The 121,896-nt window shown below is 41.0% G+C and overlaps 9 protein-coding genes, 1 long non-coding RNA gene and 2 other non-coding genes across 19 annotated transcripts; 10 read left to right on the forward strand and 2 right to left on the reverse strand.

The window, feature by feature from the left end:
• Positions 1-15,347: 15,347 nt before the first annotated feature.
• Positions 15,348-22,774, reverse strand: rpn1 (ribophorin I). The gene is made up of 10 exons (XM_028576679.1): positions 22,409-22,774; positions 21,609-21,673; positions 20,871-21,177; positions 20,568-20,777; positions 20,286-20,478; positions 19,200-19,299; positions 18,960-19,098; positions 17,716-17,835; positions 17,316-17,561; positions 15,348-16,311 (listed from the first exon to the last, which is right to left on the reverse strand). The coding sequence occupies exons 1-10, from the start codon at positions 22,646-22,648 to the stop codon at positions 16,129-16,131; spliced, it is 1,803 nt and encodes a 600-aa protein (XP_028432480.1). The 5' UTR covers positions 22,649-22,774; the 3' UTR covers positions 15,348-16,128.
• A 4,411-nt stretch (positions 22,775-27,185) lies between these two features.
• Positions 27,186-33,303, forward strand: rab7a (RAB7a, member RAS oncogene family). Its single transcript, XM_028575235.1, has 6 exons — positions 27,186-27,581; positions 29,642-29,704; positions 29,958-30,084; positions 31,104-31,322; positions 31,504-31,632; positions 31,759-33,303. Exons 2-6 carry the CDS (start codon positions 29,652-29,654, stop codon positions 31,852-31,854), a joined length of 624 nt encoding a protein of 207 aa, XP_028431036.1. The 5' UTR covers positions 27,186-27,581; positions 29,642-29,651; the 3' UTR covers positions 31,855-33,303.
• hmces (5-hydroxymethylcytosine binding, ES cell specific) lies at positions 33,297-35,897 on the reverse strand. Of its 2 annotated transcripts, XM_028575234.1 has the most exons (8): positions 35,780-35,897; positions 35,410-35,620; positions 34,889-35,032; positions 34,607-34,771; positions 34,064-34,218; positions 33,947-33,977; positions 33,785-33,850; positions 33,297-33,689 (listed from the first exon to the last, which is right to left on the reverse strand). In XM_028575234.1, exons 2-8 carry the CDS (start codon positions 35,596-35,598, stop codon positions 33,501-33,503), a joined length of 939 nt encoding a protein of 312 aa, XP_028431035.1. In that variant the 5' UTR covers positions 35,599-35,620; positions 35,780-35,897; the 3' UTR covers positions 33,297-33,500. The 2 variants fall into 2 exon arrangements, with proteins under 2 accessions (XP_028431035.1, XP_028431034.1); XM_028575233.1 differs by having other exon boundaries at positions 33,785-33,977.
• On the forward strand, positions 34,814-47,501 carry LOC114553830 (tubulin monoglycylase TTLL3). Of its 4 annotated transcripts, none has more exons than XM_028575231.1 (14): positions 34,814-34,852; positions 40,283-40,432; positions 41,375-41,461; positions 41,614-41,717; positions 42,222-42,408; positions 42,502-42,557; positions 42,706-42,834; positions 42,930-43,044; positions 44,041-44,329; positions 44,425-44,573; positions 44,650-44,893; positions 46,224-46,483; positions 46,613-46,788; positions 46,880-47,501. In XM_028575231.1, the coding sequence occupies exons 2-14, from the start codon at positions 40,333-40,335 to the stop codon at positions 47,378-47,380; spliced, it is 2,397 nt and encodes a 798-aa protein (XP_028431032.1). In that variant the 5' UTR covers positions 34,814-34,852; positions 40,283-40,332; the 3' UTR covers positions 47,381-47,501. The 4 variants fall into 4 exon arrangements, with proteins under 4 accessions (XP_028431032.1, XP_028431031.1, XP_028431029.1 ...); XM_028575230.1 differs by lacking the exon at positions 34,814-34,852 and adding an exon at positions 35,334-35,656; XM_028575228.1 differs by lacking the exon at positions 34,814-34,852 and adding an exon at positions 39,366-39,464.
• A 2,148-nt stretch (positions 47,502-49,649) lies between these two features.
• Positions 49,650-56,736, forward strand: uqcrc1 (ubiquinol-cytochrome c reductase core protein 1). Its single transcript, XM_028575550.1, has 13 exons — positions 49,650-49,781; positions 50,919-51,059; positions 51,264-51,350; positions 52,264-52,393; positions 52,654-52,852; positions 53,867-53,946; positions 54,041-54,156; positions 54,468-54,611; positions 55,305-55,465; positions 55,597-55,682; positions 55,769-55,857; positions 56,012-56,087; positions 56,182-56,736. Exons 1-13 carry the CDS (start codon positions 49,719-49,721, stop codon positions 56,244-56,246), a joined length of 1,437 nt encoding a protein of 478 aa, XP_028431351.1. The 5' UTR covers positions 49,650-49,718; the 3' UTR covers positions 56,247-56,736.
• Positions 56,737-60,391: 3,655 nt separating this feature from the next.
• On the forward strand, positions 60,392-61,076 carry LOC114554443 (urocortin-3). The gene has a single exon (XM_028576292.1). It carries the CDS (start codon positions 60,395-60,397, stop codon positions 60,770-60,772), a length of 378 nt encoding a protein of 125 aa, XP_028432093.1. The 5' UTR covers positions 60,392-60,394; the 3' UTR covers positions 60,773-61,076.
• Positions 61,077-62,494: 1,418 nt separating this feature from the next.
• On the forward strand, positions 62,495-68,457 carry cidec (cell death inducing DFFA like effector c). Of its 2 annotated transcripts, XM_028576291.1 has the most exons (7): positions 62,495-62,804; positions 64,323-64,533; positions 64,902-64,970; positions 65,081-65,234; positions 66,094-66,243; positions 66,925-67,109; positions 67,988-68,457. In XM_028576291.1, exons 3-7 carry the CDS (start codon positions 64,918-64,920, stop codon positions 68,166-68,168), a joined length of 723 nt encoding a protein of 240 aa, XP_028432092.1. In that variant the 5' UTR covers positions 62,495-62,804; positions 64,323-64,533; positions 64,902-64,917; the 3' UTR covers positions 68,169-68,457. The 2 variants fall into 2 exon arrangements, with proteins under 2 accessions (XP_028432092.1, XP_028432091.1); XM_028576290.1 differs by lacking the exon at positions 64,323-64,533 and having other exon boundaries at positions 62,496-62,804.
• A 15,005-nt stretch (positions 68,458-83,462) lies between these two features.
• Positions 83,463-84,992, forward strand: LOC114553747 (G-protein coupled receptor 22). Its single transcript, XM_028575086.1, has 3 exons — positions 83,463-84,037; positions 84,107-84,369; positions 84,502-84,992. Exons 1-3 carry the CDS (start codon positions 83,463-83,465, stop codon positions 84,990-84,992), a joined length of 1,329 nt encoding a protein of 442 aa, XP_028430887.1.
• A 4,985-nt stretch (positions 84,993-89,977) lies between these two features.
• Positions 89,978-90,050, forward strand: trnaf-gaa (transfer RNA phenylalanine (anticodon GAA)). Its single transcript has one exon. It is a non-coding gene; the product is annotated as a tRNA-Phe (tRNA).
• A 3,041-nt stretch (positions 90,051-93,091) lies between these two features.
• LOC114554375 (uncharacterized) lies at positions 93,092-99,736 on the forward strand. Its single transcript, XR_003692413.1, has 3 exons — positions 93,092-93,170; positions 97,223-97,264; positions 99,544-99,736. It is a non-coding gene; the product is annotated as an uncharacterized LOC114554375 (long non-coding RNA).
• Positions 93,341-93,413, forward strand: trnaf-gaa (transfer RNA phenylalanine (anticodon GAA)). The gene has a single exon. It is a non-coding gene; the product is annotated as a tRNA-Phe (tRNA).
• A 10,596-nt stretch (positions 99,737-110,332) lies between the features above and the next one.
• LOC114554374 (inositol hexakisphosphate kinase 2) lies at positions 110,333-118,540 on the forward strand. Of its 3 annotated transcripts, XM_028576180.1 has the most exons (7): positions 110,342-110,410; positions 112,069-112,247; positions 112,460-112,757; positions 114,019-114,205; positions 115,607-115,767; positions 116,267-116,442; positions 117,120-118,540. In XM_028576180.1, exons 3-7 carry the CDS (start codon positions 112,481-112,483, stop codon positions 117,732-117,734), a joined length of 1,416 nt encoding a protein of 471 aa, XP_028431981.1. In that variant the 5' UTR covers positions 110,342-110,410; positions 112,069-112,247; positions 112,460-112,480; the 3' UTR covers positions 117,735-118,540. The 3 variants fall into 3 exon arrangements, with proteins under 3 accessions (XP_028431982.1, XP_028431981.1, XP_028431979.1); XM_028576181.1 differs by lacking the exon at positions 112,069-112,247 and having other exon boundaries at positions 110,333-110,410; XM_028576178.1 differs by lacking the exon at positions 110,342-110,410 and adding an exon at positions 110,503-110,660 and having other exon boundaries at positions 112,069-112,757.
• The last annotated feature ends 3,356 nt before the right edge of the window (positions 118,541-121,896 follow it).

The following is a 121,896-nucleotide window of genomic DNA, read 5'->3' on the forward strand; positions in this document are numbered from 1 at the left end:
CTATTGTCTCCAGAGCAAACGGCCTGTGTTATCAGTTAAATAAACTGCCGTGGTAATATAGCCTAAGGTTAACGGTCTAAATAAGCTATCATTTATTTCTTGATTCATAATTGATGTCAGGCGAGTGCAGTTTAATTTAACGAATAATGAGCCGAGCGTGGCCCCTTATTTACTTTTTATATGACCGATCTTTTCCTGGGTGTTCCTATATGTCTGAATTTAAAATTGCAAAATAGCCTAGGCTACAGAAAGCAAGAAAATGCTACTGGCCAAACGTGGCAGAAAAAATGGTCAACGTCCATAATGCAGTATTTATGAGTGACACTTATGACAAAAAAAGAAAACATTTTCCAATTCAGACACACACACATACACACACACACACACACACACACACACACACACACACACATACACACGCACGCACGCACACACACGCACTCCCCTTTTAATACCGTGGCATCTCCACCGGCCCCGGTGCTCTGATGGTCTCCTAGACAACCGAGATAACGGTGCAGCAGTTTTCCATATCGGTCCCGGAGTCTATTATAGCTCGGGATTAGCTCTCTTTCCGAAAAGGTCATACTCAAAGTCACCAAACCTGCTTTTTTTCCAGCCCATATGGACCCCGCGTGAAGGGACATTTATAAACATGCTTGTGCCATTTCATCTAATGTCATTAGACTAATGGCACTGCGAATTTCCCTGCTCTAAAAAAAAACTAGTAATATAAATAAGAGCCTTCTGAGGAGATAGAACAGCTCATATCCTCCCCACTGCACTGAGACTGAGAGTTTCACACTGCAGGAGAGACGCAGTCAAGTCACGCAGGAGAGAAATGTGCTGTTATGTAGCGACCCCTGGCGAGGAGGGGAGGCGGTAGCACTACAGGAGCCTCTGAGTCCTGTCTCTCTGTGTGTGTGTGTGTGTGTGTGTGTGTGTGTGTGTGTGTGTGTGTGTGTGTGTGTGTGTGTGTGTGTGTGTGTGTGTGTGTGTGTTCTCGTTTAACTACATTCGTGGGGTCCAAAAACCGGGAATACACTATACTTGTGGGGTCCGGACAGCTTTGTGGGGCCAAAATGCTGGACCCCACAACTTTAAAGGGCTGTTTGAGGGTTAAGACTTCGTTTTAGGCAGAGATGGGAAGTAACGAAGTACAAATACTTCGTTACTGTACTTAAGTAGATTTTTCAGATATTTTTACTTTACTTTACTATTTATTTTTGTGGCGACTTTTTACTTTTACTCCTTACATTTTAACACGAATATCGGTACTTTCTACTCCTTACATTTTAGAAAATATGCTTGTTACTTTAGTTTTGTACAACAGGTCGTCTATCAGGAGTGATTGTGAGTGCATGTCGGAAAATAGCGCGGACACGCGCCTCACACCGCGAGCGGGCCACACGGAGAAACAAATGAGAGAAAAGAAAAAGACACAATCTGTCCGGAAGATAACCAGTTAGATCGTGTGTGTGCGTCCTTGAAAACTGTAAGTCGTATAACTTATGTTGTCAGTTAATGTAAGCCTGTTGTTGTACTGGTCTATAGTTCTTGCAAACTTAAAGTAAGTTAGCTAGTGATTTTGTTGTTGTGTTCTTCACCTGTTAGCTAGGTTGCACGTTGCTTGATCTTATTAAAGCATCAAAAGAGAGAAGTTGTCTCCGTCCGTGTTTTAACAGACACACCTGGGGCGAAGTTGGAAACCAGAATGGTCATCTTTAAATCTAGTCCTAATCTAGTCCTCATTAACACGTTTCAAATAATTACACTGGAGTTACCGTTATTATTTTTCATCAATACCAGTCATCAGTCATCAATACCGAATTCAATCTAATTGATAATATACTTGACGCACCACTACAAGACGACTCAACAGATTCGGCGGCATTCATTTTCGGCAAATCATTGCAGCATGATGGTGGTAACGTTAGCACTAGTAGTATGGATGGAGACATGAGAGATCTCAGAGATTCAGCAGACAAGCAGCAAGACATTCCCAATCATCCTTGGCCTTATCTGAGAGAGATGTTTAGGCATCAAGAATGACTCCTGGCAAATGTGCTACGTAACTCTTAAAGTATGGGGAACTTCTTAATTAATGTCGGTTTAGTAATTCATAATCCTTTATTTTCTTTCCAGAAGCCATATTTGAACACACACACATACATGTAGGTTCCTTTAAATGTTAAGGGGAAGATTAAAAAAGAGAAAATGGATCTGTGAATTCTCACAGAATCACAACTGAATTCATATCTTGCTACTCAGTCAGAATCTTATTAACTGTCCCAGTCTCTGTCACAATAATCATATATGTGAGGTTTTAGGCCTTGGCAGACATCCATTTAAAATGTAGGCAATGGCATTTATATAAAGAGCATTTTTTTCATGTCCACTGAGGTTTCTCAGCTTGCACTCTAGTAACATTTATGTGGTCCAGGTAGCTTTGCATAAAAAATGGTTGCCATTCGCAAGGCTACTTTTACTTTTAAACTTTAAGTAAATTTCCAAGCCTGTACTTTGTTACTTTTACTTGAGTAAAGAAGTTAAATCAGTACTTCTACTTGTACCAGAGTATTTTTTAACACAAGTATCTGTACTTCTACTTGAGTACGAGAAGTGAGTACTTTTGCCATCTCTGGTTTTAGGGTTAGAATTAGGTTGTGGTTAGGGTGAGGGTAAGGGTTAAGGTTAGGCATTTAGTTGTGATGGTTAAGGTGAGGTTAAGGGGCTAGGGAATGCATTATGTCAATGACGGTTCCCCACAAAGATAGTGAAATGCACTGTGTGTGTGTGTGTGTGTGAAATAAATTGTAATAATCAAGCAGCCCAGAAAGGGAGGGAGGTAATCGCACAGCTGGAATGTTCCAGCTGGGATTCCCGGTGGCTGGACAGGAAGTTAGAGGAGCTCTGACAGGAAGTGTGTTCTCAGGGAGGGCCAGCATTGGGTGCAGAGAGAGAGGGAGATGTTTCCTGTTGGCTTTCTCCGCGTGTTTAGACGCCTTGCTTGTTCTTTTGGCCACTGTGTCTTTCTCGGTTTACGTCACACTCAACACGAGTAGCCTACACGTACCAGTTTGCAAATGCTTTTAGCAGCGTCTGCCTGTGCTCACAGTGTTAATTATAGGAATGCCAATAGAGGACAGTGGTAAGCCAAGACAGTACATCAGGTACACAGGGTAGGATTGTGTCACAGGATGCAGATGTCACCACATGAAGTGAAACTTCCTGCCCATCAAAGCAGTCAGGGCCAGTTTAATGGACTCACATTCAGCAGCCCACAACAGTTGTGATCATGGAAATAAGGCAAGAAAATTCACAAGGGAGAGATGGAGGAGAGAGAGGAGAGACCAAGTGGGGAGATTGCAGGTAGAGATGCAATGGAGCGATATGTGGATTGCAAGAGGAAAAAAATCTCTTTGTCTCTCCTGAGCTCAGTGGACAATCAAAGTTTCCTATCAGCTCTGGAGTAGGGGAAATTGGCTGCCCTGGGAAGGAGAGGGCCACGCTCACAGCCAATGGGAAGTGCCCCTGTCACTCTAATCAGGTCCGATAGAGAAAGTAGGAAACGTGTGTGTGTGTCTGTGCACACGCTCAGACAAGAGTGCCTTTTAACAGAGAGCAGCTTTGTTTCACTCGCCTTCATGTGATCCAAGATGATACAAAGTCTAAAGTAGCGTTAGACCTTCATCTGCCGCTCATGAGGGACATGTATATATGCCAGGCGGGTGTGTTTTTTTTTTTGGCAAAACTTGCCCTGAGAGGCATGACCATCAGTGCTTTGATGGAGCGCCATGTGTATGGAGTTATATTACTGCCATTAGCCAAGAGCGCATTATTTCAATTTGAGAGCATTTCTCACTGATATTACGTTCAGATTTCTTGCTCTCACACTCAAATAGTCACTGCTCGTGCTTAGATTTGCTCTGCTTGTGCTCAAACTTTCTGCTTAGACTCAGATATGTTGTTGTTTAGACAGATTTCCTGCTCTCCGCTTTGAACCTTCTCCTCGCACTCAGGCTGATTCTGCTCGCTTGCAAATTTTCTGCTCTCGGATCTCTCCTGAGCGCTTGGATTTTTTTGTGTTATAACCCTGCCAAAAGTCAACAACCAATAGAATGCCAGCTGTAGTGTTGACCAATGAAATGATCCCTGCCCCGTTGAGGGTGCGTTCACTTTACGTTAGAACGTCTGTTGAGGGCGGCTGCACTGTAACCGATAACTGTAACCAAGTTTATATACCCCCGCACCGTTTATAGCTTTATTATAAGTAAATGTCAACAATGTGCACAGAATGGTCGACGCACTTTCACATGCACCCATCAGGAAACGGGAGAAAGCTTTGAAGAGGGACATATGAAGTTATGTCCACAACTACGAGGGTGAGTAACATAACTTAAGCACCTAGCTAGCTAGCTAACATATGGCGCTAGCATATAGCCTAGCTTGATGTCCATAAACAAATATAGATTTTCTTTATTGTATAGCTAGATTGAACGACATATGACGGACTGTATGTGTATATGTGATGACCTCACTTTGTGTTTTTTCCTCGTTTGGTTAACCATGTTCCTGGGATTTGGCTAATTTCATGTTAGAGCCAGTAGTAAAACCTAAATATAGTAATATAACTGAAAGAACACCAGAAACGGGATTGTTTGTGTCAGCTTTTGCATCACTGTTGTGTTGTTCATCAGAATTTAGTCTTCATTCCTTCATATAGCATTAGTCTGAAAATGATGAATTCATATCAGTCTGTTTAAAAAGTTGTAACATTAAGTACAATTTCACCACTATAATAAAAACAAATCTAGAAATGTTATGCTTTCTTATTTGCTCCTTAAATAGCAGTTATTTGTTTAATTAATGCAAAGCAAACTGAACTGAAAAAACAAGTATTTTGTTTCACGTTCTTTTCATCCAGGTGGGGCTGAGGGGCTCGACCCCTGTTGATCTGTGTGTGTCATATCACCAACCCATGATAGCTAGAATTCACCCTGCTGCTCCAGATCTACCTACTGTATGACTGGCTACAGACTACAACCATCTGGTCCAGATCTACCTAATGTATGGCTGACTACAGACTACAACCATCTGGTCCAGATCTACATACTGTATGGCTGACTACAGACTACAACCATCTGGTCCAGATCTACATACTGTATGGCTGACTACAGACTACAACCATCTGGTCCAGATCTACCTACTGTATGGCTGACTACAGACTACAACCATCTGCTCCAGATCTACCTACTGTATGGCTAACTACAGACTACAACCATCTGCTCCAGATCTATCTACTGTATGGCTAACTACAGACTACAACCATCTGGTCCAGATCTATCTACTGTATGGCTGACTACAGACTAAAACCATCTGGTCCAGATCTACCTACTGTATGGCTGACTACAGACTACAACCATCTGGTCCAGATCTACCTACTGTATGGCTTACTACAGACTACAACCATCTGGTCCAGATACAGACTACAACCATCTGGTCCAGATCTACCTACTGTATGGCTGACTACAGAATACAACCATCTGGTCCAGATCTACCTACTGTATGGCTGACTACAGACTACAACCATCTGCTCCAGATCTACCTACTGTATGACTGACTACAGACTACAACCATCTGCAAGTTTTGTTTGTAGTGAACATCAACAGCTGCACTAAAAGTCTCTCGGGTTCATATGGGACTTGGTTGTTCTCCATACTGCATCACACACTATATTATAATAGTATATTTTTTGTTTTGTTATATTAGTACAAACAACAGTAAGTATCATTACTTAACCACAGTATATATTATTCTGGTGTACACTGTTGACTTGACTCTAATACAGACAACAGTAAGTATCATTACTTAACCACAGTATATATTATTGTGGTGTACACTGTTGACTTGACTCCATGCTATTGATTATACATCACTTTAGCCTACCACTACCTCATAACTTAACCTTAATTGCTTTTGTATAGTTCATTTATCTTCTACTAGTTGTATATACCTCCTATTTAATTGAATTATTCTTAATTTGTGTTGCAATACCTGAATCATCCCTCTTGTGAACACTAGGCTTATCTTATCTTTATTTATAACCCTGCTCACAAACTCACCTTAACCTGGGTCATCTGTTTGCAAATATCAATGTTCCTGCTACAGTGAATCCTATAGGCAAATTGTTCTGCTTTCACCGTAGTATGAACAATACACTTTTAAGGTTTTGTGTCAAATATTGTGCAATTTGTTATGAATTACTCATGGTTTTGACAAGTTAAATTAAAGCTTTTTACCAAGTGTCAGCTCTGGTCAATTTAATTGTACTGTTTTTTTTATAAATGTTATGGAAAATGAAAAAAACAATTTGCCTTGATAAGGGTTTTAATTTGTTGCACCTATTCATTTTAACAGAGAAAACAATAGTTTGTTCTCTCTTTTATCACTTTGATTATGCAGGTGATGGTGCAGAAAGAGGGGTGAAGTCCTTGTAGATCTCTGGCACTTTGAGGACAGAAAGATCCAGCAACTCTCCACTGTTGTCTTTGTATAGTATGCTCCTATTAAAGACAAATTCATAGACATCAACACATAAGATATTAGGTGTACATAGCTTTCTTTAACATCATTACTATATATATATATATATATATATATATATATATATATATATACACCTTACCTTATCTGATTTGGTTTTGTGGATATCAGTAATTTTCTCTCCCAGGCCTGGTTGTGCATAAATGATAAGTGTATGTAACATGATTTTACTATTATATTACAACAGGGGTACTTCAGTCACACCTAGAAGAAGAAAAACAAACAAAACATTTGTTCTTTTCTGCTCAGTTTGCTTTGTATTAATTAAAAAAATAACATTTAAGTTGCAAATAAAGCATATCATTTCTAGATCTGTTTTATTATAGTGGTGAAATTGTACTTACAGACTGGGTCCGTGTACTTTTTCGTTCATTCGATTTTCATGTCATAAACAGGTATTATAAAACAAAAAACAAATGGTTATTTGATTTTCGTTTTAAAATACGAAATTTGAAATTGAAATACAAGGCGTTTTTTCCTTTTCATGGTCAAAAGGGGATGGGAGAAATTTAAAATATGCTGTGATTTTCATTTTCTGTTTCATATAACAACAAAAAAAAAACACTTGAAAATAGAAATTAAAAAAGGCCTGTTTTTTCATATTCAGAGACCGGATGTTGTCATTTCCAAGGCAACAGCGCCAGCCTAGCCTACCAGTGTTGCTTTCAGCCCAGGCTAAAATTACTTTGGAAACCTGTACTCTTGATAATGCTTGGGAGGAATTTTATTTCATAATGTCACATGTATTTATTACCCTGTCTCCCTGCCTCCCTCTGACTCTGTCTCTACCTGCCGAAGACAACTTCGCCCAAAAGAGTCGAACCAGCTGACTGAGGAAACAGAATTTCAGTTCACGGCTATAACGGTACCGTTACGCCACCGTTAACAATCCCAGCAAACTTTCTGTTGCTGCCGTTAAACTTGCTGATCTGGCAGAGAGTCACCGGGGGTTTGGGATCAGATCATGGGGATCAGACCTCCGGAGCTGGGTCTAATTTTCTAATATTAGCTGCTGCTGCAGCTAGCTAGCAGCTAGCCACCAGCCCTCTGACCTCAGTCCCTGCGGTTCGCTGGCGTTACCTGCTCTAGCTGAGCTGGGAATCTGCCTTGCTTGTGATTTATTCATATTTTCTTTTCTTTGCAGTGATATGCTATGATGCACTGATGCCAGGCAGGCTTGCTGCTGCTTTTAGTCAGAGTCTGTGAGATAACAAAACTTAATAAAATATAAAATATAACGTGCATATAAATAGACGGAATAAATAAAAGTCCCCGGAAATAAATATAAGTAAAACATATGTATTTAGGCTATTGAACTATAATGACTAGCGAATGCCTATATATGTATTGCCTCATTTATGTATTTCATGTTCTATTTCATAGCCATATTTATTATGTAAAGGGTGGCAAAAAACGGATGATCAGTCGCTTAGGAAGTTATAGGCTACAGTTTCCCTCAACTGCAGCTGGGACATTCTAACGCTTAACGTCGTTTAATGTAACTAAACAGTCAGTTATCAGTCACATAACGTCCATAATAATTGGACTTTGGTTTAGATTTGTTGACAGTTTTCAGTGGCTATGAGGAGCAATATGAGAGAGAAATTTGGTAAACATTGATCATTGCTTAGGTACATTAAACCACATTAAGCTTTTTCACGTTAAGAGTTAGAATGTCCTGGCTGCAGTTGTTTTTTAATACCTGTTTATGAAATGAAAATCGAATGAACGAAAAAGTACACAGACCAGACTGATATGAATTCATCATTTTCAGACTAATGCTATATGAAGGAATGACGACTAAATTCTGATGAACAACACAACAATGATGCAAAAACTGACACAAACAATCCAGTTTCTGGTGTTCTTTCAGTTATATTACAGTTTAGGTTCTACTACTGGCTCTAACATGAAATCAGCCAAATCCCAGGAACATGGTTAACCAAACGAGGAAAAAATACAAAGTGAGGTCATCACATATACACATACAGTCCGTCATATGTCGTTCAATCTAGCTATACAATAAAGAAAATCTATTTGTTTATGGACATCAAGCTAGGCTATATTCTAGCGCCATATGTTAGCTAGCTAGCTAGGTGCTTAAGTTATGTTACTCACCCTCGTAGTTGTGGACATAACTTCATATGTCCCACTTCAAAGCTTTCTCCCGTTTCCTGATGGGTGCAGGTGAAAGTGCGTCGACCATTCTGTGCACATTGTTGACATTTACTTATAATAAAGCTATAAACGGTGCGGGGGTATATAAACTTGGTTACAGTTATCGGTTACAGTGCAGCCGCCCTCAACAGACGTTCTAACGTAAAGTGAACGCACCCTCAACGGGGCAGGGATCATTTCATTGGTCAACACTACAGCTGGCATTCTATTGGTTGTTGACTTTTGGCAGGGTTATGACAAAAAAAATCCAAGCGCCAAGAGGAGAGATCCGAGAGCAGAAAATTTGCAAGCGAGCAGAATCAGCCTGAGTGCGAGGAGAAGGTTCAAAGCTGAGAGCAGGAAATCTGTCCAAACAACAACATATCTGAGTCTAAGCAGAAAGTTTGAGCACAAGCAGAGCAAATCTAAGCACGAGCAGTGACTATTTGAGTGTGAGAGCAAGAAATCTGAACGTAATATCAGTGAGAAATGCTCTCAAATTGAAATAATGCGCTCTTGACTAATGGCAGTAATATAACTCCATACATGTGGCAGAGATCAGCGGGTCTTAGTGGGAGCTGTGGACAGTTGCACACGAGGGCGGCAAGGGAAGAGGATTACTGTCTCATCGATACAAATCCATACAGAGAGGGAGGTTGACATCAATATGCACACAGATATAGGCAGAGCACAGGGGCTTTGAGCACAAGTGTGCACGATGTAAACATCTGCACAAGAGGAGAACGACTGTGGACTTTGATGCTCGCCGTTTTTGTGCCATCCATCTTTCTGGCTCTCCCTCTGTCCCCACCTCCTCTGTGCCAGACAAGAATGCGTCTCTCTGCACCCAGGGCCCAATCCTCTGTTTGAAGTCCCATCTCCATCTTTGCGCACCCTACGTTGTCCTTCCCTTCCTCCGTCTTTCCGTCTGTCCGACTGTCTCGTCTGTCAGCCCCGCTCCTCCCCGCCTGCTGCAGCTGCGACGAGGGCCACAGACGCCTTCATTGTCCTCCTCTTCCTTGCACTCACGCTTCTGCACCCGGCCAGATCACACCTGCCACCTGCACAGGGCACAGGGCCCCGGGACCTTAGCCGCAGGGCTTTCATCCATCCCTCACCTCGCCCTTCAGAGCCTCTCATCCACTCATCCCGGCACCCTGTCACTGAGGAATGGCCAGTGCAGAGGACCAGGGCAGAGCAGGACACAGAGCGGCTGTTGTGAGGATGTGTGTTTTAAGCAGAGCCAGAGGGAATCAACGCAGGTGAGGCGCGTTTGAGGGCAAGTTTTGAATTTAGATTCAAGTCATATATTTCTTCTTTTCAATGACATCCTTTTATGGCTGGGTAGCAAGATTGACTGAATTGAATGAATGTATGTTGTGAGGAACGTGGACGTGTGTGTGTGTGTGTGTGTCTGTGTTCGTGCATAATAACACGCTGACAGTGAGGGTGGTGGCTCTGTCTCAGTGATTTATGAGAGTGTGCTGTGAAGGGTCTTCTGAGCAGGATATTGTTCCCTGACTGGTGACTTCTGCCTCTCTCTTTGTGAGTGTGTGTATTTCAGAGAGAGAAAGATTAAGAGGAGAGAGTACTGCAGGTGAGCCCTCAATGTAATCAATCACCACCACGTCACAAAGCCCAGGGCTTGTGGGTTACGCCTTCAACTGATACCTAGTTTGACTCCACATTTTTTTGCATATTCATTATTTGTCTGGCAGATAAAGAAAGAACATCTGCATCTTTACTATACTTCAGGGAAGGAAGATAATAATCAACTTCATGCCTGAGGGGGGACCATGACAGCTCAACCACATGGCCCAACCAGTCCAACACCCTGCACAAACCCCCTCATCCACCTCAAACACACACTCTCACACACACACACGGTTTGCCACATCAGGATACAGTGCTTCACATGAATTCCGGTTTAAACAGTATTCTGCTCGGCTTACGCCAACAGATAAACCGCATTTCTTCTGCGACCGGTAATCACATCCTGGGCCATAGAACAGGGCCTGAAGTGAAAAGACTGAAAGGCCAATCAAGCAAACACCAATACCTCACAAGACAATGCCCTGTCAATGATATAATGCAAATGCATTAACAAAACAATGTGTGATGACAAGGGCCATATTCATTTATCTATGTATGTGAGGGCTTGTACAGACAGTGGCAACAAATGTCCTTGGTAAAGGGCAATAAAGTATCTATCTATTCAGTGGTAATGCAGGTACAGTAATAGTCAATAGTTGCAAAGAGCATCATTCTAACATCTAATTCCAAGACTTTTCAGTGTCTTCATGAAATTGGAGGGCTTAAATGTGGCCTATTTTAGGTTAAGTGAAAAGACATCGTATCTTCAAAGGCCTCGCTTCTTACGTAGGACATGTGCCCGTATTTATCTAACCTTTAAGAATTACACTGAAGAATACTCTAAAGAGACAACAAAGTAAACAAATGAGACCCATTTATCAAGGAACTTACTGCTACTTACAGTTGATCTCATTATTAATCACGCTCTGAGAATGAATGGCCAGACAGAGAAGCAATAGCCTTCTATTCTGCCCCACAAAGCCAAAACAATAACATTTTTGGTTAAAATTGAATTATCAGTCAATGTATTTATTTGTCATGTGGAATCATATTAAAATACAATTTAAACTAATTGTAATCGGTATAATGAAAATTTCTCAGCAGGGCCTTGCAGTCGTGTTGGGCGTTGTTTCCGTACCAGGCAGTGATGTTCCCCGTCAGGACGCTCTCAATGATGCAGGAGTAGAAATTCCTCAGTATTTCAGTTTTGACCAAAATCTGACTTTCAATCAGATCTGTTTTACCACACACACACACACACACAGAGGTAAAAACCAAACTGCAGTAACTGAGATACACTTAAAAAGCTAATTTACCATCCAATTTCCCTGTCTCCTGTAATGGAATAATCCAATTTGATGCTCCAGAAAAGAAATTGTTTAGTTTTTTTGTGTACCACATACATAAGACAACAAAATCTAATCATTATGGAGAAAAAATAAACACCAGATAAACTAGTCCTGCTAAAAGCTAGCTGGCACAGTAGCAGTACAACTGCCATCTCTGCAGTCTTTCACTCTGGTGAAATTCATGAGATTTCATGTTGTTTAGCTCCCTTTAAATCACAGAATTAAAATGTATTTGCTTAAATATGAATTCATTAAACTAGCTCATTAGCTCAATTGGACCAAAAGCTAAAGAAACAACAAGAATATATTTGGTGCAATGTTTTCTCTATGCCTTTCAGATTGTCCAAACATACAGTGCAGTGTCTAAATGCTTTTTTTTTTTTAGGTGCATCAAATTAAGTTTTTACAACTCATACATCTGTTAAAGTTTTGCAAAGAGTCTTACAACTTTAAACCCTTTTTTCTCAGCTTCACTTTTTTTTTTGTTTTTTGGACAATTGACACAAGAGATATGTAATAGGGATTAAATAATAGGAAATTGGCTGAACTTAAATCACGTTGGTTTTCTGCTGGTATAGCCTACATCAGAGAAAACATACAATACAGTTTATTTAATACCACAATGGCAATGCATGGAGTTTTATGACAAACAAAACCATACCAGCTTTATTCTATTCCCCTAATCTTTTCTGAAATTTACATATTGGTCACCTTGGCCGATGCTATATTGTACAGTCATTTCAAAACATGTCTCAGAAGCCCCATGCTCAGCTCTGGACAGCAGCCATCTATAATCTACTATTAACCAGCCCAAAATGCTTATGAAGCTCTGTTAAATTTAAGTCAAAAGTAATTTGATCACAAGCTTTATAAATTGGAGTATAAATTAAGGATTTTACTCTTATTTTTAACTTAAGTTAAAAATATATATATACATTTAATATATTTATATTTATATATATAATATATTTAAATTTAATAAATATAGGCTCTGGTCCCAAAATCCTTGTGAAAGCCATTTTCAAACTGCTGCGTTATCATTATGAATCTCCATCACAGAGAGCTTTAGCATGCTGATGAATTCAGCTTCTTTTATTTTAAATAAAGTTTTTTTCCAAGGCCAATAATTCATTCTATAGAGCCACACATTTAAAATGGTTTTTCCAGTCCCCAAAGGAATCCTTCAATCACGTCAGTCCATCACTCAAACTCACAGAGTGACCACAGAGTGACCTGATGGCATCGTTACAGAGCGGCGAGCAGACGTGAGCTCAGCGCTTTGTCCCACACGGTCGCTGGCGTTGAGGTGGACGTGTGTGAGCAGCAGCGGTCCGCCTGCTGTGAGAGTGAGACTCTGCGGCTCTCCGAACTCTCATCGCTCCAAATCTCCACTTAAGTACAAACACACAAACAAAAATGCTATTGTGTGGTCTTTCACCAGCCCCGAGCATCAGTGCTAACAGACATTGTCTTTGCTTTCCCCCCGCTGTGTATTTTCAGAATGATTATTGTACGGCACATACAATATGTTAACGTTATCATTGTGCGGGGAATGGGGCCTGTTATTATGGAGCAGGAAATGACCTGCCAGGACCCCTGGTGACCTCAGACTGACCCTAATGTTTTATCCTGGGCTTCTGAGTGCGATCGCGGCAGGTCGGCTGCTCTGCTGACCGGGGGAGGAGAGAGTGATAGGTGGGGTTTCTCTGAAACAAGGAATGCAACAATGTGCTGGAAATTCCCTCTGAGGTGCCAGTTTTAAACAGGGCACCAGACACCAGTCATAGTGCATACAGTGGGGGAAATAAGTATTTGACCCCTTGCTGATTTTGCAGGTTTGCCCACTTACAAAGAATGCAAAAATCTACAATTTTAATCATATGTACATTCTAACAGTGAAAGACAGAATCCCAAAGAAAATTCCAGAAAATCACATCATATGAATTTATTAAAATTGATAACCATCTGATGAGGAAAAACAAGTATTTGACCCCCTGGACAAACACCATGTTAATATTTTGTAGAAAAGCCATTATTGGCCAGCACAGATGTCAAACGTTTTTTATAGTTGGTGACAAGGTTTGTGCACATTTCGGCAGGGATGTTGGCCCACTCCTCCCTGCAGACAGCCTCCAAATCATTCAGGTTCGAGGTTGTCGCCTGGCAACTCAATTTTAAGCTCCCTCCAAAGATTTTCAATCGGATTCAGGTCTGGAGACTGGCTAGGCCACTCCAGAACCTTGATGTGCTTCTTCTTCAGCCACTCTTTTGTTGCTTTGGCGGTGTGCTTAGGGTCGTTGTCGTGCTGAAACACCCATCCTCGACCCATCTTCAGCTCTCTCACTGAGGGAAGGAGATGTCGGTCCAGAATTCCACGATACATGGCCCCGTCCATCCTCCCCTCAATACGATGGAGTTGTCCTGTCCCCTTGGCTGAAAAGCACCCCCAAAGCATGATGTTGCCACCACCATGCTTGACGGTGGGGATGGTGTTCTTTGGGTTGTACTCGGTGTTCTTTGCCCTCCAAACACGACGAGTTGAGTTGAGGCCAAAAAGTTCTATTTTGGTCTCATCTGACCACATCACCTTCTTCCAGGCCTCTTCTGAGTCGTCCAGGTGGTGAATGGCGAACTTCATGCGGGCCTGTACATGTTTCTTCTTGAGCAGGGGGACCTTGCGTGCGCTGCAGGATTTCAATCCATGGCGTAGTGTGTTACCAACCGTTTCTTTTATAACTGTGGTCCCAGCTGCCTTCAGTTGATTCATCAGTTCCCCCCTTGTGGTTTTGGGATGATTCCTCACTGTTCGCATGATCAGGGACACCCCACGAGGCAAGATCTTGTGTGGAGGCCCAGACCGAGGAGGTTGGCGATGGTGTGGTGCTTCTTCCATTTCCTGATAACTGCACCGACAGTTGATCTTTTCTCTCCAAGTTGCTTTCCGATTCTCTTGTAGCCCATCCCAGCCTTGTGCAGATCAACAATCTTGTCCCTGATGTCCGTGAGAAAGCTCTTTGGTCTTGCCCATGGTAGTGATGTTGGATGCTGGTTGTTTGGGTGTTCACAGGTGTCTTTTATACAGGTAACGAGGTGAGGCAGGTATATTTGATGTAGATAATTGGTTCGGATTGGGGCTGTGTCTTAAAGAAAGACTAACTGGCTTGTAGGAGCCAGAATACTTGCTGTTTGTCCAGGGGGTCAAATACTTGTTTTTCCTCATCAGATGGTTATCAATTTTAATAAATTCATATGATGTGATTTTCTGGAATTTTCTTTGGGATTCTGTCTTTCACTGTTAGAATGTACATATGATTAAAATTGTAGATTTTTGCATTCTTTGTAAGTGGGCAAACCTGCAAAATCAGCAAGGGGTCAAATACTTATTTCCCCCACTGTATGTAGCTGGTTTGTGATTTTAGGATGACATACTTTAATCTATGTGTCAGCAGAGTATTCAATGGCAGTGTAGTTTTGTTGAAGGTAAAGAAAAGCTTTTCAGCGTTGGTTCTTGACCCAAGTGCGCCCTCTTTTGAATAACCTAGGGTACTGCTTCCCCAAATGAACTGATACCCCAGCTGACAACTTAAAAACTCTGTTGTCCATCTTCATACACCTGCTGTGTCATCTAAAAAACATGCTAAATGATAAGTTTCTCAAAACTTTATTTCAAATTTGACAGCTTTCCATAGCATTGCCCGTTTCACAAACATGCGTGTCCCATCTCCCATGTCTTTTCTCACATACAAACCTAATCTCATGTATTCACTAATCTCATGGTCAAAAAAAACACCATTTACAAAACAAAAATCATATAAAATGTAGAAAATATCACTGAGGAACATCAAAAACAAGTGTTTGGGATGACACAGCATTCAAGCTTCAAATTTTTTCTTAGAATATAAACATTAGTCAGGGGCGAGTAGAAAAAAAAAGTTGTAAATGCAAAAGAGACACGATTGGAAAAAGATGATTTCATCTTTGAATATGGCATATGTGAGTAAAGACATGAGAACGGAAACACTTGGGCCCTTCTATTAGTTTCCAAAAAACGTCCCATAACCAACATATTTAAGAGGGGGGGTAAAATAATACCAAGTCCAGAACATGAAAATGGAAGGGTCAAGTTTGAGCAGTGTGACAAAGTTGGAAGTGTACCTCAACAAACTCAAAAACAGAAACGATAAAGCCAAAAGTTGTGACGTAGCTGCTGTAGAGCTGAGCGCGCAGTGAGGTTTAATCACAAGGCACCAATCGCTACTAGAAGATCAGATGTTAATTGTCCATGTCCGATGGTAAAACAAAACGTAAGCATTTGTGTCACATAGCATTCTCATTTATACAAACAGTCGGTTGTACAGTATGTTGTAGCAGGGGCGGTGTGTGTCTGTTTGTGTGTGTGTGCGCGCGCGAGTGTGGCGGGAGTAGTTTAGAGGGCATCCAGCAGACTGTCAATGCGGCTGACGAGCTCTTGTCTCTTGCCGGTCAGAGTCTTCTCGCTCTCGATGTAAGCCTCCTTCTTGACCTTGCCCGCCACCAGCCGCTCGGCCTCCTGGCCGGAGCGACACACCAGCTCCTTCACCTGGCCGTCCAGCTTCTGCACCTCCCCGACCTTCAGAGCACAGACAGGGGAGTTAACATCACTGTACTTTCAGACGATAGCGCGTTCCATTGACCTCAGAACTCGGGAGCCAAAGCTAGGAATGACGTGACACCCCCGAGTTGAACGCGTTCCATTTACAAGTCAGATTTTTTTTTTCATTGTTTTCATTAGCTCTAGCCAGGTAAGCAATGCCAGTTTATAATAACGCATAAAAGGCAATTTTATAGTCGTGCGTAACATCGACGGCATAGCCCTGCACACCCCCGCAGACCCCTCTGAGTCTACGCTGGACCCTACGACGTAGCCTGACGCGCACCTCTCGAAAAATGTAACTATACGTCGCAGCGACGCACGTCGACTAGCACGCCGTGGCTTGGTAGCGTTGCATTTCCCCCGGCTCATTTCCTGGTTCTCCTTCTCCATAAACAACATGAAATCAAGGACAGGGTTCACTTTTCCTGCTACGGATTTCCCACCGTGGTCAGAAAGAACAGGAGGGACACTTTGTTTCTCTCACTAGGACTCTAGAGTCGCTACTCGCTCCAAAGCTTATTGCTGTCACTCTCTCACTTCTCTCTCGCTCTAACACACACACAAACACACACAAACATCAGGCCACTTACGTAGGCTACGGCGAAAGCTCTGCGTGGAGCCTCTGCACAACTGTAAAATGGCCTTTACGCTGTTTTTTGGGCATACAAACAGCGTAACAACATGTCCACAGATAGAAGTTGGACAGGACTGTGTTTACGACTAATTTAGTGAGACACATAAGACAGAAGTGCTTATAACTGTATGTTACTACAGCTTTCACAACGGTTGATGCATAGGGCAGCCCTGTTGGATTTTTAAGCTTTGGGTACTCGGAGGTTGTCCAAGCTCGGATATCAGAGGTCAGGGGGCGCGTTTCCGACTTTGATCTCGGAAAATCCGACTTCCGAGTACAAATGGAACGCACTATTATTTTCATTTACACCATTTCAAATCGGTGCTCTCAAACGCACGCCACTCACCTTTTCAGCCAAGTCGGAGCCCTCGGCTTTGAGGCGGGCCTGCAGCGTGCTGATTTCGTTGGTGAGAGTGCGGTGGTCGGCCTCCAGAGTCTTCCGGCCGCTGTTGAGCGCCCCGGTGTCGCGGGACTGCTTGTAGCGATTGACCACCTCGTCCATGTGGCGGTACAGACCCAGACGTTTGTTGACCAGAGTCAGCACCTGCTCGGTGATGGAGGCCACCTTCATACGCACCTCAGCCGCAGGGTCCTGAACAAAGAAGAAAGACCGATTTAAAACTGAAGTGACAATAACTGAATGAAGACAGAAGTATGCAGAATATCTAAAAGGAGGGGAGCGAAAGGATAAACGAGGCCAACAGAAACCAGACTTCCTTTGTAGAAACACATGAATGCTCTCGTACCTTTGTGATGGCAAAGTCCAGGCGGACATAAATGATGACAGTGAAGAAGAGGATGTAGAAGGCCCCTACAACCAAGAGAGGCTCCTGCAGCATCAGGATCCTGTTGAAGTTATAGTGAACCTGGGAATCACAAAAGGGGTTTATTAACTCTGATTTTAATATAATTTCACACCTCATATTATAATTCCTATCAATAGTTTTTGGGCATTTTATAAGGAAAAAAAAAAAGGATAGGAAAAGAGGAGAGAAAGGGGGAACGACATGCAAAATATGAATGTAATTATATTAAGTGAAAATACAAAACCTATGACGATTAAAGCTTCTCAAATATGCTTTTCTCTGTCATGTGACCCAGATAATGGAATATCACAAATACACAGCCTAGGAAGTAAACAACGCCTCTTTATTACCATAAAACATTTCTCTAACTATATCCTCCCTTGTCATTTTTGCCTCTATGAACGTGTATAGGGTCAAGTGCCAACAACTAACAACTGAAATAATAATAAAAATATATAGTCCGACCAATAATCACTTATATAATTACAATTTGGCAAATCTAAACAAAATCAACAACTCCCAGTCATTCGCCTTAAGACCTGAGCTAATGGTGGCAATTAATTGCGGTTACACAACAAAACTGCGATTATGTAAAACAAAATTGACAGACAATTATGTAATAACTGTTTCAGGCCTAATCATGAAAGTGCAGTACAGCCATACAGCTCTTCATAGCACTAAAAAGCCCCTAAAGACTGAGATTCAAACAAACTAATCTGCACACAATTTTTAAATGCATTACTTAAATTACTAGCTAGTGCTAGCATGCTAACGGTTGCGGTTAGCCAGCTCGTTTCAGCTAGTGACGTAAAAAGCCGTGCAGATTTTGAACAGCTCACCCGGAGACTGAAGGCAGGATACATTCAGAAACTGTATCTCACTCAAAACAGCATGAATGGATTTTTTTTCAAAGTTTGTATATGCGTGTGGAAGCACCAGAGACACAAAATAACACCAAATCCCAGAAAGTGATTTTTTCATAATATGGGCACTTTAAACGTTTGTCAAAGCTGAAAAACCTTTCAGTCCGTCAGGTTATCTGGCTTCATCATATCTGGACATGTGGTTAATAACACTGTAGTGGCTACATGTTAGTTAGTCAAAGCAATCTTCTAGTAAATAAGGTAAATAAGGCTTATATATGCAATGCCCAAATTACCGTCCTCTTCTACCGTTTGTCTTACCACAACATCCTGAATGTGATGCTCCACCAGGTTGTTCTTAGTGGCGACCAGCACCGGTCGGCCAAAGGTATCCAGATATGTATAGTGCAGCTGGTTTGGCTCGCGATCAATTTTGTAAGGTGTATCCACGTGGATGTTTCTGATAGGACATAGTAGGGAAAAATATGAGAAATCGGCATCAAATACTGCAGAAATCTCTACTAAATCTGACATACTGTAGATTAGCTTGGAAACACTGACCTGGCCCCCTCTGGCAGGATGATTTTCACAGTGAGGGCGTCAATCACCTGGTCATCATACACATGGTCAACTAGTCTCATCTTCAGTGCATACTGGTCACCTAGAAAATAAAATGATGCGACACATTACCAACACACCCTGGGATTCAGTCCCAAAGGAAAGCCTGGGTTTAAATCCTGATGACAACAAGCACCTGCGAATGGGCCCTGCTGCGGTGGCCATTGAGCAACGCTGGTTTTGTTTCAATTATCAGCCTATAGCCTTTCTCCCAGTTTTGAGTGCTCCTTAAGAACACGAGTAGGACTCAAAGTTTTCTCCTATGTTTGGGTTAGTTAGAAAATTTTAAATATTCCATATTTTTAAAGCATCAATCTGATGCATTTTGAGATGCAGTTTTTGCCATCCACCAGTGTTATATTTCAATATGCACTCATTAAAGTTAATTTGACTGGCAATAATAAAAGTCATAATTTTTAAAAACTAAAAAGTTTTGGATCAATTTTTACTTCTTCCAACCATATGTTAAATTAAGAGTCAATGTGGATTTACATATTGCAATAATATCCTAATCCTACAATGAATCATTGTGAAAACTAAACTTTACTACTTTGGCCAGGTCATCATCAAAAAAGCGAATTAGTTCATGATTTTGTCCATGTTGATATTAGCTGCTTTATTTGCATTTATTAAAAACGTCGCATTGTTTATCTTTTCATATAGCTAGACGTCTAGACTCTGGGACAAGGCCGTTATGTTCAAATAACGGCCATGCTGATTCCAAACAGACAGCTTTGTCAAGGCAGCTTGGGCTTCAGATAGCTACAGTGAACGTGCACACACGTATTGTTTGTATCACGGTCGATCAGTAAAGGAACAGTCGCAACGGTACCTATCCACCCATAGAAGTTCCTTGCCGAGCAGCACAGGGGCTCCAAGACGATTGAGATTGGTTTAAAGAAATGCCAATAAACCAGAGCACGTTTTTCTTCCATCCCGGAATGCTGTGTGGACTAGCCAGACCCTCCTCCGCAGGGCTGTGGAGGAAGGTCTAGCAATGAGAGACTAGGTTATGAGAAGTCAACTCACCTAGGGTGTAGAGGTACTCGTAGCTGGGCAAATTGTAGCCAATCATGTAGTGGGTCTTCCAGCCTCCGAACAAGGGGAACCGAGGCCTGACCTCCACTTCCACCGAGTCTTCCAAAACCTGCAGATGGGAGGTGGAGATGTTGCCAATCTCATCTCTGTAGTAGACGTCCTGGGCCGAGGCAGGAAGGATAGTCTGTTGAAGAGAAAGCATGTAGTTATCCTCATTTTTACCCTAACAGTAAAAACAAATCAGACGACAGTGCTTTGTGTTTAATACAACACCTTGAAGGATTTGACAGATGAGATGCCGCTGTCTGACTGCCGCTGATAATCGTAACGTGAAAAAGGCCCCTTCAGGGCGGCTCCTGTGTGCCTCAGGTCAATGGTCTCTTCCACGGCAATGTTACCCCAGTGAGAGACCTCAATGGTCCGAGTGATGCTGCTGATGGTGAGGAAGGGCGAGTTGTTTTCGTAATGGATCTTCATTGTATCCTGTGGACAGTAGAGAACATCCACAAACACAGAACGTTTAGCAACTTTCTCGCAGCTTCACTTGAAGCTTGTCATATCTGGTCAAAGCTGTACCTCGCTGAATGGAGCCACATCACGGAAAGGTCCATATTCAATGATCTCATCGTTCTTGCTGGGGTTACCCAGCTTGGTGTAGGTCTCCACAGTCTTGGAGGCTAGGCGGACACGCGTGGTCTGACTGCGGGTGGGATACGGGGAGTACAGGTAGTGGTTCCCCTGAAAGACCACCAGCTGGCGCTCAGCCTGTGTGATCTGTGTGGGGAAGGGCTGCAAGACATGGCTAAATGTCATCTCCACCTTTGTTTTCAGCTGAGCACCTGGCGCCAGATTGGAGGGCAGCTGCACTTTGTAAAAAACCCCACTGTATGGGAACAAATGACAGAGATGAGCATGGGTAAGATATATGTGCGTGCTGCTGCAAAATATCAGCTTCTCTGGAACTACAAAATGCAATTTTCAGGAATTCATTTTTGGAAAATTATTTTGAGGAGCAGTTGTTTTATTACTTTACATTGTACATGGAAAATGCTGCCAAAATGACCTAAATGTTTATTAATTAGTCATCTAACAAGTATTGTTTTTGAATCAACCCCATTTGTTTTTATATTAAAAGTCAATGGACTGACAGAAATCGGTTTTACAGGAAGGCTTGTGTTGCGAGTATTGATTACTGGAGCAAGGAACTGTGGGACAACAATGTTAGTCTTGTATTTCCTAGGCTAAAAAGGGTTAGTTTAGTTATTTATACAAGCTTGAGAATGTTAGAGGACAACGAAGAGTCCAATCTCATACCTTTGGCTCTGAATTGTTGTCTGTTGGAGTTCAAGAGTGCCATCCTCCTCCTCATCACCCTTCACCTGTGGAAATATGGTGGTTTGAGCATACTCTCTTTGAAAGAAAAACACTTTCAAGGAAAATACAGGACAAGTGAGAGGTATATAATGCAGTGGATAATAATAGTTCCTCGAAGGATCCGTGTGAAGCTTATTATTCTGTCTAAAAACAGAGCGTTGTTACAGACAGTTTCATACATAGTGGAAGGGGGCAGGACTGCGCAGTCACACACGGAAGTGAGCTGCCCAGCTCATACGTGTCATTCAGCCAGACAGAGCGTGCAGCGCTGCGGAAGTTAACATCGTATTTACCCACATCCTTAGCAATTAAAAACTAGTTGATCTAATCTAGGTTGAGCTGTTGCTGTTTGGTACATTTCTGCGCACAGCAAATGAGCTGATGGCAATACCGTGCAATAAGTAGCCTAATATAACGTCACATGCTGAAATAGTAGCTAACTTACCGTTGGCTAACTGGCTGTTTGCAGGACTCACTGACTCACATAAGCCAAGCTAGTAGCTGTGATTCCATGCATTCAGTGAGCCCACTGTAACATCGTATGGTAGCATAGCCTGTGCACTATTGCTGCTATAATTATTTGAAGAAATGCAACATTTGAGTGGAGAACAGCAACATTTTTGCACAGCCAAGAAATGAGTAACGTTAGCATACTATGAAATGGCTAACAGGCTAAAGCTAGCGAGCAGGTTACAGGCAGACGTGTTGGCGTTATTTAATTCACTGATGTATAGGCTCACCGAAGCTCCGATGTACGCCAGATGCGGGGCCAGGTCAGCCTCTACCGCTAATATGAAGCTGTGGACGGCAGAGGGTCCCTGGTTGGACAGCACGATCTCCGCGGTGATCTTGGCCAAATGAGTGCCCAGGTCCACTGTCCTCTTCACGTCCTCGTTCACCAAACCGTCCGCTGAAACCTCAGAGCTCACAGCAGTCAGGAGCAGCAGGCAAGCGGCGAGAATTTGCGACTTTCGAGTCATTTTTAGAGATGAAATACTGGGATAAGAGCGGACAGAATGAGTGAACGGTAGAGCAGCAAAGAAAGGCCGCTCTACATCAAAAAGGATGACGCTTCCTTCGGTCCGACGTGATGGCGTCACGGCGCACTCTTTACACCGCGCGGTGCGTGGTCGGCATAAATATATATATATTTATGACATCATCAGATACTCATAATAAGATGGCCAAGAGAGAACATGGAAGTTGCAAATAGAGCTTGCTGGAAACCTGAGAAGTCCTCAAAATCAATGTTACACAAAAGTCCAGCACCCAGACACTGTACAGCCGCTGGAAAGGAGGGACTAAACATCCCTGGATACTTGAGTGAACATTCTTCCAATAAAAATAATTTATTATAATTTGGTAACTGAACTGTTTCATTTGTTGAGTAAAAATAAAACATTGTTTAATTTACTTATTGTACGTCACTTTGGATTAAAGCATCTGCTAAATGACAAGAATGTAAATGAATGCGCCAGAAGTGGCCACTGATTGTCCAGGTGCAGGGGTTTCTGCCCCTCTATTCATATGTAGCCTTTCATACGTAAACTTGGTGTCACTCCCATTATCTTCCGCAATCTGCCCTGAAGTGCGGCTTTAGCATTTTAATGAAGCCCTATCCTTATATTTGTCTATGCTGTGAGGGAAGCTTATATTCCCACCTTTCACATCTGACCTCACCCTGACCAAATGGAGCCCACATTTCAGGGTATTGTTATACCCATTGATAACTTTTTATTGTTATGAATGCTTGGTGAACAGTTTTAAGTAACCTTTGGGGCTGTTCCTGATTCTAATTCACTCTCAGATGGTACCAGCAGCTAGACCAGGACCAGCACCCCTATAGAGGAGCCCTGTTTCTTCCCCCTAGCGGAGTCCAGCATCTGTGGAGCAGAGTCCACACTGACTGAGAGAAACATTTCCAAAGGCCTGAAGTGAAGCACTGCAGGCAGATGCTGGACGAGTCCAACAGTGAGGAGTCAACAAACTTGATGCGCACCATTATTAAAACCCTGGAAAGGTTAGCTTCTCAGGAATACCACGATGATGACATCCCTGCCTACTGCAAAAAAATGTAGTACAGAATGCAGAAGTTGCCCCCACAATTACTGCCACATTTCTAGCAATAGGTGGACAACTGGTAGACCACAGCATGGCTATTGAAACCTCTACTAACAGACATTTTACTTATCTGTAATGTTGAATTGTCATTTATGTTCAATACAACTTGAGAAAGGATCAGTTGGAACAGATAGATGTAAATAAATAATGGATAATTCCTAAAAAATTCCTGCACACTGCTACCTTTTATTTTATATTTTCTCTATCTACTTTACAAACTTTTATTAGTACCAAAAGCTATTCATATTTACAGTACTTGTTTTTTATGATTATTAATCATTACCTATTATGTGATTTTTTTATTTGTTATTGATACAGTTGATCGTTGCCTTCTAAGAATTCCATTGTACAGCAGGATCATAAGTTGTACTTAACATTGCTAAAGGGTATTTGCATTAGCAATTCTTTGGCAAGAGTGAACTCCAGACAAGACAGTATATGCAAAATATAAAATGTTATTTTGTAATTTCAAACTACAGTCATTAGATAGGAAACAGGCAAGATATACATAGTTCCTATATTTTGCCCCACTGAAAAGGCACCGCACCAATATCAAAATTAAAGTAACTGCATAGTGCTGCTTGGCTTGTGCTGTTGCATCATTTGTGTTTGGCAGGAAGGCCTGCTGTAGGTCTCCATCTTCCTGGGACAGTGTCATGATCAAGTCCTTCCTGGTCAACAATTTCTGCCATGTATAGGTCACAGCTTTCGGTCCGCAGGAAGTTGTGCAGGGCACAGCAAGCCAAAACAATGTCATCAACTTTGGCAATGTCTTGAATGTTGATGGTGGTTAGAAAGACCCAAAAATGGTTGGCTAGGATGCCAAAGGCATTTTCTACCACCCTTTGAGCTTGCGCCAGCCTGTAATTAAAGACGCATTGCTCTACAGGTAGCCTGCTGTTTGTATATGGCTTCATTAGGTACTCCTTCAAGGGAAATGCCTCATCTGCCACAATACAATAAGGAGTCAGCTGGTCAGAAGCAGGAAGTGGTGCAGCGGCAGGGATGTTGGATGTCCTATTGTCCAGGGCATCCTGCAGTGAGCATCCACCAAACACTGCCATCTGAAATCCGCCCATTGCAACCAACATCTACGTACAGGAACCTGTAACTGCTGCCAACCAGTGCCATTAGCACCATGGCAAATGTATGCTTGTAGTTGAGGTGTTTCACATCCAGAGCTAGGCAGTTTCCACATGTGCCTGGAATCCATTGGCTACTTGCTGCCACTATTCCACTGTGTCCGGGCACTGGAACCCAAGAAAATACAATGTAAAATCCATGGTAGACCCTTGATAACTTATAGTCATGTGGCCATGTCCAACTGCCTACAGACAACACTGTAAACCTCAAAGTAGAGCTGGGCGATATGGAAAAAATCTAATATCACGATCTTGTTGACCAAATACGTCAATATCGATATTGCGGCGATATTGTACGGTTGACAATTGGGGCTTACAAAAAAATATTTACACAATGAGATTTTTGATAAATAATCATCATTAATGTGTATATAATAACTAAGTGGGTTAAGGCAAATAATAGAAAAGCTAGAACAGTCTGGTAAGTTCAAACTTTACTGTAATCCAGCCATTAAAACCATATTGTCATATTACGATATCCAAAATCTATGACGATATCCAGTCTCATATCACGATATCGATATAATATCGATATATTGCAGCCCTACCTCAAAGTATCTAAAAATAAAAGAAAATAGGTATATCACACATACCTTGAGGTAGCCTGACGTCGTCATACTCAGATAGTCAGAATATGAGTCTGATACTGCTCCATTGGGCTGTGATTATGGGGTATGTTTCAACAGAACCAGGAAAGAAAATGCCTCTGCACTCAATTGGATGGACCAATCAGAGCAACGGAGACAGACGTCACAGAAGCTTAGACTGTAATAATATACAGTATATGGCTGCAAGTCAGGCTTCGACAGAGCAAAGACAGAGGAGGCTGTGGTGTATTTTGTAGCGATTCTGCGTTGCTGTGTGGTGTGGAGAGGAATCCGCCGACACCGTTCTTGATTAAAGGTTTATTTACATCAAAGAATTCAGCATCAATTTACAACCTCTGCGGAGCCCGGAGAGATGAATAGTCACTCTGAGGTTCTGCTGTTAACACATGGTACAGGCTATATGTCCTAAACTTTGTGTAACATAAGGTGGGGGTTGGAAGTAATAATTGACCAATGGCTAGGCAGTTTCAGTTAGGCTACTGTTGATCATCTGTCCATCATTGTATAAAGCCCGTCCTGACAATTTGATTGGTCCGAACAGCTCTGGCTCGAGCATAGTTGCTCCACAACCATAGACATATATAAAATATATATAGATTTTATAGATCTTTAATATAAATATATAAAAATCCACAACGGATCAAGTCCAGACCGAACTTCCCAACCTTAAATGTTGTGGGCGGGGCTAAATTCGGCTGGCCTTCAGGCTCACCTTGAGGTATTTCTCTTTTAAAACGTGGTAGATTGCTGTACAGGTTTCAGGAACGAATTGCCGAATTGTTGATAATCCCACTTGGAACTGGTATGAAAGGCTCCTGAAGCTTTTTAAATATTAACAAGCATATAGGCATACCTCAGTTATCGATACTAGCAGCTGTAACCCTTAACTGTGGTCCTGTGCAGTAGATATAGGCTACCTTTCAATTTTGAAGACGTGTGGAAAAAATATGTATACTGGTGGAACTAATATATTAAAATAGAAAGTCAATGTCAAGGTCAAGGTAAGTTTATTTATACCCATAGGTAGATTTGGTTTACAGTGAGTGATGGGTGGGTCAGCCTCCTTTTACACACACACACACACACACACACACACACACACACACACACACACACACACAATCAGCTGCACTATTGACTTAACATGATAAAGAGACAACAGTGCACAGTACTAATAAAAAAGTAAAAAAAATCAACAAACCAATAAAACATTTTTTTTTAAAGACATAAGATTAGATAAGAGAAGATTGAAAATAACATGCTTTGGGGGAAAAGCCACATTTCACTTGCAACAGGACTGTATATTATCTGTAGGCCCACATGTTGTTGGTCTGTAGTATACTCATTAATAAATAGTCACAATTGTTATCAAAAGATGTAACAATAACTGGAAAGCATAAGGTTTAATGCTATAGCTAGTTTCAAAGGTAGTTTTCACTGGCTTTTCTGTTTCTGTTCTGATGTTTGCTCTTATGACGTTATAGCTTCATATTTTTTTTAAATTGTAGCAGTATGGAATTGTGAGCTGTACCTACTATGTGGTAAATGCTGTGTGACCACGCATATCATTTGATAGATAAATGCCATTAAACCTATAGGCTATTATAACGTAACACATTGTGTTTACTTCTCAGACTTCTGTGGAACAAGGCGTGTCCAGTGCGTGACGTCAGCCCTCACCGACAGAGCTTGTTTTGGAGGAAGTGAACAGAACTCGGCTAGCAGCTAGCACGTTAGCTTGACAGGAAAAGCAAGCGTCAAACGGGAACAGGGCGAAATAGACCATTGTACTAGCTAAATCGCTTCTGTTACTCGAAGGGAGATATACATCGACAGTGGCAGTGTTGATTTTGATAAGTAGGGTTAGCTGCGAGGCTAGCTATCAGAGAGTATTTAGCTGTCGACGCTTTAAACGTGTTGTTTTTTTACGGTAGACTTTATAGGAGCTGCTAGCTAGGCTGCGCGTTAGCTAGCTAACGCTTCCAACCGAAGCAGAAGAAAAGTCCACTTTGATATTTTATTTCTGCAGGATCATCGCCCAGGTTGGTTTGTGGTGTCTTTTGTTATTGGTTTCGCTAACGATATATATTACTAATGAAGCTGTCGTCAACTGTTTTACATTTATTAATACACCTTTTTTTTTTTTTTTTTTTTAGCTAAACGTTAACGTTAGCTTAAATTAAGAAGTGTCACTGATATAGCTATGGTAACTGTAACGTTAGCTAGGTAGTTGACACTGTAAGAACGTTTGGCTTTAGATGTTTTGAAATGAGTCTTTAATGATACTGTTTCCCAACCTATGATTCATCGTTCTTTTACATTTGCTTAACGTTATCTATCTATCTATAGTTATTTATCATTTTTATCTCCGAATGTACTGTGTGTATTCTACCCTGGCAACCTTAGCAAGTGTGTTTGATGTCTTTAAGGTTGTTAGGTAACATGTCGAGATCGGACTCTACGTCAGTTAATTAAGTGGAAATATTTACAACCAGATAGGTCGACATATTTATCATAACTATGGGTTTTACCGGTGTGTGAATGTTGCTGTGCTAATCATGCTTGCCAAGTCATGGTTGCGTTAGTCCTGTGTTTAAAACCATGTGATCAGTCCCTGACACAGTGTCATGGGGTGCAGATTATGAGAGCAGCACCGATAGCTTTATGCCAGTATGCTAGTTTTGCCTCATAATGGCAGTGGTGTGGATTGAAGCCGTGGCTTTTCAATCACATCAGTGGCTATAAACGTTACGTGATGTGTGGAGAAAACATATGATTGTGCTGTTTTTTCCCCCCCTAAATAATGCCTTTTCCAAAGTCGAACCTGAATAGAGTGATGATTTAAAGCCCATCGGTAATAGAGTTTGGACTTCGGTCATTACAGCTGTATGAGGTGGTTTATTATTACAAAGTACACAAGTCAAAGTCAGAAATGCTTGGTGATGTCTGGATCAGGCGCACATATGAGCATTTTTAATCAGCCAGGTGTTATTGTACAAAAATAATCTGTACGCCAGATGTGAGTACATTTAGCCTAGTTATAACGTAAATTATTACTAAGTGGTGATTTATACATTACTAAGAAAAAAACGACTGCACCACGGAGCTAAGTTACAACATAACGTAATAATATATGTTTAAATCAACGAATAAGACAGTTCTGCATTACATAATGGGAAGCGGAATTCTGTTTAATAGGGATCTTATATCAAGGAAATATAGATGTGTAAATGGGGGATGAACATACATTTGAAGAAGACCTGAGGATAGCTTAGCTTTAAAATGAGTGCACCTCTATTTCCAAAAAGCTATTAATTTGTAGCAATTATCTGTAGTTACTAAAATCTGTCAAGTCCGTGTGTAGATAATGATTGAAGTGCAACACCTGCCTGTTTGGTAGGACAAATAAAGTCTCAAGTGGGAAGGCATCATGATGCAATACAGCTTAGACATGCAACTATTAATACCAGTCATGATTCCATCCAGTATGTTTTGGATTAACTGGGTGTGTTACATTTTTGTTTTCAATTTATTGTAATGGTCAGCTTTATAAAGGTACAATAATTTTATCTTGGAATGAAACAATGTTGTTTCTTCCATTGAATGGTTTGTATAAATGTAATCTAAATATCACAAAATCAACACTTTACAGTATAACAATAACAACCAGCTGTGGTGCTAAAAATAGTAGACGTCATCTCTGCTCAACAGCCCTAGCACTGCATTGTTAACATATTTTGGAAAAGGAAGAAAAGGCATCGTGAATTGTTTGTTTCATGAATTGTATTTAGAACCTCATTGTACAATGTGGTGCGGCATATTGTTTTACCCCTATTACTTTTTCTTTGTGAAGTGAAGGAAACACATATATGTAAGACACTGCACTTGGTTTCATTCCTAGAACAGGCCTTTTTCTTTGGAGTGTATTTCGAGATGCACAGAGGTCTTATCATCTTTCATTGAAACCTGTTGGCCCATATCAAAAGGGTCCTCACTAGAGCATGGCTGTATCCATGTTGTTTGAGCAACTACAGCATTGATCTGCTTCTATTAGGAGTTTTCTTTTCCCCTCTAATCTATTTTTTTTTTTTTGTCTTCACAGCTGTGGCACAATGACATCAAGGAAGAAAGTACTACTCAAAGTCATCATCCTCGGAGACTCCGGGTGAGTGTTGTTGTGCCATAACCTCACAGCTAAAATACTGGGACAACACTAAGGAGTGATGCCTGATGGTTTATTGTAAAGAAAACAATTGGGGTATTAAATGTAGTCTGATGTGCTCACTCACACACACAAGAAAAGTTTTCTGTCCTTCACAAATCTTTGCTCAATATATCACAGTGACTTTTTCTGTTTCACTTGTCTCTGCCCATCATATGCTCTAAATGTTTTTCTGTGATTTATTTTTTTCTCCTAGAGTTGGGAAGACCTCGTTGATGAACCAGTATGTGAATAAGAAGTTCAGTAACCAGTACAAAGCCACAATAGGAGCGGATTTCCTGACGAAAGAAGTCATGGTGGATGACAGACTTGTCACAATGCAGGTACTGAGGGAATTGGAAACTGGCAAGAATGCCATACTGGCTTATCTCTAATTGAAAGACAATCATCATATTGAAAACAATCAATACAATAACATAATAACAATAACAGCTAATAAATTGTTTTGATATAAAAAACAACAATGGACTACCAACAGTTTTAATGGTGTACAGTAAATTCATAATTTCTTTCTGTCTGTTCTGTAAAAGCAATTTATATATCCATTAAGGAACACAAATTTGTATGGCTTTACTGTGGTTGAGTTAGTTGAGTTAAGGTCAAAATAGAATAAAAGAAGTATTTCACTGCTGGGAAGATGGCCTTCTCATAAAACTGGGCTGTCTATGCAGTGATAGAAACAAATAATTATGAAATTGTTGCTACATGACCAGAGAAAAATGGTAGACATTTTACTATTACTATTTACTTTGGTGACTATGGGGCAAAATAATCTACAAAGCTGTGTTTTTCTTCATAAACATTATTATATGTGCATTTGCGGGATTAATAAAGTATACATTATTATCATTGTTATGGCTTGTGATGCGGAGTTAAAAAATTTTTTTTAAAAAGGCAAACAACTGTGGTCGGTTAGCTCAGTTGGTAGAGCAGACATACATATGTAGAGGTTTATTCCTCGATGCAGAAGGTCCAGGGTTCAAGTCTGACCTGTGACGATTTCCTGCATGTCTTCCCCCCTCTCTCTCCCCTTTCATGTCTGAGCTGTCCTATCATTAAAGGCGGAGATGGCCATAAACAAATAAAAAAGGCACACAACACTATTAATGGTAAAATGAAAAGTCCCTTTCTATTTTCTTAGTTTCTTGTATGCAGGCTTGTATGGTACCTCACATAACTCCAGACTTCATCAGCTATCGCACACATAGTGGTCGGTAATCAGGAAGATCTGGTTAATGTTAACCATGTAAACACTACAGTCAAAGTATTGCCGTAAGCTCTTTATTTAGAATAATCTGATTATTTTGTGCATGTAAACACACCGTGTCTTCTCTATTCTCAGATTTGGGACACAGCAGGTCAGGAGAGGTTCCAGTCCTTAGGCGTAGCGTTCTACCGTGGAGCAGACTGCTGCGTCCTGGTGTTTGATGTGACAGCACCCAACACCTTCAAGACTCTAGACAGCTGGAGAGACGAGTTCCTGATCCAGGCCAGCCCTCGAGACCCGGAGAATTTCCCCTTTGTTGTGCTGGGCAATAAGATCGACCTGGAGAACAGACAGGTGGGTCCAGATAGTCGCATTTATGTTTGCCAAGGGGTGTCATCATGTGCACCACTTGTATTTTTTTCTTTCTTTTAGGAAATGTACAGTTGTGGTCAGTAATTTGTTTAAACTTGGATTAAACAGTCATTCTTGCGTGTCCGATGTTTCTTAGTATAACATCAGCTCTTTTTTATTTCAGGTAACAACCAAGCGAGCACAGGCTTGGTGTCAAAGTAAGAACAACATCCCATATTTCGAAACCAGTGCCAAGGAGGCAATCAATGTGGAGCAGGCCTTCCAGACTATTGCACGCAATGCCCTTAAACAGGTAACGGAGGCCAGCAGGAAATCCTATCCGACAGTTTGACCCAGTCTTGTGAATGTTGAGAAATAACATTCATCAGCATCTGTTTCTGTGGGAGCTGAGTGATGCAACTATGTTGTCTGATTTCAGGAGACCGAAGTGGAGTTGTACAACGAGTTCCCTGAGCCAATAAAGCTGGACAGGAACGAGCGAGCCAAGCCGTCAGCGGAGACCTGCAGCTGCTGAGGAATCGGAAAGATCTTCTGGGGAGGGAGGGCCCTCACTACCCTGTCTTGCCTTGTCTATACATCCCTTATCCCATGGCCCACTGTGTTAATCCTTAATGCCCAACATACAAGCAGCATCCAACTCATTGAGTATACTACTACACACAAACATGCTGCACTCACCTCATGTATACAAAACACACATTTTCTATAAAATGTGAGTCTCCTAGCCCAAAGAACACCTTAGGGAAACATTATGGAACTTACTTGTACAATGCTTATTACTTCAGTGTTTCCCTATGTACTTTTTCATGGCGGTGGTGGTTTGGGCTAACCTCATTTTCAGTTCCATAAATATATCCAACTGCTTTTATTTGGATACTTCACGTGATAAATCAAAGCATTATCTCTACATGTTTGTGTTGACCAGTAAAGTTGGAAAACTAATGTTTATTTTTTTTTGTTATGTTTTTTAAATCAGTTTCTTTAGCAGTGGTAGTTTTCTTACTTTCACGGCCCGCCACTGTGGCATGAATAGAGGAAACACTGCTCCCCCCCATTTTACTCATTTGTGTTGTGGCTTAAATTTGTTTGAATCTAAAAAACACTTGTAACCATGGTTTCACTTAACCTCATGCAAGCTAAAAAAAAAAAAAAAAAAAAAAAACATAAGTAGTGAAGATGAGACTGTGCATGTGGGTCACATTATTATGCTGCCTGCTGATTTTCATTATTTGGCAAATAATTATAAAATCCAGTTCCATGAAAAGTCCATCATACAAGTGTGTACATATTTTTTTTTCTTTTGCACTTTGCTGTCATCCACAATTGCTGAAGACTTTCAGACATCTCATTTTGGAGCCACAATAAATGCAATTGTAGCTCGGGTTGAGGACGTTGTGTGAATGCAGACTCAGCTCCTTGATGTAGGTGCGGTCCCTAATGAAAGTTCATTTTGTAATCAAGTTATTCATGGTACAAACATTTGACGTGGGAATGAACAAAATGAAGACAGCATGTCATTCTACCTGATGTCCTGGAGAGACTTTTCTCAAGTATATTCATAACTGATGCTATTAGTTAGTAGGTTTCTTTTTACTGTCAACTATTGCAAGACTTTGTATATTTGCAAACCTCTCAATCATTGTGTAGGGAAGGCAAAAAGTTGTGTTGTAAATCTCCATATCTGACTCTGCCCGTTGCTCGTGTTGGCAAACAAAAGTGCTTGACATTTCTTTTAACTGATCAGATCTTTAACTGTCTGTTCCTATTATGTTAAAATGTTGAAATGCATTATAGATTACAAAAAAGCATACATACTGTAACTTAAAAAACAAAATTGGGGGGGGAGGGGGTGAAGTATTGGCATTCATCATTATATATTAATATGATAAATGCATAGCATCTACATTGTTATGAAATGTCTTTGCGTTTCAAGTAATAAGGGTAATAAAATTCTTGAATAAAGCATGCTGTGTTTATTTCTGACATTTATTGATAATTTTAAATATTGTATAAGTATCTGTGTAGCATTTTTTTTTTATTGCATTTAAAAATGACTAAGCAAAAGCATACGTTTTTCAAAAACTGTCAAAATAGTAATGGAATAAAAATGCCTAAATGCTCTTTTAAACACTGCAGAGTTTTTAGTCCCAGTTCATATCTTCATTTGTCTCTTGGTTTCTTATTAGCTCCCTGAAGCCAGTGCTGAAGTGCTCCTGTAGACTTGCACTGAACCTTTTTGCTTTCGCTCTCTTCTTTACTCCCACATGTGTTGGGCTCCTTCCTCTTTGAAGGTGTGCTGCTTGTCAGCCAGCTCATCATCATCTTACTGCTGGCTGTGGGCTTGGGCTCCTAGGGGGTCAAGGGTCAGATTTGTCAGCTTAAACCACTTAAGACCTACATTTTCCTATTACAGTGACAAAAAAATACCAAAGTAAATCTGATACCTTTTTGCTTTTGAGATCAACTGGCTGAAGGCACTCTGGAGAGTTGTTGCGGGAGTTGTTTACTAGCTGAGAGACAGGATGAAAAGTCAAAGTGTTTTTAGACTGGAGCAGTTTCAAGGCATCTAGAGACTTCACATCTCCAAAATCCAGCCATCTTCTCACTTCTTCCTCTCCATCCAGGATTGCTGGCATTCTAAAACACAACCACACAGTAATTTAGGATTTCATACAGACACAAATGAAGAAAAAAAAAAAACTTTCCCCATTAACTAGCCTTACCTATCATGGATGCTTTCCAGGCTTGGGGAAGCATTAACAGTGATTACACTGTATGTGTAAAGGGGTTCTCCACCACCTGGAGGTGTCCAGGAGTCAAACAGTCCAGCCATAGTCAGCAACTTCCATCCAGTCCACTCACCTGGTGCTTCTCCTCCCTGGCCAACACATAGCATAGAGCAGAGGGGTATGGCCACAAGAATAAGCAGGTTTTATGAATAAAAAGTGAGACATTTTGTTGGAATGGTTGTAATTTTTTTTTACACTTTTTAGCCTAGCACCAGAATCAAAACTGAAGCATGGGTTTGTATATAGTATGAATGGTAAATAAACACCTGGTGGACACATGCACATTTTTGCTTTGACTCCTCTCCCACACAGGATATTTTCAGCCATGGTAATTTCCGCCACAGCTGCATTCTCTCTACTTCTATTCTGGATGAAAGCAAATGTTCATGGAGCTTATATTTCTATAGAATTTCCAATATGAACCTCTGTCAAGTCATGGGAGGCCTCCTCTGGAGGGCACACTGTCTCTGAATTCACCTTATTGCAAGCTGGGCTTGTGGGGTGATCCTCGGTTTTCTCATGACTGGTTCCCTGAGCCTGAGGGAAGTATATGAAGAAAGGCTGCTTGTCTTTTTCCTTCCTCCTCCACTCATAAAAGCCATCAGCCAGGATCACACAGCGCTGCCCTTTTATCAGAGGGTCCTTTTGGAAGATGGCAAAATGATTAGACACTAGTGTGTGCATGCATCCAGCACAGAGACCAAGACATCAAACACAGGAAAGGTAATATAGCTTTGCGGTGCATTAAACTGCATGCACCTTGTATGTTTTTTTCTCCAATATATTCTCACTGCGGCAGTTGTTGGTGCTGTATTGCATCTTGCTCGGGTCATTCTCCTTGAACCAGGCAGGTACCAGGCCCCAACGCATGGAGGCCAACACACACTCATCAACCGGAGCATTCTGAAGACATAGGAGTGAACACAATACAAGGTTATTTAATGCCATAACCCTGCAGTACAAATTACCCTTTGGGGGGCTTACAATGGCCCATATTGTCGAGACTGTGACAGAGAGGAGTTTATGATTTGTGGTGTTGCATGCGCTGTACAGTATATTGTTATGTGTCCGTAATGAATCATTAACAGATAACCGGTGATGTGTAGAAGTCAGTTTCCCTCCTGAAAAAGTGCGTAGCGCCCCCCTCCAAAGGTTAGGCCAGGGTTAAGATGTGGTTCAGGTTTAGGTTTAGGGCGAAATCTTCACGTCTACGTTACCTATTTGGCGTCCTTCAATTGAAACAGTGTATGCATTTCACTCAGGCACGGTTGTTACCTTACCTTATCAAAATGCCTCTGGGAAAGCAGGACGGGACTCATAGACTGTGGGCTCTTGTTGTAAGAGGGGTGGTATTTGTCCGCATCTCCATCCCTCCAGCGGGGCTGTCTACGCTGCCCTCCTCGGTTTCTGTAGGAGCAGGCTCGGCTCACCTCGTCAGGAGCAAGAGTACACGCAGTTCTTCCACACATTTTACGGGAACTTCCCGACCACCTGAGAAAGAGGTTCAACAAATGTTGAGCTAGCTAAGTAAGTTAACAATTCTTCGGTGTTAGCATGTTAGCTTGAGTTAATTTCAGGAAACAAAACATTGGTTTTTTACTGTCTATACTGTTAAGTTGAGGCACCGTTTAAAAACGTTGCTCGGCTTACCTGTTTTCTAGTGTTTTAAAATATATATAGTTAAGATGCCCTTATTGTATTATATTATGAGCGTGTGCTTGTTCATGTGTGTCCGTGTCATAGACTGTTTGGTACGTGTGTGTTTGAATCATAGGTTTGGGGAGGGATTTGTCTGGTTAACTAGATTTGCGAAAGTCTCGCGAGATGGATAAGGTTAGTCGGGCACATTGGTCGGGCACATTGACATATGAATGGGTCGGGCAGCGGACGCGAGAGTCTCGTCAAGAGTCTCGCAAGAGAGCAAGATGACAAAAAACATAAATATTCAAAATACAAACAAATCAAAACTTTTATTACAGACTCAAGGTCCAAATCACCCACAACAATACATAAATACATATCAATAAACGCACATGCATACACACCTACCTACACATTTAATAAATATAAAAAAACAAACAAAAAAAAAAAAAAAAATTATTGTTCTACCAGGAGACAATTATACCAATGTTTCCACATACGGGATTGGTAGCGTGTAGTGCTTAGACGTATGTCAGTTAAGCCCATTATTATTTCATTTTGTGACCCATCAAGCCGACACATGAATTTAAACATTAGGTTTCTTAAAACAGCATGAAAGGTATTCACTCTTGCAACCACAAACATCTCACTTGCACTACACCATCTTGGTTTTGTGAGTAATATTCTCATTGCGTCATTATATGCTACTTTCAATTTTAAAAGACTTGCCTTTTTATAGTTTGACCACAAGTGCGCAGTATACAACGGTGTGCAATATGCTTTGAACAGAGATATCTTTACACCAGCCGTACATGCCCTAAATTTACGTAAGAGACTATTGGCTTGTGCATACATCATGCGACATTGCCTGTAAATATCTTCATCATCTGTCATTTTATCCGTGATAAAATGACCAAGGTATTTCACCCTTTCACAGACACTAAGCGTATTATTAGCCAATTTAAAATCAGGGAAATTCAAACCTTTATCATCTTTAGTTCTACTGATCATGACAACACTCTTTTTGGCGTTATATTTAATATCATGTTCCACACCATATACCGAACAGATTGTAAGAATGTAATCCAGCACTACTTGGGCTAAAAATCATCACAAGGTCGTCAGCATACATAATATGGTTCACTACTGAATTACCAATCATGCACCCAGTGTTACAGGCTCTCAACTGCCTGGACAGATCATCCATATAAAGATTAAAAAGAGCCGGTGACAAAATACCCCCTTGTCTGACTCCATTACCAACCCCAAAAAAAAGCTGACTATTGCCCCACTTCACTTGCATAGTCTGGTGAGCACCAGTAAGCTAAAATTCTCACAATATACTTGGGCACCCCTCTTTGCCTTAATTTGTTAAATAATTTGTCATGATTTATGCGGTCAAATGCTTTAGAAGCATCAATAAAACACATAAGACCTGATGAGTTTTTATCTCTATATTTGTTCACAATTTCCTTTAGGGCATATATACACAAGTCAGTGCCATGTTTAGCTTTAAACCCAAACTGGTTGTCGGTGGTGTTAATAAATTCATTTAATCTGTCCAACAGAATCTTTTCTAGTACCTTTGATAATATGCTCGCTAAAGCTATAGGCCTATAGTTATCTAAACTGTCGATCTTCCCAGCTTTGTCCTTAATAACTGGAACTAAAAGAACAGCCAACATTAAGTCTGGCAATACACCATGTATCATAAAAACAGTAAAGCAAATGGCGAGCAAGGGAGCTATTCTTATACTGGCATTTTTAAGATGCTCAGCAGAAATATCATCCAATCCACTAGCTTTGTTATTAGAAAGCTTATGTATGGCTTGGTGTACCTCATGTGACATAATCACCATTGATTCCAGCAAAGTATTGCTCTCAATGTGTTCTACTTTATACAAATCAGTATGAATACAGTTGAATAAGTACTATAGTGCTGTCGCCATAACTCAGCAATTTCCTCTGGTCCGGAGATGCCTTCAACAGTGCATGGTAAAGATGTCTTGCAGTTATTAAGAGCTCTCACCTCTTTCCAGAAATCATTAACATTGCTACCTATGAGTTTCTTTGCCATGGAATCAGCCCTCATGGCCTGCTCATTTTTGCGTATAAAGCGAATGGCATACTTATATCTTGCATTAGTGAGCTTCTTATACTCGACCCTGTCGAGGCCTACCAGCAATAGCCCATGATTTAGTGGCTTCCCGTGCCTCCGTATGATATCCAGACACATACTCCTTCCAGCCAGGCTTGTTGTTATGGTTATTATTTTTTTTATATTTATAATAGGGCTTACTGCCTTCATACAGAAAATGAACTATGTCAGAATACATGGAGCATATATCTCTCCTATGCTTCTCATCCTCGCAGTTAATATCCTTACAAAAGATCGCATCTAGAGGTAGTTGGATATTACCTAATGACTTGTCTGTATGTGCATAGTAGGCAGAAAAGAAAAAGAACATGGACATTTGGAGCAGGGCTTGGCTTTTTCCTTATATAGTATACACATACCCTGCTAATTATCCCAATTGCTAAATATACAGACATTGACACGTCTTTCTCTACATTTTATTAGGAAACTTTTTTTATTATTATTATTGCGCAATATCCAAAAGATTTTGGACAGATCTTACTTTTTTGAACTCACTAAGTCTGTCTACTCTTTTAACCTTAGAGATATTATCTGTTTCTATAGTAATCCAGATACTGTCACTATAGTAGCCTCTCTGAGCCTACATTTCTAATATGGCAAATTTTACCGTATATTCACAAACAGAAAATGTATAATTCATGGCCTAATAGCCTAGCTAGACCTCTTCTTATAGAACTGTTTTTTTTTTTTACTCGAGTCACACTTTGTTAAACAACTAAAAAGTAGCCTATAGGTACAGCTAGGATTTAGAAAGGCGAGAGCTCCCCCCGAATCCTCTGATTGAATATGATTTTATTTGTGTATGTTCATGTTGTTTTATTTATTTTTATGTAATCTGTCTTTAATATTCTCACTTAATGTCATAAATCATATATTTTGTGTATATAGGTAGTATTTTTGATCTATGTTGTTCACCATATTTGTATAATTGCATTTAATAAAACAAAAAGAACGTTACCGTATTTAATAATTCAATATGACTATAATCACAACAAATACATAATTCGTTCTTTAACACGCCATTGCAAGTAAGACTAATGTGCAATTTGCGCAAGTTAAAAATGATTTAAGTAGCCTATACAGCCGAAAGAAAAGAAAACATTATGCCATAAAATAATAACGTTAGGAATGTTGTTGTACAATACGTCAAACTAAAAGCCGCTGCCATGTATAAACCATTGCCATATATAAAAGGTATAAACGTCAAGGTTCTGTAACGTTGTAAACTCACCATTTGGTTGGCAAAATTACGAATCCCACTATTATATGGTGGTTAAGGTTAGGATAGCCGATTGGTCAGGAGATAGGACCTGAACAAATCAGGTTACGTTACCTTGCGTAAGCATAGACGCCTAGCCAATAGTAGCTATTGAAGGGCGGGTCCGGTGTGCTTCTGGAGCTATCCAGCGGTTGCCGTGGTAACTATAAACAGGTCGAGAGTCGGGCGCACCGTGCACATTGACATATATAAAAGACCGTGCACGGGAGATAGTCATATGTCTACGGAGTTATTAATACACCAGTGGACTTCAGCAGGTAAGAGGAACAAACACTGAACCATGAGGTCGAAGCTTTGCTTACAATGGTTAAGGCTTTGGTAGCTACTTTGCCAATAAGTTTTAAAAAGATTGTGGCAATGACAAGGTTGTAACTGTGATGTTATTAACGTTACGTTAGTTAAACACAAAAAGGACTTGTAGTCTGTGGTGGCTTTATGGACCTTTTTCACAGCAGACATTTTGAGTTGTCATAGTAGGAAAAGCACAGCTGACATTGATAACCTTAACGATGGCTCAACTCCATCAAGTGTTCCAGTAAGATATTTCAGTGAGTCAGCATGCACAATACCAGGGCCTCTCCTAAGTGGAATGCAGCCATCATTAATGGTTTTAAATACACCTGTGCTTTTCCTACTATGACATGTCAACATGTCTGCCGTGAAAAAGGTCTATTGCAAGTATTAACGTTAGTTATTATTAGAATAAAAATATATACATGGGAACACATACTTTTGTGTGTGCTGCAGGCGACCTATAGTCTGATGTGAGTGATTTCTGTGTAAAATAGATTACAGTAGGATTTTAATTTGCTGTTGTTGTTGTTGTTGTTGTTGGGATTTGTATCTAGTTTCGGGCCCCTGTTGAAAAGGATGAATGAAATCCGACTAGTATCACGCCCTACCTGGAGTGTTAGGTACAAACCTGACAGGTGTAGCCAAGCTGTCTCCTGCATAGCAATTTGACCTACTTTATAGTCCAGTGCGCTTGGAGAGAGTCTGATTTACAATTTTTGAATACGCCTTTACACTGTATGATTGTTTCCCCATAAATGCTGTGTGTCTGTGTCCTCTGCAGCCATCTGATCAAACCATGAAGCAGAGCCAAAGAAAGGGTTCCTATGAAGAATGAGAGCTGATGTTAATATGGAGGCCACCAGGTCCAAACAGTCTGTCCAGCTGGGACACCAGACTTCTGACAGACGCTGCATACCATGCCCAGACAGTGGTGAGGGACAGATAGCAACAAATGAAAACACTGCTCCCATCTGAACATGGACCCAAGGACCAGACAAATAATACTGGAGATGTATTTTCTTCAAATATTAATCAAAGGGTGGGCCTATCACCATAATTCATAACCGAGGATTGTAACCATCTACTACTCCCAAATTGATTCACAAGTCTTGTAGCAGTAACACAGGCCTATATTCTGATTGTAACTTTGTCATTTTATGACTTCACATTGTCAAACAATTACAAATTAGTCACAGAGGTTGCAGAACTTGCTGCTGAGGGACCCATTTCTAAACTGAAACTTAACTTCTGTATGATTTCACACCTCCAAAAGGACTACATTCATAGAGTGAGCTTATAGATCATGAATGCTAAATTAATCATGAGATCGCATTAAGGACAGGTGACCAAATGTTTGAACTCAGAGGCCACTTATTAAAGTTTCATGGCTTTGCTATTTTTGGCTCCACGCTGAATATGTCAAGCCTTAATCTTTAGTTACACTCTTTGGCTTTTCCATCACAATGGTACAGGTACCGTGTATGCTTATTACATCTATGTGCTGTCCAGTTATATTGGGTTTATTTTTTATGCATTTAGGCATATAAATGCATATAGAATATAATAATATATCTTATTGATCAGCAAATGTGTGGACATTTTGTTTTGTAATAGATAAATTACAGTTGCAAATAATGCTATGTTGTAAGAAACTGTATACAGGTGTTTGTGTATATTCTTCTGTCTCCTCCTTCATGGTACTTGACTGCTACAGTACATGTTGGCATGTTATGCCATTGAAGCAGGCTTTTCCATTTATGTTATGACAAGCTTACAACATGGCCTTCTGGCTCACTTTGCAAATGTATTTACATGAGCCATTGTACCAAAATATTATATACTGTGTACTGTAACAATCCTACGGTTACTGCAGGGGAAACAGGAGGCTCATCCAAGGATCAGAAGGTCACAGCTGTGGTCCAGCGATGCAACCAAGATGAAGGCAAAAGCCCGCAAACAAGTAGGTTTACCCTGCAGGTTGACAACCAACACGATGAATGAGTTAACTTGGTATAGTACTCCTCATACTGCATGAACAGTGTCATCTCTGACTAGCTTTATAGACAAATAACAGGATAATTTACTCAACAGAAGTTTTGATTTGTGTGTCAGGTACACCTGCTGAGGGCAAAGTTCGCCGCAGTTTTGTCAGCTTACCTGCTCTTAACCCAGAGAGAGTGAGGACAGCCAAAGCTCTTGCGGACAAAGCTGTCAAGGTGAGTTAACATTACTGGATGTACAGTATAGTCTATATCCACATATTCCACCGGATTTCATTCTTTTTGGCCGGATGTCTGTTTCCTTACTCTTTCTTTGTCTTGGAATTTTAAACTCCGGTGGATTTATAAGGACTATGGTTAACTGCTCCTTAGAGCTCTGCAGGTTATATCCGGACAGCTAGCTAGACTATCTGTCCAATCTGAGTTTTCTGTTGCACGACTAAAAAAACTTTTGAACGTACTCATGTTCCACCAAAATATTTTGCAGAGTCACAATGGCTCTGCCCGGTGCTTAGCACTGCCCATGAAGATTGTGATTGGTTTAAAGAAATGCCAGTAAACCAGAGCACGTTTTTCTCAAGTCTTGGAATGCTGTTTGGACTAGCCGGACCTTCCTCCGCAGCGCTGTGGAGGAAGGTCTGGCAAAGCGAGACTACCTGATGTATACAAAACATTTATGTGGTCACGTACATTATCCATGTCTGCTTTCATTCCTCCCAGATGCATAAGGTATTCTATATCCAGGGCCCTTACCCTGTCATCAGGGCAGCATTGAGGTCTAGAGGCTGGGTGGAGCAGCGTGTGCATCCCCCAAATCACCATGCTCACCAGCGCCACAGCGATGAGGGCAGAGCCAGCTCTAATGATGCTGGTGACAGCGATGACGATGACGGTGATCTAGATGAAAGTGTGACTGTTTCACAAATGCTATTCCTAATATTACTGGGTGTGGATGTCTATCTATATCCCATCATTAATTTACATTGCACTTTTTTTTCAGACAACTCCGACAGTGTCGAGAAAGAGCAGGATCCAGATGGACTATATGATCTCATGGTAAAAATAACTTCTAAGGTTGTAGGCTAACATATGGTGATCTGCAACATGCAAGGGAAAGTTTGCTGCTTACCTTGTTAAAACATTGAGGTTTGTCAACGCAAAATGCAACAGATACAGCTCTCATGCTTTCCCCCTACTCATACAGTCTCGCCTGGTGCGGAATGAAATGGTTTATTTCTATTGGACAAACCGTAGAGACGCCATCAACAACAACAGCTTGCAAAAAGAACAGATCACCAATCATTTTGCAAAAGCAGGCAGCTTCACCACCAAGGTACATTTATATGCTATTATTTCTTACAGCAAAAAAAATAAAATTCAATGGTCTCCTGTCACGCCCACCATCAATATTTGTCTTTTGTTTGTCAGGTGGGGTTGTGTGTGAACCTGAGGAACCTGCACTGGTTTGACTCAGCTGACCCAGACACCTTCTTCCCTCGCTGTTACAGACTAGGAGCAGAGGATGAGAAGCACGCTTTCATTGGTCAGATCTGACTTCACGGCCCTTCGAACTAACTTGCACGTATCGCTTTTTAAATGTCCCATGACATGGTGCTTTTTGGATGCTTTTATATAGGCCTTAATGGTCCCCTAATACTGTATCTGAAGTCTCTTTTATATAGGCCTTAGTGGTCCCCTAATACTGTATCTGAAGTCTCTTTTATATAGACCTTAGTGGTCCCCTAATACTATATCTGAAGTCTCTTTTATATAGACCTTAGTGGTCCCCTAATACTGTATCTGAAGTCTCTTTTATATAGGCCTTAGTGGTCCCCTAATACTGTATCTGAAGTCTCTTTTATATAGACCTTAGTGGTCCCCTAATACTATATCTGAAGTCTCTTTTATATAGACCTTAGTGGTCCCCTAATACTGTATCTGAAGTCTCTTTTATATAGACCTTAGTGGTCCCCTAATACTGTATCTGAAGTCTCTTTTATATAGGCCTTAGTGGTCCCCTAATACTGTATCTGAAGTCTCTTTTCCGAAATTCAGCCTTGGTGCAGAATTACAGCCACTAGAGCCACTAGAGCCACTAGAGCCAGTCCCACAATGAGCTTTCCTTAGGATGTGTTTCTGTGTCTGTAGCTATTGAGGAGGAGAGAGAGAGGGGGGGCCTTGACCAACTGCCACTTTGCTTGTTTGAAAAGCCATGATGTCTCTCTCTCTCTCATGGGTGGGCCAAATTCTCTGGGTGGGCAAAGCAGAGAAAGGGGAGGTAACCTTGCTCCTTATGACCTCATAAGGAGAAGATTCCAGATCGGCCCATCTGAGCTTTCATTTTCTCAAAGGCAGAGCAGGATACCCAGGGCTCGGTTTACACCTATCACCATTTCTAGCCACTGGGGGACCATAGGCAGGCTGGGGGAACTTTTTCATCACATGGGACCTTTAATATATTTCCAACATCCTTCTACTGTACTTTCACTCATAGAGAACGCTTAGAATAATTGCCTCTCTGTCTCTGTCTTTTGTGTAGAGGACTACAAGAGGACAGCCTGCACCAGTTTTTTGAAGTACATTGTGGAGAGGGAGCAGGGTGTTCAGGGAGAGGGAATGAGCCACAACATTCGGGCTGAGGGGAAACTAAGCAAGCGGCGATCTAGACCAGTGGTCCTTTCCAAAATGATTAACAGCGCACTCAAAGTGTGCCACGAGTTTCTCGAGAGTCTGCAGCATAATGACATAGACATAAACTTGGAGACACCACAAACACTTACAAATGAGGAGTGGGCAGAGTTTATCAACAGTTACTACCTTGTTGTTCAGTGAGTACTGTGTGTGCGTATGTGAGATAAAAGGAAACCAAAGTGCTCTTCAGTGTCTCACTACAGTCCCTCCCTCTCTCTGTTTCCTCGCTCAGTGGAGGAGCAGAGATCGAGAACAGTGATCATTTCGTGACCTGCTGCAAAGCCATGCTACAGAGGCTGGTGGAGGTCAGTCCACAGCTGCACATAGACGGCATACACAACATCTGGATCATCAAACCTGGAGCTAAGTCCAGGGGCAGAGGTGAGAGGTCAGACACTATCAAAGAGTTCCAAATATCTGACAGAGTCCTGGCTGACCTGCCACACCTGCCTTCTAGGGATCAAATGCACCAGGCGTCTGGATCAGATCCTCAGGCTGGTGGACAGTGATCCAACCATAATCAAAGAAAGCAAGTGGGTGGTGCAGAAGTACCTGGAGCGCCCCTTGCTGATCTATGGCACCAAATTTGACGTGCGCCAGTGGTTCCTGGTCACCGACTGGAACCCCCTGACTGTGTGGTTCTATAAAAAGTGCTATTTGCGCTTCTCTACGCAGCCTTATTCGCTAGACACGCTGGATAGGTAAGACAGTGATTATTTTTTTAAGTTTGTTTATGCATCAAAGGGCAGCAGGTCAGAGTCGAACCCGCGGCCGCTGCGTCGAGGAGTAAACCTCTATTTTTGGGCACGCGCTCTACCAGGTAAAGAAGAAGCAAATACAAAACCAGATGAACATTAAATTTAAAAGGGAATTTCGAGAAAGATACAGAGTAAGGGAAAGGCAACACAGGTTATGGTTATGCTTGTCATTTTTGGCGGGAGATCTGATTTTGTGTGGCATGAAAATAGATGTTATCCTGTGGGTATATTAGCAACTTTCAAATCAACTCAACGCAACAAAATTGCAAACTGGCTCTAAAATACCTTCCCACTTACTGTGTAGTATATACAAAAGTGCTTCTTCTACCTCCACCAAAGTTGCACAAATTATAAGCAACAAATGAGAAATGCGCCAAGTAAACACTGTAAAAAAAGAACTTCTATAAACACTTTTCCTACCCACCCCTTCTCTACTTTCTTGCCGTTCATTTCTCTAACCTGGTAGAATTATAGCAATCAGGCATGTCTGATCACTTCAATGACTAATTTTAAAATTCATAATCAGATTTTAGTTTTTTTTATACCTGTTACTAAATATGTCTTGGTCTGATCACATGGTAAATATTACCTTAGTCAAAGATAGTTTGAAGGCAAACTGGAGAGTACAAGTAGTGAGGGCCTTGTGTCATTTCTCTAATCATCATGTCTCATTATACTTCTCTCCATTCCTTATCACCAATTTTCATTAAAGGTCCCATGACATGGTGCTCTTTGGATGCTTTTAGACCTTAGTGGTCCCCTAATACTGTATCTGAAGTCTCTTTCCCGGAATTCAGACTTGGTACAGAATTAGAGCCACTAGAGCCAGTCCCACAATGAGCTTTCCTTAGGATGTGCCATTTCTGTGTCTGTAGCTATTGAGGAGGAGGGGTGGGGGGGGCAAGGTGGAGGGTGGGGGTGTGGCCTTGACCAACTGCCACTTTGCTCGTTTGAAAGCCATGATGTCTCTCTCTCATGGGTGGGCCAAATTCTCTTGGCAGGCAAAGCAGAGAAAAGGGAGGTAAGCTTGCTCCTTATGACCTCATAAGGAGCAAGATTCCTGATTGGTCCATCTGAGCTTTTATTTTCTCAAAGGCAGAGCAGGATACCCAGGGCTCGGTTTACACCTATCACCATTTCTAGCCACAGGGGGACCATAGGCAGGCTGGGGGAACGCATATTAATGTTTAAAAACCTCATAAAGTGAAATGTTCATGCTATGGGACCTTTCATTTCTCTTTCCAATCTTGGCCTCTTTACTCCATCTTTGCAGCTCTGTCCACCTGTGCAATAACTCCATCCAGAAGCACCTGAGACCCTCCCAACAGCGTCATCGTGGTATCCCAGCAGATAATATGTGGTCGGATGACCAGTTCAGGACCTTTCTGTCCAGCCAGGGCCAGGAAGCTCAGTGGCAGACAGTGGTAGTCCCCGGGATGAAGAGGGCTGTGATCCACGCATTACAGACAACACAGGATCTGATGGAGTCACGCAAAAACACATTTGAGCTCTACGGGGCTGACTTTATGTTCGGTAGGATGAGATCACTGTAACATGGCATTCAATTCTAATTTAGATTACCTTTTAATGTTTTTATGTATTTTTGACTATGAAAACAGACGGAATGATCACCACTTGGTTATTTGGTTCTCTTTTTCTTAGGTCATGACCTGCGTCCATGGCTGTTAGAACTCAATGCCAGTCCCACAATGGCTCCCTCCACGCCTGTGACAGCCCGCCTCTGTACTGCTGTGCAAGAAGACACATTACGAGTCGTCCTGGACTGGCGGGCGGACCGCACTGCAAACACTGGAGACTTTCAGCTCATATATAGACAGGTAAGAAAGAGTGATAGTTATAGTGTACATTCAAATGGCTCACATTTTGAGATTGATATACATTACTTAAGATGTCACTTTTGGTCTCTAGGCAGCAGTTGACGTGCCACAGTATGTAGGAGTCAATCTACTTGTTGAGGGCTTCAAAGTCAAGTGCCCCTGCCCACTTCCTCCACTGAGGTCCTCCAACCGTTCAGCACCGAAACGCCGCCGTCCTGTCAAAGAGAAGGAACCTGCAGGAGAAAAAGTAAAGCCTCTGCCTAAGATGTTGTTGAAGAGTGCAGAGGCTCCGCTCAAAAACATCAGCAGTGGGGTCCTGCCACCTCCTCCTCTTCCTTCTGAGCCGCCTGGGCCCTTCCCTATTGAAACCTTCACAATTCACCTGCCAATGACTGTGAAGTCCATCCACCTGCCTATTAGTGACCAGTCTCACTCTGTACTTTTGTGGAAGAGGAGACCAGAAGTATCTAAAGTCTGCTCAGAGAAAGACCAACCCTGTACCACAGAGAAGCACCAAGGCCCTACTTTGTCTTTGGAGATTAATGTTCCAAAACAGTCCAGGCAAGCAACCACCAGCACCTTGAGTGCCTAAAAGACTTTCAAAAGAAGGTTTGTTAAACCATCCACATACCACATCCATCGTCCTTCAGCTTGAACTTTCTTTTTGCAGGTTTTTTTTGGCCTACATCATAATAAAGTCAGACTTTAATAGATTGCTATGTCTTGTTTTCACTCACTACTTTAGTTTCAATAATGTGACTCACACAGGAGGGCCCCTGTTTTTTTAATTTTGGATATTCCACAGAACAGGTTGTCAAGAATTTGTACAGGGATTATTTCTTTCGTAGAACATATTTTCATTACATGTTCACAGCGAAGTGTGTGGATTATCCAGAGTAACAGGGAAACTGTTTCAAAAATTCCTTAAAAGCTATTTTCAATGTTGTGAGGATCAGGAACAAAATTCCCTTCACCTCCAGTGTACAGTGGTGGAGTAAAAACAAATCTAGGCTTATACAAAAAAATCTTAATGACTTGATACCATCAGGGATAAGTAAGACAAAGTTTAAATTTGGTGGACAAACCCTTCATTACAGAAAATTGCTTAGCTAAGTCACCCATGATGCTAAACTCCTTATTTGACAACTTGAGCTAACAAGAATAAGGAAAAATAAAGCCTATATAAAATTTGATACAGCTGTACAGCCTACTTTTTTACTATCTACAAATTGCAAACTGGAGAGTACAAGTAGTGAGGGCCTTGTGTCATTTCTCTAATCATCATGTCTCATTACAATTCTCTCCATTCCTTATCAACCATTTTCATTAAAGGTCCCATGACATGGTGCTCTTTGGATGCTTTTATATAGGCCTTAGTGGTCCACTAATATCTGAAGTCTCTTTTATATAGACCTTAGTGGTCCTCTAATACTATATCTGAAGTCTCTTTTATATAGACCTTAGTGGTCCTCTAATACTATATCTGAAGTCTCTTTTATATAGACCTTAGTGGTCCTCTAATACTAAATCTGAAGTCTCTTTTATATAGACCTTAGTGGTCCCCTAATACTGTATCTGAAGTCTCTTTTATATAGACCTTAGTGGTCCCCTAATACTATATCTGAAGTCTCTTTTATATAGACCTTAGTGGTCCCCTAATACTGTATCTGAAGTCTCTTTTATATAGACCTTAGTGGTCCCCTAATACTGTATCTGAAGTCTATTTTATATAGACCTTAGTGGTCCTCTAATACTATATCTGAAGTCTCTTTTATATAGACCTTAGTGGTCCCCTACTACTGTATCTGAAGTCTCTTTTATATAGACCTTAGATGTCCCCTAATACTGTATCTGAAGTCTCTTTTATAAAGACCTTAGATGTCCCCTAATACTGTATCTGAAGTCTCTTTTATATAGACCTTAGAGGTCCCCCCTCTTTTATATAGACCTTAGTGGTCCTGTATCTGAAGTCTCTTTTATATAGACCTTAGATGTCCCCTAATACTGTATCTGAAGTCTCTTTTATATAGACCTTAGTGGTCCCCTACTACTGTATCTGAAGTCTCTTTTATATAGACCTTAGATGTCCCCTAATACTGTATCTGAAGTCTCTTTTATATAGACCTTAGATGTCCCCTAATACTGTATCTGAAGTCTCTTTTATATAGACCTTAGATGTCCCCTAATACTGTATCTGAAGTCTCTTTTATATAGACCTTAGATGTCCCCTAATACTGTATCTGAAGTCTCTTTTATATAGACCTTAGAGGTCCCCTAATACTGTATCTGAAGTCTCTTTTATATAGACCTTAGTGGTCCCCTAATACTGTATCTGAAGTCTCTTTTATATAGACCTTAGTGGTCCCCTAATACTGTATCTGAAGTCTCTTTCCTGAAATTCAGCCTTGGTGCAGAATTACAGCCACTACAGCCAGTCCCACAATGAGCTTTCCTTAGGATGTGCCATTTTACTCAAAAAAGAAAGATCTTTTTTCTGAAGCAGCTGTCAGTAGGCCTATGTGGGCCTACATTGAAACTGTTTTCAGTTCACTATAGGGCAAGTCACCAGGGTATTTGAATTTTCATTTAGAAAATGACTGCTTTCCAATAAAGCAGGCTAACGTTATACCATCACTTAAGGGGGAAAGGGATGTTTGTGCCGAAGATCACAGTACGGAAGTTAAATTAGTGAAATTACATTGCCAACCACCTTACATAAGTAACCCAACTAAAAGGAAGAAAAACAAAAGAGATGTCAAAGGAGTCTTTCAAACCTGACAACACTGAACTAGCGAAGTGACCCTCAACAACACATAATGAACAGTTGGTGGCGGTAATACCCAATTGAAGAGGTTAATACACATTTTATATAACGGCGAAGAAGAAGAGATACACGACACCAGCCGAGACTTCTGTCACCGTACTGAGAAATGGCGGCGTCCGTGTGCCGAGTTGGGAGCACCGTGGGTCGAGCCCTCGCCAAAACCCGCAGTGTAAGTACAAAATTAAAGGTTTAGCAATATGAAATGTCTATGCGGGAAACCGGTACTGTGCTTGTTTTGGCGTAACGCTGAAAGTAATCTAAAAGGTTGGACCGCCTGCTAAATTAACAGGCTAACTGTTAGCTAACTAGCTGGGCTGTCCGCACAACAGAAACGGGAAGGGGTTAGCTAAACTGTTAGCATTAGTTAGCTCGCAGTGAATGCAAGGTCAACTGTCAAATAAAGCAGTACGTCTTGTAAACAACCACTTGATGCGTAACGTCCACTTTATACACATGTTGTTCAGTGTTATTCGTCGTTTCGGTCTTTTAACAAGTTCAGCACAGCAGCTTAAACGGTATTGATTGTTACGTGTCCTCCGCTGTCCTCATACTGCAGCTAACGTTAAGCTTTATGGCTAGCAGCGTTAGCATAGTGACTTTGGAAAGCCAGATGCTGACGGTGACAATCCTGTACTTTTGTTGGTCGTCAAAATGTTTGATTGTTGAAAAGTAACGTTACTTTTATACCATGTCAAACAATAACGTCACAAAAATTGACACTGCTTTTAGATTTTTTGTGAAGCGGTGTTTTCGGTAACGTTAGCTTTGGCTGTGTTTCCAGATTTTATAACAATCCTATTGCATTGCACAAGGTGTTCTTTTATAAATGTGTGATAAACAGTCAGTCTTCTTAGATTGTTGTCAGAAAGCATGCTAAATATTAAATATAATGGTTAAAAATAAATAAATAGTTAGCGTAGAGTATGACATCTCATCATTGTACAATGTGATTGATATTAAGCTAGGCAATCTTACATGTATCACATCTGAATAGAACTGATTGCCTACTGATATTGTGGTTGTGGTTTTGTCTATTTTTAGTCATTGGCAGATAGCAGAAGGGGGCAGTGGTGTCAATGTCAACTGCCAGCCTTAAGTTTATATTTCTACTCTTGCTTTGTATGTGAACAGATCGACAAGAGTCAGTGTAAGGCTTTCCGTACAGTTTGACATATATATATATATATATATATATATATATAAATGTGGTTTCCAATGTGTTTAATGTGTGCAGAAATGCATGTTATGTAAACAGGATTTATTTTTAAATGACTTGTGTTGCCTCTTGGTGTCTCTACCCCTTCAGCCCATCCTGCTGTCTCTGAGGCGTGGACGGGCCTCAGTCAGCTATGCCCAGAGCCTGGTGGGAGCCCCTGAAACTCGCCTCACTACCCTGGACAATGGTTTGAAGGTTGCATCTGAGGAAACTGGACACGCCACATGCACTGTAAGAACACAGTTGTAGGGGGCCTATTTACAGCCATGGACTGTAGGTTGTTTTAGTTACTACGCCACACTTACATTCTAGGATAGGAGGGAAAAAACGCTGTCAGGCTTTATCCTGGCAATGTACTTCAGTCCAGACTAGCAACTCTCATGTGTTGTAGATTTACATTTCATTGATTCTTTACATGTCTTTTCACTGTCATAGGTTGGACTGTGGATCAGTGCAGGCAGTCGCTATGAGAGCGAGAAGAACAACGGAGCAGGCTTCTTCCTGGAGCACATGGCTTTCAAGGTAGACATTACAGCGTTTCCCCTAGGTTGACTGCTTTTGGAGGGTGGATGGGCCCCCCAAAATATTAAATATTACAAACAAACAAACAAACTGTTAAGGAAGTCATCTCATATTTTATTTCCCAGTGATCATTTTTATTTACTTAGCCTTCCTCCCATTAGCAGCAGAGCTAGCATAGTATATTTAGGTTAGGTGCCTTTAAATAACGCACATATTTTGGTCTGAATGTAAGACATGTCGGACACAATGTCTATCCATTTTTGGTTTTACACAGATAAATTACTCCTGTTGGTAATCTTTTGTTGCACTTACAGTAATGTAACAAGTTGTCATCAACTTGAGTAAAGTGAACTTTACTTCACCTGTCTCTCCTCTGATGCACTTTGTGTATGTGAGTAGAGGGGCTAAGCCCCGCCCTCAGTGGCAGCAGAGAAGAGGAGAGAAACTAGGTTGACCGTAAATGACAGCAGAACGCAGTAAAGCTTCTCCCACGGAGCTGCACCATAAGAAATTGATCGTATCCTTGAGGTCTATGATCTGGTCTCTGTTGAATGCATTTCCCTCCTCATTATACATTTGCAAAGTGGATTTTCCTCAAAGGTTTTAAATCTGCATTGTTAACATCCATGTTTACTAGTTAGCAGGCTTCTTCTTTTCTGCCTTTTGTTGGCACATAACCATCACCTATAGATCAGTTAAACAGTATAAAACCATTGGCAGGGCTGTGTATTGCATCACATGCATGAAAAACTGCTCCATAGTGCTAGTAGAGGTAAAAAAGTCCACATTGTAGGTAAGTCTCCAATGGAACCTTGTATAGGGAAAGCTGAATGCACTTGAGATAAATCTACTTGTTAGCCAAACAGTACCATTACACAGTTGTTTCCATTGACCATTTGTTCTCTCCTCCCAGGGAACCAAGAAGCACCCTCAGACAGCCCTGGAGCAGCAGGTGGAGTCAATGGGTGCTCACCTGAGCGCCTACACCTCCAGAGAGCACACTGCATACTACATGAAGACTCTTGCAAAAGACCTGCCCAAAGGTAAGATGACCTGCTTACAAGCAGTGAAATAAACCGATCATCCCCTAAATTGTACAATAATTAGATTTCAGAGACATTTTAAAAATAAAAACTGTTCTTGTTTGTAGGATCAAGATCAATCAACTAATTCAAATTTCTGATGGAGAATCTCAATTATTGGGGCCTATACTGTATGGGGCAGTAACTGAGATCTTTTTTCTGAATGTATGCATACCCCCTCTTAAGTTGTGAACAATCAATTTTCTTCTGTGTTTTCACAGCCGTGGAGCTGCTGTCAGAGGTGGTGCAGAGCTGCTCGCTGAATGAGGCTGAGATCGAGCAGCAGAGGGGTGTGGTGCTGCGTGAGCTAGAGGAAGTCGAGGGTAACCTGCAGGAAGTTTGCCTTGACCTGCTGCATGCCACAGCCTTCCAGGGCACTGCTCTAGGACAAAGTGTGCTGGGACCCTCCAGCAATGCCAGGCAAGAGCAACTGCATATTTACACACACACACACACACACACACACACACACACACACACACAAGCTGGGCGCTATATTGATATTTGACCTTATATCGCTATATTTTCAAACGAAATATGGGATTAGACAATACCGTTTCTATCCGTATAGTTTAATGTTGTGTTACATAACCCATTGCTTCTGTAAAGCCGTACCTGTCTTTGCATCTCCGCCCCCACTCACTCACCCTCGGCTCTCCTGCAACAGTGCCAGTGTACACTGCTGTCATTTGTCTACAGTTACAGTATGTTATTAGTAGGGGGTGACACGGGAATCAATTGTCGCTCCCATCCCGAGCCCACAAAAATACTCCCATCATATCCCGATCACGTGACTGCCCATTAACATACACAAGACGTATATAACGCCTGTGACCGTGCATTTAACCCACACCGGACCTGTTTGTTCCCCTAACCCTAATGAGTCAGCCGTCACTCTGTGAATAGAGAATCCAGTTTCCAGTCAGACAATTCACTGATAAACCAGGTAACTGTACAGTAACAATCGGTCATATGGTCAAAGAAAGTTTTTGTATTATACACTTCAGTCCATCGCACGCTCCTTCTCTTGTCTGTGAGCATCTCTCTCTCTTAATCACCTTATTATTATTATTGTTGTTGTTGAAAACAACTGAAGGAGCTTTCTTAGAGATGGGGCTTTTTTATTTAACATAGGGTATTTTAAATTAAAACGTGGCTTTGAGTAACAACTGAACATCTAGCCTACTTGATTTTTGCCATTCAGCCAAAAACCAAGATATGATTTTTGTTCATATCGCACACACACACGCACACACACACACACACACACACACGCACACACACGTCAGAATCTTAGAATTGCTTCCATCAAAGGCACACTGCTTTGTTGTGATGATGCTAATTATGGCTTCAAAAGTTGCACAACAATTTGCCATAATGTAACTTAAACACTATGGCTATTCCATATTATATTCAACTCTTCAATACTCCCAGGACTCTGACCCGCCAGGACCTAGTGGATTACATCAACAGCCACTACAAAGCCCCTCGCATGGTGCTGTCTGCTGCTGGAGGTAGGTCCTCTTCGTCCTAACACAAACTGTGAGGAGGCACCCTGGTAGTCATCCTGGAATGACTTGGCGTTTATTTGATGTGCTCCTTTAACAGGTGTGAACCACGAGGAGCTGGTCGGTTTGGCTAAATCTCACTTCAGCGGAGTATCTTTTGAGTATGAGGGAGATGCTATCCCCGTGTTGTCACCCTGCCGATTTACAGGCAGTGAGGTGAGATATGCTGAATATTTTGCAGTAGTATTTATTTATTTTTTCTTCATTGTTTTGTGAGGTGTATTACATGATCTCTGATTACACTGCTATTTTACACGACCATTTTTTTTTTTTTCAATACATAATCAACACAAGTTGGAGAAATCACTGAAAGTGACCATCTATAGCAGAGTAATGCATCAGTTGTCGACTAATTTCAAGTTAATTAACTTCTATTTAAGATTGCTGTGCTCATGGGTGGGGATGTTTTTTTTTCACAGTCATGGTTAATTGTTTGGTTGATCTTTTCCTTTGATGCCTCTCCTCAGATCCGTATGCGTGATGATGCTTTGCCTCTGGCACACATTGCCGTGGCTGTGGAGGGGGCCAGTGCTGCCAGCCCAGACATCGTGCCACTCATGTTGGCCAACTCCATCATCGGCAGCTACGACCTCACCTATGGTGGGGGAAAGGTTGGGGAATTATGTTTTAGCTTATGCAATTAATAAAAGCCAACAACGATGGAATTGGAAGCTGTAACTAATTCAGCAGTGTCCCCTTTAAGCTTTGCCCACTTGAGGTTGTTGATGTCTTGAGTGGCCATTATTGAGGGGTAGACTATGATCCTCTGCACACCTGGGTCAGGGGTCTCCCCCCTGCCTCTGAACTTGTCGAGAGGAACAATACCTGAAAAACATAGCAACTGCTAAGAAATTGGTGAATAGAATAGCAATTTTAGATATTTTATTTAATGTAATGAAAGCTAAAATGTATTTTTTTAAATATCATTGTAACATTCTTATATGTCATTTGTATTTTGTCGAGAATTTCCGCTCCTCGCTCCCAGAGCTTTTCGCTCCCAAGCTCAAAGTCGCTCCTCTCAATATTGCTCCATGCTCAACTCCGGTTTTCCCACGCTTGACTCAAATCACTCATCATTCGCTCCAGAAGATGGGAATATACAGAACTCTAAAAGTTTTTCATATTCAGATCATATTTTTCTATTGTACTATAACACTGTACTGCTATAACTAGCCTATACTTCGAGCGGGTCAACCTAACACCATGAATATTTCAACCTACTTCCTGATGCTGGTGTGATTTATAATGTAGTTTTGATTGTGAACAGTCAAATATCAACGGCCATTCCTTTCTCTCACCTGCAGCATCTGAGCAGCCGCCTGGCTCGCCTGGCAGTGGAGGAGAACCTGTGTCACAGCTTCCAGGCCTTCCACTCCTCCTATAGTGACACCGGCCTGCTGGGCATTTACTTTGTATGTGATAAGCACCAAATCGAAGATATGATGCACTGGTCCCAGAATGCCTGGTCAGTAGTGACTCTGGGACAGAGAGACACACACTCATAGAACACCATAACTAACGTAATGGTATGCCACTTTTAATTATAGGACAGTGTGCATATTTCATCTTTTTTCCTCCACTTTCTATTCCTTGCAGGATGAACCTGTGTACCACAGTGACAGAGAGTGATGTAGCCAGAGGCAAGAACGCTCTGAAGGCCAGCCTGGTTGGACAGCTCAATGGTACGTATCGTGTCTGTCGTGCATTTACACAAACACGCATACAAACTCTTCCGAATTGCAAGTCAACACACCCGTTTGTCTTTTAGGAACAACGCCACTTTGTGACGACATCGGAAGACACATCCTGAACTACGGGCGGCGTATTCCTCTGGCAGAGTGGGATGCTCGGATCGATGTGAGTTGACACTCTTAACTGAGTTCTGACCTGGGCCATTTGTACAATTGAGAGAGAAAAAATGTATTGCGTGAAGAAGTGCCTTTTCAAAATTGGCTTCTAGTCTGTCTCCAGGATAAAGATTTCTGACTTCCCTCCACATCTCTTCTTTCAGGCCGTGACCCCCAGGATGGTGCGTGACATCTGCTCTAAATATATCTACGATAAGTGTCCTGCTGTGGCAGCAGTCGGTAAGTTCTTTGTGGTTTTAGTATTTTACATCAAGGTCAGGGCCAATGCTGTAGTATCGTTCTCTAATCTGTCACTCCTGCCTCTTTCCACCAGGCCCTTGCGAGCAGCTACCCGACTACAACAGAACGCGCAGTGCCATGTACTGGCTGAGGTTTTAAGACTCGTTGTTTTTGCTCCACGTGTCCCACGTCTGCTCCTTATCTTCCTCCTCAACCTTATCCTGCTTTCCTCCTGCTATCGCTACAAGAGTGAACACCTGAGGGATTGTTCACTTGTTGGCTTGACAGCACATCCATCTTGTCTCTTCTCCCTGCCTCCCTCTCCCATCCCGCTCACTGATCACTTTTAGTTAGCTATGTGCAGACTGGGCAGCCAGTCTGCACATTATGAGTATTGAAATTACACATTGGTTACCTCATGATTGTACTGTACGTGTCCTCGTTACCTGCTACAGGCTTGCAGAGGGGAGGGAGGAGAGGGCAGAGTTGAATAGAAAATCATCATCCAATGGACACAGTACAGCCGGTACTAAATACAACCTGTTTGGAGCAAGAGTATATTTATAATTTCTGTAACATTTGTTTCTGTCCTCTATTGTACATAACAGAAGCTCTCATTCCAACAAAATAAAAATATTGTAAAACATTGGCCCAGTGTGATTTGTCTCATTCATGTGTACTGTAGTATGTTATGTGTTGCTTTTCAAAGTTTTATTTTTTTATATTACATTTTAAGATCTTCATACTTATAGCACACCATTTCTTTGTGTCACGGTTAACTATAATGCTAGCTTTTTGGTTATTGCTCAATTTGGGAACAACACAACTGAAAGAAACCTTAAGATACAGCATGTACGCATAATGATAACTTTAACAAAAATAATTTTAGGTTCAGTTGCTTCTCGATTCATTCTGTAGGTGTTATGTATTGTGATGCATAATCACATTACACAAAAAAAGGTCTTAAAAATAGATTTGGAAAATAAGTAAGCCATGTGGAAAATGTGCCTTGTCTTTGTAGGTTCCTGCATGTTAAAAGCACTGACACATTTAGGACACTACACAGCCTCCAAATTAATTCTACAAATATTGCCAGTCACAAAGCCATACATCAAAGAATTTCAGTGTCACGAGCAGTCTTCAGTTTTCTAGAAAAAAAGGAATAGATAACATTAATGAACACAGCTGTTAATCAGCTGCATCTTGATTTTTCTCCTAAAAGCAGACTAGTCCTCTTTTTATTGTCCATGTTCTGTCTTCTGATTATATATCTGTTTATTCAGAGATCTATTATAGTTATATAGTATACAGTAGTTATAGTTTGAGGTGTAATTTTAGGCTGTGGGGCAACTTCTTGGTCGCCTACTTGCATTTTGCTACTGTTATGTCATAGCATTTACTATTGTCACTTTGTATTCTGTTCTAACTACTACAAATTGCTGTCATGTTTGTTCCTTAATTTAGAATAAAGTATTTTTTTAGACTTGAACCAGATTGTTACTCATCAAAGTAATTGTGATGAGATGCTCTTTCATACATTGAGTTTATCAGATACAGAACCTACGTCAGCAAGCTACTAAATGTATGATAAACCAGGACCTGCTGTGATATATATGTTGGATCTTGAATCATAGAAATTACATCATCTCAGATTCATGCTTAGTCCTGCGTCATGCAGTATATGAGACAATAATGCCATGGGTAAACAACCCAGGACATCTCTGTTTGCTACTTAATCACATTTGTGTGACCCATGTTTGTGTATCTGAGGGTAACTGAGACGGCTCATAATCCTATTTGACCCCCCCGAGGGCCCACCTATCGTAATCAGGCTGCACTTGTAATATTCATGTCATTAGTCAGATGAAGCTAAGTCCCTTGATGGGCTGGACTGGAGGTGAATCCGTAAATAAGGTGGGCTTTGTCTTGTTGGTCTTCCTCCTGGGCCTGACAGCCACTTCCTTCTTGCTTTTCTCCAGAGGGCTTTCTCTACGATTGCTCCCATTCAACCTCCCAACTCTCCCCTCCTCTCCGCCTCTGTGGTCTTTAAATAGAGAGATGTGTGTACTAATACATTATGTTCCTTTAAGTAGCAACAATGCACAGTGTCCGGCATTTTGATTGAAATTTTTGCATGTCATACCTGGCAAACATTTCAAGGAGACACATGCACATAGCTAGGGTGGCTGTCATTACACAAACTCCTATCAGAGTTGACATCAGTACAAAGGAGATACTGATTATGTTATCCTTGATTAAGCCTATCATTTAAAAATTGTAACCCATTGAGCAAATTTGCATTTCCTTTTATTCTACTTCAATTATTATGTAACACATCCAATTCTGCCTTTCCATATATGCAATCGCCTCTCTAAACCCTAAATGATGACAACATTTATCAGCTGTTACTCACATCTAAAAGCTCCCTGTAGAGTTTAATTATCACACAATCACAGTATTGTGAAAGAATTTGAGCCTGCTCTTTCATGTAGAACTACTTTTTTTGGGAGTTTGTGACGTACACTGTTTTTGGTTCTGGAGGTCTGTAGTCTGACTAGTTGTTGAGAAAATGTTCTATTTATTTACAACATAAAAACAAGTATACATATTCATATGGCCTTATAGTATCTCACTTTAACCCTTTGCCTCATTAAGGTCATGATACAGTAAAACTAGCCTATTTGAGGCCTTTAGTAGACCACGCTGTATATTGAAAATTGTTTAGAGATGAGAAACCCATTTATTTCAGTGAGATTGTTACTCTTTCAAGAACAATGTATTTTTTATATGGTGGAGTCTTGATCCTATATTTAAGGAGAAAAGAGGCCACTATAATTTTGGATGATCCTGGACAAGCAGGGATGTCTGGTGGTTACAGTTACTGCAGGGTATTAGGTGTCATCTGTACAGAATGTGTTGCCTTGTTAATGATAGATCTCGGTAACTGCCATTCACTTCCATGAATGTTTATAAAAATTAGTGAACACTTTCACTCAAATCAGTCTTGAAACAAGACATTAGAAATCACACACACACAAACGCAATATAAACTACAAAGATCATCACGACAATCTCTAATTGCATGGAAATTGGACTTTTCAGTGACAATGTGGTTTGTCCTACTACTGTCTTTTACATTTAATATTCCCCCCATTGTAATGATGAGACTATGGTCACCCAGTCTACATGGATGATTGACAACACAGGAACTCATAACACCATGATAAGAAAGGGACTGTTTTTTTGCAGCGTATTGGTACTTAACTTTTGAACGGTGATGGTGGGTTTTTAGTTGTGCTTTGACTGCAGACTGGGGCAACAATCCAATTCATTCTAGGCAAACTATTGTGATTACCATCGTGTTATTATTAGAAAGAGAAAGAGAGCAATGAGTGTAGAGGAAATGAGATGAAATGAGGGGAGGGTGATGGGGTGTAGAGATGTAAAAGATAAACAGAAAGAGGTAGCGGCAGCGTCAGGGCAAAGAGACGTGGATGAAGACGAAGTCGTGGACGAGCAGGCAGAAGTCCAGTTGAACATCTGACTGCGTGCCACACAGGTCGATCCTCCAGTAGCTCTAGAAGAAGAAGAAGAAGCAGGGAGACAGAAGATACAGTATTATAGTATATCTGAGGGTCAAAGACAAGAGATCATTACCAAAGCCCTGCTTTTAGACCAGAGGAAAGAGAAGTGCCTTTTTGTCAAGTTACCAACTTTTGACAGCAGTAACACTGAGTAAGTACTGATTGGGATTATGACACTTAATAACGCTTACCCAGGTTTATCTGTACATGTCAGAACATATTTTTAGAAAGTTGGATGGTGGATTAATTATAGAACAAGTGGACAAAATATTGGAGAATCAAAATTCTCTTCAGAAAACTGTATAATCAGTAAAACAAGTAGTTTTTCAACATGCTTTTATGTCTTTTTTAAGGCTTTTTTTTCAAATCTATCAATTACTGCACAGTGGATAGATCCTTTATCTCATTTTGTGTATTGGCATGGACTAAAATGTAAATAATCCTATATATTACATTTACAAAATGAATAATTTCATTCTACTTTTGCATTGCATCATATTCTATATTCCCATCTAAAAGCCTCCTGCTTGTCATCACAAGCCTCACTTTAAGACTTAAGAGGGATTTGCATATGAAATCAGTATGTGTTTTTTTGTTCCAATTATTGCAAAGAAGAAAATTCCTGATGCATGCCATCACAAGAGAAGCCTTGCAGTGTCACAGTTGTGCAACTTTGAGCCACTGGCTGATCTGTTCTTCGTCTCTCCCTGCAGAGTCCTGACCATGAGAAGTGTGCGTGTGTGTTTCTGCCTGGCTCTGCTGCTGCCTTGGTGTGTCCAGAGCCAGAGGAGCCGTCCAACTCTTGCTAAACTTGATGAAGACACACAGAGGGAGGTGTTGGCTGTGGACATCCTAAACCGCAGCGGTGTGTTGAATTCATTGCTCCGATCAGAGCATCACACTGTGCTCCGGCGAGAACGAGCCCCGCGCCCAGCCTCCCAGGTGCCAAAAAGAGCCCCGCAGGGGTCCCGCTTCGCCCTCTCCCTTGATGTTCCCACCAGCATCCTCAGTGTCCTCATAGACCTGGCCAAGAACCAGGACATGAGAACCAAGGCAGCAGCCAATGCAGAATTGATGGCACGAATAGGCAAGAGGAAATAAGAAGCAGGGCTCCTGGGAGCTGTCAGGGGCTCGATGGATGAAATCTCACCTCACAGAGGAGTTAACTTCTTACATTGTGGCACCGGCACCTGGTTAGAAACAATGTTAGTTCAGGTAAAACAGTAATTACGGTCAGTATCTGTCCTTTAGAGCTTAGATCTGCTTTACTTTTATACTTGTATTATATGATTATATTACCTCGTTCTAGACCCTAACCACTCCATTGACTGACTCTTGAAACAGAAGTAAATAGGAAGAATGATGTAAAAACAAACAAAAGGACACTGCAAACAATGCCAAACAAAATAAGATGAAGCTGGTCTTTTGTCTCAAAGATTATTCACCTCAGAAACTGTGATCAGGTTCTGAAATCTGTTTCTTGTGTTTGCATGTGTAATCTTGAATTCAAAGAAAAGGTTGTTCAATTAAATCCAATATGATAATCATATTTTGCTCAAGTCTAATTAATTTCACTCTGCATTGATATCAGGCATGCTTAATATAATTACAAGCATCAGCAACCCATAAAGCACAAATGAATGCATCGGAGCCAAATGAGCCTGCGTCACCCACAGAAGGGTCTGATGTGTGATAACAGGACAAAGACATGGGCAGGATATTGACCTCTGACAGAAGAACAGACCCTTTCTATAGACCTTTGTTCACTGATACTTGATAAATTTGGCAAACAAGTCGCGGCTATTTTAAGTCTGATGCATTATCTGCTCTACATTAGACTAATATCTGTGGCATGAGTCATCTGTGCTACTGCAGTGAGCATGAAATGTGAAGCAACAGAGTGAAATAAACAGCTCATCGGATTTCACTGGTTATGACCTTGAATTATTTCTTGTATTACTTCAAGCTGTGGTAGCTTCAATTCTATAATAGTTAAAGCCAACACAAATGCAAATAAAATGTTTATAATATGATGCACCTATATACTGTAAGCAGTAAGGCCACTATGAAGTCACTACTGGGCGTCACAGAAACTCTCCAACCCTTGCAAATATACACATTATCCTGACGTTATTCAGACATTAGCATTTAATTGTTGTCCCAGCATCAATGAACACAGGGTTGTTTATGTTGCCGTTTGAATATTGTAACAATAATCCATTTAAGGAAGCCTAAAGGTTTTATTAGGCTTCTTCTACAGAAGTTATCACGGGCAATAAACCACAAAGGAAACTAACATTTCTTGAAGTTATGCTATTTATTAAAAATAGAGTAACTTTCCCACACTACAGCCGTGTAGTCTAGTTAATGGTATAAATGTCTACATATGCTGTAGTTTAAAAAAAAAAAAAATTAAAAATAAACTCCACTCATCATTATAAAGCGGTTATCACAGTACAGTTTTTACTTGAGGCTACTGTATTGTTTGTAATGACTGCACTAATTAATTTAGCCTTTTCATGTTTGGCTTTAAAGTTGTTTCACAGATTAGCCTCGCAGTGTAGGCTATTTCTGCCACATCTGCTAATATTACAGGAAATAAACTTGGACCCAAACTGTTTCCAACACCAATTAGTAAAGTATTACAATTTTGAGGGAGGCTACGCATCACGGTTATCTTTATTTAACTCTACGTCATTGGAATGAGGATGATAGTTTGTAATTTATGTAAATTAGGCTACTTGAATAGCTACATTTTTGAATGCAGGACTTTTACAACGCATTAGGACTTCAGTGACAGAAAGTATTCCTGACCTGCTGGAGTCTGAAGCAGTTCGTCGTTTGTCCACACGACGTCCTCAGTGTTTCTTTCTTAACCACAGACTACAATATACACATCTTTAATTATGGCCAGTAACTCACAGTTTGGCAAAAGACTGCTCTTCACATCGTCAAATATATTACATTTGGCCACTTCTTCACTGGAAAGCCTTGTGTAAAAATGCCCGAGAGCTTGCATTAAACAGAGAGAGAGAGCTAAAGAATCCAAAATGGCGCAAACTAGGGTTTATCAATCTAATCCAGGTGTTGTTAATTAGCGTTGAGGATTTGACAGCAGGAACACTCGGGAAACGTAAGTGTTTTACTGTTGTTCCACGTTTTGTCACGTTGTCTTTTAATGGGGTCTTATGACATTTTGTTTTATGAGATATTAAACAAGGTTGTACACACATTTTATAGAAACAATACATTTCTATTAGGCCTAGGCTACTACAAATGTAGCATTACGCTATGGTGATATTCAGTATTTGTGACGAACTGTCCAATTTCTCCTATTTTCTGTATAAGGCGTCCCTCTTAGTGGTTTTAAATTCTCGTTTTTGCCTACCTCAGTCTGTCCATATTGTAAGTAGAGTAGGTTTTGTTCTATCTGAATGCTGAGCATATCATATCCTATGTTCCTCGAATTGGTTGTGTGATGTGTTACTCACACATAGCCCCAATCCCAGAGATAGAAAATCGCCATTTTATAAGTATAAATAGATGATAATAGCATACAATATGTTTAATCATATTGTCAGGACTGAGTCTTTGTTTTCGATACGTGATAATATTAGGTTTTACTTCCATTTCTAATGCCACAAGTTTGCAGGAGGCTGCTGAGTGTAAATGATGTGCTGCTCAGCTGAGTGTAAACTTACACACACACACACACACACAGAGAGAGAGAGAGAAATATAGCGAAGGGTCTAACCAGCCAGAGTTGAGAATCGTCTGAGGACATCCAGGTAAACTCCTTAGCATACAATCAGGATCAAGATTCACTCAGACGCTTACATTGATTAATAATTCAGCATGATCAACCGTAACTTAACCTAATTACATGCGTCTGGTCAAGTGTGATTTCATTTTATCATGATCAAAGACAATTCCTCTCACAGATCTCAAACTGTAGCTTTAGTTGTGTAACATGATGTGATAACACATGGTGTGGACACATTGTCTCGATCCAGCTGACAAACCAATGTGTGGTGACCGTTGAACGATGATCTCATTTGGGACATTTTCAATTTGTGCTTTTCAACAATTACATTACTGTCACATATTCTCCTCGACCTCTGACAGAGACAAGGGTGCACCTGTTTGTCCTTGTTGAAATTGTTATTTTTTGTCTAGCAGAAAGTATTTGAAATCTTAAAATCAGATTTATTCAACAATTGTGTTGGAACTAACATTTTGACCGCAAGCTTTAATGTGACAAATCTGCCCTCCTCAAGAGCCATAAAACAAACGTCATATTTTAGACTTCTGGTCATCTTATCACACATCTTTATATTGTCTTTAAAGGGTTGATTCACCCAAATTACACATATATTCTCACTTACCCCAAATGCTATTTAGCAGGTATGAAAATTATAATGATAAAATACAGTGGAGTTAAAAATAATTTAGTTTTTGCTACTCAAAGGATTGAAAAGTTACATTTTAATATAAAAAAAAAAATATTTCCAATAACAATGTCCAGGTTAATCTTGGTATATGACTGCACTGTCATCATTTAGGACAAAGTTTTTCCAATGAAAACTGTTTATAGAGGCCCTTTAAGAATCTCAGTTAATTTAACTCTGTCTCTTTATATATGAAACTGAAGGGCTGAACCAGGGCTTTCACAGGGGAGGGTCAGTGGGAGTGTTAATGGAGCATTACTCAATAAAACATGCAACAAGCTCAACAGTCATCAGCACAAAGTTCAGTGACCAAGTTGTGCAAGAGAAGAGTGTATGATTTCAGACGGGTTAAGTGGAGTAAGGAGCAGCACTTCAGGATCACAACGACCACTATACGGATTCTATTCAAACACGGTCAGAACAACAGCTTGTCGCCTTACTATAACAATAGGATTATGTTTTTTTTATTTTTGTGTCTTTTTATCGGGACATATTGTGAAATGTGTGTAGTTTATTAAAGAAAAGGGTTTGTTTACATATTCAAGTTAATTACGACAGATGTAGACATGGAGGACATAAAAAGGGGCACGTAGTACCAGAATTATCTCCAGATCGATTGCCTTAATTAATTGTTTAAATGTATAAACTTTCAAGCTCTAATATTGACTCAAAGCTACTACTTGCTGCTTCTGCGATGTTGGTAATGTTACCCTTTTCTAGTGTTGATGTGTTGCCTTGCTGTTAAAGTCTAATGGCTAAACTGACGCTACCTCTAATTGCAGGCTGAGTTGCTCTCAGATGGATTATGCTATGAATACCCTCAGCCTTCTGACTCCATCTACCCTCACCAAGTAAGAGCACTGCTCCATGGGTTGGATGGGATAGCCAACAATCACCAGTTAATAGTGGATGAGGTTCAACATTATGAAGTTTACTTCATGTCTATACTATCTTTTCTCAGGTGTGTGACAGCCAGCGTCTCAGCCAGTGCTTCCATGACCCAGCAGCTCCTGTCGGGTCGAGTTCCTCGGCCGAAGCCCTTCAGGGTCACAAATGCCGACCGCAGTGTAAAGAAGGGCATCATGGCGGAAACGCTAGAAGACCTGATGAACAAGGTAAGGGGGGGTGTGAAGTGTTGAAAGTGCTGAGAAGGAATTGAGACGTAATTGAGGTGGATGATGATCAAACGTTGACTCAGACAGTTGAAAACATTAAGACCAAATACATAGTGAGAAAGCATCATGGTGTGTTTTAAAGGAATACATATAGGATTCAAATTAGAGATGTTCCGATACCGATATCAGTATCGGTATCGGCTCCGATACTGCCTAAAACGCTGGTATCGGTATCGGGAAGTACTGGAGTTTATGCACCGATCTGATACCACGTAATAAAGCCCTAAAGAAAATCTACATTAAAGTAGTTTACTTATGTTCTTTTTCCGTTATAACGGACTGTAAAACTGGAGAATAAAAGAAAGTTCTGGGGCATACATTGTTTGTGTTTGTTCATGTTTCACAAAGAGTTTAACCTGAGCCAGACCGACAACAAAGACAGAAATCATATCACATCCATACAGGGATAGTAGTATACAGCTGTTAAAACATAATGAAATATATGACACACTGGTATCGGATCGGTACTCTGTATTGGCCGATACGCAAGTTCAGGTATTGGAATCGGTATCGGGAAGCAAAAAAGTGATATCGGGCCATCTCTAATTCAAATGACCTCGGGCAGACTGGCCTGTGATCCATGTATCATTGCTGCACCCTGTGTGAGGTTAATGCCGGTAAAAGTTCACAAGACTGAGCTGTACACTTGGTAGCTGACTGTAATAATAATGCTCTCTCTTTTTTGTATTATGGTCCATATCTGAAATGTTTGCTAGTGAGTAATGTTCCCACATGATCTGTGACGCACTCATTTACCAAGTGATTCACTTGTGTTTTCCCTCTGTGCCTGCTCTCTCAGGTCGGTGACTCGTTGAGTGTACTGTGTATCATGGCCCTGGTGCTGGATGAAGATGGCACAGGAGTGGACACAGAGGAGTTCTTTGAGACGCTGCCTGAAAACGCTGTCCTCATGGTGCTGGAGAAGGGCCAGAGCTGGACCCCACATCTGGTACGCTAGTGTTGGACCCTTCTCACATTAACCACTAGGTGACACTGTTGAGCTGCACAGTGTGACGCTCAACATATTGATTGAATACTTTTATTCAGCATTTGTTATGTCAGGGATTCATTGATGTAGAGATGGGACAGACAGGAAAATATCTGTTTCTTCAATGTAGCAACCATGAATATGGATGGTACGGGGGCCTGTAGACTGAATAATAATGCATTGACTATTCAGTGAAATTTAATCAGCAAATATTGTTTCCATCAAACTGAATCGGGAAGTCAAATGTCAGTTATTGTGCAAAGGCAGAACACAGGGCAACCACCAGAGATTAGTTTCTTCCGTCATAATTTTTTAGAGACAAATCGAAGGCTGGGGTTGAATATTAATCAGACCCAGAGGTATCATTAAGTTTGAATGATGTTCACCCAAAAGCAATTAATTTCCATAGGAATTGATGCATGCAGTGATTTGCACCCGCCACATGTTTACTCTGGTGACCCACACATTTGCCCCCTTGTCATTTGCCTTTCCCATCATCACTGGCAGGAGCAGTCTGTAATCATACTGTCTGCTGGTGTAGCTGGGTGCTGTCATTTGGCCCAGTTTGCTTTGCCAAAAGTGCCCAATGTTTCTGTACCACTTTGACCTGACTGATGTTTCCGTTCCTGTCTCCCCTTACAGAACTACAGAGATCAGCTCATTGAGTGCAGGCATCTGCACCGGAAAGATGTGGCCAAGCTGACTTTTGACCTATACAAAAACAACCCGAAAGATTTCATTGGCTGTCTGAATGTGAAAGCAACCCTGTATGGTGTTTATTCTGTGTCCTATGACCTGCGCTGTTATGCTGCCAAAAGCATGCTGAAGTGAGTGAAACAGACTGCCAAATATCTGAAACCTTCCATTATTATGCTTTTAAGTTAAAGTATTATGTAATTGATGACTGTTTTTATTTTTTTCTACATGTCAAAGCATTTCTCTGGTGACTTTACAGAAGCACTATTTGGATTCCTGGTAATAGTTTAATCCACTTGAAGATGAAAATTACCATGCTAAATCCATAAAATACCAAGAGGATCATCGCTTTTGTGGTCCAACCACCCACTAACAATTCAATTTCTTTCTGGTTCATTTTCTACTGTATATCAGCTGCTTTTCTAAAATATTAACACCAGTTACAGTATTCTGTGCAGAGCCCCCAACATGTAAAGTCTAAATTCATATTTTACTGTGTATATACGTGTGAGTGGCTGAGTTCAAATGTCAGATTGCAGAAGAACAAAGGCTAGATTTCACCGAGATTAATTTTGGGAGGAGTTATGTCAGCCCTGCTGAGATCGGCTGGTTTTAGGCTTTGACACGGAGCTTCAGTTAGAGAGGATTACATTTTGCAGACTTGTCAAATATGGGGCTTTTCTGCCCCACATTGCAGTGTAAGAGGTTTGTTTCTTAGATGTCACTTTGATGAGATTCACTTGATGTGAGAAATGATCGTCTCGGGTTGTGTATATTTCCTGGCAGTCATTTTCTTGTCGGCTTATGTGGTCTGTCATGTTTGTATATTTTATTTTATCATAAATACTCATGACATGTACATTGTTCTGATAATATTCCCATACACATGTGTATTCCAAGTTAATCAAAATGCTGTTTGTGTGTGTCTGCTAATCCGTCTTCGCAGATGGGAATTTGCTATCAATGACAACTCTCTTTCCCTCTCTCTCTCTCGGCGCTGTGCTTCCAGGGAGGCTCTGCGATGGACCATCTTCTCCATGCAAGCCACAGGCCACATCCTGCTGGGTTCCTCCTGCTACATCGAGCAGCTGCTGGAGGACGATGAGCGAGCAGAGAAGGGCCTGGCGCTGCCACAGGAAGGCAGGATCAGGCAGCTGCAGAGCATGCTGCTTGGAAAGATATCCCACTGATGATGGACTAGAGCTGACGATGGTGGAGCAAATACATTGTCCACTCCTAGATTTAGGACACAATGTAAATAGTCACAGATGACACTGGGAGTTTCTACATGTTCATGTCACAGTTTCCTGTGCAGTTTGCGAACATTTCAGACATTGCAACTATCTCACAGTCACTTTGTTACACGCTGTTGCCCTATTTTGAAGCTGATGCCACAAGTTATTCTTCAGAAAGCCCTTTTACTCACTATTGTAACTTTTTCCTATGGAGATGAATAAATAAAACTTTTTTTTTTTTTTTTATCCACTTTTATTTTCCTGTTTATGAAAGTCCATTTAAGTCTTTATACAGTAGGTTTACAAGTGGACTTATATGTGCAGAGTGAGCCCATTAACTGGCTTTGTGTGTGGGACTGTGGTTCCTGGTCAAAGTCGGCGTAATTGGTAACGGGTCCAGCTGTCTCTCCCACGCTTCCCTAATTGTCCCCTGGCCTGCACTGCCCTGTCAGCTGCAGCCTGCCTCTGCCTTAGAAAAGCCGAGGAAGAGAACGAAAGAAGAGCAAGCAGCTGCAGGGGGCGAGGGGATGTAAGCAAACCATTATATTGAGAGAGAGAGAAGAGAGATGATGACTTCAGCTGGTGGCTGAAGTGCCACTTTTGCCATCTCATCATGGAAGGTGGCAATAAAAAGCTGTGGACAGATCTTGAATCAAATTGGCTGTCTGATATACCCTGAAGAAGATAAATGAATGAGGTCTATATTAAGTAGGTCAAGAGTTGGAGTATGACTGTGGTCCCTCCCCCTGTCTTATGAGTCATGAGGTGCATGCTGACTGTCTCATGGTGTAATCTACATTTGTAGTGCTTCAGTGTTCCTTCACTCCAACTGAAAATATCCAGTCATGTTGTTGTCTTAGTTAACCTTACATTTTGACCTCAAAATGATAACTGTACTGTAAATGATGTGGCGATTAGAAGACACAACCTCTGATCCAAATGTAAAAAAAAAGGATCCACATCGCCAAAAAATACATAAACACAAGGTTGGACCCTGTTGTCCCTCCCAAATGAATTCACAGTTGAAAATTGGAGAAACATTACAAATGTAGATTTTTTTTTAGAGTAGCCTACTCATCTGCTTTACCATTACACTCCTATGACATTGTCAGGCTCACGATGGACAATAAAATAAAGTAAAAGATCCAAATTCATGCAGTTTATTTTATTTTATACAACTTATTCCTTGTCAAAACCTGCTGCCTACATTACCCACAATGCCACTAGACCAGCAACAACTGTTCAGTCAGAATGCTTTATGTGCTAGTAGTAGATAATGTAGCCTCAAGCAGAGATGAGGACTAAAGAGATCTGGTAAGTTCACTTTTTTCTAACTCTACTCCAGGTGTTTTTCATTTTCAAACTTGTAGTCCCCAGCTCCATCTGACACGGACTCAAGTGACATCACTTGAGGCAGTTTGTTAGATTTTGCACATCTCCCCATGGAGCCACAAATTGCTTAATGTGTGTTAATAAGCCAGAGATCTTCAACAGGGGGTCCTCAGAGTTACTGCAGGAGGGCCACCAAATTATTTAATTTTTCAAATATTTAGAATGTCTTAACATTAAGCCAACATATTATTAGCAAATATAAATCAGCCTATTTGTGAAAAAAAAAAACACTGATGATAGGCTTACTGGCTTATAGGTAGTCACTAAGATAGCCATCCACAGACAGTTATGCCTAAGGATTCATTGTGCCACATGTATGTTTAACATTAAAACATGATTTATAAAATAATGGCAACAATTATTATTCAAATTGCTTAGTATTCTTCGCACAAAAAAAATATGTACAATTGTTACCATCCTACACGTTTTTGTAGGTCCAATTTAATATGCAACTTCATAATATATGTAGCAGGGGTCCATGATCCATCTCTCTCTCTCTTCAAACACTTTGAAGACCCCTGGCCTAGGCTATATAGCCTATATTTTCATCCACCCCATTCCGGAAAAGTTCTGACTGGGGCTTTAAAGTTCTCAAGTAGACTACCTCCTCAAAGACAAAACCAGCATCACAGACAAATTCGGAGTTTTAAGCCAATTTGACCTCGATAGATCCCTCCTCCTCCTCCTCCAGTCAGTCAGCTGAAGTCGTCCTGACAGCACGGTCCTCTGTACATCCAGCAGGAGCCTGAGTTCTTCCCGTCCGTCCCACTGAGCTGTGTTGCTTTCGGTGGTCCCTGGTGGAGCTGTTGCTGCTGAGCATGTGCTCGGCTGCTCCACAGGGCAGAAGGAACGCTTCCCATCAGCACACAGGTTGCAGGCATGGATCGCTGAGCGCACGGCTCCGACTCAAGAGGTAAGAGTGCAGGTTTGCTAAATAATCCATGCGTTTTATTTTATTTATTTTGTAGCATCCCAGATTTTGTGTGTCCAGCCGTTAGTCTGAGAAAGACATTTTAGTGTAAAATTGCGCAGCCGTTTGGCAAACAGTTGGCACGCAGGTGTACCCCCACCTATCCAGTCCAACAATAACTTAAATTGCCAATTAAATCATTTTGTGTGATAGGAACGTGCACTCAAATTCACGGATATAGGCGCTGTTTAATTTGTTTTGCCTTAGTTGAACTTTTACGCAGCGTTGGCTTTTCTTATTTTTTTCTATTTAATTATAGGCCTAACGTTAAGTGTAGATATTTAACAAAATCTTTATACACTGGAAACACTGTGTTGGTAATGCATATCATATCATATCAAACTTAATGTGTTTATTTGATTAGAGAATGGCTACTTGCAGTGCACAGCAGCACACCGCTCTGTGTGCTGTTTGGCAGTCAGAGCTCCACGAAATATCGATTTAGCAGAGGAATCAGGGTTTTATTAGAAACCACGGACTGTATGTGGGAGTGTGCTTGACACAGTTACGGGCTCTGAGGCTGTGTATTTCTCCCACGCTCCTGAGGGAGTTCACTGCAGTCCGCTGGAAACATTTCACCATGCATCCTGCAGCCTATCAAAGATTGGTTGTCTGTTTGGATGGTGTGTGTGTGTGTGTGTGTGTGTGTGTGTGTGTGTGTGTGTGTGTGTGTGTGTGTGTGTTTGCGATGTTTTGCATTTGTGCATTTGTGTGCCAACAGCTGAGGGGCCAAACATGCCTTAAAATATCTATAAAATGCCTTAAACCTCTCGTAATCTATTCTCACTGCCCGTCAGGGTCTGATAGTTGCTGATATGGTAATTTTAGGTAAGAATCAATAACATATACAAATTTAATTAAATAGTTAAACCCATGGGCTGTGGTCAAGTCCACCTTTGTCGAGTCCAAGAAAAGGCTAAGACCAGGACTAGTCGAGACCATGTCAAGACCGAGTCCAAAGCGGTTCAAGTCCAAGTCAAGGTAGAGTCCAAATGAGAGACAGTCGAGACCGAGACAGAACAAAAAGAATCCTCTTCAACAGCACTTTCTTACCTGTTCATAATACATGTGATATGAGAGACAGTATCTTCTATTTTAATACCAACGAGTCCAAGACAATTAGTAAAACATCAGACTTGAGATGTTTTTCTATCAAGTACTACAGCCCTGGTTAAACCTTAATGGTTCATTTATCAAGGCAGAATGAGGAGCATAAGAGACCTTTTGGACTTGCAACAGGTCTGTTAAATAACCTTTAAAGTTACTACAATTATGCACAGTATACCTTAATATGAAACAGATTAAGGTATACACTAAAAGGATTTTGTTCCCTGCAGGTCTATTTTCACTTATTTCATCCAAAATGTGGTTATCAAGTTTTATCAACAATTTGATGATGATAATGTATCTGCAAAGCACAATTCACAAATATAGGCCTATCTGGTTTCAGTTTCTCAGCTACAGTATATTTTTACGGGTTGGTTGGGAAAAACAAGCACTTTATAGTCGTCACCTCGGGTTCTGAGAAATTGTAACATCACTAATTTTTTAAGACCAAATGTTTAATCGAGAAAATAATTGGCAGATGCTTTTAAATTAAAGTCATCGTTGCTAGTATTAATGCTGGTGTTGTGTTTTGTATAGCCCTTGTAAAGCCAGGAAAGCCAACCGTATCCAGTTTTGACAGATGGGACAATATGCTGCTCAGCATTTTGGAAATGCATTCTGCCGTCACAGAATCAAATAATTCCGATTTATACTCTCATACAATCCATATGCTGCTTCATGCACTTTCTCTCTCAGCTGTCACAAGCAACAGTGTTTTATGTCAAAGAACACAACAACTAAAAAGAGAGATGTACAGAGGGACAAATAAAGACAATGAAAGTGAAACTAAATGCAGTAAGACACAGCAGGCAAGATTAGAATTAACCGAGATAGGAGGGGTTGGTTGCAACAGTGTGGGGGTGGAAGAAAGAAAAAAGAAAAAAGAGAGAAGTCTTGATGAAAGCGTTTGGGTTGCTGCATCTCCTCCGCCACATTGTCCCCGTGTTCTGTGGACGGCTTTGATTGTGAACATAAAGGAAGAAAAAGAAATCCTGCTGAAGACAGAAAGTGTGTGTGTGTGTGTGCATGTGTGAGTGCGTGTCTGCGTGTGTGTAAATATAACATCATCATCTCCTCTCTTTCTTGCTGTCGTCAGCTAACACACACATGGATAAATTGTCTTCTAATTACCTCCTTCTTAAGTAACCCCATCATTTTCCATTAAATGGCTTTCTGTTCAGCATTTATCAACCTGTCAGTTGAAACACACCTTTTATCTTGTCTCTGTTTCTTCCTTTCCCCCACTTGCTTCTTCCCCAAGGTTATGTTTTCAAAGGCTGACTATTCCAGGTCCATATTTCAGCTTAGCAGTAAATCATTCAGGTAACAGGACAACACAAAGGTCCTCAGTGAGAGCCTGGAGGCTTTGCTCGAGCCTGAATTGCCCGTTGTTGGAGAGTCCGTCTGAATAATGGATTTGTAGTGTATTCAATGACTAAAATGGTAACAGGTGCACTCACTCACTATATGTGCAAGTTATCTATCAGACTTCTCCTCTGTGGTTATTTTAAGAGACACATTCATTAAAGATGAGTCTCATCTTGCTGAGAAGCTGAGGGTTTGCTTGATTTTACTCTCCCTCATATTTTCCCTTTTAAGCACTCTGTATTTTTTAATATTTCATGACGTCCAGCTTGCTTTTTACAGCTGCTCCTCCGGCCACAATTAAGGGTTGTAAAAACCCTGGACAGAGGTTCTATAAACCAATCAGAATGAAGAGGACCGTTGACCCTGCTCGCACCCTTGCTGTTAACACAGCAGCGAGGGTTCAGAGTGTGTTTATTTATTTATGTCTTTATATAGATCATAAGACGTATAGTATTATATTATAATAGTATATGTTGTAGAACTGGCAACTTTTTGTTTAACAAAGTTTTAAATATTTTGGAGGCCATGCGCAAATAAAAAACAAACAGAATATGAGTTATAGAAATCTAAACTATAATTATACTAGGTGTCGAAATTAATCAAATAATCGATGCATCGAATCGTGGACATGGACAATGCTGCATCTCATAATCAATTATTTCTGTTTACAATTTAATGTAGGCCTAACAACATTTCTGTTTACATATTCTGTTATGTTTTGCACATTCAGGAAGTGCCATGTGCTCAGTGCTGTATAGTTTTATGTATCCAGTTTATTTAGTATTAGAGCACTGCAGAATGTTTTGTTTTTGAAGCTTGAAAAGCTATGAATTAAATATCCTACATGGCTATAATTTATTTGACGCATCGTGACGCATCGTGATGTGTCACGATGCATTGAGACATCGAATCGAATTAAATCGCTGATATGATAATCGTAATCGAATCGAATCGGGAGATCAGTGAAGATTCACACCTCTAAATGATGCAGCTATTGTGAATTCTTTTTCATTTTTCAAAAGAGGATAAAGCTTGTTTTGGACATATTTGTGGAAACAGCAACAACCCTTGAGTTTGGATTGTTCTGTCAAACCACCAGCTTTAATTTCGACAGTGTGATTATTTCAAATTGTGTGTGTGCAGTCCCAGTAGGGCTTTACATAATCCTGTTTTCCATTATGGGTCTATATAACTTTGCATACAATGGACATATTAGCTGTATAGAACTATTCAAAATGCTTATTACAGTTTACATGATAATACTAATTTTGAAAATGATAAATGTAATGCCACTCAAGTATTTGTCTAAACATTTGAAGGTCGGAGTCATGCCACAAAGAGTTGGCCTGTTAATGGCAGACAAGCAGCTGGGAGTCAGACTCAGTGGGGATTCTGTATTCAATTCGTATTTGTTTTACATTTCATCTGCTGGCAGAGAAAATAATCCCTTACATTTACAACCCTGGAATACACTCCAATGCTGCTCCAGATGATACTTTTGTCCTATCTGTATTTATTCTACAGCTACAAGACCACTTAGACTCAGCAGGTGTCATGTTGTACATCTGTGTGTATGTGTGTTTGTGTTTCTTTGTGTGTGTGTGTGTGTGTGTGTGCGTGTGTGTGTGTGTGTGTACAAATGTAGTAATATGTGTGTGCTGCTCTCCCAAGCCAACTGCCGAGGGTGAGCAGTGGCCTGCAAGTGCTTTGACTTGACATTTTGTCTCAATCATGTCATGGTGACTGGAGAGAGTGCTCAAATATAGACAGCTTATGTTTTTTTACTCTTGTGCTAACACACATGCTGGTGGGTGTTGCACAGAGGGAGTATATATATATATATATATATATATATATATATATATATATATATATATATATATATATATATATATATATACACACACACACACAGTATATATATATATATATATATGTGTGTGTGTATGTGTGATATGTGTGTATGATAGATATAATCATTAAATGCCCATCCTGATCATTGTGTTAATTTTATAATTTGTTTAATTAATCTGTATATGTGTTCATAATCTAAATCTGCAAAGTAGCTAGTAACTAAAGCTGTAAAATAAATGAAGTGGGGTAAATAGTACAATATTTGGCCCTGAATTGTAGTGGAGTAAAATAATAAAGTAACATAAAAATAAAGTACCTTAAACATTTTACTTAAGTACAGTACTTGAGTAAATGTACTTAGTTACATTCCACACCTGCATAGGTTTAACATTACAGTAATATGAACGTTATTAGTGACAGAATACAATTTAGTTAATTAAGTTTTTTTGTCTTTTAATTACAGTGTTGGCACTCAGCGCTGTCTGGTTCTGCGTAGGTTTCCACTGAGAGAGAAAAGAGTAAAATATCAAACACTTGTTGCTTGATTTGATTTATCATGGTCCTTTTTTAGTGTGGTTGATTAAAACACAATTTCCCACAGTATTCCCATGCAAATCCTACATTAAATCTGTATTCCCCATTATTATTGTTCATTATATCTTTCTTCAGCATTTCTATCTTCTCACTATATATCATTTTGACAACCTGTTACATCAGCTTGTCTCACAGGAATATTAACATTATCTTCACTGTCTTTTCATCTTTGTGCTGCTGCTCTGGGGGAATGCTGATGTGATCTCTGTTCAATTATACATGTTATACAGTCTCTCGTCACATATTTTCTGGCTTCCTACACCAGCGGGGAAACGGTTGTAAGGCATCACCTAGATATGTGTAGAAAGTGGTAGCTTTGGATGTGGTGTACCAGTTTGTGAATTAACCCTCCTGCTGAGGCTTTAATGCACTGTAAAGTGTTGTAATTTAAAACATTTATTTCACTTTTCCACAACTTGCAATAATTTTTTACACATCCCAGAATTACATTCTACAATTTGCAGCAACCAGTTCTAAATGACTGCATTCAAGTCTGACTATTTAGGTGGAGAAGGAAATATAGAAATTGCTGTTCCTCTTTATAAAGGATTTCACCTTTGTGGTTGTTGAACGTTGGTGTAAAACTATAGACGCAGAAAGAAGTTCTTGCTTTTTAAGTTTGTTAGCAGAACCTGATGTCTACTGTTTCTGTTTCTACTGCTTCTAAATTGCTGAAAAGTTTTAATGTTCAACTTGATTATCCTGAATAACGTTGACAATAAACAAAATCCCAAAGCAACAAAACGAGCATCCATAAACAGGTTTCATTAAGAGCTGAAAGGAGATCAGAACGAAAGACAGAGACACTCCTCCTAACTGAATCAAAAATTAAAGGTCCCATAACATGGTGCTCTTTGGATGCTTTTATATAGACCTTAGTGGTCCCCTAATACTGTATCTGAAGTCTCTTTTATATAGACCTTAGTGGTCCCCTAATACTGTATCTGAAGTCTCTTTTATATATACCTTAGTGGTCCCCTAATACTGTATCAGAAGTCTCTTTTATATAGACCTTAGTGGTCCCCTAATACTGTATCTGAAGTCTCTTTTATAAGAGACCTTAGTGGTCCCCTAATACTGTATCTGAAGTCTCTTTTATATAGACCTTAGTGGTCCCCTAATACTGTATCTGAAGTTTCTTTTATATAGACCTTAGTGGTCCCCTAATACTGTATCAGAAGTATCTTTCCTGAAATTCAGCCTTGTTGCCGAATTACAGCCACTAGAGCCAGTCCCACAATGAGTTTTCCTTAGTATGTGCCATTTCTGTGACTGTAGCTATTGAGGAGTAGAGAGGGGGGGCAAGGTGGAGGGTGGGTGTGTGGTCTTGACCAACTGCCACTTTGCTCGTTTGAAAGCCATGAGGTCTCTCTCTCTCTCATGGGTGGGCCAAATTCTCTGAAATTTGCTCCTTATGACTTCATAAGGAGCAAGATTCCTGATCGGCCCATCTGAGCTTTCATTTTGTCAAAGGCAGAGCAGGATACCCAGGGCTCGGTTTACACCTATCACCATTTCTAGCCACTGGGGGACCATAGGCAGGCTGGGGGAACTCATATTAATGTTAAAAAACCTCATAAAGTGAAATTTTCATGCCATGGGACCTTTAAGGATTAGGACTCAGATGTGATGTAGAAGTACTGTAGAGAATGACTTGAATATGTTTATGTATTGCAGATGGTAATGTGTACATCTTTGCATTTTGCACTAAAAGTACAGGCATCAACTGTAGATATGACCAAGATTAACATCAGTTTATTATCAAACCACAAAATGTGCCAAAGGTACAGCACACATAGCTTTTTAACAACTGAGTGTTTTAGGGTGCATTTTTTGTGAAAGCTATAGGTTGACATTATGCTAAATCTGCTTTTTTGCCAAGATTTAGATGAAAAGATTCATACTAGAGTGGTACCAAAATTCCCATCTAGCAAGTGTTAATTATTTAATAATTATACAACTTATTTATCTAAATTAAGGATTCAAACTGGAAAATGCAGATCCGTTCAGAACACTCACATCACAAAATCACATAACGTCTTGGTTCTTGACATTATCACCTGATATTCAGTTGTTTTATGAAAATGTGTAATTGCCCACCTCCGACCTCATTACATTGTCAGAGGTTAAATGGAGAAGGTGTTGCTGAGATGGGTTGTCTGCTGATTAAATGCCATCTCCTTGACCTTTTCCTGGTTCTCAGTAGGATCTTGGTTAAATAATTGCCTTCTGCAAAGCTAGAAAATGGTCACACAAACAGTCACCTGGAGCACACCCTGGTGAGTGTCTTCCACTCACAGGCGACATAATTAGGAAGCCATCTTTAGAAATGCACCTGGTTTCACACTCGGCTGTCTCCGGCTGACAGTTAAGGCTCTTATATACTAGATGCATCCAAGGTGGCGCGCGCCATCGTGACGTCAAAATGACGTAATATCCTGCTGGCGCGCCCAATTTATAGCGCGCGAGCAGAGGTCGCGCGCGGCTCTTTATTTTTCAGCGGCGCGCGACAAAGCGGAAACAGGAGGCCTGAACGAGATCGGCGACAACTCTCAGAGTGACTGCAAGTCTGTCTTGTAAACTTACCGGGTTAAGATGAGTTCTTTTATGGTGAATGAAAGGCTCGATCCGACGAAGTAGGTCAGTGAATCACATCGAAGCATTGACGTTGACGTTTTCTTCTTCTTCTAGTCCGTAGAAAGCGCCACCTCTGTTCAGGAGAAGACTGCAACTAGTGTCATGACCACCAGCGCAGGTATAAATAGTCACGGCGATCTCATGACGTCACACTTGCACGCGCCAGCTCGGCTGCGTCTAGTATATAAGAGCCATTTGAACGTGCAACGCTTCTGTCGCGCCGCGCTCCACTTTATTCCTATGGGTGATGTCAAGCAACTTCAATGCGCCCGCAAAGCATTCTGGGAAGTTGACGCTGCATTTGAAAAAATGCTGCGCGTCAAAAAGCTGGCCGATGCCCATCTTTATGCAAATTAATCTGTTGAACGCGACGCGACTATCCAGTAGAAGTAGGCGGAAATCTTTCAAACTAACCTTTGTCAATCTGAAATGAAGACAGATTCAGCAACTGTATGGCCTATTTCTTGCTAAAAATACTAGATCGTATTCTCAATGCGCCGCCATGACACTCGGTTGAAATTCTCGAGCAGCCAGACCCACGTCACGCGTTCGTCCAATCAGCTGGCAGTCAAGGGCGTCGAGCATCAACCATGGCTGTATGACGTTGCGACACCACGGTTCAGTCGTGTCGGTCAAATGGATCTGTACCGTTAGTTATCAGGAGTGGTGGAGTTGCTTTCTCACAAGGTTTTATCTGGATTTGGAAATTAAAAAAAAGTGCTTTGCAAAGCCTTAAACTGAACTGATCACTCAGATTCAAAGAGGGACAGCATTCTTAATAACAAACTTGAGGATAAAGAACAGTGTGAAACAGCACAGTGCTCTCCAGGGTCAGACATGAGGCGCTTTGGGTCAAAGCAGGGTCATATTTATTGATATTTCACACTTCTGCTTCACATGAATGCCCTTTGCAACTCAACCGAGATTAAACAGTGGTGCAGAAAACCAATGTAACTGATTTTTTTTCAAGTAGAAAACTTGTTACAAAAAGGTACTGTATAAAAATCACACCAAAACTCCCTAAAAATAAAGCAAATTTAGCACAGCCGAACCATTATAGGAAAACCTGTGTATCATAGAGCTCCAGTCTACATTCTATGACCAGATTGCTTTTCCGCTGCAATTTTAAGATTGGCAATATCTGTCCACTTTTTCTGTGCTTAGCATCTTACCCGTGCAGGCATCATGCTTTTCACTCAGGCAATCGTAAGTGGAGTCTTTTGGGACATAAGCAGTCTGTTCTGGAGGCAACCAGGAAACCAGCAGCAGTAAGTGATGTAGGAGTTTAGAGTGGAAAAAAGAGCTGCCACCTCTGTCCACTGGGACATCTTGTTTACCAGGCTCCTGGCTCATGCTTCTTTTCTACTTCCTTCCCTCACATTTTCTGTAATCTGTCTCAGGTTTCCAGCATGTTTTTCAGATATCCTACTTCCAGGTGATGCATGCCTTCTTTTAAACAAGAATCCACCACTTCGAGTGCTCAGCCCTCACCGGAAAAAGTGCTTCTAATATCCTTCACTGGTCTCCGTCCAGAGCAACGGGATCAGTTGGTCCATGTATTTAACTGTCTATGGGTGTCACACACTTCGATACTATGGCACCTCTGCCAGAACTGTAGTGGGGTTTCCGTGGCAACAGAAACTGGGAGAGTCCATCGCTCAACCGAATGTCTTGTTGCCAGCAGATAAGAGTTGATCTGTTAGATCTGTAGGGTCGTCAACAAATGTTTTAAACACTTGATGCTGAAATTTCCACCTTTTAATGATTTTAGGGGAAAGCAAGCTGTGATTTTAATCATTCAATTGATTTCCCACAGGTGCAATCAGTGGCCACCCTCTAATCAGCTGTGTTCTGCACAGTGCACACTGCCTTTAATCCTGTGGTTGTCAATACAACAGTAAGATACTGTCTGGGTGCCTGTGTACCAACAGGCTGTGTCTAACAGCTATAACAAAAAATCACGAAAAAAAGTCATCAATGACCTGCGAGCTGCGAACTGAATGGCAGCAGTCTAGTTGTTGGTTGATATTTAATTGAAGTCAACACTTTGTCCTCCATTTAATGCCATTGTTTCTAAAGAATAAGTTAAAGCCACCACCCTTAATCACCACAACCAGAATTCAAAACAGTGGATTGGATCATCAACCCTAAATCCTATGGAGGGAATATTTATTCATAATTCAAAATGAAAGTCCAAAGAGAAAATGAAGCAAGATCTAAAAATAGAAAAATAGTATTATTTTACTACACTACTAGAAACAATCATGCCATAATTAAATGTGAAATGTAAAAGCTTAAATGGAAATACTTAAATTAAATGTGAAATATAAAAGCTTAAATGGAAATACTTAAATTAAATGTGAAATATAAAAGCTTAAATTAAAATCTCAAATAGAAAAAAAAAAGCCTTTAGCCCTTCCCCTTTATAATTTTCAATTTGACATTTTATCTTTTGAATTTTATGTTTTACATTTGACATTGACATTTCAAGATTCACCTTTTATATTTTGATTTAACATTAAGCTTTTCATTTAGAAGTGACAGGTGTCAATTTAAATGAGGAGGCGTGGCCCAACGGCTGGTGGGAGAGTCTGAAACAGCTTCCAGCTGACAGCGGCTGCTGTGAGTATTACCGGCCGCCGGTAAGCAAGCGATCCCGGCCACCGCCAGTTGGCTGTCACATAAGACTGGAGCTTCCAAGTCTGACAACATATCGGAGAAAATGTGCAATTGGCCATCAATTTTTGTGAAAACTGCCCATATTCAAACTGTACACAGTTAATTTCTCGCATAAAACAGTCTCAGAAATGAATTTAGTGGTGAAATAGCAGCACTAATTCTATTTCTGGACCAATAACACTGTTGCTACAGTGAGTTTTTTGGTCAACCAACGGAGATGTAGTTACAGCATGTACAGTAACTCCCCCTAAAAGCACGTTTACATTTTTGTTTGTGTTCATATTAAAGGTCCCATGGCATGAAAATTTCACTTTATGAGGTTTTTTAACATTAATATGAGTTCCCCCAGTCTGCCTATGGTCCCCCAGTAGCTAGAAATGGTGATAGGTGTAAACCGAGCCCTGGGTATCCTGCTCTGCCTTTGACAAAATGAAAGCTCAGATGGGCCGATCAGGAATCTTCTCCTTATGAGGTCATAAGGAGCAAGGTTACCTCCCCTTTCTCTGCTTTGCCCGCCCAGAGAATTTGGCCCACCCATGAGAGAAAGAGACCTCATGGCTTTCAAACGAGCAAAGTGGCAGTTGGTCAAGGCCACACCCCCCCTCTCCACCTTGCCCCCCCCCCTCTCTCCTCCTCAATAGCTTCAGACACAGAAATGGTACATCCTAAGGAAAGCTCATTGTGTGACTGGCTCTAGTGGCTGTAATTCTGCACCAAGGCATGAATTTCGGGAAAGAGACTTCAGATACAGTATTAGGGGACCACTAAGGTCTATATAAAAGAGACTTCAGATACAGTATTAGGGGACCACTAAGGTCTATATAAAAGAGACTTCAGATACAGTATTAGGGGACCACTAAGGTCTATATAAAAGAGACTTCAGATACAGTATTAGGGGACCACTAAGGTCTATATACCACTAAGGTCTATATAAAAGAGACTTCAGATACAGTATTAGGGGACCACTAAGGTCTATATAAAAGAGACTTCAGATACAGTATTAGGGGACCACTAAGGTCTATATAAAAGAGACTTCAGATACAGTATTAGGGGACCACTAAGGTCTATATAAAAGAGACTTCAGATACAGTATTAGGGGACCACTAAAGTCTATATAAAAGCATCCAAAGAGCACCATGTCATGGGACCTTTAAACAAACAAGATATGTTGGTGAGCTTTAGAAGTGCTGGTGGACATATTTTTTTAACTTTGGACATAGATAGGCTGTTACCCCATGCTTCCAGTACAGTAATTCTTTTAACGTGTAAAATGTGCTTCAGTTTTTATGCTCCACATATCTGGAACAAACTCCCAGAAAACTGCAGGTCCGCTGCAACTCTCAGTTCTTTTAAATCCAGGCTGAAGACATATCTTTTTAATGTTGCCTTTCTTTAAATAACCTATTTTTAACTGCTCTTTATTTAAAATTCTTATACTGCACTGTACATTTTATTCTTGTCTTTTAATGATCTTAAATTGTTGTTAATTGTTTTAATGCTTTGAAATTGTTTTTAATTGTTTTCTAACTGTTTTTAATGTTTCATGTTTCATGTAAAGCACTTTGAATTGCCTTGTTGCTGAAATGTGCTATACAAATAAAGCTGCCTTGCCTTGCCTTGCCTTCAGTAAATCATTTGTTTTGGTAGATTCATCTATAGTTAAAATTGCCGATTTGTTGTACCTGTTTTTAATCACATAAATCTCCCTGAAATCTGCTTTATGATTGATGTTTACCTTTGGTTTATTCTGCAGCTATCTCACGGCAGTTTGTGAAATGGTCACGTTATTTAATCTATTGATTCATGTACACAGACACGTTTAACCGTGTTGGTTATTCCTTGATGTCCTTCCTTTTAGTGAATTAACTCTTCAGATGTGACGCTGTCGCTGATACAAAAATTAATTAACTTAACTCAGTTTGGCTGAAACATTCCAACACTTATGTAATAAAAAGACTCTTTTGGCAGTAGAGGTATTTCACATAAATCATGTGGTCTGCTACAGCTGGCGGACTAGAGATCGTAACCAATTTTGTGTCCGTTGCTGAATGTGTTTTTACTGATCCACTGAGAGGGCGGTTGATTGGTCTGATTACTTATCTTCATTCAAAAGTCCATTCCCCTGAGCTCCATTACACATACTGATGGCCTATTGTGGCGGCCTGCAGTTCTGACAGCTTGTGTGCAGGTCTCAGGCTGTGGCTGAGACGAAATGGTAATCAGGGATACTGATAGGAGACAGATTGAAGGCTGGATTGATGCATAATGCAGCACCTGTTCAATCTGCAGATGCTGGATGATATATGCATATTTATAACGATCAATCTATAGATAGATAGATAGATAGATAGATAGATAGATAGATAGATAGATAGATAGAAATATTTTCTTCTTTTGGTCAACATGGGTCTGTTTTGACTTTTCTATTCAAAGTAATGTTGAGATGTCATGACATGCTATGAGAGATAACACGTGTTTTGATTTTCTCCTCGACAGTTCATTTCTCATCTGTCTGGATTGTGTTCCTGGCTTCCCAGCGCTGTCACCAAGCTGTTATTCATCCCTGCATCATGGAGGCTCAGCCTGGTGCATCATGGGAGCTCATCAACAGTGTGACAGATACAATATATGAGGGCTGAGAGGTCGTCATGGAGACTGACAGCTACACCCCAGGCCCAGCCTCCAGTGACTGGCTCGGGACGGTGGCCGGCCTGGAGGGAATGGGAGTCCTTCAGGAGCATGAAGGAGGGGGCTTGCCCAGCAGCCCGGCGTCCTGGTACACGCCATACTCGCTGGGCTTCCAGGTGTCGCTCACTTCCTTCCTCATGCTGGAGCTGGTGTTAGGTTTCAGCAGCAACCTGACTGTGCTGGTGCTCTACTTCTCTCAATCCAATTTAGTGGACTCGGTGAGCAATATGGTGACTGTCAATCTGCATGTGCTGGATGTGGCGGTGTGTGTGCTGTGTCTGCCCCTCACTCTGGTGATTGTGCTGCTGCCTCCAGGACCAAACCTGGCCCTGCTCTGCTGCTTCCACGAGGCATGTGTCACATTTGCCAGCATATCCACAGCCATCAACATCCTGGTCATCAGCTTGGACCGATATGACATCTCAGTGCGGCCTGCCAACAGGCTGCTGACCACACGTAGAGCAACGCTGCTCCTGGCTGCCGTTTGGGTCACCTCGGTAGCTGTGTTTTTTATCCCATTCTTAGAGGTGCAGTGGTCCAGTGGAGAAGGAGCAGAGGAGAGAGGGAAGGTGACACGCTTGTCGCTGTCCTCACACGGTATCAGTTCCAGCGAGGTGCCAGCGTGGCGCAACCAGACACTGCTGTGTGTTGGCGGGCAGGACTACCACACAGGCCTGGGTATGCATTTCCATCTTATCCTGCAGGTACCCATCTTCTTCACCACAGTGGCAGTCATGCTGTTTACCTACTCCAGAATATTGAGGGCTTTAAACATCCGCATCGGCTCCCACATGAAGAAGGGCCAGCAGTTCAGGGGGCCCCACAAGAGACAGAAAAAAAAGGTGGGGCTCAGAATGAATAATAGTGGTGGGGAGGTAGGAGGGGAGCAGTGCACCACAGATGGTACTAAACAGCTCAGCCATCCTCCCCTCATCCCTTCCTCCTCCCCCACCCCCACAGCTACCTCCCCGCCCGCGCTGTCTTCTTCTGCTCCGCTAGTCACCTCTGACACAGGCGCCGCGACCGCCATGCCCACCACGAGCGTCCAGGCCTCTGTGTCGGCCATCATTGCCCTGAGGCGGGCAGTGCGGCGACACAGGGATCGACGCGAGCGGCAGAGGCGGGTGTTCAAGATATCCCTCATCATCATCACCACCTTTCTGGGCTGTTGGGCTCCCCTCTCTGTGACCAACATGCTTATCCTGGGCATAGGCCCCAGTGACGCCCTGGTCAGCCTACGCCTCTGGTTCTTAGCCCTGGCCTACGGCACAACTGTCTCCCACCCTCTGCTCTACGCTTTCACCCGACAGAAGCTACGGCGTGCCCTCCGTGCTAAGGTTAAGAAAAGGGTGGTGTCCCTGCTCCAGGTAGACCCTTCACCAGGGGGCACTATCATACACAACTCCTGGGTGGAGAACAGAAAAACCAGCCGGCAGGTGCGGCTGGAAGCAAGCAAAGGTACTGACCGCTGCTTGGCAGAGGTCCTCTGAGAGTGACACACATGGGACGGGCTAGTACAATTAAAAAGCGGGATAGAGTCACAGGTGTGTTCTGTTATGAAACTCACTAGTGCGTGAAGCCAGTATGTGAAAAACACATTTCCACCTCTGGGAGATGTTTAAATGTAACCACCAGCAGCAAGCCCATGCTAAACACAGCTAATGTTCACCTCAGGCATCAGTGAGAGCTGGATTCTGTCGTCACTGTGGTGCACACAGCCTCTGCTGCTGAAGAAAATCATATAACAGCAAACACAAAAGTGAATATAATTTGCACTCTTTCAAATTGTGAAGTCTGTTTACAAATGGAGTTGTATGATAGAGCGTTCTAATAGTGGTGCTTACCTAACTGCTCCAAAGAATTGTGTTTAGCAGCATCTAAACTGGTCTGCCACCAGAGATGTAAATGTTTCCGGGTGTAGGAGGAGAACAAGTCAGAGAACAATTAAAGGCTAGTGTGAATTATTAAATACAGTTTTGCTTTATTATAAGTAGTTACTAAACTCTCAATGTTACAGTGTTTACATAAAACCTTGCAATGCTCTTTCATATAAATGCAACTCTTTTGCTCTTAAATTTGTATCAAATGGTGCAATGTCTTATTGATGTTTTGCATATACTGCTTGGAGAAGGTAAGCACATTGATTAAAGGCCATAGTTTGACATTTTGGGAAATTGCTCATTGGCGTTCTTGCAGAGAATTAGATGAGAAGATTGATTCCATGGTTGTGTGTACAGTCAATATGAAGCTTCAGCCAACAGCTTAGCTTAGCACAGCGTCAATTTAAAAGATAAGAATTTTGCAAGCGCACTTTTGTGTGAAACAGCTAAGTAAACTACATATCCCGTCTAGCTAGCTAGCTTAGATCTGTTCTACAACATTATCTTACCTGATGTGTTTTATCCAGTGTATTTTTATCAGCCGGGAAGCACAAGAACAAGCAAAACCTGTTGCTTGTGCGAGTAACTTTACATTCCGGTACAAAACACACCGGCATCTTAGCTTCAGCGAGACATCACCAAGGGGGTAAGCTTCGCTTCAGAACTCAAACCTCCTATGGCGCCATTTTGATGCTACATAGCCATCACCTCCCGTTAGCATTCCACTGACTAGCATTCATTTTGACGTCACTTTGACAGCGAATAACTTTACATCTGAAGCGTTTAAAGACTCTATTTGTCCATTGTTTATTTCTAAAGAAACACGACAATGTATAAAAGGCTCCATTACCTTGTACCTCACGTTATGGCTCCGTAGCAGACGTTTTTGTAAAAATAGGCTAACGATTGTGTCACATAGTAGAGGAATTACCGTATAGTACAGGAGAAGCTCGCAGGCAGTTTCGACTTACATTAGCTGTTTAGGTTTAATTACTAATGTTAACTAGCATGTTAGTTAGCAATAATTAGCCTGTGCCCATGTTATCTCCTTACATATACCTACACTCTCTGTCTCTGTAAGATTGGGAATGATTGAGATTTCTCTTGGCACAGCTACCAGAAGACTTACAACTTTCAGACACGTTGCTCACGTCACATTTACGTTGTCTCTCTCAGTTGGAGGCTGCGCAGTAAAGCTGGCGATCACCGGAAAAGTGCTTCTAATAGCCTTCACTGGTCTCCGTCCAGAGCAACGGGCTCTATTGGTCCATTATATACTGTCTATGGACTTCACTCATGCGACTTTGGGGTGAGTAGTCTTTCTAATTAGGCTACGTATTTCCATTTGTATACTTCAACAGTTTTACAAGAAACTGAGACTGCAAAATTATCTTTTAAATTGGCAAAACATCGTATGTGTAGCTATATCATGGATCATTTCAAACGGGATAAAAAACTTATTTGTCTCTCCCCATTCACTACAGTGCATGTTTTTTTTTTCCAAAATAAGGTCCAATTCTGGTCCACCAGAAGGGGAGGGACTTTGCCTCTCTATGTCAATAGAGTTACTTACCTTTTTCAGTAATGTAAGCATTATCTGGTGATGCAGGTAGAGCTGAGGGTGGCACTGGTTACCTTGGTTACTTGTCTCCAACCGGCAAGAGCTCTCAGAAAGTGACGTGGTAATTACAGCATCCTAAAAGATACACGTGTTACTGTTAATTCACACAAAAGTATGTTGAACGATAGTATATATATGAAGTACGTCCTGATACTGTGCGATTTCGGACACAGCCATGTATGCACACATGAGAGTGCTGTCAAACATCTCATCTAACTCTTTTAGCAATCCCTCTTTGCCAAAACTGCTAACTAAAAGAAATCTATTTAATGATTTAATAAATGTTGGCAGAATTATGTGGTAAAGTCAGCTGGCTGTGCTGAAGTAGCTATGATACTGTAAAATAGACAGGTGGAGGAGAAAATAACAGGAAAACCTTTTAATATAATGCAGTCCAGTGCATCACCAAAAATGACAATCTTAAAAATAACCGTTCAATTAACACCTCTCTGACACATTCTCAAAACAGTAGTATACACTAGTATTCATTGCAGGTCAATTGTTTTGGATTGCATTATATTTAATTTTTCACTGTGGTTTAGTTTGGGGTTTTGGCATACTATAAAGCATGCATTTCTCCTTTGAAATAACAATAATGTACATGTTGTAAATACTAACCACTTTAAAATGTATTTCTTGTGAAATCAGCAGTCACTTGGTCTGTATGTGATTATAGACTGACTTTTCTAGATTTAGAGTGTTTCAGTTGCAGCTGGCTCATCCAAACATGTGGTCCCATGGGTCAACTCAACCTGCCACTACAGCCGAGCACTAACAGATTGTAGGATTCTACCTGCTTGTGTGTTCACTGTTCTGATGATGTACACACACTGGGGCTCATTTCAGAGGTTGTGTAATATATGACACACACAATTGATATGTTCTTGAATGTAAACACATGAAAAAATAAACATATTATACTGTATGTACAACAAGAATATGCTATCTTTATAAGTTTTCTTCATGGTGTTGTTTTTATGTGAATGTATCACCATGCAATGTTGAATTATATGAATAAAAATGAAATACTGAGGTCTGTATTTGATGCCTTTATCCTGTATTCATGTCTTTTTGAATTCATGTATGCTTTCTGCTATAAGTTTGTGGATTGCAAAAAAAAATCCACATATGTATATATATATATATATATATATATATATATATATATATATATATATGCAAACAATATTTCTGTCTAAAAAGCCTTGGCCTCGGGTGTAGCTGTGATAGCTGCATTTTGCCACATAAAGACTTTGACTTACGATGAAACCTACTGTGAAGCGAACAGCATGAGGACAATGTACACCCTGTCCATATAGCTCACATGATTAATCCCCTGGTTCGGGAAGGGACACAGTGATATACCGCTGAGCTAAAGAACATCACGTTCTTCATAGACACAAGCACATTGTTGCAATAAATAAACATATAGGATACTTATGTTTATTCATTGTGATTCAATGAGGTCTGTTTTAAAAATGGACCGCAAGTTGCATACAATTGTGCACTTATAACAATCAAAAAGTAGCCAATAATAGTGTGTGTAGGTGGTACAATATGTATGTTCATTTTAGCATTATCATGTCACTGTTGGCATCGTGAAAGCAAACTTCACTGTTGAACTGGCTTCAAGCTTTCTGATGAGAAGCCATCCATTACCGTTTCAAGTGGGTGCATCCATGTTCAGTACCGGTGCCCTCAGTAGGCACTGAGCACCTCCAGTAGCCTACCTGCAGTGTTCATGCCATGCTCCTCCCAGAGTGAACGCATTAGTTGAAAAGCTGCCAGCATGCTGTTTGAAAACTTGGGCTTTTTGTTGTGTGGGAGGGAGGCGATACAACCTCTGCAGAATGGGAAAAAGAAGGTCATTCATGTGGGATGAAGCCTGCTGGGCAAAGTAATTCAGCAGCACTCAGACCTAGCGAAAACATACAGGCCACAGCTATATGATTTGATGATTTTTGTATTTTGATATAATTTTAGTTAAAAGCAAATAACAATTAAGTCCTGCAAATCAAATGCTTCATTTGTCTCCGTCACGTAAGCTGCCGGCTTTCCTCCGTGGTTTTCGAGAGGTAAAAGAAGGTAAGGTATAACGAAAACAAAAAGGCCACAGCTACAAGTTTGGATTATTTTTTACATTTTAATATAATTTTAAAACAAATAACATAATTCCAACACAGTTTTTCTTAGAAAAGAAAAAAAAATGTCTTTATTCATTTTAAACCACACTTGCCAACACTCCCGTTTTTCCCGGGTTTCTCCCGTTTTTTAGCCTTATCTTCCGACCCCCCGGTTTGTTATTTCTCCCGGGAAACTCCCGTAATTTCAAACTCCTTTATAAATAATCGGACCAATATGTTCAGTTGACATATCTTGTATGAAACATCCTATTCACACAATCCACACACCATAGGCCTACAACTGGTTTTCAACCCGTTTGTCACCTCAACCTGGCAACCTATAACCCAGTTGCGCAGTTGATCTCTGCGCAAGCTTCGCGAAAAGTTCAGACCCGAAGCGAGCCGATAAAGATGGCAGGTGAGAAATATGGCTGTAATTTTAAACAGTGTTGGGCGCAACAATTTACATGCATCTTACAGTCATATCACAACCTCCACGCTTTTTGTAAGGTGTGTCGCATTGATTTTAATGTAGCGCACGGGCCACGGAGGGAAAAATGACATTACCCAGCACATTAAAACACAGCGGTACCTTCGCGGCACACAGGCGATATAATACTTAATCACGAAAGGACAAGGTACGGTTAGGTAGGCTATAACGCAAAAAAACAGGCCACAGGTTAAAGTTTGGATGATTTTTAAATTTTAATATAATTTAATGACAAATAACATTGTAATTCCAAAACAGTTTTTCTAAGAAGAAACAAAAATGGTTATCTCTTTTGATAATCATTTTAAAGTTAAACCTACGGTATAATAATATTTACACATTGCACCGAGTAATTATGCAAGCCGAAATAGCTCAGTTGGGAGAGCGTTAGACTGAAGATCTAAAGGTCCCTGGTTCGATCCCGGGTTTCGGCAGGAGTCTTTTAATGCAAAAAGAACACTCATGCCAATTAGATCATAATGTCACAACCTTAGGGTCACAACTATCAACATACATAAACGTTTGAGTTTCAAATCAAATGCAAGGCTAAATACAAGTAAACAACATTCAAACAGACCATGTTAATCATTTACGTCATCTATAGCTCAGCGCTTATCGTACACTGTCCACAGCAAAACATAGAAAACATTTATTTATCTTGTTCCAGAATGTGAAAACCGATTTAGATAAAAACAAACATTTCAGAGTAGAGTTTTGAAATTAAAGGTCCCATGACATGGTGCTCTTTGGATGCTTTTATATAGACCTTAGTGGTCCCCTAATACTGTATCTGAAGTCTCTTTCCCGAAATTCAGCCTTGGTGCAGAATTACAGCCACTAGAGCCAGTCCCATCTGAGCTTTCATTTTCTCAAAGGCAGAGCAGGATTCCCAGGGCTCGGTTTACACCTATCACTATTTCTAGCCACTGGGGGACCATAGGCAGGCTGGGGAAATGCACATTAATGTTAAAAAAACTCATAAAGTGAAATTTCCATGCCATGGGACCTTTAACACACAGTGAATTTAATAGAAAGAGATGAGAGAATTAAACTCAAAGGTTCATGTGCAGAGCCTAAGGGCGTAACTTTGGGTTCAACATTGGGGGGTTGAGATCGCCACGTTTTATCAAAATTGAAATTTTGAGCATATCAAACACTTACTTTTCTGCATTCTGGTGAATTTTTCTGCAATAATGTTTGCCCTTTCTGCATCAACTTATGGTGCAAATGTCTTCATTTATGGAAAGGAAATTATAATGTTTTTTTTGGGGAGTTGCACTGGCCAGTCTTGGTTATTGGGGTGGGGGGGGGGGACTGACAACACCGTGAAACCAGGGTCACAAATTGTTTACAAATGGAAGCACTATATGTCTGAGCATAACTCCCAACTTCTTGCACCTCATCCTGATGTCCAAAACTGGAAGTCAGTGAAGGCACTGAGAAATCAGTCAAAAAGAAGATGAAAAACCATATGGGGTTGGTAATGTAACAGCAAAGGACCCCCCAAAAAACACACAACACACACACACACACACACACAGAAGATCCTCTTTTTTTTGTTAATTCGTTGACATATTTAAATGAAGTCTATGAATTATGACAGAAATTATGAATCAAATAAAATGTATATACAGCCTGTATTATAAACAACTTCTGATAAAGCCGCTTATTGTGTTGTTGCTGTGAATAAGTCTCTGTTCATTGAACAAATACTCTGGGCTATGTTTTTATTCTTTGCATGGCTTACTTGTATACAAATGTATAGTATGCCGATTTTATAACAGCAAAGGATTTGTATTGGTGAATGCTAGAAGGGTACATGTAGTACGGAAAGGAAATGGGAAGCCCCTCTGTGAGGCAAACAGCATGATTATAATGTACAGTACTACTGTGCATTATAAGCTCATATGATGATGCATGAGCTGAAAGGCCACTGGGCTGTTCAGTGCTCTTCAAAACAACCAGACAATGTTGGAGGGAATTTAGACAGCCTAAAATAGTTATGATATTCCAAATCACCGTTTGAATAACATCAGCTCAGACCCTTCATTGGTTAGTGAAAATGCTTACAGATATAATAAATATAATCTCTGCCCTTAGTTCAGCGTCACCCGCACATGCTGCCTGCATCTGCTGGCTCTTGCATCATGACTGACCTCTTCCATCATGGACTCCATGCAACCTTGATGTCTGGCTAACTGTGGACCACAGCCTTTCCCCAGCCTGTCAAAGACACCATCAGATTTGAACTTTATGATTTGAACATCAGAACTTGCACAAGTACAGCTCAAGGTAAATGTTGGGGTAGCCCTGCTAAATGTAATGGATGTTTACGAAAGATGTTTTGGGTCATGACTTAGAAAGTTCACTATTATTATTATTATTATTATTATTATTACACATACGGATGTGTTTCAAATCAATGCTGTTGTTCCTTGCCCTGTTTGATTATAAAGCAGCTGTGTAAATATGATATAAATAGCTGTGTGTAGTGTTGTTACTATGGAAATATAATTAAATCGATTTTATTTCTATGGTTGTTGTCACTGTGTGTCTCAGTAGCTTAGCAATAAAACATCATCATCATATGAGAGATGGCTTAAGCACTATAAGAGCTAACTCAAACATTAAACTTTGATTTCAACATCATCATGTCTGACTTTGGGTGCAGTGCAATGGCCTCTGTTGCTCAGAGACTGCATCTAAAACCCAACGCTCCTCATGAAAGCCAAGAGAAAACAATGAGACAATCAATGCACATTCATGTGGGTTCTGTAAAACATGCAGTTTATAGTACTACCAGCATATTACACCACACTGAAAGAACAACAGAAGCGTAGCCACACATATCAGAGGTTATTTGAGCCTTCTAATTTAGGAAACTGTTTTGTAGACACTAAATGCTAAAATGCTCATTTGCTATGAATAATGTGAGGAAACAATCCAAATATCTCTGGTGCATACTATCCTATGCTAGACCGATCTCTGGTGGCTGCATCCACATATTGCACAGGTAAGGTTAAAAGTATTTCAGCAGCACTTAGACCTAGTGGAAACAAGCAGGCCACAGATAGGCCTACTAGTTCTGATATTATTTTTTTTTGCATTTTAATATATGTTACAATCAAATACCATTAAAATCCCAAAACAGTTTTCGTGAAAAAAATAAATATCATTTAATTTTAATTTAATTTAAGATATGTAATTTTTACGATTTATAAGCCTACAGTAGCTATAGATCAAGGGCACCTCTGCGGTCATACTCCAACATTGCATCCAACAAGTTAGTATGCAAACCGAAATCGCCCTCGGCGAATCACATCGCGAGTTCAATCATTGGATAACATTGGTTTGGCGTGTTCAATCTTTTGCCAGTGAATCAAAGGTCTAAATCAATAATTTGACAACCAACTACTCGGCAAAGTCAATCTTTCTAAACGCCAATCAAATGGCGTGTTCAATCTAGTAGGCAAATTAAATCGCTTAATTTTTCTGCCTCACGTTTACAAGCTGCCGCCTACTTTCCTCCGTGGTTTTCGAGAGGTAAAAGAAAGGTAAGGTAACGAAAACAAATAGGCCACAGCTAGAAGTGTGGATGGTTTTTGCATTTTAATATAATTTAGTTAAAATGAAGTACCATTTAAATCCCAACAGTATTTTCGTGAAGCCAGGGCGCCCTCTATCGTCACAATGAGACTACATTGCATGTGTGTATATGTAAGAAGCCGAAATAGCTCAGTTGGGAGAGCGTTAGACTGAAGATCTAAAGGTCCCTGGTTCGATCCCGGGTTTCGGCAGCTTGTTTTTGATTGTGTTTCATGCAAATCAAGTCATTATGTCACAACTTACAAAATAAAGAAATAAACGGTAAAGGCAAAGGCAAGATTAAATCAAATAAAAGCAAACAACCAAACAGGCCTCAACTTTTCACTACAGCTTGCTAATTAACAACCTGCTATACCTCGGTGCTTATCATAAACTGTCCACAGCAAATCATAGAAAGCATCTATATGTATCGTGTTCCAGAATGTTAAAACCGATACATAATAGTCCATGAGCCAGGGCCCCAAATTTGGGCCATCGGTATCATCTGGGGGGACAAAGGCTCATAGTGATTTTTGGCAAGGTATACACCCCTAGTACTAGAAAAATCACGATAGCAGTGCAGGGGTGGTAGCGAATCACTTTTTTTCAGCTCATGAAGTTACTAACCCCCTAAGATAAATTCCGTTTTTGAAATCTGGTGTATATCTGGTTTAGGCTCATGGTAGGGATATTGTCAATATTCTATAATATGGTGCTTGGTATCGTTGGAAAGGGGAGCTTTTAGGCTTTCATTTAAGCCCAGTACTGAATCTGTGTGTCAATCACAGAGGTCACATGACTTCTTTAAACCAGAAATAACACACATTTTCTCCCAATTTCCGCCTAAACTGTGTGCTTTCTTTTATCCTTGGGGCATGACAGAACACCAGGGACACAAAACTCAACAACTGCAATACTCAAGGCACTCTGATGTATGCTGGGATCAGGAGTAGTTGGATGGGATCTGATATATGCTGGGATCAGGAGTAGTTGGATGTGATCTGATGTATGCTGGGATCAGGAGTAGTTGGATGTGATCTGATCATGTATGCTGGGATCAGGAGTAGTTGGATGTGATCTGATGTATGCTGGGATCAGGAGTAGTTGGATGTGATCTGATGCATGCTGGGATCAGGAGTAGTTGGATGGGATCTGATGTATGCTGGGATCAGGAGTAGTTGGGTGGGATCTGACTGATGCATGCTGGGATCAGGAGTAGTTGATGTGATCTGAATGATGTATGCTGGGACCAGGAGTAGTTGATGTGATCTGAATGATGTATGCTGGGACCAGGAGTAGTTGGATGTGATCTGACTGGCCCAGGTGAGGGAGAGGAGCAGTTCTGTATGCTGTATGATGTTAGAGTATACATGGTCTTGTGTGTTCTTCCCTCTAGTAGCACAATCTACATGCTGGAAAAAGCTGAGGAGTACAGACTTTAAGGTCACCTCGTTAAAGTCCCCTGCTACAATATGTATCCCCTCCAGGTTTTCGCGATGCAGTTTGTTCACTATGGTTAGCAGTGAGCCAAACTTGTGCTAACGTTGGCATCTGGGGCTGTGTAGACGGCGGTGTGCTGTTTTCGTGGTAAATAAAATGGCCTGTTTATTACCAACAGGGCTCCAGGTCAGGTGAGCCGTGCTGGGCAACGATCCTGCGGTCAGTACTCCATTCATTCTGCACAAAAATCCAGTCTTCCTCCTCTGGTCTTGCCGGAGTTCTTGTCTCGATCCTGCCGGTAGCTTAGCCTGGGTAAACCCTGACGAACTTCCGGCAAATTTTAGATTTGCTCTGCACCGCCATCTTTGTTGACATTAGTGAATGTGTAGTGTTCCAATGCGTGTTTTGAAGTGTTATTTTCTAACTAATTTAAATACTCGATAATGTCAATTTGCACATCGTTAACACAACAACGACAATATTATCGTAGACGATATATATTGCCCACCCCTACTAATCTCCCTTTGTCTATTCCCCATCAATTCACAAGCACAAGAGAAAAAGTATTTTGTACTTACATTTAATACCCCTGGAACTCATTGGAAGTTGATTGAAGATGGCATAGTTGGTAGTGTTGTTATAACCAGTCAACTGAACCAACGATCTTTTCACAAAACTGACAAAACCTTGTCAAACTGTCAAAATCCATCATTACGTCTATTTGTCCATTCTATTGGCCCATTCTATTTTGAAGACTTGTGCCGGCTGCATAAGTCTAATTTAAGGCTCTCATATATAAATAGTATGGGTATATTGTACATTTTCTGAATCATCAGATTGCCTTGAGTATTGCAGTTGTTGAGTTTTGTGTCCCTGGTATTCTGTCATGCCCCAGGGATAAAAGAAAGCACACAGTTTAGGCAGAAATTGGGAGAAAATGTGTGTTATTTCCGGTTTAAAGAAGTCATGTGACCTTTGTGATTGACAGACAGATTCAGTACTGGGCTTAAATGAAAGCCTAAAAGCTCCCCTTTCCAACGATACCAAGCACCATATTATAGAATATTGACAATATCCCTACCATGAGCCTAAACCAGATATACACCAGATTTCTAAAACGGAATTTATCTTAGGGGGTTAGTAACTTCATGAGCTGAAAAAAGTGATTCGCTACCACCCCTGCACTGCTATCGTGATTTTTCTAGTACTAGGGGTGTATACCTTGCCAAAAATCACTATGAGCCTTTGTCCCCCCGATGATACCGATCAAGCCCCCTGGCTCATGGACTAATAAGTATTAATAAATTATTAAGTTGGCAACTTTTGAGGGCACAGGCAAAATCAAAATTTGGTATGATAGTTGTATTTTGGGATGCAATATAGTTGTATACAATCTATGCTTTGGATGCAATACAGATGGAAGCTTCTGAATTATACAGTACAGGGTAAGCAGTGCTAGAAATACATGGTGATTTGCAGCATTCATCATGTTTAGCATTTAAAATGACGTTAAACATTAACTTGATAAAACATTACTTGAAAATACTTTTGCTTTAAACGTGTTTGTATAGGTTATTGATTTATTACTGTATTACTGCATTCTCAGAGGACAAGTTTTGGAAAATAATACAGCAGTAGTACATTTAAGAACCAGTAGATGGCAGGACTCATGCAGAGTTTCAGCCTCGTAACTGAGACTGAACACTACAGCCACACACAACTGAAGTAGATGGATTGTTGCACCTGTATACACAACTTTAGGTCAGTTTTGAGAAGAGGCAGATTGTACTATTTTTTAGTATATATACTTTTTAGGTATTCAGATTTTTTTATTTTGAATACCCCATTCCAAGCATATTTACAACAAGTAGCCTATTAGTTAATCTGGTCTGTAACCATCTTTTATGGGTGTCTTTGGACTATATATTGATAAGAAGTACTACTTTTTTAATCTCTTTGATGTTTTTTTCTTTATTAGTGAAAGAAGGTGACAAATTAGACAAACAAATTAGACAGGTGGGACAAAACATACAGTCAATAACACATTTATTTATTACTTGGATATGTTTCTGTGCATGTCAGAAAGTGTGTGATGTGTGTTCCTTTGCATATGTGTGACCAGAGAAATATGCAGGTATGTGCTAGGATTATATTACTAAACAACCTAAATAAATGCATAAAAAAGGAGGAAAGGGGATGAAAAAGGAAAATACATACCACATATGTATGTAATATTATGATACAGGTGGGAGAAAAAGTATTTAGAGCTGTTGAATTATTTACTGCCGGTAGCTTCATCTATAATATGTCATATTTTATTTGTTGATAATATTTGTAATTATCTTCAAATGAAAACTCAAATAAATAAATAAATGTATTGCAGTAAAAGTACAATATTTCTCTCTGAGATGTAGTGGAGTAGAAGTAGGTTATAAAGTAGCATGAAAAGAAAATCAAGTAAAGTAGAAGTCTCTTAAACTTGGACTTAAGTACAGTACTTGAGTAAATATACTCAAGTTATGTTCCACCACTGAAAGCTACTACTGTAATAAAAGTAACGACAATTTGTTGTGTTTTGCAGGGCGTCAGTGCAGCCAGGGACGACTCTCTTTTCTTACCTTTAGTAAGTTTTCCTACCTTTATTTTGAAATGTCATTACCTTAAGCTGTCCCTAAACCTTTAGGAGGGATCTGGCTCATTGCAGGTCAATTCCAGCCTCACACATTGGCAGCCCCAAGGCCCTCTGGGAGGGAGCCAGTCCAATAAGAGTTATTTTTTCTTTCTTTCTGGTTGTTCTAGTTTTAGTTGTATGTATATGATTTGTGTATTGTCACAGTTATAATGATGATAAGGGTATTCATGTTGTAGAATAAGAATAAGTGAATAGTTAAATAGCTCAAGGCAACAACAGGTAACGATAAACATTTGTTCCAGATAGATAGTTTCATCTGTAACAACTTATATAATGACAGCGTAAAAAGGTATGTTAATATGATGGGTGTGTGCATGTATGTGCGAATGCAGAAAATATACATATACACACACACACACACACACACACACACACACACACAAATACATATACATGCATCAGAAATGCGTTTTAACTGTACCTAAATTTAAGTAATAGATAAAAAAGTAGAGTAATGTAATGCCAGCTAACAGCAACATGCAGGAGGTAGCAGAGACAAACAGGGATGTATATTTTGGTTTAATATGTTTCTGTCAGCTCTAGTTGAAACACTTTGGTGCAAAATAAGCAATTCTGTAACAAAACACCACATACTTTAGGCCACATCCGAGATAAGATCATGCCAGGAGAGACTCAGCGGGGCTGCAGCAGGTTTTGGACACCATCTCTCAGCTGTATCAACCTGTCGTTGTGTAGATGCAATAGAGCCACAGTCCAAAAGAACAGGCCCAGGCCACGGGGCACCATACAGGTCAGGGATTTGCGTCATTCCCATTGAAACCGGAATGAATGGCCAACCGGCTCTCTGTGGTGATGTGCTAATCAGCAGTGCATTGATAATGAATAGACAGAGAGTGGTTCCGAGAACTAACAATGCAGAAGATTGGCAGAAGGGGATAGAAAAGGTGCAAAATGTTCTGGTGAGATGCAGGGTTGTGTGTGTGTGTGTGTGTGTGTGTGTGTGTGTGTGTGTGTGTGTGTGTGTGTGTGTGTGTGTGTGTGTGTGTGTGTGTGTGTGTGTGTGTGTGTGTGTGTGTCTGGGGGCTTGTTTAACTATATTCATGGGGTCCAAAAACTAGGAGTCCAGTATACTTGTGGGGTCCTGACAGCTTTGTGGGGCCAAAATGCTGGACCCCACAACTTTAAAGGGCTGTTTGAGGGTTAAGACTTGGTTATAGGATTAGGGATAGAATTAGGCTGTGGTTATGGTGAGGGTAAGGGTTAAGGTTAGGCATTTAGTTGTGATGGTTAAGGTTAGGGTAAGGGGCTAGGGAATTATGTCAATGACGGGTCCCCACAAAGATAGTGCCACAAACCTGGGTGTGTGTGTGTGTATACACACTTTATATCCTACAAAAACCTCCCACAGCAACATAAACATATTTTTCTTTGTACTGTAACCTTGCATGTATACCTGCTTTTGAAACACACTGTAACTGTGTTTGAGGGGAATCATGCACATAGTACATTTGTCACAGATTACAGACTAATTTTGTGCTTTTTCTCATTTTCTCATTTGTTCCTATGTAATTTGTTTCCGTGTAATATCCTGAGCTGTTGGTTATGCAAGATCTCTCTCACTCGCTCTCCCCTTTGATTGTGCCTTGCACTGTGCGTTTCCACTGCTGTAGTATGGTTTCCTTGTGGCTTTGTTCCGACTGCTCTTGGAGACCTACAAAGAATGCCTGACGATGCCAGTCAAGCTCTAAACCCATTCAGTTAGGTGGTTGAAAGAAATCTGCAGGTGGAGAACAGTCCAGACAGCTGAACGGATGCATGGTTGTGGGGAGTAAATGTTTTTTCTCTAACTAATCAAAACTCCATTCAGTCTAGTTTCACTTCTAAGCAGCTCCTACAGATGTCCCAGCCAATCTGGCATTGCATAACTTCCACCCAGCAAACCTTCCCCCTGTTTCTTTCGTACTTGCAAAACAGGTTGAGTTCAAAGTAGTAGAGTGGTTGATGTCATATTGCAAGGCAATATGGCTTAGCGTCAACCTAGATACATAATGTTAATAGAGTAGAAAGATATACAATGTTGTGAGGTAGTTACAGTAATGCAATGATAGTGAGCGATGGATGATACTGGTTACAGTTAGCTGTGTAAAGATTTCCCACTCTGCCAATTTTTTTAATACAGTATTTCTACCCCAGCCATGGAATGCAGTTCAGCTGACTGCACATCCCTTTTGTTGCTGTTCCCAATCCAGGCTGCCTAGCAGGGAGCTCTCTGCGGTGCAGGTGAAGAAAGACTTTAGCACCTCGAGGAGCAGTCTGAAGTCTCTGACGCCTCTAAGGTGGTAGAGACTGGCTTTCTTCACCAAGGTGCTGACATGAGAGGACCATGAAAAGCCCTCTGTGATGCAGCTATCTGAAGCTGTCCACCCTCTCCACCCAAGGGGGCATAGGTAGCTAAAGATTCTAGATCCTGGACATATAGGCATTCTCTATGGGCCCCAGCACAAGGTTTAATGTTTTATGTGGCCACGCAATTATTGTTCAATAGTAAAAGAAAAAAAACTTGAATCCAACATATTATTTGTAATAATACATCTTTTTTTAATTTACACAACATTGATGATAGGCTTAAGTGCCTATAGGTACTGTAGATAGCCATAATGTAGCCATTCACAGATAAAGTTAAGCTTAAGGATTCACTGTGCCACATTCTAACGTTAAAACATGATGTATAAATATATGAATATTTCAACAATTATTATTTTAATAGCTTAGTTTTGTAGGCACCATAAAAAGGTATGTATAAAGTCTCTAGGCCGCCCTATACGTTATTGTAGGCCCAAGTTAATATGCAACTCTATTTCATATAATATCTAAGTAGGGGGTCCCTGCTCCATCTCTTTTTCAACTTAGGGGTCCTTGGCCTTAAAAACGTTGAAGACCCCTGCTTTAAACCCACTGAGGACTTCCCCATGGCAAGTACTATCAAAAAGACTCTTTTCTTGGTATTTTTTTGTGATTTTGATGAAAGTAAACCGGAAAAAAAAACCTTATTACGACTTGTTGTAAGTTGGCAGAACGCCACCTACTGTAACCGCCGTTCTTCCCTTTCTTCCCTGCTTATGTATACAAGAGGAACTGGAATAACCTGGTTATTCACTTGACCATGGTAAGACCCTGGTTACTGCTGTGCATGTAAACACGCTGTTGTGGTGCATAACAGTCAAAAGTCTTACAAAGTAAGAGAACAGAAATAAATGTAATTAATATTCATTAGTTGCTGCATGACTCAAAGAAGTGTGTTCCTAAATGGGAGAGATCTGGCCTACAAAAAAGTAGTACTTGTAAGATGGTCTTGTTGTAGAGCTCTTGTGACATAACCCACCATGATGCATACAGTCCAAATGTAACTTGGGAAGGTTGTATAAGGGAACAGAGCATGACCTCACTTTTGTCCTTTGAGACAAAAAGGAGGCATTGTCTTCTCAGACTGACTGAGTAGAAAGTAACGAACCCACTCACTGTTCCACGAACAAGCTCCAAGGACAGTGGGGAGGCTTGTTTCTCTGTGTAATTTGTGTAGATGCTGTTGTTCAGATTTGTGTTGTTCTTTCTCTGAACTGAGCTGACCTTTCCAAATGCCTGGATGCCGATTTACGTCATTAAGTCAAAGCTGCAATTGAGAAAGGTTTGCAATTGTTCTCTTCACCAAACAATGGGGCTGAACTTTAAGTGCTTGTGTGGAAAAAAAAATTTAGAATTCCAATATCATCAAGTCTGCTTACTCTGCTGTGGTAAAATCATCACACTGGTAAATACATTTTTCGAAAATGCATTTTACTAGAAGGTACTAGAAAAAGTACTAGAAAACTGTGAGCAAGGAAAAATGATAAACTATACTTTTTTGTCATTCCAAGTACTGTGCTCCCTGCTCGAGTTCCCAACAGTTTAACACTGGTTTTCAAATTTTAATAAATATTCTCTGCCTCTGTTCTCTGCTTCTACCACTCAATGTAGGAGCAGTTCACTGGCGCCCTGCTCTGCATGTTTCAAACCAGATGATGAAGATCACAGACATCATCTCCTGGAGATTGACGCTACCAGGTGCACATCAAGTTCTTATGCTTCTACATTTCATATCCTTCCCCCATTGACTCACAGAAGTTGCAAGGGTAATTAAAGCTGCAAGCAGTGTAGGACGGGCCCTCGCAACTCCTCGCGCATCGGGGTTACTGGCGGACCCCGCTCCATGCACTCTCTGCTGAGTTCAATGACACCTCACGCAATAGTTTACGTCAAACAGGTTATTAGTTATGAAAAGGGGCGTGGCTAAAGCATAGGGGGCGGGTCAAACCATCACCAATCAAAAAGGAACTCTCTGCTAAGTTCAATGATACCTCACACAAGACTCTACATTAAACGGTTCATGAAATGGGGCGTGGCCTGAGTAAGTGGCATGGTTAAAGTATAGGGGGTGGCTCAGTATCACATGTAGACCACACATTATAAGTTTCATGTAAATCGGATGATGTTTGTCATATAAGGCTGATTTCCTGTTGCCAGCGGGGGACGCTATGACCAAAAGTCAATTTTGACCTGTAGATGTCCTCAGGCCTGGACCCTTGTCAATCATGAGAAATTTTGGGCAAGTTACAACAACTTCTTTGTTCATTGATAAATGCTCAAAATGGCCGAAAAGTTTTGCTTTTAATAACTTTTCATCTTTAAGGTGAGGAGATGGCACAGACCAAATTTGAAGTCCATCGGATGAGATCTGTAGGAGGAGTTCATTAAAGTACATTATCTTGATTTTTTAGGCCTACTTCCTGTTGCCGCTAGGGGGCACTGTGACTTTGAGTCCATTTCAGCCTGTAGATGTTGTCAGGGTTGGACTCTTATGAATCCTGAAACGTTTCGAGCCAAGTGGACAACGTACACTCACGTTACACTTACTTCCAAAATGGCCGCCCCGCCATGGCCAGGCCCTATGACGAAAAGTTTTTCTTTTAACAACTTTTCATCTTTAACATCTTAAGATGGCACAGACCAAGTTTGAAGTTGACCGGATGAAATCTCTAGGAGGAGTTCGTTAAAGTACGACATGTGGAAATGGCCAAAATCGCACAAATTTTGAACTTTCAATTCAAAATGGCGGACTTCCTCTTGCGTTAAGGGTATGGGTCCAATGAGCTCTTTGGTACGTCTTGACATGCTACATATGTATACCACATTTCATTAGTCTACGTTAAACGTACTGCAGGGGCTTAATTTTTGTTATTTTGTAGGAGGCGCTAGCGAGCCAGTTTTGTGCGCCTATTCTCGAAACCCTTAAAATATGTACATTTTCACCAGGTTTGGTGAGTTTTTGAATATGTTAAGCCCCTCAAAAAGGCAATTAATTTGCTGTAATAATAACAATTCCTTCAGTTCCAATAGGGTCTTAGCCGCTGTCATCGCTTGGGCCCTAATAAATGAGGTTATAGTTACCCAATGGACGCACCACAATTTAAAATAGAAGCTAAGTAATACATAAAGTAGAGAAACTGAGATGAGAAGTTTACACCGGGTTGTGTCCAGAAATCAAACATTTACATACAGAGAAAGTGTCTCCTCTCTTTCTCACCAACACACACACACACACACACACACACACACTAAACCTACTGGCAGGATTGAGTGTCTCTCTAAAGCGTTTGTCTATTGATATCTGTCTGGAGAGTGGGAGGCCTGGCAGCTCGTCTTCCCCCACTCTCTCTCTATGCACACTCAAGTTCATGACCTGTTGTGTAACACTGATCCTCAACCATTGTACTAGATGTAACAACATGATTGGACCTAAAACAGATGTAGATTTTATTTTCAACTGTGGTTTGTGTATAACAATAGAATCAACAGTGAGCTTTTTAAAGTGCAGTTGGTTGGTGCAGGGAAATGGAGGGTATGGAAGAGGAGCAAAGAATAAAAGTACCAAATAAGCAGTTCGAAGACAGTAAGATAACATGTACATCACGCGATTCACGTTTCTTTTCCAAAGGCAAATTTGCGTAAGGTAAGTTATGGTTAGCCAATTTCTTGGAGAAATTATTTATAACGTTAGCTACAGTATATAATGTCAAGGGTAGTTAAGGAAATACTGTATTGAGGAAAAGACTGTGGTCATGTTTGCAGTTACATGCATTACATTCGGTTTGTGCAAGTGCAAGAGTTTGTGCTATTTGTGGCTGTTAAATTAATAAGTAGGTTATCTTTGGTTAGCGGAGTGCTTAAACTACTAAAAGTGCCATTTTTCTTGCTTATGTTCCAGCATCTGAATCTCTGGCTCCTTCAGGCTTGCAGCTTCTTGTAGTCCATTATTTAGCTCTGTTAATCTCCCAAACCTTTGATCTGGGAGCTCTATTACACATACTCCAAAAGTACAGAGATTTTAGCTGGAAAACCAACTAGTGTGCTCTTTATGTATATGTTTTACAGTGGCTTAGTGACGGAAACATTCTTTGATGAACACAAATGTACTGTGTCAAAAAACCTTAGAATACTGTAGATCTCCTTCATACCTGTCACAGTCTGTTTGACTCAAGGAAGGTGGCAGTTCCATTAAAGATTGGTCAATATCTCCACAGCAGGTACAGAAGAGCTTCCCTCTGAGATTAAAAATGTAGGGAAATAGGCCATTGACACTGGATATGAACAAGATGAAACCACATCAGGGTTGTTTTGTGGAGCGAAAGTAACACTGTGCCGGCACAGTACATTCGAGGCCCAAGTATCAAAGCATGTCCTAGGCCTGGAGCCAGCAGTGCTTCTTTGACCTCTCTGCATAATTCAACTACTTATCCAATCCAACAGGGTGACTGTCAGGGCTATCGTTCCCCTTCATGGCTGGCCGGGACTTACCAGTTAGTCACCCTTTCTCAGTCATGGAAAGTGTGACGAGTTTTAATCCTGAGACTACATATGATAATCTCCTCAGCGGCTTAATTTTTTTTGATTAGTAGCAGTGAGAAGTATGGTGGATTGCTGGCCTATGACAGGGAAACCATTTGGACAGAGAAGTAGAGTGTGGTATTTGTCATTGAGAGGATACTGAGCATGAAGGGGTTCCATTCAATGAGTGGCCGACCTGGTCAGGGTAGCTGTGGCACAATCCTGGGTCTTTGCCAGCTACATTTCTCCCTCCACCTCTCTCCCCTCTAGCTCACATCCTACCATTCAGGCAGACTCTCATTAAGTGCCCTTTTGTTGAGGGATTACCGAGTTTATATATATAACCGCTGTTCTCACTATCACTGGACTGTCAAAGCAGTTGTTGGCATTGCCAGCTCATTTAGAGTCCATCTCTGTCTGGCGTCTGACTCCCTTCACTGTCTCCACATTTCCAGCCTGTCTCATATCTCTCTGTTCCAAGGACGTCTCTCCCTCTTGATTATACAGTCACTCTTTTATCTATTTTTTTCAATAGTATTTCCCTGTTGAGTTGAACATTCAGAGAATTACTGCCTCAGTGTTCCCATCATTTTGCTGCATCTGATTAGTCAGACATCAGATTTATTTCTGAAATGTTTGTGCCCAACATGCACCTTTCATGCCTTGTCTGACACTACTCATGTATGTGTTTGCATGCGCTGTGTTTTAGGTTCCGTTACAACCCGGCGTGAGAGATTTAGGCAGAGGGAATTCTAATTTGTCACTGACACATTACAAGTTAAGTTATGGGGTTGGCCGCTGGAGAAATGCACTTAAGCAACTCTGTCGGAAACACTGTTATGGTAGTGGTCAGTGGCATGGCAACAACAGTTTCTATTTGGGGGAATGGTTTTGTTTGTTTGTGTGTGTGTGTGTGTGTGTGTGTGTGTGTGTGTGTGTGTGTGTGCGTGCGTGCGTGTGTGTGTCTTTAACCCTGTTGACCTTTTGTTCAACAACATATACAGTCATAACTCTGAAGCAGTGTTCATGCGTCTCTGTGTTTTGCAGGTAGACAGAGCCCAGCAGCAGTTGTCCTTGAAGCACACCAAACCAGGCCAAAGGCATTTGAGCTTCAGGTAGACAAGGACCTCTCTGGACTCTCCCTTGTCTGCAACTCACCCTCCGAAATTCACTGCTTTACTCATTTTTTTTTTCTTTCTCTCTGCCTCTTCATTTGTTTTACTAAGCCAGGGCATGTTAGTGTTATGTAAGTATTGGACTGGGAGGTGCAGATGGGAATATGGATTGCTGTAGATCCAAACGTCCAGGGGGTAAAAATAAGCCTGTCCTTTATGATCCACTATATTATAACACCAGCTATGTCCATCTAAATGTCAAATATTGTCCTGGCTCTGAGATAAGTGAGGGGTTGAACACTGTAGATGGATTTGGACAGAAAGTTGGTATGCTCTGTGTTAAGACTGATATAAATGCCTCACAAGAAGGTCATCAGAGGAATAGACTCTCGGTCTAATTTAGAAATCACAGCCGGACCTTCTGTTGGAGTTTCATCAGCATGTCCATGTCTCATAACATACATGTTGCATCATAGCTGAGAAGATCTGACGGGTAATTCTGTACCCTATGGCTTCTCAGGTCTCCGTTCGCTACACCTTCCACTATTCAGTAAATCTTTTTTTTTATTTTTCAAACTATCTTGGGGAACTAGTGTCCAGAATAAATGTCTAAATGTCCAGTTTTACATAGAAGAGACCGCAGAACCTTTCCACTCTACATCATTTAGCTGTCCTTACTTTCTGTCTCTCTGTGGGCCTCAGGTGTTCAATCATCATACTGGAACAAGGTCAAGCTTTTCCTATCAGCACCCACTCAGAAGCCATCATCAGGCCCAGCACCCCAAACCCTAGGACTCGCAGTGCCCTCTCCACTACCCTGCTTATGTATCAGCCGGACTGCTCACTATCCAGGTACAGAACTTAACCTTAGGAGAAAAAGAGACAGCGTGACGAGAGGAGGTATCTTGATTTTAACATAACTGATGGATGAGATGTTAATGGGGGGTACTTCAGTGGACTGTTGGTAATGGGGAGCACTATGGCATAAAAAGTGCACGTTGAGACCAATTTTCTTTCCAGGAAATTAAGGCCATGTTTACACGTACCAAAACAATCTTTTTTTCCCCCGTCTTCCCTGGCATCGTTTCAAGAATACTCAGCACGCTACTTCATATTCCAGGCCTATAGGTTGCGCTGTTTCTGCTACAGAAATTCACCAAAAAACAGAGAAAAAGAGGCAGAGCATACGCATAAAGCTTGCACAATGTATACAAACAGACAGTATATTTTGCCCTAGTAACCCTAATAGGCTCAATATCATCTCCATCAGGAACACAAGCATGTAGTCCGCCATTGTTGTTATGAGACGTCATCGCAGGATAAGAGGTCGAAGGCTAGAGGTCTTGGGGTGTGGCGATGACATCATCGATATGCAAGTATGCAGCTTCGCCATCCAAACGAAGACGCAAGGGCGGCGTTTTGGAATTTTTTCAAACTGGGACCAGGTTTCAAAAAAGTGCGTCTTCAGGCAGTGCGTTTACAGGATTCGTTTGGACGATTGGCCAAAACGATGTTTTACGTTTACACCAAAAAGCATTTCCGTGTGGATGGCCCCTAAGTTTCCTAAGATGTTAATTGTAGTGGATTGAATGTTGTCTACATTAATGTCGGTTTGAGGGTACTGGTGCAATGTCGTTAAGAATGTTTGAAAAGTCGCTAAATGTAATTAGCGACAATGTCGCTAACTCAGCAACACATTCCCCTGCCCTCACTGCTGTACAGAGGCTCATAGAGCTGCGCGTGCGGGATCGTTTGAAAAACATATGTACATATGCACAGATGTTCCTCGATTTATAGGTTAGGTTAGGTTACTTTATTGGTACCCATAGGTAAACTAGTTTTACAGTCTAAGAGGCAGGACATCCTTAAAACTTTGTAGACCACAACATAACATACAACACACAAAACATTAAAACATATAAAACAGGTAATGAAACGTAAAAGAAGAAAAAAGAGGAATAAAAAACAGTACATGACAAGACCAAAGTGCAGCTGGGACTCCCCAATCAGCTTACTTGCCCATTTTACAATTTGGTTTAGGCGATTTTTGTGCTTGACTGAGACACAACCAAACCACGCCACTAGGGAAAAAGACATAATAGTTTCGATAATGACCATGTCATCATGGTCTTGTCTATATGAAAATGGTACAATTTTCTCAAACAGTATAGACGCTGTTGTCCTTTTTTACAGACAGCCTCACAATTCTCCTGGAAATTTAATTTGTCGTCAGTAATTGTCCCTAGGTATCTATAGGATTGTACTTGATCCACTGGTTGACCATTTATAGTTATAGCCTCATATCCTGGAGTTTTTCCAAAATCAAATATACATGTCCTTTGTTTTGGATATGTTCAATTGAAGGTGTGACTCCTCGCACCGCTGGACAAAGTCTTCAATTATGGGACCATGGCCTCTATCATTTTTATGGAGCAGACTCACTATGACGGAGTCGTCTGCATATTTAATAATGATGAGAAATCAATAAAAAGAATTTGTGCATGGGTCCCACTTCCCTTCAAGATGTTTGAGGAGCATATGAAGCAGAGTGATAGTGGCATCTTCTACATCCCTGCGTGGCCTGTAGGCAAATTGCATGGGATCCAATGCATGTTCAGTTATCCTTAAAATATGTGACCTTATCAATTTTTCAAAATTTTTCATTAAAATTGAAGTGAGAACGACTGGTCTCAAATCATTAAGAATTTTAGAACTACTACATTTTGGAACTGGGACTACTACCGCATCCTTCCAAATGTTTGGTACATGTTGCGTCTGCAGGGATTTGTTAAAAATATATTGGAATATGTGACTCAACTCTCTTGTACATGTTTTGATCACACGTCCACATATATTATCAGGTCCATGACTTTTGTTAATCTTTGTCCTACTAAAGACATTTTCAACCTCTTTAGATGTGATGTTGAAATGTTGATTATCTTTAAGTTTGTGTTGGAGTCCTTGGACCTCCTGGCTAAAATCAGACTTGTCGAAACGTGTATAAAAAGAGTTAAAAGCATTGGCAAGCTCTGCATCAGATCCAAAACCCTCTGGAAAGACATGGCTACTGCTACTGTGCTTTTGGGTACCTGCTATCGTTTTCATACAGGACCAGGCAGAGCCAAGGTTGTTTTCAGCCAGACTTTTTTCAAGCTTAGACTTATATCTTTGTTTTGCTTTATATATTTCACCTTTAAGCTCTTTGGTGGCTACATGTAGATCAGAGGCAGTTCCCTGCTTATGAGTATGCCTTTTTTCCGTATACTATCTTTTATAGACCTATTCACCCATGGTTTATTATTAGGGTATATTTTTACTTGTTTGCATGGTATAATCATATCTCTATTTTTCTTTTTGTCTTCATATTTTTTTCATATTCTAAATTATTCTAAAATCTTTTATGACTATTGGCGTTTTTCCATTACGTGGTACCTGCTCGACTCGCCTCGACTCTACTCGACTCTACTCGCCTCGACTCGCTGTGCGTCCGTTTTCCATTGCAGATTTTAGTATCGCCTCAGCGTGGCTGGTCGTCATAGCGACTGCCGTGGGCGTGGCTTAGTAGCTTGCTTTTCCCATTGACATATCCCCGACGCATGTCCTGGTTCTCCGTCTCCGTAAACAACATGATATCAAAGAGATAGTTAACGTTTACTGTTCCAGATTTCCCACCGTGGTCACATATATATGACTCTAGAGTCGCTACTCGCTGCTGAGATAATCGCCGTCACTCTCTCACTTCTCCCTCGCTCACTAGCTCCCCACACACACACATACGACGACTCAACACACACACATCACACATGCACACACCAGCGCACCAGTATAACCATCAGGCCACTTGTATGCTACGGAGAAAGCTCTGCGTGGAGCCTCTGGCAGCAAAAAAACACCGCTGGCTAAACTATTTAAAAATGCCATCTCTCGCTAGCAATGCAGTGATCAGTGACGCTTCTTTCCGACCAATCAGCAGCCTGCAGGGTTTCACGTCACCTTCTCGGCTCGCCTCAGCTCGCTTGGAACCTCGACTGAGCAGGTACTAAAAAAAGTACCTGTTAGCAGGTACCAGGTACTTTTTTTCGTAATGGAAAACCAAAAAAGGCGAGTAGAGTCGAGGCGAGGCGAGTAGGTACCATGTAATGGAAAAGCGCCATAAGGCTCTGTCCTTTCTTGGTAAAACATCGCTGCATCTAAAATCTGTTGGCTATGCACAACAATGAAAGGAGTGTCTGGAAAGAGCTGTGGTCTGGAGACATTGAGGGCATGCCATTGTGTTTATGTCAGTGCCAAGCTTAAAATACTACACAATAAGGTGTATGAGTGCTTTATTTATGGTAAGTGAGATGCTTCTTTTTATAGTTGTATATAATGGTGTGAGAGATGTGCTAATGTGCTAAAGGATATGTGCATCCCTCCCCTCCATTCAGTCACATGAGGTAGGGTGGTGGATGCCAAGAGTTGAGACAAGGATTTGATACTCTTGAACTCAAGTCATTTCATAATTCAGGCTCTGATTGATCCCAAATTTGGTGTGACAATGGGCAAGGTCTGAATGTATGAAAAATAGAATGTGACTATCTTTATGCCTTGAGACAATACAGTGCACGAACACATAAGTACAATAAGCTGAATTATCAAATATGAATGTATTCATTTCATTTTAGGCATCTTTGGCAGAAATGCCAATCAGAGTTTGCTTGAATGTTATGACTGCGCTGAATCCAGAAGTACATAACTGTACTTCTTTTAGATTACCCTGAATAGCTTACCTTTTGAGGGCAAAGATGTTTTGACAAGTGAGTTGTTTTCCACTTCAATATCTGGTCTCTTGGCCTGTGGTGTCAGCCAGTGAATTGTTTCCCCTCTGTATGATCCCTGTGTTTATTTGTCTCTTGCATTTGGCATGCAGCAAACTGTTTATTAATAGCTAGTCCTCAGCCTGAATTACCTACATCATGTGGTATTTTTAGTGGGGGCTTAGGTGTTTAGTGACCCATGAGCATTTGGTTAGCAGGTTTATCTGGTGTGATGTCATGTGAGGAGATCAGTCTGGAAAATGAACCCGCAAATCACCGCACAGGTAAGATCAGCCTTTCTCCACTGCACTGCGCCACGCCAGCAGAGGTTGAGCTTTTGTGTTTGTGTTTACGTGTTTTTGCAGGGATTAATTGTTTTTGTGTGTTTTGTATTTGATTTTTTTGTGCATGTGTTGCTCTGTTTCTGCCTGACTGCTTGTGTGATCTTCATGGCTTCGGAGTGTTCTGCAGGCATGAATTTAAGTCGATGTGATTACGCACGTCTCTCCTTGGACGCCGCCTAAATCGGTCCAGGTAAATCCAGACTCAAGCCACCTCATTCAGATTATTTGTCTCATCCTTAATCTTTTAAGGCTCTTGAAGTAGGTCAGCAGTACAAAAACAAACAACAAACTAGTTCTTAGAACCATGAAAAACACTGAGCATGCACATAAGATTTATTAAAGACATTTATGTATGGAGGCGTAGATTGTTTGCAAAGTAAGAACTATGCAACCTATCCAAATATATTTGTGTGTGTGTGTGTGTTGTGTGTGCTCTTTGTTATTTTGCCCTTCACGTTCCCCTCTAATGCCTCTTTCTATATCTTTCATTTGTTTTAAATATCTAAATTCATTCACCACCTTCATATTAGCCTCCTCTTCCGATGTCCGTTGCCACACAAAAGACAGACCTCACCATCACTTCCTTCCTGCACTCCCCTCCCCTCACCCTCACCAACCATCGTTCACGTTAATACAGACATATCTGCCAATCACATTTCTAGGATGCCTGAATGTGCTGTAAAGCCCTCTGGCGCTGCCGCAGCCTTGATACCATGAAACATCGACCCAGTTGACGTTCTCTCATTCTGACCAGTTATGGTCTGAATGCTGGCTTTGTGTGTAGCATGTACAGTCACTGCAATGAAGATGGATCCAGTTTTGTTTTCTGGTCCTTTCTGGTCTTAGCGAGATATTCTCGCAATAGTGCTGATGTTCTCAAGGGGCTGCAGATTGCCCCTATGTACATGCACGTGTCGTAAACTGGGTTCGATTTTAAATCGCCAATTATCAATGAATCAGCTTTGCTGTAGTTTATGTTCCAAAAAAATTGTGACTTTGAATCTTGTTGCTGTCATAGAAGAAACTACACACACAACAAACAGCAATCTGTCTGAGAATAACCATTTATAATAATAAATGTAGATGAATATAATGAATAATGTTGGATTACTATTTCTTATTTAATGGGCTATTCTGAATATTTGGGGATGACACATTAAATAATATAGGCTAATATTTTAAAAGAGAAAAGAACACCAGGATAAACATGGAAACAATCGAAGCATTTGGCTCAGTTCTAAATTAAATAAAAATATATGGGTCTTTGTTAATTTTAGAATAGTTATTCTTGGCATATCCCACTTTTTAACAAGGAATATGACCAAATATGTTGATGTATTGCAGATGAAGAATCTTGAATATTTAATTCTTGCAACAAATAAGAAAATGTCTTAGGCGGGGGCCAGGAAGTCACGCGTATATAGTGCTTTTTTTTTTTTTTACCAAACACACATGCAAAATGAAATAATTATAATTATATGAAGAAATCGTGATGCTTGTTATGTTAGGTTGATAAAAAACTGTCACCGAGAGAAAATGGGTTCAGCTTTGTCCTTCCTCCTTGTTTTTCTTTTTCTTTCCTCTCTCCCTTCCCCCAGACACCCCCTCCCATCCCTGTCTTTGTTTGCTTGCTCCTTTCCCTGGATGGGTTACCACCCAACAGCCTGCTTTGGGTGCTCCTGATTGGAGGATTTCCTGTGATGAGGGTGGGCCCAGTGTGAGAGCTTTACCAGTGGAGAGCCAGCTCTCAGCAATCAGAGAACATTCAGTCTCAAGTGTAGGTACAAGCAGGATCTGTCTCTGTTTGCTTTATCTGCAGCTGCAGCACTAGTCCAAACCTCAGCGTTTAGAGGACTGTCTGTGGCTTTCTGTTTCTACTCGGCTACAAGAACTGCCAGACAAGGAATTAAAAAGGAATTAAATATCCACTAAAACTTGGCGTTTTATTGTTTCTCTTCTATTTCCTCCTTCCTGTCCTGATGCCCACAGTAGTGTGGTCAGGGCGAGGGGATGGGTCCGGCTGTGGAGGCTCAGGCCCAGAAGGCCATGGATTTAGAGCAAAAGCAGCAGCAGCAGCAGCAGCAGCAGCAGCAGAACCAGCTGCAGCACCAGCAGTGCTACATGGAGAAAGGAGTGATGCTTGAGCCCTTCCTACACCAGGTGGGGGGACATTGCTGCGTCTTGAGCCTTGGGGAACAGACCATCTGCAAACCCCTCATCCCCCGCGAACATCAGTTCTACAAATGTGTGCCTGCTTCCATGAGGAAGTTCATCCCCCAGTATAGAGGTAATGCAAACTGTCCTTTCCTAACCTGTGTTGTGGCTGTTGTGTTTTGTTGTGTTGTTATGCATATCTCTTTATTTATTTCACTGCTCTATGTGCATATGTGCAAATCAGGTGGGAAATGAAGTTTTTCAGGTCGTGTGTTAAGTGTACATGTTTAGATTTTTAGGAAAAAAGAGCTCCCTGCTTCTGCTCAAGTGTTGTTTCTCTGTGCTCGACGACAGCCCGTGCCAAATTGTACCACAGGGTGCTGCAGCTGAGACTGCAAGTGGGCCTCCTACAAACAGGCCAGCCAGTTGTGATGTCCTGTTTGTAGGAGGCTGTACTAACACAGGTAAGTCAGGCTTGCCCCCATTTCTTTTTCTGGAAATCCACTATGAGGTCATCTGAAAAGGTCAACATGGGCACGAACACGGCCACTGATGTTAAATCAGCCTCATATTTCCATTTTCCCTTTCCGTTGCTTTACTGTTAATATTTTCTGGCAACCGTGCCTTCATTTCAGCAGTTCCTTTTCCCTCCTTCTTTAGCCATATTATGGAAACACCATGGGGAGGATAGGCTGTTTATGATACAAACAAGCTCTGGGAAACCTTTGCTATCCTGCTGACTATTACTTGTTGTGCTCTTCATCTATAGCTGAAGTCTATAGACTAGCATCATATTTTTTGTGCTGTATACTGCTACTCATTTTGTGTGAGATTGACTTTCTGGTGGAGAGTTAGATGAGAAGATATATGCACTCTCTCATATCTGTTTGTTAAATATATTATAGAACTTTTGGTAACAAATAGAACTTAAATTTTGTAGCCTTGTGTCATTTGTGTTTGAGCTGTTTTCTCTATGTTGCTTTTTAGCATTAGACCTACTTAAAAGCATGGTCTGTTTTTGTGTATACAAATTACAACCCACTGCCTGCATATTGCATTGCATTCATTGATTGTTCTTTCATTCTGTCCTTTTCTGTGTTGCTTTTATAGCTCACTATCTCTGTCCCGTCCCCTGTTATAGTTTTGTCCAGTTATTGTTAGGACAGATGTCTTAAAGAGATGTGGATGTAGACCCAAAGTACTCTGTAAGTGTAACTACTGCAAAAAAGCAGCAAGATGGGAATAAGAGATTCTTAGCACTTTAGAGCTTGTGTTCTCTTTATTGGCAGCTTTATTGTGCTTTGATTCTTTATGAGAGACTTATTCTCTTCACTGCTCCATGACACACATGTCTAACAGGTGTCTTTCTGTTTCCCTCTATGTCCTGCTCTCAGGTGTGGTGTCAGTGAGCTTTGAAGAGGATGAAGAAGGAAACCTTTGCCTCATTGCTTACCCCCTCCAGAGTGACCCAGCAGTAGATCTCATGTGGGGGGAAATGATGGCATCCTCGCCGCTTGTGGACAGCGAAAATCACATCAAAGATGGCCAAAGCCGCCACCCTTGTAAAGACAAAGACAAGAGGTGAGATGCAAGAGATAAAGTAAGGGGTAGTCAATGCATCAACAGGCAAGGGCAAAGTGAGGCACTTTCACACTTAAATCAAGGCTAATGTAAATTAAATTAAAGATAATGCACTGATCACTTAAGAACCAACCATGATGTATTGTATTTAAAACAATCTTTAGTTTTCCATGAATGGTAAAGACAACTGTATTTAGTCTGAAGACTCATAAATCGACTGACACGCACATTGACTTACACATACAGCTTAAGGCATAAAAGGCTCTAACTGTTAGAGGCTGATCCTTGGCCCTGGCAGTTAGAGAGAGGATCACAGCATCAGGGTTACATAACTGCAATAGATTCGTGTCCATGCATATACACAAACACAAAACTTAGTCAGCCCTGGGAGTGGCAGAACGGCTTGAAGGCTGATACTGGTTGACGGCAAAATATATGACAAGGTTGATTTAAATGTTTTGGACAGATGATAGTGAAAGACACTATTCCATTGGGTTCTTCTTTATACCCAATATATCATTGCTGCCCTCTTGTTTTATGCTCTACTATCCACATAAATAGACTACTTTAAAGCTATAGTGCGTAATTTCTGTCTCCCCCATGAGGAATTATAAGTAATGACAACAAAAATGTTGGCGCATCCACATGACACAAGCCTTCCCCCCTCCTCTACCCAGTTGCTTGTAACCAAGGAGGACATGGAGGATTAAAAAAACATGATGGACTCTTCAGAAGAGGTAATTATATTTGCTCGATTTTCTGCGCGCGAAATTGGCCTGACGACACCATTTTCTAAATATATCCATACTGAGAAATACAGAGAGCGTTTTGTCGAGCTGATAGTTCTAATTAGCTTTGTATCAACTTATTTGGCAATGGTATCAGAACAGCATGAAAACCAAGGCACTCTTGTTGAAGAAAATATTACAGCTACACTAGAGAACTTTTCCCACTTCCGTCCCCCTACAGGTTGGAAGCGGAATAGTCCGTTACATTACATTGTCCAGTTCATCTGAACTACAGATCTGCTACCAGATCTGGCAAACTTGCATAATGTAATGTAATGGACAATTCAGCTTCCAACCTGTAGGGGGACCGAAGCGGGAAAAGTTCTCTAGTGTTGCTTTAAAAAGCCTTTATTGATGGCATAGCATAAAAAATACGCACCAACGTGTTGCTGCCACAGGCTTTCTTCAGGGTGACTAACCAGAAGTGAGTTACAAACAGGAAATATATAGAACAAAGACATTTGTCTACAAATGCATGACTTAAATGTAACGGACGTTCATTAATATTCAAAAGTTACGCACTAAAGCTTTAACCACATACACAAGCAGATACTGAGTCTGGTTTTTTTGTGTGTGCCTAAAACTAATGATGTTCTCTCCGTCTGCCGTCCAGTGTTCCCAAACTGGAGGAGGAGGCCGAGGTATTCTACTACAGACTGGAGCGCAGTCACAGTAATGCTGTACCACAGCTCAAACAAAAACCCTGGACCGTCACACTTCAACAGCAGCACCTGCAGAAGTTAAAAGAGGAGGCCATGCACTGCAACCAATACAGTATCCTTTCACTGACTGAGAACTACACTGTTTTTCTTCTTCCTATTTTGGCAATTTTCCATATCACAGTGGAACTAGACAGGATTATTGTTCAGTGGTTCCAGGGACATGGCATGCGCCCCAGCCAACTGAGCCACAAGGACACCTCAACACCTGCCTATTTACATGCAGTTGAAAAGTATACATGATAATCAGAGGCTCCAGCATGCACCTGGTGCCTGTTATCTAATACAATGTCTAGCTATCAAAGTCTTCGCCTCGTGGAGTTGTGCTTCCAAAACCCTCCCATTAGTTCCTTTATTTTGCTGTGACTTGCCTGTACAGTCAGTATTGTAAGGATTATAGCATTCATGTGAATGCAGTGAAACCTGTGGAAGGAAAAGCTTAGATGTACACGTTTTTTTATCTAAACATGTCGAGCAGTTGTATGTTGTAAGCTGATTAGGGTAGAAGAAGGCCACAGCTTTTTGACTCTGGCCTCCTTGACTCAGTTTACCAGAATTCATCCTGCTGGAGAATCTGACGTGGCGCCACACTTTGCCGTGTGTGTTGGACGTGAAAATGGGCACACAACAGTATGGAGACGAGGTCACGGAGGAGAAAAAGGCCAGGAAGATGCGAAAGTGTGAGAACAGCACAGCACCCGTAATAGGAGTCTGCCTCTCTGGCATGCAGGTGGGCTTTGATCCAATACTGTCTTTAGTGTTTATGGCTCTGTCTTAAAGGAATAGCTAGACATTTTGGGAAACCGCTTATTGACTTTCTGGTGAAGAGTTGAGATGAGAAGATCTATACCACTCTCTAATCTGTTTAATATAAGACTACAGCCAGCAGCTGATTAGCCTAGCTTAGGGCAAAAACTGGAAACTGTGGGAAACAGCCAGCCTGGCTCTGTCTAACTACTACCAGCACCTCTTAAGCTCTGTAATTAACACATTACATCTTGTTTGTCTTATTTTGGATCTATTTCTTTAATAACCTGACTACCATGTATTGTTTATTAATCTACCCTGCAACAAAGGCCTGAAATTAGCACCTGTCAAGCACCAAATGGCAGTAAGATTTGTATTTGGCCGTTAAATCAGTAAATGTCAACCACTGGCCATTAACTATTTGAGAACAATGGAACCTCCGTTCAACATCTCTGACGATGACCAATCAAAACAGTGGATCTGTATATTTTGGAATACTTGTTCCTTTTTCCTTCACTGCCATGATTATTTAAGCAGAAACTAGGAAAAAATATGAATAAGACACAAAACCTTGTTGTAAAACTAATTGTGAGTGTTATAGACATAGTCACTATTCCTTCTCTACTTTTCAAACCCCTCTATGCCTCTCCATCCCTTCAGGTGTACCAGTATGACACGGGCCAGCTGATGTTCATGAACAAGTTTCATGGCCGCAGGCTGACCGTGCCAGACTTCAAAGAAGCTTTGTTCCAGTTCTTTCACAGTGGACACCGTCTACGACGCGAACTCTTCGCCCCGGTGCTGCACAGGCTCCAAGAGGTGCAAGCTGCCCTGGAAGCCTGTGAATCCTATCGCTTCTACTCCAGCTCCCTGCTCATTATCTACGACGGCGCACCCCACCAAAAAAGCACTGAGGACGGCCTCTCTGACGAAGAAGAAGAGGACGAGGAGGTGGAGGCTGAACCAGAAATGGAGGAGGAAGAAGAGGAGGAGGTGGGTGAAGAAGCAGGTGCACTTGGTTTTCCTCGCAGACCCTCCACGTCTAGTGATGGCAGCACCAGTGGCGGGATCTCAGGTGTCAGCCAGGCTCGCTTGTCCCGCTCAAACCCCAGTACCCCTTTGGTGGATGTAAGAATGATAGATTTTGCCCACACTACCTGCAGACATTACGAAGGGGACAGTGTGGTGTACAAGGGCCTGGACAGCGGTTACATCTTTGGGCTTCAGAACCTGATCACCATCATCTCCGAGCTGGAGAGCCACAGCACGGACTGACGACTGACGTGACACACACACACATTCAGACACAGATGCACAGTAACACAGAACAGGACTGGACTACAGAAGCGGAGAGAGTTTTCTCCTCTCCACTTCATAATCAGACCTTGTTGTAGCTGGCCTTTCATTGGACCCAGTTCCTGTTTCTGCCGTTGGTGCTTCTGAATGTTTCTGTTGTGTGTGTCCATCTTTTGGATATAAAAGAGACCTGCACATAACATAGACAAGATATATGTGTGATGCAGTGATTTACCCATTGTCATCATTCTGTTTAACCCGGTTCACTGTTGGGACCAAAAGGGTTGGCAGCAAATAAAAGCAGTTTGAAGTCTTGAGGCAGTAGAAATGTTTTTCTTACTTCCGATTCCAAAGAAGGCGTCAGCATTTTGCACACACAAACACATTCTCTTGTGTGTTTACACTGGGATGGGGCATTGTGAAAGAGCGTATATGAGGACAGAGCTGCTGGGAGGAAAGGTAGTGAGCACACACCCTCCATTCTTCTTTATTGCCTGTTCATTCTGCCATCCTTCTTTCCCTGTTCATCTTTACTTAAAGAGACTATATTCATATAAGTATCAGGGACAGATGACATAGAGTTATTTCTTTATTTGACATATTTCATAAAATAAACTGAAAGTTAAAAAAAGAAAGCGAATGAAGGGTACTACATTCCGTGTTGTTAATGTTATGATAATGACATTAATTAATATTGTTATTTGACGTTTAAATACCTCTACCTTGTATGTATGTGTTGTCCACAGTCTGTTGGGGAGGAAAATAAAGACTTGGGTTTGTGTTAACATCTGTGTCTTCTTTTATATGTGTTGCTACTTGTTGACGAGGTCAGAAGCTTAAAGAAAGAAACCACAGACTTCCTGCTTATGGGAAATTTAAAATTTGCAGCAATTAAATTTCATGTAATATCCAGGATGGGCGGTCGTCCCCTGGGTGTGTGCACAAATGACAACTTTTTGAGCACGAGTCAGTACAAGCACATAATGACTATAATTCATATCTCTACAAATAACTTGGAAAGTATGCTAGGACTGCATTCAATATGAGCAGGTCCACTCTTACCACCTGCTGTGTAAGCAAATGGAGCAAATGCCAAGCCTGAGGCCTATAATGTAATGTTGAGTGCAGCCATGACACAAGATTCCCCAAGCATATCTTTAGAGTCTTGTTTCCCCCAGTCTAGAATAATGTATCTGTTGCAGGGATGTTAAAATAGAGACGGGTTGGTGTGGCATGAGTGGAGGATGACGACATTCTGGGCTGCCTCAGCCAGTCCTGGTCATCTCCAACCAGTCTAAGGCAGACCGAGGGGAGTTGAACAATCTGCTCTCAGAGTCACAAGCTCTGTGTCATGCGAGGAGTACCGGCAGTCGGCATGGAGAAGAGCTATTAAGCTGACAGACTTGCATCAACAGAGAGCACGGACCATTACCACATCAGTGTCCTCTCTCTGGAATGTTCTGTACTGCTGCCACATACTAGCCTGGCTATCACCAGACCAAGCTCAATCTTTTAAGATTGAACATTAATCTGTATTTTCTACTGCACAAAAGGTGTGATCAACGGGCATAGTTCAAATGACTCTGTATGCAATTTGATAGTCCTTCAACCAATCAGACCAACGATCCGGGTGACGTACTTTGCAGAGCGAGGCAGAGCGAAATAGGCCTCGATTCCTTTTAAGGATTCGGGTTATTCTGAGTCACTCACTAAACTGATCCGGGTTGTGCAAGTCACTTGTGTCACTTGAGTAAGTATTGATCTATAGGCGAGCTGAGGCGAGCTTGCAATTGCATTTTAACATACTACGTTTTACACCAAAACCTACAGTAGGCCTAGCTAGGCTACGTGCAAAACATTGTATGTTATTTCAGAAGTCAGAAGTGAAAGAATGATTTTTGTTGTTGATTTGCTTTACCCTGAGCTTGAGTGAAGTTCACTCGCTCGTCTGCTACAGAATGATCCACTCATGACAACGTAGCCAACTGACTCGCGCAAGAGCTCACGAAATTGTAAGTTATAAAGCTTTTGGCAGCTAAGATGGCTAGGACTAGTAGTAGCTAATGTTGCAAGAGGTTAGTGTGAGGCGCTGTTATCGTTTTAGATTGAGTTGTAGTAGGACTCAACTGATCCGAGTTAATGATACTAGAGACTCGCAACTTGTGAGTTAATTTAAAGAGTCGGGTTAAAGGTCCGAGTGAATCACGACTCAAACAGGTTTAGAGCGAAAGCTGGTCGGTAGTAAGGCAACCACATCCTTCTTTAGGAGGAATTATTCCAGAGCAAGTTTCTGTTCCGTTTTCAGAGAAAACTTGCCTTTGAAATCTTTTAAAACAGCAGCGACAGCGGCATCAACGGGTTGCTGCGCTTCGGTAGCCGCCATGTTGAATGTAAACAAAAAGCTGCTTGCCTTCTCCTATCGTCATCATGTTAAACCTGCCAAAGGCGCACCAGGTGGATAAGCCAGTTTATGATTGGTTCCCGCAAATTTGTAACGGAAGCATGAAAGATAAACGTACAGGTTTCCAGCCTGAGTTGCAGGGTGAAATCAAATCGACCATCGTCCATCTGACACAGATTTTAAATCAATCAATGAAATATAAAGCACAGTTTTATGTGCATTGTCATTTTTTAAAGATGCATTTTGATGTTTGTCATCTCAATTTTAATGTATGGTGTACCGTACCACAGCTACACACATTATTGTGTTAAATTAGATCCTAAATATCTGACACAGTTAGAACACTTAAATCGGTTAGAGTAGTAGATTATATTATGAAGGCTGTGTGCATGTTTCAGGTAATGCTAAAAAACAATAGTGGCCTCCTGCATGTCACTACCTGTCACATACTGGCAGGGTTTTGGACTGTAACCCAGTAAAGCACAGACACTCTAATCTTTAAAGGTCCCATGTCATGAAAATTTCACTTTATGAGTTTTTTTTAACATTAATATGAGTTCCCCCAGCCTGCCCAGTGGCTAGAAATGGTGATAGGTGTAAACCGAGCCCTGGGTATCCTGCTCTGCCTTTGAGAAAATGAAAACTCAGATGGACCAATCAGGAATCTTGCTCCTTATGAGGTCATAAGGAGCAAGATTCCCTCCCCTTTCTCTGCTTTGCCCGCCCAGAGAATTTGGCCCACCCATGAGAAAGAGAGAGAGACATCATGGCTTTCAAACGAGCAAAGTGGCAGTTGGTCAAGGCCACACCCCACCCCCCCCTCCACCTTGCCCCCCCTCCTCGATAGCTACAGACACAGAAATGGCACATACTAAGGAAAGCTCATTGTGGGACTGGCTCTAGTGGCTGTAATTCTGCACAAAGGCTGAATTTCGGGAAAGAGACTTCAGATACAGTATTAGGGGACCACTAAGGTCTATATAAAAGCATCCAAAAAGCACCATGTCATGGGACCTTTAAGAGTCTAGGCCAGGGCAGGGTTAGGGTGGTTTATGAGCACATACCGTAATTACACACCCCATATAGACCACAATATGCCAAAGATCAGCTGCAGAGCCACAGTCAGACCTGAAGCAGGATATGCATGTGATGTTTCTGTGCTGTGTGATGGCAGAGTAATAATAAGATTAATAAAGGATGGAGAACCACCCCCTCCCCCTCTCTCTCTACTGGGGGGGTAGTAGCCAATGTTGAGTCACAGCCTCAGGATCAGTAGGCTGCTTTTAACCATCAAAATTATCCCATTCTATCGTCATATTGTTTGCATGCATATGTATATTACACCACACACATACTTAAGCTTCACTGTTATTCTATATCATAGTGTTTGCATACCACTGTATGACACGTGTGTGCATGTGCATCCTCGTAGCCCATTGCTTTGTGAAGGTTGCCACTACAAATGGATCAGTTGCAGAACCACAGTTAAAATCACCATGGCAACAGCAACCTTTGCCTGAAGTGAAACAGTGTCATAGTTTTTTTGGGCGACAAGAGACACGCCCCCATTCATCAAAATATGAATGCACTCTGTCACGTTTCATTCATTCATCAAGTCTGCTCCACCATCTCATTAACATTCAGTCTGTGATTGTACATTGTACATGATTGCATGTAGCCATAGTGGTGCACACTTCCATTCAAAGCACACGTTCCTGTGACTGATGTATTTCTAACCTC

The sequence above is a fragment of the Perca flavescens genome, chromosome 4 (assembly GCF_004354835.1).
Source record: "Perca flavescens isolate YP-PL-M2 chromosome 4, PFLA_1.0, whole genome shotgun sequence".
Taxonomy (NCBI): Eukaryota; Metazoa; Chordata; class Actinopteri; order Perciformes; family Percidae; genus Perca; species Perca flavescens.

Coding starts and splice junctions, on each gene's coding strand:
- rpn1 (XM_028576679.1), bottom strand. CDS start 22,648: ATGACTCGAAAGTCGCAAATTCTCGCCGCTTGCCTGCTGCTCCTGACT. Junction 20,778..20,870: donor ATGTGGCTCCATTCAGCGAG/GTACAGCTTTGA, acceptor TACTGTCCACAG/GATACAATGAAGATCCATTA. Junction 20,479..20,567: donor CATCTGTCAAATCCTTCAAG/GTGTTGTATTAA, acceptor TCTCTTCAACAG/ACTATCCTTCCTGCCTCGGC.
- rab7a (XM_028575235.1), top strand. CDS start 29,652: ATGACATCAAGGAAGAAAGTACTACTCAAAGTCATCATCCTCGGAGAC. Junction 30,085..31,103: donor ACAGACTTGTCACAATGCAG/GTACTGAGGGAA, acceptor CTCTATTCTCAG/ATTTGGGACACAGCAGGTCA. Junction 31,323..31,503: donor TCGACCTGGAGAACAGACAG/GTGGGTCCAGAT, acceptor TTTTTATTTCAG/GTAACAACCAAGCGAGCACA.
- hmces (XM_028575233.1), bottom strand. CDS start 35,598: ATGTGTGGAAGAACTGCGTGTACTCTTGCTCCTGACGAGGTGAGCCGA. Junction 35,033..35,409: donor CCCAGAGGCATTTTGATAAG/GTAAGGTAACAA, acceptor CTATGTCTTCAG/AATGCTCCGGTTGATGAGTG. Junction 33,690..33,784: donor TTGATCTCAAAAGCAAAAAG/GTATCAGATTTA, acceptor TTGACCCCCTAG/GAGCCCAAGCCCACAGCCAG.
- LOC114553830 (XM_028575231.1), top strand. CDS start 40,333: ATGAGAGCTGATGTTAATATGGAGGCCACCAGGTCCAAACAGTCTGTC. Junction 42,409..42,501: donor TGACGGTGATCTAGATGAAA/GTGTGACTGTTT, acceptor CTTTTTTTTCAG/ACAACTCCGACAGTGTCGAG. Junction 44,894..46,223: donor TCGCTAGACACGCTGGATAG/GTAAGACAGTGA, acceptor CCATCTTTGCAG/CTCTGTCCACCTGTGCAATA.
- uqcrc1 (XM_028575550.1), top strand. CDS start 49,719: ATGGCGGCGTCCGTGTGCCGAGTTGGGAGCACCGTGGGTCGAGCCCTC. Junction 51,060..51,263: donor CTGGACACGCCACATGCACT/GTAAGAACACAG, acceptor TCACTGTCATAG/GTTGGACTGTGGATCAGTGC. Junction 54,612..55,304: donor TCACCTATGGTGGGGGAAAG/GTTGGGGAATTA, acceptor TCTCACCTGCAG/CATCTGAGCAGCCGCCTGGC.
- LOC114554443 (XM_028576292.1), top strand. CDS start 60,395: ATGAGAAGTGTGCGTGTGTGTTTCTGCCTGGCTCTGCTGCTGCCTTGG.
- cidec (XM_028576291.1), top strand. CDS start 64,918: ATGGATTATGCTATGAATACCCTCAGCCTTCTGACTCCATCTACCCTC. Junction 64,971..65,080: donor ACTCCATCTACCCTCACCAA/GTAAGAGCACTG, acceptor ATCTTTTCTCAG/GTGTGTGACAGCCAGCGTCT. Junction 67,110..67,987: donor GCTGCCAAAAGCATGCTGAA/GTGAGTGAAACA, acceptor CTGTGCTTCCAG/GGAGGCTCTGCGATGGACCA.
- LOC114553747 (XM_028575086.1), top strand. CDS start 83,463: ATGGAGACTGACAGCTACACCCCAGGCCCAGCCTCCAGTGACTGGCTC. Junction 84,038..84,106: donor CCATTCTTAGAGGTGCAGTG/GTCCAGTGGAGA, acceptor ACACGGTATCAG/TTCCAGCGAGGTGCCAGCGT. Junction 84,370..84,501: donor GCTCAGAATGAATAATAGTG/GTGGGGAGGTAG, acceptor CTGCTCCGCTAG/TCACCTCTGACACAGGCGCC.
- LOC114554374 (XM_028576181.1), top strand. CDS start 112,481: ATGGGTCCGGCTGTGGAGGCTCAGGCCCAGAAGGCCATGGATTTAGAG. Junction 114,206..115,606: donor TGTAAAGACAAAGACAAGAG/GTGAGATGCAAG, acceptor TCTGCCGTCCAG/TGTTCCCAAACTGGAGGAGG. Junction 115,768..116,266: donor CATGCACTGCAACCAATACA/GTATCCTTTCAC, acceptor TCAGTTTACCAG/AATTCATCCTGCTGGAGAAT.